Raw genomic sequence first — 143,152 nt, forward strand, 5'->3', positions numbered from 1 at the left:
CGTGTGGCACACAAGGATGGTGCCTTCCTCCTTTGGTTTGCTTGCCTCGGACATCATTTCTTCTCCAAAATCGACTCTTATGTACAAAAAATGCATAAAAGCATATCTCCGAACAAAAAGAGTAAATATACTAAAAGCAAAGCTGGAAGTACGAAAATGCATAGATAAAGCATGTGCAAAGTATGTGAATGTGTGTCAAAACATGCTAAACAAGAGTATACAATCTATGCACATCACACCCTCAGACTTAAACCTTTGCTTGTCCTCAAGCAAAATGCTGCAATCTAAATTCATATGTTCTACAACACACTCATATCCCTAATGCATTTTCCTAACTCTATCAAAAAGTTTCACTAACAAGCGTGATCATGGAAACAAGTCAAGAATGGCTCAAGCATAAGTATCTTGTGCACAGTGCAATAAGTAACTCAAAACCCTTCAAGTTTCAATCTTCGTCCTAGTCAAGTCATCATCAAGTTTGAGTTCCTCATGTTTTCGATGATAGGCACGTAACCGATGATAGGCACTTACATGTCACACACTTGATTCATATTTCTCAATCAACCCAAGGTCTCAAAGGCGTGCTCAATCTCAAGAGAAGCTAAGCAGTCATTTCTCCAGTAACCTAACTCGGTCTCAAAGGGGTAACTTGCTAGATTTCACTCATGACAACTGTTTTTTATATCCCTTATTTACTTTTTTTTTATTCTTTTTTCACACTTTTTTTTCTCATAAGTATTTGCATTGTGCAAATCTTATTCACAAATGTACTTTTAGCACAAATATTGAGATATTTTGATTTTTCCAAATGAGCTTACATGATTTGAGCCTCATCCAGTAACCAAAATGAAGTTTGAGAAATCACCATGAAAACTAAGTACTAAACAAATAAGATGAATCATGACTATTTCAATGATATCAACAATCCAAGCCCAAGTAAAGTGAAGTGAAGGTAAGACCTTAAGGTCAAGCCAAAACTAAAACTTATCTCCATATGATACTTAGCTTCTTTCATGCTACCCAAGATAGAGAAAAGAAATACACTAAGCATACTACTAGCATCATTTAAACATCATGAATCTAGATAATGAACGTGCTAACATTTTCACTTAAAGACAAGAAAACATATAAGTGAAGTTTGATGTTCTCAAGATGTATGCCACAAAGTTTTCAAAAGACCGTCAAGTGACTATCAAAAACAAACAATCAAAGCAAAACAAGAACAAATGCAAATAAAATAAACTACAGAACAAATCATAAAAATGCAAAAAATTTCAAATTTGCAAACCACCCCCCAGACTTAAACTTTTCATCGTCCCGATGAAATCAATATAGTGGAGGAGGTGGGCGAGGGAAAAGAGGCCTACATCGTTCTCTGATAGGAAAACCAAGCATTTCACCTAGGAATCTATGATATTCATAAAGAGCATATATTTGTTAGCTAGTAACACTCTTGCCTTGCATAAATCTCTCATTCTAGCTTGATCAATATCATAGTCCTGGACAAATTCATCCACTTGACCTTGAAAATTTCTCGTAAACTGAAAATAATTTTGTACTTCTCTAAACTGATCATCTGATAAAGAGAAGCTGCCTTCCAACATTGTTTGTTGGGCATTTTGCTTCTCATGAAGTGATTCTAGAGATGCACGAAAATCTGAAAAGTCAAATATGGAGAAACCCGTACCATAGGCAAAACAATGCCTAGCAGGATCCAGATGACCGGAGGGTTGCGGGTGTCCAGATGGCGAGGGCTCAATGTGTGGCTTTGTATCTCCAGATATGGAAGGAATATTCTCGGGGTCTGAATCAGTGATTATCCAATTAGCAAGGTTGCGAATGGAAGTTCGTTTGGGACAAGGAAGAGGTAAAGGAAAATCATTCCTCCTAGGAAATGCAAAACCATTATCATCCCGGACAAGCATTTTCATGGAAAGATATGCATCAATGTCTATCATGTCATTGTCATGGATGACTTCCAACCCATCTAAATCAAGCTCCAAGTTTCAAGCTATTTGAGTAATCATACCACCAAAAACAATAGATCCCGAAGATGCCCTCCCGCCTCTCACCAAGGTTTGAAGAAAATGAAAACCTGAATCAAAATCAACCTTATGTAGCATAGCCCATAAAGAATAAAGCTCTACTTTTTTAACAACTCCATCACTCTCCCCCCTACCAAAAATAGTTTTACTCATGACTCGATGTAAGTATCTAAAAATGGGGTTTTGCATGTGAGAAGCCTTAGCTCTAGAGGGCTCATAAGGTTGTTCTAATCCAGTGATCGAGTTCCAAAAATGATTCCAATTAAACCTAGAATCAAACCTACGAGAGTAACAGGTAGACAATCCAAAACAATTATTGAAATCATTAAATGCCCACTGAAATTCTTGGTTCATTAGCCTAAATGTTATTTTGCCAACATAATCATCTTCATTGGCAAAGTGGACATCTAATGAGCTTAGAAACTCCAATATAATACGAGGATACATAGGTTGATTTGAGTACAATATATCACTCCAATCTAGGAACTCAATCATCCAATCCACATCTTCTCTAATTCCTAGCATGTCTAAAACGGTTGGGTCCATATATCTTGTACACACATCTTCTCCTAAATCTATCACTGACTTGAGCGTCGGAGGGCTAACATCGGGGACCCCTTCCCTGGCCCAGCACTAACACTCCTTGTGTTGTATGATATCACAGAGTCTTTATCGAGTCAATAGCTGAGCCACGTCTCCATCTCACTGCCTTCATCGATTTTGGATAGGATCAATACATAAGCATAAGCATAAACAAAAATGATAAGGAACCTGATTAAAAAGTCATGTTCTTGTCTTTAACGTTATCGGCTTGATCTATGTGGAAGAAGATGCAGTAGAAAGGAATGTCTTCCAAGGGGCTTAGGGGTGATGGCGCTAAATAGTTTCTTTTCAATAGGGAATAAAAAATTAGGTCAAGATATATACCCTAAATCCTTGGGGACCTCCCCTTATATAAATAACCAATCCATTATCAATCCATAAATAATAATAGATTGGACTAAAAAAAAATTCTATATATTAAACTTACATTTAATAATTTAAAACTCAATAATCTTAAGTTCCATACCTAACGGATTTCGATATCACAAATATCTTAAACCCAGGGATATTAAATCCAAAAGAACAGTCATCAAATCCACCCTGTACGAGGCAAATCATATTATGGAGCAACAAGGAATCCACCAGGTGGTCAGCAGATCAGCGATCTCATGAGGAACTGGCTCAATTACTGTCCATTTCTTCCCCCTCACTAGCGCTTTTGTGTTTGGAAACAACCCATCCACAGTTAAATTCGACATGTTTCCGGTCTCATCTACCCGGACAGGGAACGATAGCAGGTGCCCCGGAAGATCCACCACCTCCTCGCCCATAAACTTGATCCAAAGCTCCTCAGCACATTCCCCCACCGCCTTCACGCACTCCAAGCTCTCAACCTCGAGGAACACCTTCTTGTCTTTCTTCCAGTAGCTCACGAAGTGCTCATACCACAATGATATCCGAAAGCCATGGACGTCGCCGTGGGCTCAACTGCTGGAGTCGTTGAGATGTGTCAGTTGTTATGATCCATGTGCAATCTCGGTGTCCCTGTCTCCGGCCAGGGATCTCTGGTTCAAGTTAGCAGATCCAATGATCATGTACTCATCATCCACTGGAGATGTATATTGTAGAATCGAATATACAAGTAATCTTTCATTGAGAATTTAGTCGAGAAAAAACACTGACCAATCATCAGTTTGGCATGGACGTAGATGAGGAATCACCGGTGGATTTGGGCCCTCCAGTAGTCCGTCCTCGCGCCGGCAACTTTGGTGGAGTATACTATACTCATGCGGTTGCTTGGTCTCTCGATTCCCCAAACAGAAGAAATTGAGGTAATCACAGGGGTGAACCTTGCCCACCGGCTTCTTTTCCTCTATGGCCTCGGCCACAAATGTGGTACATCATTTCCATGGTAAGCCTGTTCCAATGCACCATCCCCTGCACTATATCGCTTTCCGGCTTTCCCTCCGGCCACATTGGCGTCACGATGTAGGATGCGAACCTGTTCCCATCGCGGATATTGTCGGCAACCTTGAGGGTGATCTCCATAGGGACAAGGTTCAAGCACCCGCAGTCCTGGTCTTGACTCCATGTCGCACAGCCGCCGAAGAAGTACTGGTTCTCCACGTCGATGAAATGTTTTGCCCTTCGGATGGCCTCAATGTATGCAGAGTGGATACTCTGCTCGAAGGTGCAATTTTGACTGGTCACTAGACCCATCTTCTCCGCCTGAGAAGGATCGGACGGGAAGCCAACGACCGAAGCGTCATCGATCGACCGGAACACTTGCACACTCTAGGACCTGGACGAATTGGAAGAGGGAGGAAGGATCTCAGGGCGCTCCCTTATATTGACCAAGTAATTGGTCAGATTTTTGGGTGATTGCCTCATCCATCTCCTCTTGAAGTTGCTCAACACATCCCAAGCCATCTGACCTTCGAGCTTCGAGTGGATGTCGTGCCATGGCTCCTCGGACCGCCATATTACAGGCCGGCTTCGTTGAAGTTGCGTTGCATGAAATCGTCGCGGAAGGTGGTGTCCAGGTTCTAAAACAGAGTGTGTTTCTCATAGTCGTACCTACTGCCGCAGAGATCGATGCCTCCGATGAAACTTACCACCTTGCGAGCTCCACCATTACCACGGAGGCGTTGACAGAGACGACCTTCTGGTGGTGGGTGAAAAACAACTTGAGCTCCGCGCTCTCAAGCAGAGTCAGGGAGTCATCCGTTTCCCGATATCAACAGAAACACTTCACCTTGGATCCTTGGAAGAACTTGATAGGCTCCGACGGACTTAGCTGGAGTAGTTAGTGCGTAGAAGTTTGCCATTTGAGAGCGTGAGTTTGAACCTCCAGATAGTCAGGGCGTAATTTCTTGGTCTCTCTATATCTCTTCCCACTGCGCACTAGCTTTCCCAGTTACCGTGATTTACCCCCTTCATGTTGGTCCTGGGACGGACTGACGAAGACGCTGGGGCGAACGAATCACCTTTTTGCCACTTGAAGAACTTAAAAGTCTCTTCGTCGTGGGTATTCATTACGCCAAGGTAGTTCACCCCAATGTCCTCTAAGATCGGCAGAAAAGTTCTATCATTCCACAACATGACCAAGACGGCGACTCCCTCCTCTGCCTTCTGCTTCAGTAGCTCCCTCAGGGTGACAGACTCCACTCCGGGGATCGGCCTCTCGGGAGCCATTGCTGACGTGGGCATCATGATAGAGCGTGATGTCGCAGTCAGTCCGCAGAGGGAAGTAGGCGTTCGAGAGGCCGCGGAATGTGGCACGGATGTCGGTGCCCCAGGATGGCTCAGCGGTGGCAGGAGTTTACTTGAGGGCAGCAGTACGGACCTGAGCTGTGTTGGCTAGCTTGTTTCCTTCCTCGTGGAAGAGGTCGAACCAACCTTGCACAGGCATTCCGGCAAGAAATTGAGATGCCGGAACCGTGACCCGACCGAGGACTGACGGGAAGGCCACGTCGATCTGGACGCAAACTGAGATTATAACGGAAGGGGAGAAGTGGGAGTAGTAGACACGGAAGGATTGGTCCCAAATTGGATGGTCTGTTGAGGACTCGACAAGCCTGGCCGTTGCGATGGTGTTATCGCTGATGGCCATGGTGGCGTAGAGCTTGGTGCAGTGCACGCTCTCTGCCGACTGAATCGTAATTCCATAATTGTAATTCATAAAATTGTTCCATCTTGGACAGTTGCTTAATTAAGAAAAGATCAATGCCTATCTCCCAAGTAAGAAAACACTAGCACTTTGAGAGATTATCAGGAGCACATAATCTTCATCTGCTCCTCCTTTTCACTCATATCGGCCGACATGTCACCAAATGAATATGAAACTTTCTCTGGATCAGGTTCGGCTTACAGAGTCGTAATCCTTTAGCCTTTTCTTCTCTTGTAAAAAATATGACATAAACAAGTAATTTTAGAAAGTGTGCATGTTTCTCATTTTATGTCCGAATGAGGTAGAGGTCATTTTGATAGACATTTGAACTAGAAAAATGATTGGTTAGTTTGCCCGGCAGCAGTAAGATAGGGCTCCCGCCCGGCAGAGGGTCTTAGGCCACGTGTGACATCAAAGTCAACAGTCAAGGCAAAAGTCAACGGTCATCACCTCAGCTCGGCTCGACTCAGGTCTGAGCTCCCGACGCCCGGCGGGTGACTAACACGACTTAACAGCAAGGGTCAAGGGCTGAGCAGTTTTCGTCTCGGCCGAGCGGGAATCATGGCCATTGAGGTTCTCCCGTTCGCCCGGGCAGCGCCGGGGCCACTGTATGATTGGCTGAGCAGATGTCCCGCTCGACCGACTGCGACGTTAGCTGAATGGTTCTTCCGTCCGGCTTGGTACAAGACAAAAGGAGCAGGTAACTCTATCTTCCTCAAGACAAGAATCGTCGACAGGTAGCATGGTCGGCGGCCGGATCAGACAGAGAATCGTACGACGGAAGTATCCACTGTCACGTCAGGGATATGCTCGTACTATTGAGGTATGGCGTCAGACACGCTTTTCTGACACGCTCATTCCAGGCATGCTTTGAGGGTCGTGCATGCCTCGGGGAGCGTGCGCGAGCCCCTGAGAAACCCTATATAAGGGCCTCCCGGCTCCAACAAAGGTATGCGCTATTCATTACTATAACTACAGTTCTCATCACTCTCTTTCGATTTCTTGCCGTCGGGAGCTGACTTGAGCGTCAGAGGGTCGCCATCGGGAACCCCTTCTGGCCTGATTTTGTGCTTGCAGGTTCTCGCCGGAGGTCTACGTCACTCAGAGGGCCACGCGGAGTCAACGAGAGTGTCACATCCCCAGCGACCATTGACTCAGCACTCAGACATGATCAAATTGGCGCTGTCTATGGGAACGCACCTAATTCCGAGTCTAGTGGAAGATAGAGGAAGCTGGAAGACCTCACACCGTGACACTCTCTCAAGAGGAGCTCGATGCGCTCATCCAGGCACGGGCTGCAAAAATCATGGAGCAACAGTAGTAAAAGGCATTAGCCGAACGAGTGGCGTAGCAAGCGACTTCGGCGTCGGGAGGCCGAGCGGCGCATGAAGACCGACCAGAGCAGCTCTCCATATGGGGACAAAACAAAGGCCCAACCGGCACTCAGGCGGAAGCGCCGCTCGCCTCGATACTGTTTCATAGGGCTTTGTTCCAGACGCCCTCAGAAGTTGCACAAGCTCATCAAGACCAAGGATCTTCGTCAGATGAAGCTCCAGCTCGGGATGCAAGGAAGGGGAAAGCTCCCCGAGCTGATTTATCATCCGAGCGGATCAACCGCCAATTCTCTGAGGCAATTTTGCAGGATCCGCTACACAGGCATTATGCTCCTCTGGCGATCGAGGAGTATAATGGATCAACGAACCCGGACGACCACTTGGGCAAATTCGACAATGCTGCAACTCTTCATCAATACACGGATGGAGTCAAATGCAGGGTCTTCCTCACGACGTTATCAGGCTCGGCACATCGCTAGTTCTAGAGGCTGCCAGACGGATCAATCAAAAGCTTCAAGGACTTCCAAATGACCTTCCTTCACCACTTCGCTAGCAGCAGACGTTATCAAAAGACAAGTGTCAGCATGTTCTCTATGAAGCAAGGGTCGAGAGAGACCCTTCGAGCCTACATTCAACGCTTCAACTAGGCGGTAATGGACATCCCCATGGTCTCCTCCGAGACCATGATGCATGCCTTCACCCAAGGGCTTACTGACGGTGACTTCTTCCGCTCGCTTATCCGGAAGCCACCTCGTAATTATAATCATATGCTAAAGAAGGCAAGTGAGTATATCAATGTAGAGGAGGCCCAGGTGGCCCGAAGGAAGGAAGCTCCAACCAAGCCTGCCGCACCAGCCGAGCGAAGGCAGCTGGTTAATCATCAACCACCCAGAGGACCCCGAACCGAAGGGGTGAGGCCCCATCAAGAAGCCAGGCCACAGCCCGCTCAACATGTGGCTTCCGAGCGACCAAAGTCGAGGGGAAAGTTATGGACTCCCATATTTTGTTCTTTCCACCAGTCTGCCAGCCACAACACATGAGACTGCCGAGGATTCGCCCTAGGCGTCCAGCCAGCCCCGAGGAACTATCATCGCTGATCGCCCTCGCCCGATCAGCGACACCCAGATACCAGGCAGTGAACGGTTAGACGGTCACCCGATCGAAAACACCATAGTTCGCCTAGGAGTGGCGATAGACCCCGAGCCTCGCACGAGTGAGCTAGGCCTTCCGCTCGGGAAGAAGAAAACAGGAGCAACGCCGCTCGGGGGAGAGATCAACATCATGGTGGGAGGACCGACCGGCAGAGACTCCAACCAAGCCCGCAAGTCACATGCTCGGCGGCTAGAGATCCATGCCATCGGTTACAGCCAGGAGAAGGCAAGCGGGCCCGAGATCAGTTTCGGCCCCCCTGGATCTTGAGGGAGTCGAAGTGCCGCACGACGATGCCCTCATCATCCGAGCAGTAATAGAAAATGACACTATTCATCGCATCTTCATTGACACATGGAGTTCGGTCAACATCATCTTCAAGAAGGTATTCGACCAACTCTAGATCGATCGCGCCGGGCTGCTGCCAATGACAACTCCCCTCTACGGGTTCAAGGGCAACGAGGTCCAGCCACTCGGACAGATCAAATTGGCCGTGTCGCTCAGAGAGGAGCCCCGCCGGAGGACAAGAGTAACTAACTTCATCATGGTGGAGGCCCTCTCAGCATATAATGTCATTTTGGGCCGGCCGACCCTCAATGAGTTCCGCACGGTCGTCTCGACTTTTTGCCAGAAGATCAAATTCTCGGTCGAAGATCGGGTAGGAGAAGTGAAGGGGGACAAGCTGACGGCTCGGCGATGCTATGTCGAGATGGTCAAGACATAAGCCAAGTCCGCTCGAAAAGTCCCCCGGCTCAAGGTAAACACCATAACCGAAAAACCTCCTACCTTAGTTTATGAAGAAAAGGAGGAAGTACAGATACATCCTGGCCAACCAGAGGTGACGACTTTCATAGCATCTGATTTGGGAGCCGATCAGAAAGCCGAGCTGATCAGTTGCCTCCAGCAGAACCATGATGTCTTCGCATGGTCAACACATGAGTTGCTCGACATCTCCCCCAGCGTCGCGCAGCATGAGCTTCAGGTCCGATCAGATGCCCGACCAGTAAAGCAAAGAAAGAGGGATTTTAGCACCGAGCAGAATCAAATTATCCGGGCGGAGGTCGAGAAGCTGTTGGAGGCCGGTCACATGCAAGAAGTCCAGTTCCCGAGCTGGCTAGAGAATGTAGTACTCGTCTCCAAGCTGAACAACAAGTGGAGGGTCTGCATCGACTTTCGGGACCTGAACAAAGCGTGCCTGAAGGACTTCTATCCCCTACTTAGAATCTATCAGATGGTGGACTCAACCGATGGGTGCGAGCTGATATGCATGCTGGATGCATACCAAGGATATCATCAAGTGCCGCTTGCCCGGGAGGATCAGGAGAATGTGAGCTTCATCACGGCGGACGACACCTATTGTTATAACGTTATGCCGTTCGAACTGAAAAATGCGGGAGCTACCTACCAGCAACTCATGAACAAGGTGTTCAGGAGGCAGATCGGCCGCAATATAGAGGTATACATCGACAATATCTTAATTAAATCCCTCCGAACTGCTGATCTTTGTGCAGATATCAAGGAGACCTGTCAGCCCCTCCGAACGTATGGAATCAAGCTAAATCCCCAGAAGTGTTTGTTCGGCTCGAGGAGCGGGCATTTCTTGGGATATATAGTTACAGAGCAGGGGATTGAGGCCAGCCCCAACAAAATAAAGGCACTCCAAGATATACTGCCTCCAAGAAATCTGAAAGAAGCCCAATGTCTTACTAAACGAATAACAGCTTTATCGAGGTTCATCTCAAAATCTGTCGACAGGAGCTTGCCCTTTTTCAAAATCCTACGCCGAGCCATAAAGTTTCAATGAGACGAAGAATGTGATCGGGCGTTCGAAGAGCTCAAGTCTTATCTCAATTCTTTGCCTGTGCTCGCTAAGCCGGTTGCTGGTGAGCCCCTAAGGATTTACCTATCCTCGACCGAGCATGCGGTCAGCTTGGCTCTTGTGAGGTCGAACGGCGAGGAGCAGCCTGTATACTTCTTGAGCCATATATTGAAAGACGCTGAATCTCGCTACACCGGTCTCGAAAAGCTCGCATTTGCATTAATACTAGCCGCTCGGAGGCTTCACCCATACTTTCTCACACACAGTATCATAGTAATGACGAACAACCCTCTGGGACGAGTCCTCCTCAACCCAGAAGCGTCCGGACGTTTGATCAAGTGGACAACAGAGCTTAGCGAATTCGACATCCAGTATCAACCTCGAACGGCTATTAAGGCACAGTCTTTGGCAGATTTCGTCACCGAAGTACAAAACCCCCAACCTAAGGCCACGTGGCGGATATATGTGGACGGATCGGCCACTCGGCGAAGAGGTGGAATTGGTGTACTACTAGTTTCTCCACGGGACGAACGAATTCATCTGGCCGTCCAGCTAGATTATCGGGCAACCAATAATGAGGCCGAGTATGAGGCCCTCATAGCCAACTTACAGGCCGCTCGGCATGTGGGAGCCATCAAGGTTTTGATCCACTCAGATTCTCAACTTGCCGCTCAGCAACTTGTCAGAAACTTTGAGATAAGCAACCCAAGGCTCAGACTCTACGCCGAGGCATTTGAGAGGCTAAAGGACAATTTCGAGGAAGTGATCATACAGAAGATTCCCCGATCAGAAAATCAAGCTGCTGATGATTTAGCCAAGCTCGCCAGTTCCATATCACCGGTCGTCATTCAGCAACCAGTCAAACAGGTAGCCCTAGTAGCTCACGTAGACAGGATGGAAGGGCTCACCTTTCCCCATGACTGGCGGACGACCATAACGGAGTTCTTGAAGTCCGGGACCACACCCTCCGATCGGGAAGAAGCGCATCTGCTTCGAACAAGGGCTGGTTGTTTCGTCCTGATCGGAGAACAGCTTTACAAGAAAGCATTCTCCAGACCTTTACTTAAGTGTGTCGACCCGGAAGATGTCGACTATATACTACAAGAGGTGCATCAAGGGTCCTGCGGAGGACATCCGGGCGGCCACTCATTAGCAAGAAAGGTCCTTTTAGCCGGGTACTTTTGGCCGACACTCCAGGAAGACGTTGCTCGGATAGTCAGCATGTGCCTGTCCTGCCAAAGATACCATAGCTTCTCGCATCGACCGACAGAAGAGATGAAGTCCTCCACCGCGTCCTGCCCGTTCGACCAATAGGGCATGGACATCGTAGGGTCGTTTCCTATGGCACCCGGGCAGCGAAAATTCTTACTGGTGGCACTTGACTATTTCTCCAAGTGGGTCAAGGCTGAGCCGTTATCGAAGATAACTGAGCAGATGGTCATGAAGTTCATTTGAAAGCATATCATCTGTCGGTTCGGCATTCCCCGTCGGCTCATTTCAGACAACAGGAGGCAGTTCTTAGGTCAGCAACTAAAGGAATGGTGCGAAGGGTACAGAATCCAACAAGCCTTCACCTCTATTGCATACCCGCAGAGTAACGGGCAAGCCGAGGTAGTGAATCAGGAAATGTTACGGATTCTTCGAGCTCGGCTCGATCATGAAGGGGGAAGCTGGGTGGACGAGCTGCCTAGTGTATTGTGGGTGATCCGCACAACGCCTAAGGAAGGGACGGGGGTCACCCCATTCCAATTGGTATACGGAGGAGAAGTCGTCGTTCCGGTCGAAGTCGGAATAGAGTCAGACCGGATCCGACGCTACAGCGAGAACAACGCTGAATGGAGGCAATTGGAGCTAGACCTGGTGGACAAGACGCGAGCCAAGGCAGCCGTCTGGTTGATGGCGTATCGACAAAGAATGAAACAGAACTACAACAGGCGAGTGGTACCCAGATCATTTCAAGTTGGCGACTTCGTTTGGAAGAAAGTCAAGCCAGTCGGCGACGTCACCAAGCTGGAGGCCCCATGGGCTGGACCATTCAAGGTTGTGGAAAAGCTCCGCTCGGGGGCATATTATCTGGAAGACGAAAACGGGCGACGACTAGAGCGCCCGTGGAGTGCTAACCACTGCAGCTATACCAAGCTGGATGAAGGGTGCGATAATGTAACTAATATCCTGTACCTTTGCATTCTCCTGCGCCTTTCCATTACAGGCTGAAAACCAAAAGTGCAATGTTCGCTGAATTTATCGCCGAAAGGCCAGTCCTCAAGACCTCACCAGACCGTCGAGCGACGACGTTAAACCCCAGGGTCGGAACGGCGACCATAAATATCCCGCCTTGAAGACCGTCGAGCGGCGACATTAAACCCCAAGGTCGGAGCGGCAACCATAAATACCCCGCCTTGAAGACCGTTGAGCGGCGACGTTAAACCCCAGGGTCGGAGCGGTGACCATAAAGACCCCACCTTGAAGACCGTCGAGCGGCGACGTTAAACCCTAAAGTTGAGCGGCGACTATAGGCCCCAGGGTCGAAGCGGCGACCGTAAATACCCCGCCTTGAAGACCATCGAGCGGAGACATTAAACCCTAGAGTCGAGCAGCGACTATAAACCCCAGGGTCGAAGCGGCGATCGTAAATACCATGCCTTGAAGACCGTTGAACGGCGACGTTAAACCCTAGAGTCGAGCGACAACTATAAAACCCCGCCATGAATCGTTTAAATCAAACATGAACTTGGGTCCTCCAAACAGGAAGGGATAATCCTAAACCCGCAAGTCGAGCGGCTGATCAAAGATCGAAAGATACAAAAGCGTGCAAGAATATAGTGGCGATCGGAGGAACACGAAGCTCGCTCGGGCATATCCAACGAAGGAACAAACAGGACTGAAAAATGAAAGTTCATTAATCAAAATATGCCGAACGACAAGTACATATCATCGACTTCATTCCAGATAATCAAAGACCTCATCAGGCATCGTGGCGAGGAGCCCGGCACGGTCTTGGATAGGGATGCTGAAGTCTTCAGGGAGACTGCCCTTGGTCTTCAGATGATCGACTGTGGCAGTGACAACCAACTCAAATGTGTGGACAAACCGATCACAGGCCTTCTTTACAAATTCTTTCAAGCGATATACTTCTGCCTCATAACAGCGAATCGGCTCAGCTTGGCGCCCTGACATTCCTTCGAGGCAGCATGGGAGGCCTCGAGAGCAGTTTGAGAGGTTTTTAGCTCCTCTCGCAGAGCAGTCACCTCAACCGAGCGGTTATTCCGCTCGGCATTGAGTAGATCGGTCAACTCCTTGACTTTTAGCTCCAGGGCCCGAGTCTCGACATTCTTCTCATCCAAGTCGGCTATGGCCTTAAGCTTTCTAGTGGTGGCCAGACTAATCTTGCGATCATAAGATTTGACCTTATTTTCCAGCTGCTCCACCATGCTCTATCGATCGGATGAGGTCTTCCGCTCGTCCTCCAGGAGTCTTTGGGTCTGGGCTAGATCCTCCTGCAGCTCGGTGTATGAGGGCCCCTGAGCGGGAGCTCCTCCATAGAGTTTGAGCTTCTTGAGCTCATCTTCCAGAAATGTCAGGCGGTGGCACACCGCCACACTCTCCACCCAGTACTACAAGAAGTCAAGGACATGTTAATGCTGAACGGATGTAAGATATGGATAAGAAAAGGGGAGAACTTACTCCTGTAGCGTATGATAGATGGTTGTTGCCGAGTAGCCCAGGGGGCACAGCCGCAACCCGAGCACGAGCATCCTCCCAAACCTTGGCCAGCGGCCCGCGAATAACTATTTGGTGTTCAGGAGCTGTGGGTTGCGACGGGCGAAAGCAGCTCCTCAGTCGGGAGGTGCAAGAGGGCCCTTATGGATCGTCGACCGTTCGGGGTCAATTGAGCGAAGGCCGACGGACCTGAAGATTGGCAGGTCGGCGAAGACTGAATTCCTGATCGTCGAATTCTCTTACGATTGGGGGCAGAACTTTAATGGGCTGAACGGCGATCGGGTCGGATGGCTGGTCGCATTGCGAGGGGGTTCGATCGGAGGAGATCGCTTCCGCCGTGCTCGGAACAGCTGCAGAAGAAGGGGCGCCCACTTGTTCAGAAGCACCGATGGCCGAAGCAGCTGACCAAGAGGGGGCGTCCGACCGACAGCGTTAGCGGGTGGCCAAGGTTTCTTCATCACCTTTCGACGACGAGCCCCCCACTCGGACAGTGGGGTGCGTCTTTGAACGGGCGTCCGCTACCTCTTTACCTTTGGCCCGAGCGCCAGATCCCTCACCAACAGTTGGCACCTCTTCGCTTTCGCCCTCATGTGAGCCGACTGGCGCAATGCCGAGCCGCTCCATTTCTCTGACCGCTGCTGCCTCGGTCTCAGCGGCCTTGAGCTTCATCAAGCCGATCACTATCGACTTCAGTAGGACGTTAGCTGCAAAAGAAAAAGGGTAAATCAGTTAGACCCAAAGAAAGTGGTAATATGAAATTCCTTACCAATGCCGCCCGGGAGGCTCGTTCGGATTGGGCTCGGCCCAAACATATACAACACGCCCTCAGGCAGCAGCTTGTAGATATTGAATTTCAAACCGGCCAGCAGGTTGGCCGCATGGAGGTACTCCAGCCGAGTCTTGTATCTCGTCAGCTCGGGCTGAGACAGAACGACAGTCTGCCACTGGGTTCGGAAGCGGGGCCACTCGAGAAGACGCAAGTAGAAAAAATATTTCTTCCAATGTTATTGGAGGAAGACATCTTATCGAAGAAAACCAAGCCAATCCGAGATTGAAAAAGAAAAGTGCCAAATTCGGACTGCTTCGGATAATAGAAATAGTGGAAGATCTGGGGCCTAAGGGGAATGTTATGCACTCGGAACAGGACCACTATGCCACACAACAAATGGAAAGAGTTGGGGACTAGTTGGGCGAGTGGGATGCGGAAGTACTCGCAAACTTCAATAAAAACGGATGGATAGGAAAGCGCAGGCCGACAACAAATTGGTCTCGAAAAAAAACATAATGTGTCGGCCTGCGGTGTATGAGGTCGGTCGGACAGTCTGGCCAGAATGATTTCGTGGTCGGAGGGGATGTCAAAAGCATTGATCAAGCTTGCCACGTCGTCCTCGTCAAACCTGGTCTCCATGGTGGTGTACTAGAGACCAGGGGTGGGATCGACCGATTGAGAAGAACTTGCCATGATCGAGAAAGAAAAGAGCGGTGTCTGATGAAAAGGTCACCGGAGAAATGGAGGAACAGGGTCGACGCGGGACCCCGGAAAGCACGAGAGAACAAAAAGTAAGGAAGGGAGTTTACGAGAAAAGGGAAGTTGAAGATCACCGGAGCACTCAGCACAGGATCGCCGGAGCACTTGACGCAAAATCGCCGGAGCACGCGAGCAAGCAGCAGCAGCAATAAGACAGAGGTCGGCGTATCTGGCTTATAAAGGGCGGGCTCGGCTAAGCGGAGCCGTCCGATCTAGGTCGCGGAGACCAACGCGCGCATCCGGCCGTTGATTTTGAACGGACGCCTGTCACGTCACCGCAGACCCTTCGATCGCAAGGCAAAGGCGGTGGCAATACGTGGCATCCGCCCATTGGGCGCATTTAATGAACTCCATAACCCGCGTGCTCGGCCTTAATGGCAAGGATTTGCATGAATTTTGAGGCGATTTGGATGACGACAGCTTTGACCATCTGCGGACCAGGACGCGAAGCAGCAAAAGTTAGCAAGTGCCAGCGTGTGAGTCGTCGCTCGGCATATGGGAGCACGGTCCGGGATGTTCGCCACCTTTGAATGAGCCGATCGAAGGATTTTTCAGCACCCTTGCCGATCGACCGATTGAGCACTAGGCTACTTGTCCAGTCAGTCGGACTTTCAGCCTCCTTCGACTAGACTTGAGGGGGAGGCAGGTGATCCAGCGGTAAGATAAGGCCCCAGCCCGGCAAAAGGCCACGTGTTACATAAAAGTCAACAGTCAAGGCAAAAGTCAACGGTCATCACCTCGGCTAAGCTCGACTCGGCTCAGGTCCGACCTCCCGTTGCCCGGCGGGCGACTAGCACGGCTTAACAGCAGGGGTCAAGGGTTGAGCGGTTTTCGTCTCGGCCGAGCGAGAATCATGGCCATTGAGGTTCTCCCGTTCGCCCGGGCAGCGCCGGGGCCGCCGTATGATTGGCTAAGCAGATGTCCCGCTCGACCGACAGCGACGTTAGCCGAACGGTTCTTTCGTCCGGCTTGGTACAAGACAAAAGGAGCAGGTAACTCTATCTTCCTCGAGACAAGCATTGGCGACAGGCAGTATGGTCGGCGGTCGGATCAGACAGAGAATCGTACGACGGAAGTTTCCACTATCACGTCAGGGATATGCTCGTACTATTGAGATATGACGTCAGACACACTTTTCTGACACGCTCATTCCAAGTATGCTTTGAGGGGCGTGCACGTCTCGAGGAGCGTGCGCGAGCCCCTAAGAAGCCCTATATAAGGGCCTCAAGGCTCCAACAGAGGTATGTGCTATTCATCACTGTAGCTACAATTCTCGTCACTCTCTTTCGATTTCTTGCCGACGGGAGCTGACTTGAGCGTCAGAGGGCCGCTACCGGGAACCCTTTCCCGGCCTGATTTTGTGCTTGCAGGTTCTCGCCGGAGGTCTACGTCACTCAAAGGGTCACACGGAGTCAACGAGAATATCACGTCCCTAGTCACCATCGACTCAGTACTCGGACAGAATCCTGTTTCTCATTTTATGGACAGAATCCTGTTTCTCATTTTATGTCCGAATAAGGTAGAGGTCATTTTGATAGATTTTTGAACTAGAAAATTGATTGGTTAGTTTGCTGCATATATTTACGAAAAAAATGAAAACGCCAAAGAAAATCATTTGAAACCAATTACAAAAAAGATAATTGAGCTCTGAGATTTTTTTTGAGATAAAAAAAAATTACTTTATTAAATTAGCTTAATTATGAGAGATTTTTATCACATTTTTAAAGGAGTTTTCCTTCTAATAATATCTTCTACCTTTTCTGCCAAACGCCCAAAGGTATGATCCCAAGACATCCATATCTATATAGCATGAATAGACTATTACACGGAATGATATTTTCATCAATTTCATTAGTAGTCGACTCTTGTCTATATATGTAACGGTGAACAACTTGATTATGTCATATGGCTAAATAATATCTTTTAATTTAATTTATAGTAAAAGATGATTACATAATTCGTTCCTAGATTATACGCAGAAGAAAGATAAATTATAAAATTAATTTATAACTAACACTAAATTAACATACCGGTCGGATATGGATCCGTTATCCAATAATATCTTTTACTCCCTCTACTGCTTGGTTGTTGCCATTTAATTGTGCTCGTTTTGACTCACTCAAACTATTCAATGAGATTACTCCGCGGTCTCAAGGCAAACGCATCACTCCAAAACCCTTCCTCCTCCCATCTCTCCAAAACCGTTCCTCCAATCTTTCGTACTAAACCCTTAAACCCATCAAGCCAAGAAGCAGGATCTTCCCTTTCTCTCACCCAACAACTCCATTTATATCTTCCCCTTCAACCCATCTCGCCAAATCCATTTCTTTCCCTGTTGTCTTCCTGCACTGACACCCTTTCCCTCAGTAAAATCCACGGCTTCATCCTCGTCCATGGACTCAACAATCATCTCCCATGCCAAACCAAATTATTCAGCTGTTATGCATCCTTGGCAGATCTCGAGTCCGCCCGCAAGGTGTTTGACAGAATTCCAGACCCAGATCTTTATTCCTGGAAAGTATTGCTTAGAGGCTTCATCTTGAATGGGCAATACAGAGAAGCTATTTGGTATTATTCACAAATGAGATGTCGGTTTTGCGGGCATGATAATATCATCTTCTCCCGTGTCCTGAAGGCCTGCATTGAATTGCTCGATCTTGATGAAGGAAAGAAGCTGCATGGCCACATCATCAAAGTCGGGGATCCAGACTGTTTTGTGCTCAACAATCTCATTGACATGTATGCAAAATGCGGTGATATGGATTCTTCTAGAAGACTGTTTGATGGAACTCAGGATAGAAATGCGATTTCTTGGGCTACTGTGATATCAGGATATGCTCACAATGACTGTGGCGCTGAAGCATTAAGATTCTTCAATCACATGCAACGATCTAATAATGAACTTGATGAGTACACAGTGGTGAGCTTATTGACTTCATGTTCAGTGATAGGTGCTTTACATCAAGGAAAATGGGTGCATGGTTGTGCAATAAAGCGCGGAATGTGTACAAACCCCTTTGTAGGTAGTGCGCTAGTAGACATGTATGCCAAGCGTGGGGACATTACAGATGCCCGTTATGTGTTTGATGAGTTTAAGAATATGGATGCCATCTCATGGACTGCAATGATTGTTGGGTACACACAAAGAAACTATCCTCAAGATGCATTGAAGCTATTTTCTGATAAAAAATGGATGGTTCTAGTTCCTAACTCAGTGACCATATCCAGTATTCTATCTGCTGCTGCACAATTGAGGGACATGAAGTTGGGTAGTTCAATTCATTCACTAGGGTTGAAATTAGGAGTAGAAAAGTGCTTGGTGGTGATGAATGCCCTCATTGATATGTACGCAAAATGTTGTATGCTTTTTGAAGCTAATTCTATATTCAAAGGAGTCCATTGCAAGGATATTGTTACTTGGAATGCAATGGTTGCAGGGCACTCTCAGAATCATCAAGGTGTAGAAGCGTTATCTCTATTCAACACAATGAGGTCAGAGGGATGTTCACCAGATGCTGTTACGGTTGTCTGTGCTATCTCATCTTGTATCTCTTTGGGGGACTTCCTCCTCGGTAGTTGTTTCCATGCCTATTCCATCATGTTTGGGTTTCTTACAAATATTCATGTTGGTACTGCACTTCTCAATTTCTACAACAAGTATGGTGATGTGAAGTTGGCTAATAGAATCTTCCATGAGATGATAGAAAGGAATACTGTGACATGGTGTGCGATGTTGGGTGGATATGGAATGCAAGGTGATTATGCTGGCTCTGTTGATATTTTCAAGAAAATGTTGAAGGAAGACTTGCAACCCAACGATGCAACCTTCACTACCATTCTTTCGCTTTGTAGCCACACTGGGATGGTTGATGCAGGACGAGAGTATTTCAATAGTATGTCTGAGCATTATAAGATAGCTCCCTCAATGAAGCACTATGCATGCATGGTTGACATGCTTGCTCGGGCTGGAAGATTAGAGGAAGCACAGGAATTCATAGATAGGATGCCAATACAAGCTGACACTAATGTCTGGGGAGCTTTGCTTCATGGTTGCAGAATGCATTGGAGGTTTGAACTTGGTGAAGTTGTAGTAAGGAGGATGATGACTTTGCTTCCAAATAGGCCAGATTACTATGTGCTCATGTCGAATTTGTATGCTTCAGAAGGGAGGTGGGATGAAGCCCTTAAAGTGAGGAAACTGATGGAGGAGATGGGTCTGGTGAAGCAACCAGGATGTAGCTCCTTCGGAATTGAGAACCAGTTCAATACTACTGTCATGAAGGGCTCACATGTATGAGAATATATTTGGAAAAAAGGAACTGAAGTTCATTATTTGAAAGAAACAGGTATGATCAAGCTGCTTGGATATAGTTATAATGAGCTGCTGCTATCAAACTTTGACACTAGACATCATAAAACAAATTATCTACATACCTGCTGGAGTTAAAAGCAAAACAAAGTGGCTCAATTGGTCATGGTAATTGGTGAGATGCTTTTTCCTAAATGTTTATTTGGAGTTAATGGCCTTATGCAGAGCTGGAACTGCTGCATGGCGCTCATCAAGTCTGTCAATTGGATCCATAAAATCAACCAAGGCAGCATATCCATAAGATAGTTATAGTGGTACTTCTGGCATGTACAAGTCTACGTTAAAAAAGACTTGTTTGGAGCTTCTAGCCTGCTCCGTGCATAATTGTTTATCCAATACCACCTTGCTATGGCTGAAAAAAATAATCAAAAGTTAAATATCATCTGAAATACAAATCATGAGCTTTGTACAGTGCGGCATTTATTGTATCGGTTGAACTAAGGGCCGGCTCTGGAGGAGGGCGACACTGGACGATGGCCCTAGGCCCTGAATTTGGGAGGGTCCAAGTTTTTTTTTTAGTACTATGTATTATAGGCATGTAGTTGGGCCTGGGTAGTTGGGTCCAAATTCATATTTCAGAACCTTTTGATATTGTCTTTTTCTTTTATCCTTTTAGGTTGCAATTTGCAAAGTGGTGAAGGATTTGGGGCTGCCATGAAATAATTGGAAGGTATAATCTTATTTTTTTGAAAAGTATAGGAATGATGATTTTGTTGTAAGTTTGACTATTACTAAAAGTCTTACATTATATATGAACACAAAGCCAATATTTACAACAATGCATTATATTTTTAGGGAAAAATAATTTAATGAAAGAGAGGATGATGAAGTTTCACTATTAGAGTTCTTTAGAATTGATTATTTTATTGTTATTGTAAACATGATGATTGCTTCTTTAAAATGTAGATTTGAGCAAATGAAAACTATTGAAAATATATTTAGTTTTTTATTTAATTCAAAAATATTAAGAACTTTGGACGATGATGAATTGTGAAAATGTTGTGTCAATCTAAAATCTATTCTAACTCATAACCATTCATCAGATGTTAAGTTAGATGATTTATTTATCGAATTAAAAAATATTACAAATAATTTTACCAAATATAGTAATGACTACAATTAATATTTTTGAATTTGTTCAAAGTATAAATTATTATTCAAATGTTGTAATTATTTATAGAATCTTGTTGACTATGTATGTTACGGTAACATCAACTGACAATGTCGCAAGAAAAATTAAATGGATTGACAATTTTATATATTGAAAAAAACATTTTGAAACATCTTGAAACTGATAATATTATAGATGATTTTACAAATAGAAATATTAGAAGAAATCGTTGTAGATGAATTATATATTATTAAAAACTTATTTTAGATCTCATTTTACTTTTTTTTCATCCCGGACCTCCTGAGTCAAAAGGACTGGGGCTGGTTAAACTTTTGGATCTGATCATATAATTATCTCTCCCTTCACTTTGTCTTGCGTGTTAGAGTTACTTGATTGTGGAAATGTGAGACCATAGAGAAGCGTTTGGCATTCTGGTATTTTTTTAATCTAAAATGAAATGAACGGGCCTCTCTACAAATAGCTTCTTTCAACTTTAGTATCATCACAAAGTTAAAGTTCGAATATACAACTTCCCTCTCTTTGCGTGACCGCTATTCCTAGGCCTCCTTTCTATTTTTGGTACGTTCTACTATAATTGTGATTTGTGAGTGATTTAGAAAATACGCGGTAAATACAGATATTTTTACCTCGAAAAAGATAAAGAAAAAGAAAAAAAAAAACTGAGAGGAAGGAAGAAAGATTACTTTTGCATATGTACTTAATTTTATTTTTTAAATTAAAAACAAAACTAAGAGATGCTCCTATATCTTCCTATGGACGGTCATGGTTGCCGTACGCATGCTAAATATGAGCTTTGATCGACTACTAACTCTGTGTCTGGTGAAGATTGCAAGCATCATTCTTAAGCAGCATCAACTGTGTTCTAAGACTGGACTCTTGCACCTGCTTCACATAAAGAGTACAAAATTGGATAAGCATGGTGGACTTGTAGCAGTCTTAAGTTTTGCTCAATTGACAGGATCCTACAAGTAAAACATTGTAATCTCCATAGTCAATTGCATGAAGTAACTTTACTGCAGCATATGCTTCATTGTTGCTATAGAAATCTACATGATCGAAACAGTTGGAACTCAAGATAGATAATCTTTGAACAGGTTAGGTTCCTTGGTGGCAAAGTGATGATAATGACACAGAAAATTAATGATCCGATGTACAAGTCTGTTTGACAGATAACTATACTGGCTGCCCTTTTAGTTATGGGATTACAATCGACAGGTAAACTAGATGCCGAAAACAAGGTCAGAAGCAACATATCAGAAATACACAAAAATGAGGAGTTTATTAGTTCAAGATATTCTTCTTGGCCCTATTTTCAAGAAGCTAAGATTATGCGACTTTTTATCAAAGCAGCGGCCACATTTTACTTTTTATCAAAGCAGCGGCCACATTGTTTTTATTTATCAAAAGAAATATCTTAATTTCAAAACCATAAAAAAAAAAAAATCAAAAATAATATTATTCCTTTCTTATCCCTCCTGCCAACGATCTCACATTATTTTTCAATGCATGGATCTTATATAAAAAAATATCAAACTTACATTGGGCCTGATATTGGACCATATCAAGCTCAGCGTGGGCCTAATAATTTAAGGCCCAGTGTAGGCCTGATATGAAAAATATAAGGTCCACGTTGGACCTGATATTGGACCATATTAGATCCAGAGTAGGCCCTATATCAAGCCTGATCTGGGAACAAATTGGACCCTTTTTAATCTTGTAAAGAGAGGATGCATTGAAAAATGGTGAGAGAGAGAGAGGATTTAGGAGGTTGGCAGGAGGGGTAGGAAAAGAATAACACTATTTTTGATACTCTTGTTTTGTAGTTTTAAAACTAGGATATATAGTATAAATAAAAAATTAGAAACTCATAGAAGGGTATCCATTATCACTAACCTGCATGGATGTAGCACAAGCAAGTAACTCTCTGCACTCATCAAGCATTAACTTTTCTTGCAACAGTTTGAAGCTCAGAAACAAGAGACTTTGTACATTCTACCTAGTAATCATGAAATCCAAATAGAAAACTTTCAGAACCAAACCCACAAGACCAAATTAACAAACAAGTTCAAGGAGGTAAGTTGGTGTTTCTTTTAAGTTGTGAATAAAGCTCCTTTCAACACCTCTCCATTTGCACTCATGTCGACATATTATGTCAGACAAATTGGTCGAGAAGAATAAAATGGCAATTGGGATTTTGAATAACATCAATCAAATTCAAACTGTCCTTCTGATGCCAAATCCGCAACAACAGAAAGGAGATTAAAAAAACAGATGAATGATAAAGATGTAGTCCAGGCTGAAAGTTCAAATGAAATACAAATGAAATCTTCATGTTGTAGATAAGTCAAAAGGATTTATCTATGAGATTTACAAAACCATCTTCCTAAGAAAACGTGACTTTAGGGCGGATAGCCTTGCAGCATATTAGATTGACATTGCATTATTTGAATTCCAAGTCTAAATTTATCCTTTCCTAAAAAAATTGTTGGCTCCGTTCAATAGGCTAATGATGAATGAATTCAAGTTCTATGATATTCAAAGTGAAGTCCACGAATTGTAAGATCGATCCTTAGCGGTAAAAATGCAAGTATATACATACTATTTGGGATAAGTAGTGATGAATTTCACCTTAGATAATAATAGACAAATAGAGGAGTTGATAGCATGCATCATATCAATTGCCGAACTGACAGCATTCCGCATATCAATTACAGCCGCCTGTAAAATGGAGGCAAACAGTTAATTGACTAGGGCCTTAGAGGTATACCAAAAATTCATATACAGGATTTATGGAGTTAAAAAAAAAAAACACTACCAATTATTAACATACCAAATCATAGGTTGGACCAGTTTTGAAATCTTTGATACTACAACTGATAAATGAAAATATATCATCAATATATAAATACCTTCGTTCCTCCCATCACAGGGAGGCGTAGAATGCTTGTATTAAGAGCTTCAATTGCCCCAAACAGAGAACTACAATGTTCCTCTCCTAATGCTGCCCACTGTTCAAGGGACATCATCTATAGAATTTTCCAAAAAAAGAGATCTTAAGAAATTAATTAAAGTAATAGAACGTATTGTACAAGAAATGCACGGTTTAACATAATAAAATAATATGCCCAACAACTTCAAGCTTACATTGTAAGTAAAATAGTCTTTGGGAACAAGAGTAGCTACAAAAGAAAGCTGAATTGTAATCATGATAGCTATCTCAAGGCTAGGGCCTCATGGTATATAGCAATGCTTCTTCTCCCAACCAGTAAAACATCTTTACTGATAAACACCTCCAAGAAGTTTTCAGTAATCATTCAAGTTCACTTAACAAGGCTAGCATAATTAACAGCTACTGTTGTGATGCAAATTAAAATCCCTTAACATTTAGCAGGACATATTACATGGTCAATGAATTGTGTGTTTACTAATTATCATATGCAGCAGTCCATTCACTATATATCAGAAACAACAAAATCTCCTGCATGTGCAAATTAAAAGGATGGAATCTTCCTCAAATTGAAGGGAGCAATCCTTAGTGCAAAATTAGATGCGGAAAAAAATCAACATGGAGTGTTGTTTTTGGTCAAGACACAGAAACACCAGGAAGATCACAACAAGAATCTGAATTTTGTTAGTATTTAGTACCATAAACAACAAAAAGATAAGACAAGTTTATGCAAACAAGAGGTTAGGATGACTTGAAAAGCTTATTCTCACATGGTCACACTTATCCCAAATGAGAAAACTATCTTGTTAGCTACAACCACTAGTCAAAATGTTTAAATTCAAGTTAATGATAGCACAATCATCTAAGCCATATTAAACCTCTTTTTAAATTAACAACAATGTGGAACTAAACTAGCTTCTTACATTTATGATTTTTGGTTTCAGGTTTATTCAGTATTTCAAGGATTGACAGCATAATTGTCTTATCACAGCATCTAGTCATAAACTTAGTTAAGTTGTACTGATCAGGAAAAAAAATCAATCTGCATCTTGTATGATCTATTCTGTTATGAAATTTTAATTGGTTTGGAAGTTTTAGTATTTGCTCTTGGAAATTCAGGTTTCATATAAATGAAGACAAAAAACCATACATATTCCATTAGTAGGATAAAAGAAAGCGAAAAATCCAAAGAAAAGTAGGATTTGAAAAGGCAAAAGCAAAGAATTGAATGAATAATGTCTAACCTGTCCCTTCAAAATAACACCTAACTTCATCTCCTGATGCAAGTGTTGCACATCAATCCTTTTCATGAGGACAGAATTACCCATTGTTGAGATATTATTCCAAACACTTTGAAGAACATTCTGTATGCGAAGATCAAAAATAGATTCACCATGTTAGCCAAGTATGCCAAGCAAGATTTTAATCATGGTATTTTTGGTACAAAAATATAGGCATGGGGATAGGATAAATATGTAGGAAGCTTACTGTCAACTCAACCAATCTCCTTTTGCACCCTTTAACAGGAGAAATATTTTGCACATCATGGCAAATTAAGAGAATAAGCTTATTAATGACAGCATGATAATGCAAATAAATTCATTCTTTGTATCATTTCAAAAAGATAATAGTCAGTGTATGATAATCACCAAAAAAACAGCAAGCATGAAAACTTACGCATACACAGTTTAAGGGGAAAAAAAAACAAATATAATCTGAGTTTGTATTTTATCCTTACAATGACATCTTCACTAGAAATAACTAGAATAATAGAAGGTAGGGAAAATAAAAATTGGCCGCTTAACCTACCATGTAAAGCTATAAATGAATGTTTTATATGATTAAATCATGAGCACCAAAATCCCTACCTCTGTTCTCATTTTCTGAATTGATAATGTCTTGTTTGTTTGGGCATTAACAAAACACCACTGCAAACTTGCATTATACAGCAACTTTAGTTGATGAGCATCTTCTATGTCACTTGCATGCAATTTTCCTATTTTCCCATCAGTACTGGACTTAGAGGCAAAGGATGTACCACCCAGTGTGCCAAAAATAGTGCTTGACAATGATATTGGAGTAGATGCTCTTGTCCTCAAAGGACTCAACATAGCCCTAGACGTAAATGATGATGATGATAAAACCTTACTAGGTGTTGATGGGCGCAGCAAACCTGGAATGATTGATGACTGAGTACTTGGTGATGAAGGGCGCTGCTGACCTAGGATGAATGATGACTGAGTACTAGTTGGACGTGTCACAGATGAAGATTTCATAGGAGGTTGAGATGACAAATTCACAACTGGTTTTACATTTTGTTCTATACTTCCACTTCCATTATTGGAGAGTTGCTCAACTTCATTAGATAGTGAGAGCTTGGGATGTCCGGATGCACTACTGGATGTGAGATCTATCTTATTGGGGAAAATCACTTGTGAAGCAACTCTTCCAGCAGATCTACTTATCTTATCAGAAAGATCCATACTTCTCAACATAGCACTTGTGGATAGCTTCCCACCCATCATAGAAGGCCACCTATGTCGATCTACTACCTTAGTGTTTGAGTTTTCTGCTGGTTTAGAATTCTCCGATTGGTCAGATGTATTCATTCCTCTTAGTGGAGTCCTCTTTCTCTCAGATACCACATTTGACGGTAAATTGATTGATTTTACTGTAGAGGATTTTGCAGCCAACTTCTCTCTCTTATTAACTGGAACTGTAAGAGATTCTGACTGTAAAGAAGAAGAAAGGCTTCGGATAGAAGGCCACAAGCCATCGGGTGCTTTGTTGCTGAGTAATTGTCTTGTGGCCTTGTGATATTCTGTAACAACAGCTCGTACTGGAGTTGTTGGCTTAGAAGATGGGGTTGATGGAGTAGATGGCCTAGATGGGGATGACAATGCAGAACTCTTTGACGAAGGGGTTCGTGATCTTCTTCTATCAGCCGAGTGGGATCGTTTAGACATTGACACCCCAGGTACACGGTTTGTGCGACTCTGACTGGCAATTGGAGAAGAGCATCGTCTTGATGCACCGGAAGCTGAAACAGGAGTGGATGAGATTCCATTCATGTACCTAGAAGCAACAGTCCGAGGCTTGGCATTGCTTGGGATGGTATCATTCTTCTCGTGAGATGGCCTAGGATTATCTTCAGTCCGAGTGGCCTTTGTCTGTGCTTTTGCCCCAAGGGGCTCAACTTTACATGTATCCATCAATTGCAGTCTTCAAATGAAACTACATTGATGATGACAACATCACCATAACCATAAATCCGCCCAAAAAGGTTCTGCATCAGAGAATGATATTACAAAATAATTCCCAGAAATTAAAGCAAAATTATATAACAAAGGAAGGAAATTCATGAACAAGCCTATGAAAAAAACTGGACACGAGATTTCAGATAAAAGCCCGCTCCAAAATAATCAGAAATAAAGAATATCAAGCCAAAATTGTCAGGATGCCAACTGAAGTTGAGAGTGTTGCAGCAAAGAGAGAGAGAAAGTGCAAGGATCACTTGAAAGAAGACATGGAGGTAAAGCGACGAAGCCGCGGCAAACATGGATAGATAAATAGGTATTCTTGCCATTGAAATTTAATATTTCGACTGTTTGCTTTCTTTAAGGTTCTCTCCACAATAGAGGTAAACAAAACAGAGAAAGGCGATTGGAAGAATAATAATGGAAAGAAAATAAAATCCGGGAAAACGAAGTTCCACCTGCACACTGATTGTGATTTGAGGAAATCCAACTACGCCGAGGACAGGGAGCTCTCTAGGGGTTTCGGAACAACCACTTGCGTCCTTGGGCTGAAAAATAAAAAAAAATAAAAAACGTCATAGAAACAAACCACCGCCGAAAAACAACGTTTTTTTTCTTACACAGCATTGGTTTTCTACTCTCGAATGCACACGATTTAGTTTCTAGCTAAAAAAACAAATGGATTTCATCAATCCGAGACAAGAAACGGCAAAAGGAACAACGAATACGCGCTAAAGAATCCTTATGAATTCAAAAAACATTTCAAAACCTCCAACTAGATTCCTTTAAGATCATGAAAGCTGCTAAACACAAAGCATCCAACCTCCGATTCGCGATGCAAACTCGGGTGGCAGAAACTCCAAGTGGCACTGCAGGAGGGAGGGAGCATTAATCTCGCCTCCGCAAACCGCCGCCGCCGATACAGAATTCCACAAAATCGAGATGGCGGTTAAAGAAATTATAGTACAAGAAAAATTATAGTAGAAGAAAAAGGAAAGTTGGATTTTTGCGCGTTTTCCTGTTGGATTCTGAGAAAACGAGAAGAGAGGAAGGTGGGAAGACGTTCCGGTTAGGAAGGGCGTCAAACCCACGGCAAAAACAGATAAATTCATCAGCTGGATACGTGAAAATAAATAATTATTATTGTTCTTGGACTTTAATTTGACAATGGGGAAAAGATCATCGCGCCTCACCCACTTTCTACTTCTTAGCCTAACAGCTAGAAAGTATTATATCAAAACTACACTGAATTTACCATATTGCTTTGGCCTATCACCTATCGCGTATCGCCCAAAATCAGAAAATCTTGCGTTTCTCATAAAACGAAAACAGAAAAGAAAAACGTCTTTTTTATCCGTCCGTTCGTTTTTTGGTGAGAGTTGGGGCGATTCAGTACAGCGCGGTTGGAATAGGCCGCCGATTGGTGAGCGGACCGGATTTATTACACACGTCAACAACATCGTTCTATTACGTCATTCGGCTCGACCAAGTCAAAGCAACCCAGCCCGGTCCCCAGCTACCCGAATATCATATCTGCCTCGTGGACGTCTCAGCTGGACGATCACGATAACGACCGACCGTGACCACTCACGTGGTAACTGAGTCGTCAACTGGTGTACTGGCTCAGCTGCAGTTGTGGGGGACCGAGTTTGGATCTTCGGTCCCGAAACAGAATACGGCGAATCAGAGTCATTGGTCCGCATTGCGTGTCATTGGTTCGGTTAACAAACCAAATTAGTCTCTATAATCCAACGTAGAGTATTAATCTTCTTTACTCTTTTTGCATCTTCTTAAATCCATGAAATCTAGAAGTTGGAGGCTATTCTGTATCAAAAGTATCAAACAGACTCGACCCTCTAAGCTATTCTCACGTCTCAGATTTTATGAAATAAAAGAAGACGGTTATCAAAAACACAAATTGTTCATCCATTCGATGTACAAATTCACTAGAGATTATAAGAGTTTAGTAAGCAGATTCAACGGAATTCTCAATCTAAAATTTCTTGAGTAAATCAACAGAACAGTTTAAATTAAACCAAAAGGTAAAAAAGAATTATATAAACTCTAGCTAAACTCACCTGCCGCTCACTCATTTAATCATTGTGGAAGCAATGTCCAAAAGACGATCAAACCACAATTATCATAAGAATCTACTGTTTGAGACTCCAATAGACTTAGTAAGCGATCAGTCTTCTTGCAGGAATCAAGTCGAGCTATATTAGCATTTTTGTTCCCAATTTAGATTCAAATAGAAACATGTGAGAGCCAAGCAAAAGCATGTAGATGATATATTTAGTTTTTGATGCAGTGGACCGTGAACGTGCGATGGGCTTGTGACGACTAGCATCGGTGATGGGCTACAGAACGGCATGATGAGTAACAAAAGTTTTGCAGAGTAGAAAGGAGGAAAGATTGAATTCCGACGACATTGGAAGATGAAAAGGGCTTTCTGTCACATTTTGAACACATTAGATTTTGACAAAAGTAAATCGTAATCCATCCTTAGAACATCTTACACCTTGTTTACGGCGAATGATTTACAAAATGGCATTCTAACAGTCTTGACAATCAATTAATAAGGGAAAACTTGGTAGGGCTGATAAATAAGGATTTATTTAGGTGTTTCCTTGCTACATGGCATAATCCTATAAAGAACAACGAATAATAACTAGGAAAATGTTGATTATAATGGATAGGTGTGAAATACAATCGTTAGGTTGATCATAAAACAATTAGAAACATTAATGTTTACTAATTCTCATTAAGATGAAATTACAGAAACATCATTCTACAAAATAATATTTTTCCTGGATTTGTAGATAGGTAAATATTGGCACCAGGCATTTCAATTGTAAGAAAAATGCTTTGTTGACGGTTCAGCAACCTTATTTGAATCCTTGACTCGTGCTGGCTTAAATCTTTAAATTAGTGTTATCAATTCATTGACTGACATCTTTAGTCTCCATAAAATTTGTCGACAATCAATTCCTACCACTCAACAATCTTTCTGCCACACTAAATATGGGAGCAATATCAACAGGCACCTGGAAAATGCAACAGATTACCTAAGCGACAGTGTCTATCTGCTTCAGATATACAAAATGTTCAGAGACTTTCAAGAGCAATAGAATTTTCAATAAAAAAAAAAGTTATCAAAATTTTCAAGAGCAAGTCAAGGAAAAGCATGCAATATTAGCAGAAGCACTTTCCAGCTAGAGCTTAGAATTTGCAAAACCGTATACTTTGTGTTTTTACACTAACCGATGGGCAGAAGCATGTTAACATAAAAGGCTAAATGATTACCCTTTTTCCAATTCTCTCTAGTTCATGTTAACATAAAAGGCTACATAATCAATATCCCCTCTTTGTCCAAAAAAATTACATGAGTTCTATGTCATCTGGTTATCTGGAGTAGGTATCTGCTAGAAGTCTAGAAGGGCATAATGGATTTAAGTGTTGGTATTTATTAACTATATTAGAGCAAAAGGTGACATAAGTGTTGGATGTCACCTTAGCGACCCTTCTAGGTGACCCCACACTCACTAAAAGGGGTACATCACGGGGGGCATTTGTCATAACGTAGCGACCTTTTGCATGGGGAAGTTATACAATGAGGTATTTTGCATCCATTGGAAATTGACTACATGACCTATTGGAGAAACCAACTGCACCAATCCGTAGGGGCAAGGTATTTATTAACTATATGATCTTCCAAATGGGAGAACAAGATTCATATAGTCATAGCGGTTAGAAAGAGCTTCCAAAAATAATCTGCTAGGCAAAGCATTCTAAGACAGTGAGGGGGAGAAGATTTGCAAGTTGAAGAACCTTGACTATTTAAAGATTTTTTCATTCAAATCCAAACTGTTTATTTATTTTTGAAGAAATTGAAGAAGATGAATTTTTTTTATTTCTCTAAACGAAAATGTATTGTATAACCTAAATGATAACAAAAACAACTTATGTAAACAGCAACTATATATGTATAGCCAAGGCGACTAATTAGCTAATTAACAAGATATTCTACAATTATTCTATAAAATGTGGTGGAAGCATATATGCCTCAAAAATTTAAGGAAGAAAAAGGACATATTTGTTGGAATGTATACTAAAAGTCTAACTTTTTGTATAAATATTTATTTAGAAATAAGAATCATTTTGGTCAAATATCTACATTTATAAGCTAAATGTAGTTATTCAATTAATTTATATTATAGATAACATGGTGTGTGGTGTCACACACAGAAGATCATGTTATCAATTCCTTATAAATTATAAACAATAGCTCACGACTAAGATGGAAAGGAACAAATCATTGGAATAGTCATAGTTAATTTGGTATTAGTTTATCTTAACTATAAAATTATACTAGTACACTCTGAGTGTATTGAGCAAGACCATTTAAGGTAAGTTCTTTTTATACTGACTGAATAAAAGAACAAGACCTTTGTTATTATGGAAATGTGTGCTCTTAATCCTGATATAATAATAAGTACATATATCTAGTATTTATTTCTTTGACTTATCAATGGGTGAGATTTAGTTCGATAAATCAAGAGGTCGATAAGTTGGGAAATGATATTATTTATAGTGTGTGTTGTTGATTATAGAAGGAAACTGTGTCCTAGTAATCTAGGTTGATAATGTCCCCAAGAGGAGCTCATAAGGATTGTCATGTAAACCCTGCAGGTGGACATAGTCCGACATGACGATAAGGTTGAGTGGTACTACTCTTGGAGCTAGATATTAATTGAGTTATCAGTAACTCATTTAATTAGTGGACATTTGATATCTTAAACACAGGGAGACTTACACACTCATGATAAGGAGCCCATATAGTAATATGGGATTGGTGCGGTAGTTCAATAATAACTCTTTAGTGGAATGAGTTATTATTGATGAACTCGAGTTGGGTGTTCGGGACGAACACGGGAAGCTCAAGTTCATCGGGAGACCAAAATCAATTCCTCCTCTTGCTCCCTATCGTAGCCTCTTATTTATAAAGTATTATACCCACCTATACCCACCTTCTTACCCACCTTAAGGTGGCCGGCCAAGCCTAACTTGGAGCCCAAGCTAGAGCCGGCCAAACCAAGGTGAGATGGTTTAAAGAGGTGGTCGGCCCTAGCTTGAGCCCAAGCTTGGTGTGGCCGGCCACATTAAAATAAAAGGATTTTATTTTTTAAAATCTTTTCTTATGTGGAGGCCATGGTTTTAAAAGAGAGTTTAAAATTTAAATCTTTCCTTTTATAATTTTCTACAAAAGATTAAGAGAAAGGTTTGATATCTTTCCTTATTTGTAGTTAAAAGGAAGATTTTAATTTTTGATAAAACTTTTCTTTTTTGTAACCATCCTCATGATTTTAAAAAGAGGGTTTTAAAATTAAATCTTTCCTTTTATAGTTTTCTACAAAAGATTAAAAGAAAGATGTGATATCTTTCCTTATTTGTAGCTTGAAAGGAAGATTTTAATTTTGAGAAACTTTCCTTTTTGTAATCATCCACATGTTTTAAAAGAGATATTTTAATTTATAAAAGTTTCCTTTTATAACCAACCATGAAGGGAATTTTTTAAGAGAAATTTTTATTTTAAAATTTCCGGAAACAAATTAGAAAGTTTTAATTTTGTAATTAAAACTTTCCTTTTTTGGAGGGAATAAGGTGGCCGCCCATTAGAGGTTTGATAAAGAAATTTTAATTAAATTTTCCTTCTTAAATATTGGCAAGGAATATAAGAAAATTTTATTTATAAAACTTTCCTTATTTGCCAAGACCAAGGAATATAAAAGAGAGGGTAGAGGTGCCTCACCTCATAACACATAATCTAGTATTCTTCTCTTCTATTCCTTGGTGGTGTGGCCGGCCCTCTCATCCTTCATCTTCTCCTATTCTTCTTCCTGGGTGCCCGGCGGCATCTCATCTCAAGGAGCTTGGTGGTGGCCGGATCTTGTTAGAGGAAGGAGAGATAGGAGGCTTTGTTTCTAACATCCCTTGGAGCTTGGTGGTGATGGCCGAACCTCATCTTCTCTTGGAGTTCTTGTGGTGGCCGAAACTTGCTTGGAGAAGAAGGAAGTTTGGGTGGATTCTCGTCTCGGTAGATCGTCGCCCACACGACGTCTGAGATAAGAAAAAGAATACGACAGAAGATTGTGAGGTCTATAAGTTATTAAAGATATAATTAATTATTAGTTTCTGCATCATAACTAATTCATCCTTTTATTTAGATCTTGAAATATCAAACACAAGAGGCTAATGAATCTAGGTAATCGAATTTATGTTTTCGATTTTGTGTTTCTTTTGTTTTTCGAATTTGTGATTCGATTGTTCCTTTTGGTTAAACCTAGGGTTACTATAAGGAGATTAAATATTGAATTTCTTTGAAAGGCTTTGTCGAAGCAGTGGTGGATGATCTCATACCCAAGAAGGTCTAGTGTCTCGCCATGTTTGACCTAGGAGCCAATCTCTGAAATAAATATTTAACCAAATTTGTAACATGGGTGGATTTAGATCAATAATGTTAAGCATCGTTTGCGATCCAAGTCTAAACCACTAAGAACAGATAAGTTGAATTTGGAATCAATAATGTTAAATTCCGTTTGCGATTCCAAATTTAATTTCTAAAGAGCACAATAGGTTGTTAGGAATGGTTCAGGACTTGTACAAAATTTTGTACAGGAACCGGTACGCTATTCTCAGTAGCAACCAATAATATTTTGATTGTTAAGAAAGATGCTAGGGAGGAAGGATTAAGACACTGGTCCTAGGTTTCCAAGTCAGGCAGTCCAGTCCCAAGAGCATACAAATTTTTACATTAATTTAAAATATAGACTAACTAACAAAACATTCAGGTATTCTATACTACACAAAAATGCCTTGCTAATATTCTATTCAATTGCAGCCCCAAAATCTTTCTGCATCAGTACAAATATTAAAAATCAAAGCTCTCCAATAGTCGGTCCCAAACAAAGTCTTTACAAACTAATGGATTATGAGATGCAATGGGGGTCTAATCAGTTATGCTGTGAGATTGAATATTCAATTTTCAGCCAAAATGATGCAGGAAAGAAAAAGGCTAAAGAAGGAACATACCTGAATTTTTTCAAGCTTTTCTAGAGCAGTAGCAAGCGGCTGGCTCATTTTTGCATAATTTTCGAGAAATGACATCGCAGCAACTTTGTCACCTCTTGCTTGAATAGTTAGAATTTCCTTGCTGAGGCTTTCAACAGCTTCTTCAACCTTAAAAGAAAGAAATATATGGTGAAAATTTGAAGTTTTAAGAGTATGTATTATATAATCTAATCCTTATAGGATGTTCCTCAATTCATTCTCATGTTGTGGTCCCTTATAAATATAATGTCTTTTCTGAAATAAGAATACTCTTTCAGTTTTAAATTGGTAAAGAGCAGGCAAATCCTAGGATCCCTTATTTAGGTTTACATTTTGGGGAAGGCCACTTCTACTGTGCAGCCACATCTGCCTCGGTGCTCTTCCTTCTCCTCTCCACCAAGCATTGCATCTTCTTTATCTTACTTGTTCCTCTTCCCCGCTTCTATCATGAGAGCAACTGTAGACCTATTCCCAGAAGTGTAGGTCCAACAGCTGCAGCACAGCTCCCAGATCTAATTCCTACTGCATTAGATACATCTTCTTGGCATCATCTTTAACCGTCCGCAGTTAATTTTTCTTATATCACCTTGCAGAGCTGCCAACTAGCTACAGACCATCGTCATCTATGTAATCTTTTCTCCATCTTCAACAGGCATAGTAGTCAACAAGTGAAGTTTCCATTTGCAAAAATTGGCCATATCAAGCCTTTAAACTGATTGTATTTATGAGAGATTTGTAGGTACATAATGGCATGTGTAATTGATTTTGTAATGGTATATATGTCTATCACTGATCTTATTCTTAACCAAATTGTGAAATTATTTAAAAAATTCTTCAGAAAAAGTGACTTTTAGAATTCATTACCCTAACTGCATTGAAAAATGACTTTCTGGGTAACCAGCATTGAAAAGTGACTTTATAAAAAAAAAAATTACGTATGAGTTTATCAAACGCCTAACTTTGGGAAAGCATTTTTGTCATCCATACACTATTCCTACATTAGAGTATTTTGATGTTCATATTTGTGTGTGCATGTGCACCTGTGTGTATAATATTTTTCTAAATTAATAAAAATACTCTTGTACTTTTAACTAGTTCCTTGACTTAAGGCGTATATGTAGGGAGAGAAGGTACCTTCCCAAAATCCACAGAAAATGTACCGTCTAAATGCATGAGAAAGGCTCCTTTTTCATAAAGCCAATTAAATTGCAATGCTTGCCCTTTCCTGAACTCCAATGTTAATCAATGTTCTCACGTTAACACTGACAGCAAGATGTAATTTGAACCAGTAAAATAAATAATTTAATAATCATACCCGTGTGCTTCTTTTAAACCAAAGCGTGTTGATCTAAAGCAGCCCGCTAAGAAAGAAACATAGATCGACTTTGACAAACTTTTTGGAAGTAGTTCCTGACAAAAAATGACAAAAGGAAGCCAGGAATCAGATATTTTTTCATAGTTCTCGGTGAGTATTAATGCATGTAAAATAGGAAAATTGTTAACTACATATCAAAGTGGCTAAATATTGAAAACTGCAAAGATAAAGTTTCCTTTAAGAGTCAAGGGCATGAACATATTTAAAATACTATTTTACATTGGCAAATAGCTAATATCTAATGAATTGATAAATACTGATCACGATAAATGACATGTTGTACCTCAAAAGGGATGTCTAACCCATCTCAAGACGAACTGAGCCATTCAAGTGCTAGAAACACACAAAAATCCCTATCTCGTTAGAGGTATTAGATTAATAAAGTTATTGGTATACTGGACTTAGTCCACATTAGATGTCAATTAATTCTTAGATTGTAGCAAAAGGTGAGTACACTCACCCAGGCGCCCCTCACTGGTCATCTCTAGGTTATGTGAAGGGACGTAAATCACGGGATCAGTTTATAGTCGACCGACCAAGTGGCTAGGGGATGGGAGGGATTTTTTTTGTCTGAGGGCATGCGTCCGCCAAGAATTGATCTCTTGCCCCATTGTAGCAAATTTGTCAACCTCTAGTCAACTAGGCACCCCCGTGGGGACGTCGATTAATTCTTAGAGAACTTGAATATGAAGGAGAGAGAGTCTTCATCGCTCTTTTGAATTGTTAACCTAATCAAAACTTGAAATTCATCATGAGATCAAGGACCACCATTTAACCTTGTCTACTTGTTATAGTAGGCCCTTCCCCAAAACCCCACATTGGCAGAAACTTCGTGCACCGAACTACCATTAGAGTAGGTATCTCATCCATCTTTCTCTCACTATTGATTGAGTGAATCTATTGTAGATGAAAACAAGAGATTGAGCAAGTGTTAAAGGTATTAGATTAATAGGATTAAAGGTCTAGTGAATTTATCTCACATTCGTAGTTATAAGTTTAAGTTTTTATCAAGAAGTTATACATATCCATGTAATAGTTATCACATAGGCTTAGATAATTTAGTTCTATCACTAAATGTTGTGATATCTTCAAATGGTATGTGGTACAACAGAAACACGATCATCACTAAAGGGATGCACTTTTCTAGGATGGCACTTGGGCTCTGACATGTTTTGACAAGAGGGTCGAAATGTGGCAGGCCTTTTTTATCACCGTTATAGTTTCAACCCTCATGGATTGATTTCCTTTTGGGTGAGGTTGTCATTGCTCAAAAGAAAACAATTACAACAAAAGTAGGAAGCAAAGTTATCATACTCCATTGAACTTATCAAACTATATGTGAGAAAAGTGAATATGACTTATTATGAAACCTCTTGCAAAAGCATAATAGTAATGCTAAGTGCAAATAGAAAAGTGAAAATGTGACAACCAGATATCGTCTGATTTATAATGAACATTAGCAAAGCAATTGATAAAATACAAATTGAACAGCATAAACTGTGACAGCAAAATGTCTTTGCATGATTGATAATGTACTTTAACACTAGAACGCACATACGTGCATGCGTGAACACAATGTCTGACCCAATTGATAACGTACGCTAGCACAACAGCAAGATACCCACTGACCTGATTGATAAGGAACTTTAGCGCCCAAAGTCCGACAATATCTGCTTTTGCCTCCTCCAATGCTGAGTGTAGTTCTTGAAGTTCCTTCATCATGACATGAAAGTGTATCAGTTTGACAAAGGATGCAATTTTTTTTCCAGGTCAAAGAATGTGGACCTAAATAATGAAAAGCCTTTCATATATTAGGGAAGATAGTCCAAAACAGCTTCTGCTTTGTACTTCGTTAAATTGATTCAATTTCAGAAACTAAGAGAGATAGTGTGTCAACTTGTTTGGTGTTTCTGCATGATGAACAGATGGATCTTATTTCATCACGGACTATGAAAGTGATATTAAATACTATCCATATCCTTTAAATTTAATTACGTTCAATGTAATTTTCTTTGGTCTTCATCTATGTGTCATGCCATCACATTTCTGCATGATGTATAAATGACGACAAACATACATAAACAAACAGCTCAGTGATGACTTGTTCTCAACCTAGAGGAGAGCCAAACTGAAAACTGTGACAAAACATACAATTCTTTTGCAGCTAGGTTAGCAAAAGCTGAGACTACCAGGAATATATAAACTATAAAAGGAACTGTATTATTAGCATTCTTATGAAATTGTTTGGAACTCATAAACGTAAAATTACATATCACCATAAAATGGATTGGGCAATATCACATTTAGAGGAGAAAACAATTTTGGCTGTGAATACATTAGATGATTAAAGAGACCGGTTTTCCTCTTATTAAATTGCAGGACAGACGTCAAACATGTAATGACATGGATGAGAAAACTAGAAAGTCAAGCATACCAATCTAACTGTTGACTTATCACCATTTGGCAGGGTAATTGTATGTGGCCCAATTCCATGGCAGCACTCATGGCAAATTGTATGGGTGTAGAAGGATTCGAAGTCAATGAATTCCTTCTGATCAGCTTTGATACAGACATCAGCTATGGGTAGTAGAATGTGCTTAAACCTAGCAGAAATATTATCATATTAGAAGTTAAAAAGTGTTGGAGCGCAAAATTCTGAAGCTAGCACGAAAAAGAGAATGATACAGAAACTGAAGATTAGCATCATACTTGGCCTCTGATACATTCTTCAGCAAGACCATAGAGGTTCCACGTTCATTTACTATGCGCTCATCATTTGGCAAATTAAAAGCAACAGTCTGGGGACCTTTCACATCCTGAAATATTACATGATTTAAACTATTTTATCATTTAATATTGCCTGAACGTCAAAGAAGAAATGCTATGCAGTATCAAATCAAATACAAACAAAGTCGCTGTCTCATTTCTCGTCACTGAAGGAAAAAGGGAGTATCATTCTCATTGATCGTATATTTGATTGTATGTCAGTTTGACAGCTATATACATATTTACCTTTCCAAAAAAAAAAAACTTAAATATTACGACATTCAACATCACGTATATCATTCTCAAAATGACATCTATTGCAACAAATGATAAATGTAAGATACGACAATTAAATAATAAGTGTTAATTAAGAAATAACCTTACAGAATTTTTTGGAAATTTTTATAAATTTTTCAGGATTTAAACGGAATTCGTATGACATGTTAAGGGGATGAATCCGTTAGGCTTAGAGAAAGCCTATTTGAAATATCACTTATGTAGAAGTTGATTGATTTCATACATAAGGTTATAGCTAATTAAACTAGGTATAAATTTTAAAACTTAAGTTTAATTCTCATTTCCTCCTCACCATTTCCGTCGAACCCGTGCCCTAACTTCCGCCTCTCCCTTTCCACGCAATGCCGACCATCGGGCCCTCGCCCGATCTCGCCGATGTCAACTGACTCTCTCCGTGTGAGACCAGCTCGGCGACGCCACTTGCCGCTGTCGACATTAGTCGATCCGTTGACACCCCATCTCCCGATTGACGTGAGGCAACGCCACATCCGCTATCGTCGCAAGAGGCGATGCCGCGAGCCACAGGTTCCCCTATGCGTCACTGTCGCCTCTTCATCGTCGATCCCTCTCTGACCACGAGCAAGTGGCTATGATCTCCCCTGTTGACGCTCTCTGAAGGTATTGAGCTCAGCCAGCCTTTGTCATCCTTTGTCTCTACCCTAGCCGCGCGGCTTCACCATAGCCCACGGCCACTACAGCCAACTTGTGACCACTGGTTGACAGTTGTTTCTGCTGACAACCTAGCTCACCGTCAACTGTGTGAGAGCCACCATTGCTCCTCTCCTTCTCTCGAACCAACTGTCACCGTGAGCCACTAACGGGGCAGCGAACATCCGTCTAGAAGAGGTCGTAGGATAATGACATCTTACCTATCCTACGACATCTTACCTTAAAGTATACTTACATCAATGGATTGGTTGTTGGGAGAATTTTGATTCTCATACATGGATTAATTGTGTATTCGGGGTAAACCTAATTAAATAAGATTGGTTGGATAAATCTGAGATAATTAACGATTAAGTGAATTTAATGGGGTTTTCTAAATCAATTTGGGATTGAATCATTGCGATGAGGTATTAGCATTTCGGATCAATTCAGGGTTTAGTTTGCGTTACTCAATTTGCGGTAGAGTGTTGCTATAATATGTATTTTATTTTGCAGGACTCTGATTCGAGACAAGTGCTCATACTTGAAGACATTTAGCACGATCTACATTTGAGACAGATATTTCTTCCTTGAGGTCTGTAGTTCATTAACCTTAGTGTATGGATACAATTGATGGATTAGATCACTTTATCTTAACTCTACTCATATGTTTACCTGAGTTTGATACTTATATGCTTGATCTTAGAGATGATCTATTTATAATCTATGCAGTCTCGTCTTTGGATATTTTTACTCTGTAGTGTACACACGTGTATGATGTGTGTTATCATGTTGATTATTCATATGTTGTAGCATGCACACATGTATGGTGTGTACTATAGGAGTTATCATACGTGACTGTCTGTATGCTATAGTCATACACATGTGTATGGTGTGTACTATATGTGTTACTATTACTATACATGTTGTTTAGTAGACACATGTTAGATCTTTTCGTACATATAGATATGTGTAATTGATAAATCATGTTTCTGGATAAACTTATGTTTATCATGTTATTGCATTGATGATAACTGTGCTTGAGTCATGGATATTAGCATCTTGCACATCATTGCATTGTATGCATCTTGACCATCATGTCTCCACTACGATGTTGAGAGATATCCTATCAACCATGTCTCCTACAAGTGGTTGACGATCATGTCTCCACTATGATGTTGAGAGACTTGACGGTTACTGTACATCTTATGGACCATGTCTCCTATGAATGGTTGACCATCACGCCTCCACTACGATGTTGAGTGTGTCGTCAGTATTGTGATATATGTGTTGTATTGTATCATTGGGTTCTTATACCTAAGGCTACCCACAAATATTTATAGTCGAGTAATCTTCCGCAGTCCGTAGCTAGATAGTTACTTCCTATCTGCCCACAAGTAATTGTGGTAGAGTGATCTCCCACAATCAAGAATCTTGACATTTTAGACTGCCCATAGGTATTTGTGGTGGAGTGATCTCCTACAGTCTCTATCTAGATAGTTAGATGTCTTGGTCATTTTGTATTTCTTATGATCGAGCGTTGCTCTCACATAAGATGATATATTGTTGTTATTTATACTAGCACATGCTTAGGATATGCAGTACTTCTGTGGATCATCCTGGCACTACTCATGATATTGTTTACAATTGAATAGGTTGCTTATGTTGTAGATGCATGTTGCATATGTTTGAAGAATGATTGTTGCACATGCCTAACATATTCATACATGTTCATTTACCATACATGTTTATGCTATCATATGTTGCTCATGTAGTACAAGCAGATCTATTGTACATCCCACTGATTACTGATCAGTATACCATACTCGTTAGACTGGTTCTGGTATGTGCATTCATTATGTTGATTATGGTTGTGTACATATTTCCTACATATGAGATTGTATACCGTTGATCTCCTTATACATTTGACCATGCACTGTCATTTATTTATTACCCGCTGAATCATTTGAACTCATCACTCTGCAGATAGATGATTGTGGAATTGCTTGGAGAATCTTGGCTATTAGTCCCACGACACATCTGATATTATTTTTTCCTATTTCTTATTGCGCTAGTTGTACTTTATTTTTGGATTTGGTTATGTAATAATTTGTCTTAGATGTGAATTTTAGCCTCATGACTACTTTTTATTCGGCTTTGTGTTGTTGTTGGGTGAATTCATGCCAGCATGCAGTCAGTTATTTCAGTTTTCTATGTTGTGAGTGAATTGTGTAAATCCCTCTATTGTGTTGTGTTTTGATTTATGTCTTCCGCTGTGTATTTGTGCCTATGTTGTGGGCTTATATCATGTTGTTTCTAACATTGTCACTAGGGGTACTATCCGTTCCATCGGACAAGTATACCTTCGAGGCGTGACAATAAATCATGAATGAAACTGCCAAGTATGCGTTGGTTGCCTCTATAATGCTGTTGAAAAATCTGCATCAATCTTCCAATCGTTCGTACCTCATATCAAATGTTAAGTCATCATCTTACCTTGTTCCATAAAGCCCAGGTAATGGAACACACAAAGAAAATGTGTGCATTTGATTCATCAAGCCAGTATAATGCACAATTCTGATAAGACTCACGCAAATCTGTCGTCTATCCGTAACTTCCCATGAGCAAGTAGCCAAACAAAAAAATGATGTTTGGGCAATATTCCTAGTTTCTCAATCTCTGATGCCCAAGTTACCACAGTTCCTTTGGCCGAAAGAACTTATATGCATTGGTTACCCCATTTTTCTCTAAGGCAAACCATTCCAGTAGCTTCATGTTTGTTGTTCCTTATCTGTTCAGCCCCTAACGTAATTGATCTTGAATGTCAACAAGTCAGTTAGCCAAGGAGGAATCCGAGGCTTTCAAACGTCATTGCCAAAAATCAGTTCTTTTGATGTAGTGATCATGGACCCATCGTTGTCTTGCATTGTATATTCCAGTGTCCTACATAATAAAGCATTATTCCATGCTTGTAAATCCCGAAGTTCATAACCTCCCTTTTCCTTCGAGAGGCACATCTTAACCCAAGAGATTGATGGGTGTTTGGAAGACCAAACAAAAGTTCGACAAATTCCATAGACTTTATCAATCACCCCGCTCGATATGGGAAGAATGGAGAGTCAATAACATTCTACATCTTGGAGGACTGATCTAACCAATTTTAAGAGTCCAACATAGGATAATGTGTGTTTTGGCCATGCATTTATCTTCTTTGTTATCGCATCAAGCAAGAGTCCATAGTTGGCAATTCGTAGCTTCTCCGTAGCAAGAGAAATACCCAAATATCAACAACAACAACCAAGCCTTTTCCCACTAGGTGGGGTCGGCTGTATGAATCCTTTTACGCCATTGAGCTCTATCTCCTATTATATCATCATCTATACTTAAATAAATTTTATCTTATTTTATTGTTGCTAACCAAGTCTTTTTTGGTCTTCCTCTTTCTCGTTTGATATACGTGTTTGTCATAGTTTCATATCGTCTAACTGAAGCATTTATTGGTATGGCCGTACCATCTTAAACGTGTCTCTCGGAGTTTTCCCTCAATAAATGTAATTTTGACCTTTTTTTTAATGCATTCATTTCTTATTCTGTCCATTTTCGTATGCCCACACATCCATCTTAACATCCTCATCTCTGCAACTCTTGTCTTCCGTTCATGTGCTTGAGTGGCCTAGCATTTAACTCCATATAACATAACAGGTCTAACTACGATTTTGTAAAAAGTTTTACAGATACTTTACGGTCACATAAAACATGTGACACTCTCCTCCATTTCAACTATCATGTTTGTATTCTATGTAAGATATCTCTCTCAATTCCTCCATCATTTTGCAAAAATAATCTTAAATATCTTAAGCTCTTGGTTCCGGGCAACTCGTCATTTCCTATCTTAACAATTGTCTCATTATATCTAATATTGCTAAACTTAAATTTCATATATTCTGTCTTTATTCTACTAAGCTTAAAACTTTTTCCTTCTAGTATTTCCCGCCAAGATTTTAGTTAGCATTTGCTTCTTCATATGTTTCATCTAACAAAATAATATCATCTGCAAACAACATGCACCACGGTAGTGTGTCTTAAATGTGTGCAGCAAGTTCGTTCATAATTAGTATAAAAAGATAGAGACTTAGAGCTTGATCCTTGATGTAACCCTATCTTTATTGGAAATGCTTCAGTTACTCCACCTGAAGTCTTATTGTTACATCCTCATACATATCCTTAATTAGTTCAATATATGTTACGCTAACACCTCTCTTTCTAAAATTCTCCATATAATTTCTCTTGGACTCTATCATACGCTTTTCTAAGTCAATGAATACCATGTGTAGATCTTGTTTTGCTCCCGATATTTTTCAATTAATTGTCTAAGAAGATGTATAGCTTCTATTGTCGACCTTCCAGCATGAACCCAAATTGATTTTCCATCACTAAGGTCTCCTTCCTTAATCTTTTTTTATTACTTTTTCCCAAAGTTTCATGGTATGACTCATTAGTTTAATACCCATATTTGCATAATTTTATACGTATCCCTTATTCTTATATAAGGGAACTAGAATACTTATCCTCCATTGATCAGCATTTTTTTCGCTTTCAATATCATGTTAAATAATTTGTAAGTCATTCAATACCTTGCTTCCCTAAGCACTTCCATACCTCTATCGAATATCATCCGGTCCAACGGTTTTCCATTATAGATCTCATTTAAAGCTTGTTTTACTTAAAGTTCAATTTACGATAAAATTAAAATTCGATGCTCATTCGACCTAATTAAATTACCTAAGTTAAGTTGGTCTCCTAAACCTTCATTAAAAGTTGATGAAAATACCTCTTCCACCGCTTTTTTATTTCTCCATCGCTACTAATACCCTATTACATTCATCTTTAATACATTTTATTCGCTAAGATCTCTTGTTTTTCTTTCTCTCACTTTAGCTATTCTATAAACGTCTTTTTCCCCTTTTTCGTATCCAATTTTTGATATAACCGCTCAAAAGTTTCATTTTTCGCTTCACTCACTACTTTCTTAGCTTTTTTCTTCGGTTATATATTTTTAAAATTTTCTCGTTCTTACAAATATATAATTCCTTATAAGCTATTCGCTTTTCCCTCACTTTCTCTGGACTTTCTCATTCCACCACCAAGATTCTTTACTTAGCATGCACGTCCCTTTGACTCACCGAGGACACTCTTAGCTACTATTTTCAACTTTGATATCATCTTATCCCATGTTGTATTAGAGTCATCGTATATTTCACCTAATGCTTGTATTTCTACCTTCTCTTTAAATATATGTTGCTTCCCATCCTTTAACTTCCACCACTTAATTCTAGGAATCATATATATTTTCTTTCTATCGATACTATGTTTGAGGCGTATATCCAACACTACTACCCTATGTTGGGTAGTTAAACTTTCTCCATGGATGACTTTACAATCTTTACAAATCTTTCTATCCTTTTTCATAACCATAAGAAAGTCAATTTGCGATTTATTAATCCCACTTTTGAATGTGACTAAGTGTTCTTCTCTTTTCTTAAAAAATGTATTAGCTAATATAAGGTCATATGCTATCGCAAAATCTAATATACTTTTCTCTTCCTCATTTCTCGTTCCAAACCCATAACTCCCATGTACCATCTCATATTCCTCATTTTTCACTCCGACATGCCTATTTAGATCACCTCCTATTAAAATCATTTCATTGGGTTGAATATTTTGTAATAGTTCATCTAAGTCATCCCAAAACCTTAATTTAATAGCTTCATCTAATCCTACTTGTGGTGCATATATGCTAATTATGTTCATAGTTTCTTTCGCCACTATTATCTTAACGGCTATAATTCTATCCCCTTTTCTAACTACTCCTACAACTTCATCTTTTAACAAACTATCTACAATAATACTCACTCCATTTCTTACTTTACTCTTTCCAGTGTATCATAACTTAAAACTCAATTTCTCTATCATCTTTGCCCTCTCACCTACCCATTTTGTCTCTTGTACACACAAAATACTAATTCTTCTCCTAATCATCATATCTACTATCTCCATTGATTTACCAATGAGAGTTCCTATGTTCCATGTTCCAAATCTTAGATTATTAGTTTTCCTATCATATTTGTTCTTATCCAACCTATGGTGTGAGAACTCTTGCTTATTTAACACTACACTCAAGTTCTTATGGAGATGTAGCGGTCTTTGCTGAGACGTTATAGTTGAACCCTGAACGCGAACTCTTGCATATTTATCACTACACCCGAGTTCTGGAGATGTAGCGGTCCTTGCCGAGCGCGTTCCTTCCGGGGAACAACCTTGCATTAGCACAATAGTTTAATGGATTCATTCATGAAATATTTGTCATAGTTTGACGCTGGCTGGCAACCTAACGCAACCCTCCTCCTTTATCCGGGCTTGGGACCAGCTATGACTGGTCATCATGGGCGGAGTTGAAATACCCAAATATCGAAAAGGAAAAATGCCCTCCTAAAAACCAATAGTCTATAGTAATTGTGCCCTAATTGTGTCATCTACTCTGACCATAAACATGTTAGACTTTGAGGGATTAGCTCTCAGATCCGCTTCATCTCCAAAATCCTCCAGACAACCCGCAATCAGTGTTAAAGGTAACATCAGCTCTTGCAAACATCAAGAGGTCATCGGCATAGGCTAGATGAGTGATCCGAGCTTCTCCACACATGGGGTGAAAATGAAAAGAAGGCAGCAATGAAATTACCTTTAATTTCCTTGATAGTACTTCTAGACAAAAGACAAATAATAAGGATGATTGTGGGTCTCTATACCTTAGCCCATTGAAGAAATCGTGAATACCGTCCATTGAAGAAATCGTGAATACCGTCCATTGAAGAAATCGTGAATGCCACCATTTAGGCTTATAGAATACGAAACTGCGGTAACATATTCTCAGATCCAATCTCAAAATTGTTGGGAAAAACCAAAATCAACAAATGCTGACAAATCTACCATGTCAAAGGTCTTCCACAAGTCAATTTTAATCATGCATCTAGGGGATATCCTTTTGCGATCATACTTTCAGAGCAATTCCTGAGTTAGATTGATGATGTCTCTTATGGAACGCCCTACACAAAAGCTTCTTGTATCGGATCCAACAAGCTACTCATAATTGTAGCTAACCATCTGGCCAACACTTTGACAATAACCTTGTAGAAAACATTGCAGTAAGATATTGGCTTGATAACTCGCAACCCATGAGAGATGATCAACCTTTGGAACTAAAGCAATCAAAGTATGATTTCATTGCTTAAGAAGTTTACCAGACCGAAAGGTTTCATGAATCGTAGCAATGAAATCTGACCCGACCACTTCCCATGTAGCAATGAAGAATTTTGCACCATACCCATCCGGCCCCAGGGCCTTATCCACACCTATATCAAAAAGAGCATCCATGATTTCATTCACCATTGATCCGGTAGTAAGAACAGGGGACCCCGCCCTGTAGAGTCAACGCCACGTGGAAGTCACAGTGGCAGTTGTCCGTCCGGAGAGGGCCGGGTCCGACCGGACGGACGGTCGGCCGGCCGTCCGGTGGAATCGAACCTCCGGAGAGGGATGGGTCCGACCGTCTGGCCGACCGGACGATATTCAACTGATGGTTAAAGGCGCCCTGTCGAAATCAGGGTTCCGGCGCTCGGTGGAAAAGGTCGCGGGGCCGAGCGGACCTCACGCTCGGCCAAAGCCATAAGGTAACACTGCTAATAGTCCCCATAAAGCACGTGACTGAGGATCTCCCCAAGTAAACCACTGCATATGTCCGGCCGGATGTTGAGGGAGCTGTTCGCCCGGAAGCCAGATTTGGAGCAAAGGGGAAAAGGACAAGGAACGTCTTTTTCTGACAACAGGTATGTTTCACGTGTGGGCCATGCTACAAATCTTGTGACAGGGGATTCCGCTGTCCCATCGAGGACATGCTAAGACTGTAGCAGTATGGGTTAGGGAAGCTCACTGACAAGTCCTTACTGGAGTATGGGCCCTGGACACGTGTACACCTCGGTGTATGTCTTCGCCGCCCTATATAAAGGCCCTCATTCTTCACGGAGGTATGTATTCTACGAGTTTTGAGGTCATCGCTTTTCTCGAGCTCACCGACTGAGGCCGTGAGGGTCGCCGGAACCCTTCCGCCCGACTTGCAGTTCGCGCCGAGCTTCGTGCCAATGAAAATCCACGCAAGCGCCACGCCCGCGTCCGCTGATTCGGCATTCGACAGATCAATTTGCGCCGTCAGGAACGCCTCGTATCCGAGCGGAAACAATGGACGAGGCTGGACGACAACACATGGTGACGCTTTCGAACGAGGAACTCGACGCTCTGATCGAGATAAGGGCCGCCAAGCTTGTGGAGCAAAAACAGAAAGCCACAGCCGAGCGGCTGAGCAACAAGCGACATCAGCATTAGGGGGCCGAGCGGAAGCACCGACTGCCACAGTTCAATTTCCCTCAAAAGCAGATACTTCATCTCCCGAATTCAACTTATAGCAAGCCCCTCCTTCTGGAACCTCAAGAGCGGGAGTTTGATGTCAGGCGATGAATCGACCACATACGAGGAAGTTGGACAAGCTGCCGAGCGGACGAAGATGGATTGGCACTTGGATCCACCATGAAGCGCAAATAATATCCAGCCTTTCCGGGACAGGGTGAAAGGTGCGCCAATGTAATGTAGGCTGTGTGTTTTCCGTTTGGCTGTATATTCGAAGTACAGGAAGCAAAATGTTAAAACGCAATTGGCATTATCGGCCGGGCGGCCTATCTTCACGGTGTATAAAATCCGAGCCAAGCGCTCGAGGAAGAAGACCCCGAGCCGTTCGTCCGGAGGTATATTATCCGAGCCGTTCGGCCGGAGGTATAGTATCCGAGCCACGCGCTCGATGACGAAGGCTCGTAGAGCAACGGGAGCAGAAGGCTCAAGTAAAAAGATAACGCAGCAGGCCGCCTCCACCTCTGGGTGGGCCGAACGGCCACGAAGGACCGACCGGGAAGTTTCGCCATCCTCCTGGTCTTGATAAATTTCGACGAGTACATTGTATCCACCTCACTCCACGGGTATTCGGGAGTTGAAAAATTGAGTCAGATCTTATGTTGATCGGCAGGTTAGTCTTTCAGATATAGTTTCTTTCGGGCATAGAATTCATCGTAATTTTTCCGAAAGAAGGCCCGTGCCGTTCGGCTGGGCGTCTATCAACGGAGCCAAAGGCTCGACGACGAAGACCCCGAGCCGTTCGGCCGGAGGTATAATATTCGAGCCAAACGCTTGACAAAGAAGACCCCGAGCCGTTCGGCCGGGAGTATGTTATCCGAGCCAAGCGCTCGACGAAGAAGACCCCGAGCCGTTCGGCCGGGAGTACGTTATCCGAGCTGGGTGAAAGGTGCGCTAAATGTAAATTTATATACATTTCGGTCGTCTATGTCCTTGAAATGCAGGAAGCAAAATTAATTCAAAGGATGGCCAATGGATCCGCCAATCGGCAGCGTCAAAATTAGCCTTGAAGGCCGTCGAGCTCCGACGTTAAATATCGAGAGACGAGCCGGCGTCTATAAACGTCCGAGCAGAAGACCGTCGAGCTCCGACGTTAAATATTGAGAGACGAGCCGGCGTATAAGCGTCCGGGCGGAAGACCGCCGAGCTCCGACGTTAAATATCGAGACGGCGCCTATAAACGCCCGAGCGGAAGGCCGCCGAGCCCGACGTTAAATATCGAGAGACGAGCCGGCGTCTATAAACGTCCGAGCGGAAGACCGTCGAGCTCCGACGATAAATATCGAGAGACGAGCCGGCGTCTATAAACGTCCGAGCGGAAGACCGTCGAGCTCCGACGTTAAAAATCGAGAGACGAGCCGGCGTCTATAAATATTCCGAGCGAAAAAAAAAAAAAAAAAAACTGCAAGTGTCCGAGAAGTTCGCCGCCAATATCGTTCGACCGACTCTACGTTCCGCTCGGCTCAGGGCCCAAAGGTTCTTGTCGGCTTATAGCGAACGATCCTTGCTATCAAAGCGGAATGTTACGCGTCCGGAATATTTGCCCGAGCGGAAGGGCATCGCCAAGTACTTCGCAAAAATGCCTTTCGAATGCCAGAGGTGTGATAATAGGCGAGCGGGCAACACACATATTAATTAGCAAAAGGACAAAGTGCAAAAGGATAGAGTGCGCGAAAGGAAAGCATTGCATTAAAAATAAAATCTCAGGCCGGGCGGCCTAAGTACAAAAGGGATCATATTTAGCCGAGTGGCCAAATTACAAAAATTACTCGATATAATCGTAGAGGGTCTTGGGGATGTTATCTAGGAGCGCCACCTGATCGCCGGCCGGAATATTGGTGGACTCCGGAAGAAGGCCCTTCGACTTCAGATAGGTCATAGTGGCAGTCATGGCCAAGGCTGTGTACATCCGCTCGCAGATTTTCTCCGAGAATTCGGGCGATCGGATGTAGCTCTGTCGTAGAGCGGCGACTCGGCTCGGCTCGGCATCCTGATATTCTTTGAAAGCCGCCTGGGAGCCGGTGAGGGCCTCGTTCAAATTCTTAAGCTTTTCCGCGTCGGCCGAGCGGCCCGCCTTCTCCCTGTCGAGCTGCTCTGTCAACTCCTTTATCTTCAGCTACAGGCCCCGAGCCTCAACGTTCTTCTTCTCCAGATCGGAGATAGCTGCTTGTCGCTCGGACTCGGCCAAGGCGTGGGCCTGGTCGGCTGTCTTCTTCTGTTCGGCCGCCAGCAGAGTTTGAGCTTTCTTCAGCTCCTTTTGCAGCTCGAAATAGGAAGGGCTCTGAAGGCCGGACGGACCAACTGCGGCCTTCAGTTGTCGTAGCTCTTCATCCACCAAGGCCAAGCGGTTGGAAATCGCAATTTCCTCCACCCATCTCTGGCAAAAGAAAATTATAGTTATTAGCAGCCGATCGAAAAGAATGCATACAAAACTTAGTAGAGCAAACTTACCCCCGTGGCCTCCCGCATGTGGCTATTGGCCAAGTTTCCGAGGGGTATCAGCGCAGTGCGGGCCCGAGCATCGGCCCACATCTCAGCTAGGGGCCCTTTCAAGGTGATGGTGTGCTCGGGCGCAGATGGACGATCGGCCTCTGGAAGCAGCTCTTGATCGGAGATGAAGAGTGACCAATCGCGCCATGTCCGGGTCGTCAACCGACGGAAGGGAGCCACGCAAAACTGGAATGAATGGTCGAGGCCGAGTGGCGAGCGAGCGAAGGGTGCCGATTGGAATAGCCTCCACGGAGTGGCTCGCCCAATCCGGCGCCCGGACGAGATGGTTTCGCTCGGCGCCGCTTGCAGTGACCGCCGATGATTGGACCGCGGAGGTCGCCGATCGCAGGGAGTCTCCACTCGACGCCTTTTTGGCTGCTCCTCCTCCCGAGCGGAACCTTCCTCGGGCGCGTTCTCTTCGAGGTGGCGCGCTAGCCACATTTTGTTGGAAGCTGAGCGCCGACTCACCAGTTCCGCCTTCCTTCACGGATCCGACCGGCCGATACCCCGCTTCCATCTCCTTCGCCGCGCGCCGCCTTTCTCTTCAAAACACCGGCCATGACCGAATCCATGACGATGTCCGCTGCAAAGAAAGGAAAAGAAATCAGTTAGCAATCAAAGCAAGTGCCCAACCAAAGTTCTTACCAAGCCGGTCGGAAGAGGAGTCCGTATAGACTCAGCCGAAGATGTACATCACTCGTGAAGAAGCTTATTGATGTCAGTCGCACCGACTAGCATATTTGGCGTGGAGATAGTCCCCGGGTCTTGAATTTCTTCAACTCGGAGTGGGAGGCGATCGACCGCCATCTTGGGTCGGAAGTTCACTCGATTAGGCATACTGGATGAGAAAATAATCCTTCCAATGTTTATTGGAAGTAGGAAGTTTGTTGAAAAAGACCAAGCCGGGCCGAGCTTGGAACATGAAGGTGCCCGGCTCGGCTTGCTTGGGGTAATAGAAATAAAAGAAGACCTCCGGTCGGAGGGGGATGTTGTGAATCTTAAACAAAACGACAACACCGCAGAGGAGACGGAAGGTATTGGGTACTAAACTGCCGAACGGCACACCGAAAAAATTACAGACATCTATGATGAAAGGGTGTACAGGAAAACGAAGACCGCGCGGCGGTCTGTGAGGCCGAGCGGAAGGACCAGCTAAGCGAATTTCGAAATCCTCTGGGATTTCGAAATTGTCTGTCAAAATATCGAAGTCCCGCTGTTCGAATCGGGACTGCATGGTGGTGTACCATGGGCCGAGCGACTGATCTTCGGGATTGGAAGAGCTAGCCATGGGCCGATCGGAAGGAATCAAAAGGCAAAAAGGCAGGAGAAAAACAACAGCAAACGAAAGGAGGTTTCAAGGATCGAAACTGAGAAAGAAATGCGGAGGAAACACCGGAAAGGAGGAAGGAAAGATATAAAACCTTGCTGCGGGGAAAGGGATCAAGGAAAAGGCGCCGGAGAGCGTCGGAGAGCAGAAACAGGATCGCCGGAGCTCCAAAGCGCAGGGGCAATGGTTGAAATCGCGGAGGCAAGTGAGGGAGAGAAGGAAACGAAGAATTTATAGGGTGTCGGGCGGCCTCCACCGTTGGATCCAGGTCACAGGAATCAAAGCATGCATCGAGCCGTCCATTTCGAATCGCTTCGATCACATCAAAACACCATGCCACCGCCGCCGTACGCCGATGGCAGTGCTCCACGTGGCATTCAATCATTCGGAGCATTTAATGAAAGCATGCTCAACCTTAATGTCGAAGATTGGCGCAGAACACGAGGAGATCCGGTGAATGCCATTGTTGATTCGCAAGGCTACCTCTCGGTTGGCCGAGCGGAGGATACCAGACGGAGGAGCTGGATTCTTAGTCCAGTCATGGACTATTCGCCTCCTTCGACTAGACTTGAAGGGAGGCAAGTGATCCTAGTAAGAACAGGGACCCGCCCTTGGAGTCAACGCCACGTGGAAGTCACAATGGCGGTTGTCCGTCCGGAGAGGGTCGGGTCCGACCGACGGCCGGCCGTCCGGTGGAATCGAACCTCCGGAGAGGGATGGGTCCGACCGTCTGGCCGACCGGACGATATTCAACTAATGGTTAAAGGCGCCCTGTCGAAATCGTGGTTCCGGCGCTCGGTGGAAAGGTCGTGGGCCGAGCGGACCTCACGCCGGCCAAAGCCATAAGGTAACACTGCTAATAGTCCATAAAGCACGTGATCGAGGATCTCCCAAGTAAACCATCGTATACGTCCGGCCGGATGTCGCTGAAGTTGGCCGGGAGCAAAGGGGAAAAGGACAAGGAACGTCTTTTTCTGACAACAGGTATGTTTCACGTGTGGGCCATACTCCAAATCTTGTGACAGGGGATTCCGCTGTCCCATCGAGGACATGCTAAGACTGTAGCAGTATGGGTTAGGGAAGCTCACTGACAAGTCCTTACTGGAGTATGGGCCCTGGACACGTGTACACCTCGGTAGGTGTACACTCACTTCCTCGCTGCCCTATATAAAGGCCCTCATTCTTCGCCGGAGGTATGTATTCTACGAGTTTTGAGGTCACTGTTTCTTTCTTGAGCTTCGCCTGACTTGAGCGTCGGAGGGTCGCCGCCGGGAACCCCTTCCCGGCCCGACTTCTGTGCAGGTTCGCCGGAGCTTCGTGCCAGCAGTCGAAAATCCACGCCAACAGCCGGAAGCGCCACGTGCCCAGCGTCCGTTGATTCGGCATTCGGACAGGATCAACCATGATTGGCTTGATAAGATTCGTTGCTTGGATATTGTTTAATCGTTGGCTCGGAAGCATCAAGTTGTCCATTTCTTTACATGGTGCCAATTTACCCAACAAACCATGAAAATACTCCATAAATTCGCTAGCTACCTCCCGTAAACTTCTTGTTTGTTCCCATATTTGTTTTGTTAGCGTGACAATGGCATTTCTTTTGTTCCTCTTCACTAGATCATGGAAAAACCTTGTACACCGATCTAAATTTTTGAGGCATACATTCTTTGCTCTTTGTTGATAGAATAGTTTTTCTACTTCTCCAAGTAGCGTGGCCTTCTTCCTTAAGTGTCCATAGTCAACTAGTGCTTCCCCTTGATAGTTTGATGTGTTGGGTTGCCTCTAGTTCATCTTTTGCCCTCCGAGCCTTTTCTGAAATGTGCTCGAAATGCTTCTTATCCAGCCCCCTAAATCGGCCCTTGAGTCTAGTGAGTTTCGCATTGAGGCTGAATTGGGCATTGCCTTGTACAGGAGCTTCCCAAGAGTACTTCACCCTTGAAACTCTCCATGTAGTGCCCACATATTGAAGAATTTAAGGGTCGATTAGAGGCACGATCCCGAACAAGAGAGTGTACTATACCACAAAAGTGATCCGATAGGCATCTCAGAGCCATGGATTCTGCATGACTATCATAATTAGTCAATAACCATTATGAGTTTACTAGAGCTCTATCCAATTTGCAAGACACCACACCATTCGGTCAAGTTAAACGACACCCAATTGAACGAAGGTCCATAAGGCCACAAACTTGGGCAAAAAGATAAAGATCCCTCATTTCATGATTTGTATCCGTAGTCCCCCTTCAATTTATAGATAGATAATATTGAGTTAAAGTCCCCATGAGCAGCTAAAGTTCCTTTATATTCTCACCAAGTTGAGTAAGACCCTCCCACAACGGTCTTTGAGTGACTATAGCGTGCAATCCATAGACAAAAGTAACCAAAAAACCCCTCCCTATTATTCGGCACTTGATATGATAATGCATGAACATGTCCATGGCAACCTGTTGTACATTCCAAAGAAGCAGTATACATGTCCCCTCGGGGCGGTGCGATGGTTAAGGCATGAGGTGTTGCCACATGAGGTCTTGGGGTCGAAACTCGACGTGACCGAGCATAATCTCCCCCATGTCTTGGCCATTTGTACTAATGGCTAGTAGCCACCCGTGATTTACCTCCTCCGTGTTGGCCTAGGGACGGGTTGGCGGGGGCGTTGGAGGCGAGCGAATCGCCTTTTGCCACAAAGAAGCAATATACATCCACGATTAGAATAGCTGAAATTATTTACAGTACCCAAGAAAGGAAATATTCCTGGAAACTCTTGCTCCCATTGGACCATTTGTATCTAGATCCCGATTCATGGATCTCCCAATTCAAGAAATAAGAGGATTAAACCTTAAGGGGTTTATCTAAAAGATTCGCAATATAACTAGGAGGACGTTTTAAATACCACACATGAGTCACTAGACATGCAAGTTTTATGTATCCCATTTGATATCTTCGTATCCGAAACTTAAAATTTTTTAAAGCAACTACAAATTTCCATCATAGAATTGGATCAAGGGCGATCTCATTGAGTTTTTAGAAGTGTCAATACTTGCAAATTTCTATGTTTAAGGAGGTGCTAAACCCCCAGCGGCAACCTTCATTGAGTATTTGTTCAGGCTGCTCATGCCCACAATCGCCTGCTATATTGAATATTTCCAACTTCTACTGCCTTATTGCTGGTGCCTGATGTTGAGGGTTTAGATCCTCCAGATGTGGCGGTGCTCGAAAAAAGCTGCACAATAGGATTTTGCCCAATAAGTACCTGCTGAGAGCCTTGATGTTGGGCACTTCCGGACTGATCGTCTTTACCAACCAAACTTACAACCTCACCATGCTGAAGCTAAGCCAGTGGTGCTCTGCTTCCCCCCTGCTACTCCTCTTCTGAATGCAATTGGGAAATATCCGATTGTCCTTCAAATTAGCCATGATCAGTTTAGTTGAGTGTTCCACCACCACCGGATCCACCACCTCTACTATGGCAAGTTCATTTACGAGAGCTTCCTCATTTATTGTTTCACCATTTTCTTGTGGAGAGGCTCTTGGACACTATCTATACCTTGAACTGCGTCTACCTCTCGTAGATTGGGAGTGTCTGGCCGCTATATTTCCGGTCAGCAGCAATTGTCGTGTATTCCCCTACAATTTGTTAGCCGATGTCCAATTCTTTGACATTCCTCATAGAAATCCAGCATAACCTCATAATATCTCCGGATCAAGCTAAGCCCCAGGCGGTAGTGTAATTGGTACCCTCTTGATTCTTTCTTCAATTACCGAGATCTCCATCAAGAGACGAGCAAAAGTCAACCTCTCTCGAGTACGCATCAACTTGTCAATGTACAGTAGCCTACCCACCTCAGAACCAATCATGCTAAGTACCTATGGCGTCCAACAATTTGAAGCGAGTCCATGAATCTAAACCCACGCCAGAATGAACCTCCTATCCTCCTCAAAGAGAAAACAGCTATGTATGTGCCTCAAGAATAACGGAATTCTAAAGGCAAAGTAAGGCCCTCCAAGCAGCATGCTCTCTCGATCCGCAATCATATCAAATTTGTAAATTACCCAGCAGCTTGTGTGCATGAAAAATTTATAAGGGGTCCTCCATCTATGAGCCACCTCTTGCACTCCGTCCCTCCCTAGTTGTCTTCACATGAAGTATCAGACCAGACAATAGCCCATTGATTCCTCCATCATTTCAATGTTATAACCAAACTATATCGACCGCCCCCCTCCCCTCCCCTCCTAGGGCCTTGTGTTGTTGTAGATGTGTTGTCATCTTCGCCTTTTGATTATCTTTGAGAAGACCAGCCCAGGACCTCCCATATTCCCAAGCCCCTTCCCACCAAGAAGATCATCTGTTGTCGGCTCCGGCCAGCACTTCAGTTGCTCCAGCCCCTTGATTCTAATCAGCAGCCTCTTCCCAATTCCGATCACCATCCACAGTCTCATCTTGCCCTTCCACCTCAGCTGCAGATGGAGTATCCTCATTGTCCCCCATGGCATCATGTGCTTGGTCAGCAGCCACATCAGCATTTTCCATAACAAGCATGTCCTCCATGTCATCACAGGCATCAATCCCATTGGCATTCAAAATTGGCACCTCTTGATTGCCCAATGGTGTTGTTTGGTGGTCTGCTGCGATTGGGCCAGCAACTGTCAGATGATGCCCTCTTGGATTGGCTCATGGGGGATTGTTTGGATCCCCTCTTTTTTTTCATTGGTCAAGAGCACCGCAACAGATCCCAATAAGGATTTGCCGCCCAGCTTCCCCAATCAGTAACCAGCCTTCTTGGAAAGGCAGCCCCAATAGGGGCAGCCACCCAGCTTCCACCAGGGAACAACCAGAAGTTGTTGGGAAGCCAATTGGTTGACTAACTGTTAATTGGCCTGCACACTTACCCAAGATGACCGGCATCCCACACCTATGATGCTGGTGATGGCCGGAAAACCTCCAAAGACCTAGAAAACTCTCCGGAGTTGTAGTGACTATATGCGGAGACGATGGGGAAAAGAAATCACCAGATTAGGAGGTAAAGGAGGAGAGAACTCACCTGTACTGCCAAGAAAAAACCTTGGACTCTCACCCTCCAGCCATTACCTCCAAGAGTCATCGCCTTCCCCTCCTTTGTTGTCAGCGGCGAGCCAAGAGACCTTCAGCAGCCCCCAGTAGAGCCGTCCATAGTCCCCTAACGAGCCTCCAACCACCTTGCCTCTAGAAAATTTAGAGAGAAGGGAGAACTTCTCTCTCTAAGTTGGAGGGGAGAAAACTTTTAGATGCTTTCTTTTTGCATGGCATCCGTAATATTTAAGGTGCTTGAACACTTAATACATATATTAAATCACACAACACACCAACTTAAATTTATTGCCAACACATCTAAACAACATAAACTACTATCTCAACGACAAGACAAGAGTCATTTCCCCAACAATAGTTACAATACAGTCGAATATGCACTTCCTCGAATTAAAACTCACATCATAGAGTAAGTATATGGAATGGAGTCTTCCTCTCTCATTGATCCATCAAGGTGGCAAAAGGCGAATACGCTCGCCCCCCGTGCCTCCGCCAACCCGTCTCAAGACCAACACGGAAGAGGTAAATCACGACTCACTGATCCATCAAGAACCTTGTGAAAGGGTAAAGTGATAAATTTACAAGTATGGTGGCACCAATTAGAGCATAGACTTCTATAATTTTAATTTCTTTAGCTAGCTAACCATAGATAGGGACCAAATAACTGTGATCGGCAATACCCACAGGATAATGGAAGAATATACATCAATTACTATCAGTACTTGTTTGTGAGTGATGACTGATGATAGTTTTTGATGGTTGCATTTTTTATGCATGGACTTGGTAAAGAATGGACTAGAAGTTGTTCCATGCCTCCAAGTGGAAGTCCAAAGCTCTGTCAAGACCAGTGAAGTTCAAAGTTCAGTGGTTCTAGATTCCATGGAGACTGGATTTTCCCATTTGTGCCCTGTGGAAATGATTTCTCTCATGGAAACTCATGGTAGAGAATCTGAAAGCAAACACATATTCAACCAAAATCTTGCTCACCATGTTGCAAGCAATTAACAGATCCACATTTTCTGCATTGTCTTAGAAAGGTGGCAAGCAAACATTACATCATTTTCTGCATTGTCTTAGAGTCCATGGCCGTGTGGAATTGTTTTCCCATCACAATTTCATAAACAAGTGGCAGAAATAATAACTCGGGTAGGCATTCAAAAATCCGTAAGTTTAACCCACCATTTGGCCTTAAAAAAATGATTATAGGACTCAAATACACACACTATGCTCCAAGCAACCCTACATTTTAGCCTAGAAGTTAAATTTGAAGCTGACAATAAGGAATGCCTGAGTTTATCAGTATGCCAGATAATCCAACTATCCAAGACAAACCAACAAACCAATTTGTAGGGCTTTCACAGAGCTAACTAATTTAAGAAGCTGCCAATTTGAAATTCTCCTAGATGTCTTCTAATCTCTGAAGTAATTGAATAGATGTGAAGTGATAAAAATTTCCCAAATAATTAAGCAGAAAATATCATAGGCTAGTATGAGTTCTGCACTAAGATAATTACAAAATATACATGGCACTTACCCCTGAATTGTAGATAAGATGAATTACACGAATTGGAGCAGCCACTACATCTTTTGATTTATAGATATCGTCCATGGGAAGATTTTGTTCCAAAACCTAACCATTAGTTTTGATATTATCAAAAGTATCAAACATAAGTAGATCCTTCAAATAGCTAGAAGCACCTGAAGATGGTCTCCAAAAAGTTTGACTTGAGTTGTTGCCTTGTCATCTCGTATCCCCACAAATGCCTCAAATGTTGCCTGATAAATTACATGAGCCACTATACAAAATGATCTTTATATTAAGTTCAAACAACAGAAAGAAAGCAAACTATCTTCATTGATGAGTATTCTAGAAAATCACAATCTTTAAGTTTTTTACCAAGACCTGATATTGCAGCATTGTAAGATCACCATTCTTTACTGATTAAACAAAACGAGTAGATTAAGTGTAGTTGACGTATCAAGCACAATGCAACAATAAAATTAAATGTTTATGCTGAATCAATGAATAGAAGACATGACTGTATTGTAAGTACTGACTTCCCATTCAATGGAAACATAACTATGATTTGAATATTACTAAAGATATAACCTGAAAGAGTTCAATGGAGGCATAAAATCAATATAGCCGACCACAAATAATTGAGACTAACATGGTGATGATCACACTGAATATGAATATGTAGGAGTTAGAAAAGCTTGAGTTGCATGACATACAATACATGCCAAGTTACATGCAAAGCTAAAAAAGGTTGAATGGGCACAACCAAGTTGGGAAGAGAGCGGAAGCAGAACTGAATGCATTAAGAGGGTAATTTGGTAGGTTAGATGGAGATGGCAAAATTTGGAAATTTAGAAAAAAAAAACATTTAACCAGAATTTGAGACCCCAATAGTTGGCACAAAGACAGCTCCATAGTGGTAATGATAAGCAGAATTTAAGGCCCAATATATATTATTACATGTCATTGTGACCATTAACAGTGAAATGTCAATAAGAAGTAATTCATGGCACAAGTTTAATGTAGGTGATCCTCTGCAAAATAGAATTTTATGGTATAAATTGCATACCTAAGAAGCATATAGCAACAAAATACTGCAGTAGACAATAGCACATATGGAGCTCTGTTACAAGAGTGTCTTTCTATGTCTAATTGTATAATGCCCACTTTAGTGAAAGTCATACTAGTAGGCTGTGTTTGTTTTCCACAAAAGAATGGACAAAGTTTACCTTGTATCCAAAGATTGTATCTTCGTATGTCTCATATGGACCAATGGTTACATCCAGCTTGGAATCCTACATTGAAATTCATCGACAAAAGAATATATGATCATAAAAGAGTGTCGGGACAGCAATCGAGGTTTAAAAAATTTGTTATAGTATGGATCTTGATGCCCAATCGCAGTATAGAGCAAGCCAAACTTAAACTCTATAAAATTCAAATTAAAACTAATTTAGTTCCATTTCCAAATAATAACTCAACGAAAATGTAATTTGGATGAATTAAAGACTTAGATATGACAATAACTTAAGAATACATGTATAACCACGGTTTAAATAATCATTCCATGCTGATCAGCATGATGGAGACATCATTCTGTATGTCAATTAACGCATTGAATGAGATTGAGACATGAGACTCCCTTTGGATTCTTCCACAACTTCTATTTTGTGCATGAGCTTTTATCACAAAAGTTTTTTCTTCATTAAATGTCGTATCTCAAAATTTGTCAGCACACAGGGTAGAGCCTTCATTTGTTACAACATCATCAAGTCATTGCATGACAGTGGAAGATAGAATAGAGCCTCCCGACTTCCACAAGCACTTGTAGATCCAATGAACATGAGACACATGCATGGGCAGGAATCCCCTTCCTCAAACAACATTGAGAAGTACCAAAACGGTCTCCTTCCTCCAGCTCCTCCGAATAAGCATCCTCCTCTTCTTCTCCTAGGGTTGGCCATAGTTCTCCTTAAGGCTTGTCTAGGATTGGCCTTAGTCTCCTTCTTAGGGCTCGTCTCAATCTTCTTTTACTGTTATGGTTCACACAGGGATCAATTCATGTAGATCCTCCAGACCTACACAAGCACCTCTATATCATGGGAACACAAATACACAGGACCAATTTCATGACATCAGACCAGGATTAGTGCCATCTGTATCACCATTAGATGCTAAAAGTGATGAAAAATATTGGACAAGTAATGGGAAACATATGAGTAGTAGCTCAGAAAACAATAGCAATTATATAAGCCTAAATAATTAAGATACTCTTGTCTCCAAACTAATTTGATATTGGTTTAGTATGCAGAACTTCTAAGGTTTCAACAAGGCATGATGGATTACAAGGCACATAAACCTCACATTTGACAAAACACTAGAGTTTTTATAAACACAATTTAGAAAATTATTATGTATATATTAATGTATTATGGTGAATAGCTCTTACAACCAAAATGTATATAAAATACTACAATGCAAGACATAAAAATTAAGAATCACAGTGGATATGCTTGTGCATATAGCTTAAAGAGTTAATAACAAAGATGGCATTGATAACAATGGATGAAATCTTCTTTTGAGAAACTTTTATATCCACAACAAAGTAAAAAAGTACTAACCAACTCCATCCAGGCTATGTCAGATTCGTAGTAATTGTTAGAGAGAAAAGCATTTCCTTTAGCTTTCAGCAACTTCGTCAGGCTATGCAATGATGCAAATAAACATGCTGCTTTAGTTCGAATAGACTGGAGCTACGAATTAGAGAGTGAGGTGAAGAAACAGTTTACCTAGAAGAGTCAGACAGTTCTGCCGCGCGAAAAAGAAACTGGGCTGCTTGCTCAAGAAAAGTTCTGTATTCTTGGGAGTATGGAACTATAGTCAAACAATCCGGATTAACACTTTGCTTGGTGCCATTGTAGACCATAACTGAGGAGGGAATGTCATCCTGTCTCCTAATAACGCTGAAAAATCCTGTAGCAGCCTCTTGTTCACTTTTAGTGAGGCTACCTTTCCACAGCTCAAATTCCTATAATAGAAGGCAAGCACTGTTAAATATAGATTGAACTGCAATTTTAACACTTTCTATAAAAAAAGAATAATCGCAACAAGGAAGCTGAGTATGCGCTCTTGCTGCAAGAGAGTAACCTCTTTTCAGGACAACTCAATAAAGCAGCAAAGGATAAACCTTTTACACTGATTTGATGAGAGGATCAATCTCTTTCTTGCTTGAATTTCTTTCTAGCAAACTTAACCATCTCCAGGTCAAGTTCTGGGTAGCTACAACTATACAAACTTAACTAATCAAACTAATTAAAAGACTAACCAAACCCAGAGAAGATCAGATACATGTCCACACATGAAAATATTTAATACATACAAGTCTATATTATTTACAAGGGACGCCATCTCAATTAGTAGTTGCATATCATCATTCAATTTTTCGAGTGTACATCTCACATTTGCTAAAAAAAAAGAGAAAAGACCTCAAGTTACATCTTAGTAATTTTCGCATGTTCCCAACCCTAGATTCTACCAAGGAGCAGTGGTGGGACCAAGAATATTTAATAATGGCGAAATAATTCCATTATGAAAATGTAATAAATTTTATTCCTTTAGTATAAAATTAGTTCATGCCTATGATTGACAAACTGTGTTATGTTTTTTTTGGTTGATAAATGGTGTCAACTAGATCAAATAATAGGAAAATCAATATTTTGGATTTTTTTTTTCTATGGGTATTCTTCAATATCCTCCAAGATTTATCAGCATTTTTAAAATACCCCAACATTTCAATTTTGCTGTCAAAATATCACCTATCCAATACCAAGTGAATGATTTGGGTGGCAATTTAGAAGGGTAAGATAGGTATTTCAGTATTAGAAAGGGACATTCTAAAATGAAAAAAATGGCAGGGCAAGTTTTTTGAAGTTCAGACCAGATATGAAGCAAACTTAGAAGTGTTTACTATATAAAATAATTAACCCTTTCTTTTTTACTTCAGAGATGTATATGATGGTATTGATCAAGTCACAAAGGCAATATCTTTATATTGTAAAACATCAAATTTCAGATAATCATTGTAAACTTCCATGAATTGCACAAAACAAAAATAGTTAATCATCTGGAATTTCCGGAAATTCTAGATTCAAGCAACTCAAATGATATCGCAAATGATACAAACCGACATGTAAACTATACCTTTTTATCCATGTCTAGTGGATAGAAATTTGCTCCAGGGGGCTTCCCCAAAGGAAAAGCAACTTTATATTCAATTCCTTTCCAGCCTGTGACAGGTTTAGTAGATCCTTCAAGAAGTTTTACAAGTGAATCCGCTGTTGTTAAAAATGCTTCATTCTCATCCAGGCACGACCTGTTATTTGCCAAATAACCATCAATTATGTATGTAACAAAAGTTGGGGCATGAACTCTACAAGAAAACAGTAAACATGATTCAGCAAGTAACTGAAGCTTGATTTTTAATTGTATAAATGCCATGATTCATGCTAGATATCCACTGTAAAAATTTGTTGAATTACACAAGTACACACCAAAATGGCTTATGCTTCAATTTAGTATTGTTCATTCATATGTCAGTTTCTCTTTGATACTTTTTGTCTTTTAAATTCCTTGAATGAGCTAAGAAATCCACAGCATGAACCACAACATCATATATAAATTCAAGAGAAGATAAAATTCCTTGAATGAGCTAAGAATGTCAGGTTCCTGCCCTCCCCCAAGCAATGGCCATTATTCAAAGGAAAAAAAAAATCACCCGTGATTTACCCCTCTACAAATGACTGTGGGACCGATCGTGTGGGGTGCCCAGGGTCAACGTAGGACCTTTTGCCACCAAGAGAATATAAAATTTATATGATTCAAACATGCTCATAGTTATGTGCAAAATCAACAAGTTTAGAAATGAAAAGTCTGAAGGCTAGGACTAGGAGAACTTAAACTAAGAATTAATCAGATAAAAAATCCAATACAATAATTCCTTTTGGTATGATAATTGAATATACAGTACAAACATTATGCTGATAGAGAATTACCATGGACTCTTATTTATGGAGTAATACATCCACTTCAGCCTATCTATTTCAGAAGCATTAGATCGCTCTTTCAACCAATCTCTTAACATTGGATTCGTATGCCAAACCTGCAATCAGACTCTAATGCATATAACACTTTACATAATACAACAACCAAGCAATTCATCCAAACAATGTGTCAACAATTGTTATACACAAAAAGCATGGAAATATGACTGAACAGAACCTGCAAGTAGAAAATGTCATCCATGACTATTGCAGCTCTAAGTATGTGGAATAAAGCTTCCTTGTCTGCTTCCGAGAGCCCAATTAACTGCATAAAGGAAGAGGAAAGCAACCAAGGAATCTTCAGTTCATTATTCAATTCAGCAGATTTAGCTAAATATGCATACAAATACAAACATAATCACATTTCCACAGTAAAAGTAACTATTGGATGAATTAGGAATATGGATTATATCAAAACAAGTCCAACTCCTAACGATTAACTAAACATATTTATTTATGGATATGTGAAAAACTTAATTCCAATACTAGATGTCTAAAGAATAAAACTCAATGGGATATTATAAGAATCAATATTTTTGTCAAATACACAATAATCATTTTGAGATTACAATGGCATGTTCAGTAGTGAAAGTGCTTGCTATATTTTTTAACTTGTTGCTCTAAAACTTCTTTATAATTGTCAAGAGACTTATATTTCAAGGCAACCAAGTAAAGTGGAAGAGAATTATGGATTAAACCTTATTTGAGTTGATCTTGGAACTAGGGTTGTAAACAAACCAAGTTGAGTTGACTTTGACTATGTACAAGCTTGTTTATTTTCGCATAGAGCTTATTTAATCTTGTTGATTAAAAAAATTATCAAGCTCATGTAGACACATTATTATGCCTATAATTTAGTTAAAGCATTGATCTAATAAGTGAAGTTTATATTATTTCTCATTAGAAAATTTTGTAGTCTGAGACACGTTTAAGATGGTATGGGCATGTACTTAGACGACCAATAAATGCTCCAGTTAGGTGATGTGAAATTATGATAAACATGCATATCAAACGAGGAAGAGAAAGACCAAAAAAGACTTGGTTAGAAACAATAAAACAAGATAAAATTTATTTAAATATAAATGATGATATAATAGGAGATAGAGCTCAATGGCGTAAAAGGATTCATACAGCCGACCCCACCTAATGGGAAAAGGCTTTGTTATTGTTGTTGTTGTAGAAAATTTTGTAGTATATATATTTTTGTCTTTAAACAATAAATAAAGAAATAAAATCATTATAGATTCAGACAAGCTAATAAATGAATTTGTTTATAAATTATTCCTAAACTTGTTCATGAACATCACAAGTTAAGCACACTAGTGTTCCTATACTTGGCGTTGTTAAATTGACATAAATGAACTCTTATCAAATCAAATACCAAACTTATTCTCCAAAAATCCGATTCATTTAAAGCCCTACTTGAAATGCTTTGAAGCATACTGAGTATCGGCATACATCACCGAAACTGTACTATTTTGGTCAGAGATTGAAACTCCAGCTTGAAAGCATGAAAGGATAATATAAACCTTGGCAGTAATAATTTTATAGTATTCTCTTCTGCTACTCTTCTACCACTCTTCTGCCCCTCTTTCCTTTTTTCTTTTCATTCTTCTCTTCTTTTCCTCCTCTCCTGATCTCCTACCCTCTTCTGCTCTTCTAATTCTTCTCTGCTTCTATTTCTTGTTGAATGGTACCAACCAATACTGACACAAAATCCAACTATCTGGATGGGTCAGTATATGAAAGCTTTAAGTTTCAATCAAGAACCATTATTCAGGATATATCAACTATCTAATATGGAGGTCATATCTAGCCAAACAGGCTTTTTTTCTCTTAAATGTACTAGTCTAATATCCATAGAAAGTTTTCTAGGATACCACACCCCATCATAGATCAATATCCTGATACTGCTAGCACACTCTTATTGCAGAGTCCCTTCTTCATGTACCAACATCAATTAATAACTCCGGGAGGCATCAATTGCACCTGCCTTATCGCAACAAACCAGAGAATCATCTACCATGTTCCGGCAAAGGTTCACCAGCCATATTTTCAGTAATACTTCATTCACGGTTCAAGTCACGGCTGCGGCAAATAACCCTCCCACTTAGGGGGTTGTTCAATACCTGATTTACCTCCCGTCATCTCACCGTGTGGCTAGCGATAAGGGGTGCTTGGCGTGAGCATTATCACGTTTTTGCATCAGTAATAATTCATTCACAGCCTATATCCACCAAATTGCATAATATATAATACTTTAAGTGCAAGTATATACAAGTCCATATAAGTTAGTTAGGAACCCATCAAGAACTGATAATAAACTAGCTAGGAAACAAAGGAAGATTTACAACAGTCATCTGGAAAGAGCTAGTGAAGGGACTGAAAAGATACTGCTGTTGCCATATGAATATCTTTCATTTAATATGTTAACACCAGTTTCAATTATAAAAAACTTTCAATTGGATCAGTGATTATTTTCACCAGTTTGTTGTGCCTTTGTATGAAAAAAAACATTTATCATCCCTTAATTTGTAGGCTGAATGCCCTATCATAGATTGGAATGTACAACGCAGTAGGTTGAAATCTTAGATGAGTAAGGATAGAAACAAATAATCTTGATAATAGAAAATAGTCAACATAGCTTAATCTAAAAACTCTGAAAAAAAAAATAGTACTACCTCTGGGTTCATAAGGATAGGAGCATAGCGATTCAGCTTATTTTGCAATCTTAGAATAATAGCCTCCTTATTCTCTTTGTACCTGTGGCAAACACAAAACATTCTCAAACTACAACAGCAGCAGGATGTTCAGAGTCCACTGGCATCCAAAATGACCAAATACAAGAATATTAAATAAATCAAACAAAAACTTTTCAACCACAAAGCAAAATTTACTAGAAAACATTTAAATGTGTTTCTTTACAACAACAACCAAGTCTTATCCCACCAGGTGGAGCCGGCTAAAATGTGTTTCTTTACTGGGAGAGAAAATAGAATAGTATATTTCACAAGTAATTAGTCATTGTAGCCCTCAATAAGATAAAATGAGAGAAACAATATCAAGATGATATGGACATGTCAAAAGAGAACAACGGATTCCAAAGTTAAGCAGATCAACTAGAGTTGATTGTTTTAAGATCAACTAGAGTGGGTAAAAGGAGACCAAATACAGTTACAAACAAATTTAAATGGCTCAGAAAAATATCATTTGGATTCTCGGATCCAACTTTATATGGTTAGCAAAAAGATAGTTTATTGCTGGCTATACAACATGAAACTAAACAAAAAGTTGGTTAATATCCTTCAGGGGAAATGAAACTAAATGAAAAGTGGTCAGTGATAAGGCAATTTTCATTGCTTTTATCATCTACTAAATTAGAAAAATCATACATTTAAACCAATCAGGTATTGAGCAAAAAGCTTCCAGTGTATGATAAGTCATGAAAGGCTTCTGCAGTATGATAAATAAGCTTGTGGAAATTTAACGACAAAAGAGAATGCTAAATTAAATGGAGTGTTCATTGGAACTATCAACTATGTACACAAAAAATATACCTTTGCTCAAGAATGGCAAATAGCTGGCTATACTGGCCTGTTGTATCATATGGGACATATTGATCATCTCCTTCTTCAAGAATATGTTTATAATCATTCCAAAACATGTATTTGACAGAAGAAACCTCTGATTCCTGAAATAAAGTAAAAGTTAAGCAGGGTGAAATCATGTAGCTTCGTTTTAATAAAAAGTTGGCATCTTCTTGAAAGCTTTAGAATGTAAATTTTTCTAAGATTATATACAAAGAAGTGTTTTAAGACAAGATTGATGTGTGAAACAGCTGTCCCTGCTGGTTCCCAAGTTGTCAAGGAGAACTGGGCCAAATGATACAACCACACCAATTTGGCTTCCTAGGATAACCTGCTAAACCTGCCATCAAGTCCAGATACTGAAACACTGAACAAATGACAAGTATAAGCTGTTGATTTTATTAGGCTAACCATCATGAACTTAATTGAATCCAAAACCATCAGTTAAATAGCATCACTCATTATCATCTATATCACTTCAAAAGAACATATAAAGAATTGTCAGACTTGGAGGTCCTGTTTTTAGTTTTTAAAATTTCTAAGCTCAAAGGATCAATTATCACACAAATTGTGCACATTTTGGATGAAGCTCGATTAATAGTCAAAGTTGGAAGTGTCTCCAATCTCAATATCTGGACATATAAGCGGTAATAACTTACAAAAAGTCCTGTTTCTGAGTTAGTTTAAATTCTTTGAACAGGAATTTCAGTTGCATAAAAAATGTAATACCAAATGAATCATTCGTAAGAAAATACATTAACACATAAGATGGCCCATAGTGTACATTTAGATAAAGCTGATATATTAAGATATATACCAGCAACCACATATGTGGGATATTCAGAGATAGCTTGCATCAACCCTATCTAGACCATCTGTAAGGAATGCAATGCAGATAAAGTTGGATAAAGGACAAGCAACGGATTGATGCCATGACTTGGTGGATCATACAAGCAGAACACTTAAGTCTTAACTGATCCAAGAAAAGCAAAAGAAAATGAAATTATAGCAACACATGCCAAAGTTAGTTAGAGAGGCCTAATTCTTGTTACAGGAAAATACCAAGATGAACTAGCAGAATTCCATGCCAGGAAATTCCAAACTAAAGAATGACAATTGGATATACTTTGATATCAGTCAATACTCAATCAGAGGAAACAGCCAGGTATACAGGGAGTCATACCAGTTAATGCATACTGTAACATACCAAACTAAGAGCTAACTAAATCCAAGCAATATTGCAGTAAGTAGTAGTGCAGTAGTGGCAACAATACTAGAGGTTTACTGCTAGTGCCAATAGACAGCAATAGTAGCATTGGACTAGTGGTAATATATGCCAAAATATGCTATAAGAGAATGATACTTATCTAGAGGAATTTAATTTATCCTCAAGCTTTGTTCCTAGCCTGAATGCTTGTAGTATAGTTCAAAAACTCTCCTACCATCATACTCAACGACAAAGATCATGTGAAGATATTGTATACAATACTGAGAATGAGACAAAAAACGAAGGACCAGCAATTGTATGAAGAGGGGATGAAATATATTATTTAGAAGTTGCGAATCAAAATATAATATGCTCTTTAAAAAGCTTGCCTAAGGATAACTGAATTGCTGCAATTTGGTGTAACTAGGCAACCTCCCAATGCAGATACACAACCTTTTGTACATTGACCCAACCACACCCTCAATTCTATAGATATTTCCTTATGATAATAAGTATTACGAGAAGGCATTTTACCTTCTGTTCCCTCAAAAAAATGTACTAGAAATTTTTGGGTGAAAATACATTCATACCAAAAACTGTGAATGCAACTAAATGAGCATGTTACAAATAGAGATGACAATGGGTTGTGCTTGAGCTAGGAATGGCCCGGCTCAGCTTGGCCGGGGTGGATCAATGTTGGGCCGAGCATGGCCTAGGTCAATGACTTGACTGGCTAGGGTTGTGCATTACCCGAGCTAAGAAAGTAAGTATATCTATTTATCTATTTTGAACATGGTTGCCAATACTCGATATCTGCATATCTATGGATACAATATAGAGAAAGTGTTTATATCTCAAGCGTGCTGACCCAACTATAATAACTTTTTTTACCTGAAGAGTGAAGGCCTCCATGGGAATACGACTCAAAGTTGTCACAAGATATACATCGTTGATTTCATTGTTGATATAACTTCCATTATTTAGAACACTGCATGATATTATACAAAATATTTTAAAACTTTAAAGATAGACTACAGGTACATAAAATAAGCTAATGTATGAAACAATTCATCTATATAAATCTAAGCTGATCATTGAGTAGCAGAAATTAAGTGGAGCCATCAACCATATTTCTCCTTTAACCAGCATGATCGCTACTTAACATCTTCCCTATCTGTAAATTCTTTTATCTGGCAACTAATAGATAATTAGACAATACTAGGCATCTAGGCCATAACCATTTCAGAAGATGTACCAAATGCTGTAATTTATATGACATTTGGTAAAGCAAATTTTCCATGACATTTGGGTAAGAAGTACAACCAACAATTCCATTAAAAAGTAGAAATCAAATGTCAAGTCATCAAAACAAAGTATGTCTTCTTTTTTATAAAAGAGAAGGCACTCATCAATGGAAAGCATATTAAAGATAGAATGTACATGTTACATATATGTACAGGTAAAATAATATATATGTACAAAAAAACAAGGATTAGGGACTAAGAAAGCTTGAACTACTAGTATTATTGGTGGAAAAGAAATGCTAAAACTTAATTGGGGTGGGGGCCTATTACAGAATAACAAACACCAAGAGAATACTCAAGACTGAAATGTAGTCAATGCTGAAACTTTATTGAGTAATCTGAAATAAGTTGTCATAAAAAATTGAACTCATTTAAGCTGGAAGTGTGACCCTGAACCTCTTGAGATGAATGTTGGACCAGCTTATTTAAGCTTTGTGAAGCTTGTTTGAGGCGACATTGTACACAAAAATAAATCGTTCTTGCTGCTCTCTAGTCCCTAAACAACTCCAAGAGTTTAGAATTATCAAGGCTTCAAGATCTTTCAAATTTTCAAGTTCTAATGTACCCTTGTTTTTTTCCCTTGTATTCATATACATTCTCTACATGGAGAAGTATCACCTTACTTTTTCCTTTATATTCATGTACATTCAGAAACATGTCATTTTCTAGCCCCTTACTGCTATAATTATTTCTTACTCTAGTTTGCAATCTTATTCTTTGGTGGTTTTCCAAATAGCCATGATTACCCAACTCATGTTATTGGTTTAATTGCCCTTTAAACAAGTATGGAACAGATTTGGGTAAAAAGGTAGGAGCATGGATTTGGGATTGCATACTCAGTGTATATATATATGTGTAATTTAAGTTTGACAAACATAATGATTTTATGGGGAATATCATTATTAGAGCTTAAGTTACATACTTCTAGTTATATTTTATTTTTGACACATTTAGTTATTTTTTAGGCAAAATTTGTTATTATTTTTAATATTGTGGATATCAAGATATGTTAAATTGGGACTGTATTCAAGTTTGAGCAGTTACTTGTGAGCATTGATGAGGCACGTATGGACAGAATAGTAAGTACCAATCACAAGTATGGATCGATATGGATTAAGAAGAAAAAAGCATGAAAATTGTCCACATAAACTTCTCAAATTTAGACAAACAATAATAAAGACCCCAGCTTTCGATGTACCTAGCGGTAAGAAGCGATGACTCTCCAGATGATATGTGTCCGGCACTGGAGATATCCCACTTCGCAGGCCAAGAAGCCTTGCAATCGGCGCGTTTCTGCAGGAGAAGCTCCTGCGTACTCTCCGAGTATATCCACACATGAACAGCACGGTGATAGTCTCCATCCCGATGGACCAGGCTCCTGCAATTGCAGAGCAGACATTTTCTGAGGATCTTGTAGGTGAAGGGTTCAAGATGGGAGGAGGATAAGAGGGTATTCCGATCCCGCTTTCAGAAGACGGAAGACCTTGGCTTCGAAACTCCGGTCTTCTCTCCCGTTTTTGTCAGGACGTCTAGGTGCTCTTCTTGATGGGTAGGTTCCGCCATGGCCGTCGCTATGGCAGGAGGCAGGCGCCAGCAACAGTCGACGAGAGTTTTCACTAACCCTTCGTCGAAAAAATGACGTTAATTACTGCTTTCTCTCTGATAATTTTCCACTTAGACCCCTGAGAAATGAGAAATGTACTCAGGAGCTGCTTGTTTGGGGGTTTGGAATGGAAATGAAATTAAACTTGTGCTTGGTTTGGAAAAATGAAGGTGAGACCCATGGATTTATTCCTCTAAATAGAAGAATGGATCATTCCCCACTAATATGAGGGGTATGAGTATTATTCTCATTTCAATAATATTTGTAATCATTTTCATATTTTTTCTCATTCCCTTATTCGAATCAAGCGCCCCCTCAGTGGTTAATATATGAGAATTTGCAGAATAGAGCGGTGGTTAATATATGTAGTTTCCTGATTTATCTTTTCTGTTTAGCTGTGGGATCAATTTGTGGGACGCTGGAGATCAACGATTCACCTTTTGTGGACACAGGGGGCGTAAGCGGGGTCCACCAAAACAGGATGCTATAATATACTGATGGCTTTGAGTTGTCTTCTGTTGCAACACATAAGCTGATACGGAATGGGCAAAGAACGCACAGAGTTGTGCTTAATCCGATCGGCCAACGTCCACAAAATGACCCGGAAAAATCCTCAATTTTCATACAGGAAAACTTCCGTCGCTTATTTTCAACAAAAAAAAAAACAAGTTAAAAAAAAGTTCTAAAATTCTATACGAGGGGACAGGTATCAACTTCCCCGCGATGGTTTCAGCATCGAAGATTATAATGATCCAGGTGTGGAAGAGTTCCATAAAGATATTTTTTTGAAATGACGAACCTAAAAAGGTTATAACGGCTAGAATCAAAATATTTCATACTTTCGTAATAAACTGAGTGATTTATTTTGTCTATAGCAGTGAGCATAAAGTTATGTCGTCATAACTAATCTCCGATCGTGAGAATGCAGCTGTGAGCCACTGGAGATATCTGACATGGCGTTAGGTTATTATTTAGAATCCATCAAAACAAATTGTAATACAGTTTAATATCGTCACTCTCCCAATTAGATACAAACCGATAATCACAAGAAATATTTTATTTCTAATAGTCCTTTACATGAAAAAAAAAATTAGACAACCAATAAAATATTTTATATCAAAATTAATCTCAAAATTTATTAAAATAATTATTTTTCAACTATATCAATCCATGAAGACATTAAAAGTGCTAATCAACTTTATTTGATTCATTGGAAAGTAAAGGTACTTGCACAACTACAAAATTTGAGTGTTGAAGGAGCTTATTTAAATCTATCTTCGCTATTTTTCTACTCGCAATAAGATACAATTATACATACCCAATCCATGTTGCAGACCATATTTATTACCACAAGGGACATCCCTTCAGTTCAACTGCACCCTGTAGCACTATTGACTGCTTAGGATCCTTCTAACTCTAGATAAATATCATTCTCTTATAACTAAACTTCAATAGATTCAATTAAGTGTCAATTTGAATGGCTGAACATCATAAATCTTCTTCCAAGACGGCGGAGGCATTTAGCCACCCCGAGAAAATTTTGCCGTGAACAGGAATCTTAGGTCACTCAACACGCCACAACACCAGCAAAACTGATGTCGCAGGCAGAGAAGAGGTATAAAAAAGTAACTGGCAAAAAGGAATTTCAACCCCATAGCTCGAGGTACAATCAATTGAGTTAATTGTAGCGCATGGAAAAATAAAATAACAAATTACTTTGTTCCTTCAACTGAATCTTCTGTCGCGCAGAACCATGATAGATCTCTTTCTTTTGCAACCCCAGGACAGTGGAATCTGGCTTATCTTTTTCTTGCTTCCTAAATATCCTTGGCAGTTGGATGCTCCACAATAACATCTAACCATGGGTCCGAAGTGCACAAATCTAAGAACAAGCAAAAATTCTCATTAACTTTGAATTTACCCACTCAATGTTTCAACCAGAAAACACAAGGGTGAGAAGCTCAAGCAATATAAAGAACAAAGATAATGAGTAAAGCCTAAAAAAAAAAATCAGAATCAGAAAATATCTAAAATTCAGAAATTTGTGGCCTTTAGTCTCCATAAATTTTGTACCTTTTTCATGAATGTGCAAAAGCACATGGGAAACAGATAAAATAAAGGTGCATCATGCCTTGGTGATTTTGAGCAAAATTTACATTCAAATTATTTATAACCGATATCCAGCTTATTGCCCTAACTGTACTGCTACCTCTTGCTCTTTTTCCTCAGAAAAGTAATTCTCCACCAAATTCCTTTGGTTCTTTGAGTGAAAAATAAATAAATCTTTGAAAATCCATTTAACATGTACCTGTAATCATATGTCAGTGGCTCTCCAATTTCTATTGAGCGAGAAGCAAAGACACCTACACGTGTCTCCCCATCAACTTGCCTGAAACACAGTATCATGTTTCCATTTTACTGAGTTGTAAAACTCACAATATGAAGTTCAGAGAAGCGATTAGCATCGTGTCAAAAAATCCTGAGGATACCTACCACTTCTCTAGTTTGCAGTTTGGATGACAACTGTGGTTTAGAAATCGAGAAGTGTTTCCTTTAAAAGTTGCATCTATTGTGAAATCCTTATGAAGTTCACACATGTAGAAGTTCTGATCCCCTCGATGTTTCATGTCCCACAGCCTTTTTTCACATAAAGCATCATCAATAACTGAATCAAACATACAGCAAAGTAAGTACCTCGACATTAAGTGATGAATTGTTATTTAATCAATGCAGAAGGTAACATAAATTCAAGTGTGTTTCACGTCACTCTTGGAACAAGTTGTATCTATATCATGACAAGTCAGTCAGAAGCAAAGTACAGTTGCAAAAATTCATACAAACAAACAAATAGGAATTATCCATAGAAGCACATATTGACTAAAACCTCCACTTACAACTACCAGTAATAAAATTCTCAAATAAGCTACTTATACATCACACTGCTGTTAGATGTTCGGAATAATAAGACTATTATCAGTATCTTCTAAGTCACCCTAACAAGTTGTATCTTCTGAATCACCCTGTGATATTTAATGCTGTTGCATCTTCTGAATCATCCTAAAATTTCTACAATCCCAACTCATTTTACCTTATTAGAAGTTAGAACTAAATGTACTTTAGCCTTGAGTATGTGAACCATAAGCCCAGGCAATGATGAACCTAGGGCATGTGCTGTCAATGTCAATATCCATATCACAAATTTTAGGTGCCCTAGCAACAAATAGAGCCCTCCATAATTACTGGCATAGGCATCAGTTCAACCAAGAAATTTTAGAATAATTATCTTTAAGAAAATCTCTAACAATTCTTGTTCTCAGAAGACTGAGCACAAGTGTGCCAGGAATGGTCTAAACAAGAACATGCATGCTAGCAGCATTTGTCTTAGACTACTAGTATATTCTAGGCTTCAGCACAAGTGTGCCATCAATGGTCTAAATAAGAACATGCATGCTAGCAGCACTTCCTTAGACTACTAGTATATTATAGGTTTGTAGCGCTTTTGTATCTCATATCTAGCACTTTCAAAAAAAAATCCATAAAAAATTATTCATACAAGTGATAGAAAGGTTCAAAATATCAACAGAAAAAGAAACAGTTCAAGTAATCTTGCGACTCCTTAGTCCAGTCACATATAGAGACATGTAGACGAATAAAAGAGGCTTACATGTTTATATAGCTGAACTACTATTAATTTAAGCCTATGAAGTACAGACTATTAATTCTAACAAAGTAATTTAGGCCTATGAGTTGGACTAGGGATAACAACTTGATATTGATAGATACAATTTTCAGGGTTCTTGTAGGTGCATCCCCTCTCTTTTTATCATGCTACATCTCCTCCACATGACTCAGAAAATGGAATAGAAGGATGAGTTGCAAAAGAGAATCTTCCTGCTCCATTGATTTTGGATAGTGCAGTCGGGAGCACATGGCAAGTCATATATTGGGACCACCAAAACTATTTAGACACAAGCCCAATCAGATATAAAATTGGTATAGATCAACAGTCAAAATGATACATTCTGACAGCACTAACCAATACAGGGTCAATTCTTCTTATTTATGTGGATCCTTACAAATTGAACTTATCAATTCTATCAATGCTATTACTTCAAGAATATTATAAAGCTTAAACAAGACATGCTAATCAAATAATGTGGATGGATATGCTCTATAGAAAAGATATGTTGCACATGTCACAGAAACTTTAAAAAAACATTTGGGAGAGAGAGTTCCAATATACCTTCTCCAATATACTCTATGATGAAGTCTCCCTTCTCCATAACCTCTAATGCAACAACTCCCCATCCACAATATTCTGTCTGAAAGAGGAAAAAACAAAGCCAACTTAATCAAATGTAGTGCAACAATTAGCATGCAGATGTCCGTGTCAAAAAAGGACACCCCTGACATAAAATTAGTATGTTGTTAGGTGTCCCAGTTAAGGTCATCCTTTTAGGCACCCAAAGCCCTATTCTTTACAAGTATTGTACAAACCTCCATTTGAATTTAGAATTCACTAGCTAACATATATGGTAGCAAGTATAACAATTAACAATACTTTGGAAAAGAACAGCAACAACGACATGCCATTAGGTGAGTTACATGGATTTTAATCCATTGTTGACAATATACAAGGCTATATTGTTAGTAATATTCAAACAACTTTAATCACTATAATTTGTTTATTTATTATACGAAAGAATCAAATATCACACCAATAGACAATGAAATAAGAGAAAATAGATAAATATTGTATATATCCAAAAATGATTCAGATTCATAAATAATTAGATATGAAGTTGTAAGTAACATAGAAAAATTAACCCACTAACATTAAATTGTTTTGCTTACTTGCAATTAACATTAATTCTTTTTTAGGGTACGTCCAAATACTACTCTGCAGCAGAGAGCAAAAACTGATAATGTTTCATTTAATCACGAATATGTAACAGAAGTTAGGCATTGCATGGTCATTTAGAGCTTGAAGCTGAATTTTAATAAGAAAACAAGGATACAGAAAATCTTTTCCGAAATTACCATCATGAATCAGCATCATATCCTGCAATTCATCACCCACACATTGTACATTTTTGAAGTAAAATTACCTTAACAACTTTGGTCTTTTTTTCTTTACGAAAAGGACGATTTCTGCACATATCAGAACAATGGCAATCCTTGGAGCAACTAATTGAAAGACCCCTGTTTGAATCACATCAACACGAACTATTATTTGAGGCTTGTCAAAACAAAATATCAGACACTCACAACATACATAGTTGTAATGCTCTCCAGTTCATATAGTATCCATGAAAAATTGTTAATAAGAAATATGTATGTTTTAACAGAAGTGCTAAACAAGCAAATAAAAAAAAAACCTCAATATCAGACCCAAGATTAAAAAGAACGTGTACAACACAGCTCTATGACGGTATGACCATGGACAAACCAAACTTCCACAAATATTTTCTACAAATCCTCCTCACAATGAGTTGAATTCAAACACCAACTAATGCAAATTATGAACCAATTTGTTTTAAAATTTTAAATTCTAGTTGATTTTGACAATTGTCCTATTTTAGGTGTTAAAAAGTCCTCTAAAGGCACTTTAGACAAACACTTTGATGAGGCAATTTTAGAAGAACCATTAAATTTTAGAAGAATATTCTATACCATTTTAGAAGAACCATGAAGGGAGCCTTGGCGCAACGGTAAAGTTGTTGCCATGTGACCAAAAGGTCACGGGTTCGAATCCTGGAAACAGCCTCTTGCAAAAAATAAGATAAGGCTGCGTACAATGGATCCTTCCCCGGGACCCCACATGGCGGAAGCTTCGTACACCGGACTACCCTTTTTTTTTTTTATTCTGTATCATTTTAGGTAAGCCCCTTGATGATATAAATTTAGTAGATCTCCTGTTTACTTGACCCTATTGGAAAACAATCAACTTGATGTTAATTGTAACTTGGCCTCTTAGATCATACCTTATTCATGATATCCAGAGAAGCCAGGAAAGGAAAGTGAACAAAACGAACGCCCTAAACTAGGACTGCAAAGCATCATCTTGTGAATTTACAGATTAAATAACACTTTCATTAGCATATTTCCTTTAATTGTTATTTATGGCTTTAATGTTCATCAATAGACTAAGTTTCTTTATTTACTTTCATCCACCAAACTGAGAGCTCTACTCAAATCATGAGGAATATGATGCTTTAAATCACATGCAGCAATCGAGGTCTATCATTCACCAAATCTTACCTTGAGTAAGGCATGATAGAATAGAAAGATTAATTAAGAAGAAATAAAGTAATTTGATGTTCATTCATAATTTTCCAGCACAAATACTAGAATGAACAATCAGCACATGAAAGAGACAGCACAACCTGCATTCACAATTCTCCTGACATGTCGAGTTAGGATTGCAATTAGTGCATCCACCACTAGTCTCAGAACCATCTCGCTTCTTCTTGATTAAGTAAATATCTACTCTTGTTAAGAAAGAATCATATAGGTAATTTAGGCATGCATGTCAAAAAAATACACCACCAACAGTACTATAATAACAAGAAGCCAATAAACTCTTAATTACAAGGCCAAATCTTGTTGAGGATACTCCGTCTGATGTGTACATAGGGAGCTGGCTCGGTCTTGTCCATAACATCTTTCAGGATGGAGCCCATCTTAAACTCTTCATCAGCATATGGAAGAGGTAAGCGCAGTAATGCTTCCTGTTCAAATTTTTCAAATCATTGTAATTACAGGAAGAAGGCAAAGGATAAAAGATTGTATATTGCTTTCTTGTATATCGATATATTTCTAAGGCATTTTAGCAAGGACGAAGAGTCCCTAACTTGTTTTGAAGTCTAATATTGTAAAAAAGAAACAGATAGCACTCCAACGATAAAATACCTTAACATCACTAGTTGGATCTGCATGCTGTTATCACTCAAAAGAACAAGTCCTGTCAGCCAACCTGATCAATAATGATTAAGAATAACGAAGCGCTACTCTAAAAAAATAGAAAAAGGGGGAACAAGAAGGGAAAAAAAATCAAATACTTAATAAAACTAGCAATTATTAGACTTTGAATAAATTAGCATAGACAGCCAGGAGATAATGGTAAGTCACATGGCATAATAAGCTATTAGCAAAGGTAAATCAACAAGTAAAAATATCATCCAAAAAATCCACCAATAACATTTTAGACTATTCAACAAGCTTTTACAAAATCTACAAATTGGGCCCTTTTGTAGTAGCTTAAGTTAGTAATTATTCAATCAAACCTTTAGCATAAAATCCAACCACATTTAAATTTTGGGTCCTAGCTTGGCCAACTAATATGATCCTGGCCTCCTTTTTTTTTCTATAGTGTGTCCTTGTTTAATCTCAAGAACAGGTGATTCATGCAATGCCTACGCATTTTTGGCTTGCATTCTCTTATACATAGTTCGTGCCTTAAACAATTTTCCAGTGAGACAATGTTTAATTGAATATACAATTTTGATTCTTCCCTAGTAGCTAGATTTTTTTGGATAAGTAACCATAAAATTAAAGTAATATCTTTTTGCATAAAGGAGAATTGTCTTGATTTGTTCAGGAATTGCAAGAATGAGATGATATGGCATGGTAACCTTGCACAGAATGTGGGTGGGATGCTAAAATATGATTATTTAACAAGCATCACATAGTTCACAAGTATAAATCAATAGAAAAAAAACATTTGAACATATAAAAAAGCTGAAGAAAACATAAACACAGAAAGAGATAAAGAAAATAGCATATCTTTTTGCTCAGGAAAGAAGAGATTGACCTCCTTCTCAAGACGCCAATCAGAAGAATGCCTCCAACAAACAGCTCGTCCTGGTTGATTTTTCAAATAGATGACATTCATTGGCCATGGTGCACATTTTGCATGTGCTGCCACTTCACATCTAACACAACGCCAGTGCCCTTTCTGTTTGCAAATGAAACATCCCTGGGGAAAAAGGTGTTAATGGCACACTTGGATATGGATCCTTCAATAATCATGTTTAACTCCATAAGAAAGTACATCATTTCATTTGTTTCTAGATCAAAATGGAGACATAAAGACACATAACTGTAATAAGAAGATACAAACTACAGATAGTAGCACTCAGCAACTATCCAGATAAAATTATGCAAATCATTAAAATTCACACACAACCGCTAAAAAGATAATTGTTGCAAAGTATTTCATTTTCAAGTATGCAAATAATCCATATCTGAAAGTCGCCAATTTAGAGTCATAAATTTAAGAATTTATTCAGGTATATATGTTCAGTACCTAAAAGGTGCTTCAAATGCAAGCATGGACTTCAAGTTCAAGACACAAAAACACAATAAAAACCATAATTATTCAGCAACATCATGGAAAGCTATTTGTTTAATTTCATATATCATAAGATTTTAATCTTATGAAAGAAAAATATAGAAGTTATTTTAGTCATAAACACATTTAGAGCTAATCCATATACTTGTTCCAGAGGAATTCAGTAAAATATTATATTGCCAAGATGTTATATTCAATAACTCTCCATCTATATTTTTGAGCACGATAACTGTGCTAACTCTATTCCTAGCACTTTTTTAACTGTGGCATGTCAGCTAATACAAAGACAAACTCTGATAAATAAGAAGCATGTTTGAAAAATGGCACCCTAAGATCATTTCTTAGTCACAAATAACATGTTCAACCCTCTCTCATCATGATGATAACAATACATCAGGAGATAAATGGCTAATACTTATCCTTTTACATTTATAGTGCAATAAAAGTCAAAGAAAATGTGTGATAGTTAAGGTTAGCATATTCTGTAAGATACAATCATAATCATCTACTTTTCTCTATCATTTCACATTTCACCTTCTTTCCCAACTAACCTGCTATAAATAGTGTGACTTAACTATCTTTACTCCATTCCTCTTCTAAAGTTGCAGAAAAACTAGATTAAGACCAATTAAACCTGGTAAGGATTGATGAGGAGAGTAAAGTGTATCAAATCTATGCACGTTAGAATTGGATGATAGTGTTGACCATCCATGAATGAAGTGATCTAAAATGAACTTATATAATATCCCAAGGAACACAAGATTTAAAAGAATAAAATTAAGAAAATATTAATAAAACAAAGGAAAATAATCAAATATTCAAATATAAAACTACAAGCAGCAGTGAGATTGGAAAGAATACAACAACCAATTAGTGAATTGAAGTGCAACACGCCATCAGATAAGAACAATGCATATAGCAGCATCTATGAATAAATGATTATTTAAGCTTTGAATTGCACGATCAAAAGAATTATATTTAGTAGCAATTTCCAATCATACATGTTGAGGGCACTTGAAAGGTTTGCATGTGGGTCCAATCATCTGCTTAACACATGTTAAATGATAACCTTCTTGACAACCAACGACTGTGCAGCGTATTTCATCTCCAGGAAAGATAGGCCTATTACACATCCGACAATCAACCTGTAAAAGCTCCCATGCATAAGTTTCTATATGCTAAGAAACAAAGTGATCAGAAATCCAGATGCACATAGAAGACAATCTAGTTGCTCTGAAAAACCATAGTCAGATATATAATGTTTTAGAATTTTTTTTGTTATGATTATTATAAGAACAACCTGCTATTGGAATCACATTAATACATTATCAGTGCTGAAAACTGGTTAAATAGTATCAATAATGTAATAGTGCAAGCTAATAATTTCAGTTATTTTTACTTTCCCAGATGACTACCTATTCAGAACTGGCAGAAAGCAAGTAAGTTATATGAATACTAAGGTTGCATTAAGGAGCTATAACTATGTTGGTAAAAAAGAAAAGACTTTCTTGGTACAGGATAGCGATCCTTGAAATCATATTTGAGAATAATATAGTCCTAAAATAAAGGGCACTTGGTAGTTCGCACTTAAAAGAGCAGTTGGTGGAGCTTGGAACATTGTTGTGTTCACCTCTCCATGTTCAATCACCCAATCAATCTCAAATGAGGAAGCAACTAAACATGAGTACAAGAAAAGAATGTCTCCAATGTTTAGAATGCACCATTTTCTTTGGTTCAATCATAACATAAATTAGTGTGTCATATAATCACATCACATATCATCATAAAACATTGGATTTTAGAAATTCGAGTATAGCAAATAATAAATGCAATGGAGGAAGAAAAAAGATCAAAACAAAGGAAACAGACAATCACCCAAAATAAAAGTCTCTTATCTCGGAGAAAATAAAAGGTACTTTTTTCAGTCTGACCCCATACCCCAGCTTGTGCTTGCATGATAACTTCCTCATGTTACCTTCTCGCTTGCATTAAGATGTGAAATCACTCAAGAATCCATAAATTTTTTTCTTTCATAACTAAATGCATGTTGATGGCTTTCTATGATTCCCAAATAGCACCTCCTCCTTACAGACAGAGAGTTGACTTCTAACTCTGGTTCAACCCAAACATTCAATAAACGGTAATTCCAACCCAAATTGGCGATTATAATAGAAAGAAAATCAAGACAACGGTACGCTAATCAATTACTCTAACGGAGATTCACCGTTCTTATGACAACAAAAGAAGGAAATTCACCGTTCTTGGAGCATTAGTGAGGAAAGGGAAGGTGCACTCCCGCTCTGGAACGCCAGAGGCGATCCTCTTCTCCTTCCACTCCCGCACGTGATCCTCCAGTGACGATTTCCCGTCGGCAATCTTCGCGCTTTGGTCCCTCTTGAGCTCTGCGCAGGAGCTGCCCTTCGATATCGCGAACCGGAGGTGGCTGCTCCACCTGCGGTCCAGATCGGAGTTCCCATCTAGGGTTTCGCGGCGGAAGGACGAGGATGAACACGAAGGATCGCCGTGCTGGACGACCACCGTTGGCGGGGCAACAGAGGGGAGGAGGAGGTTGCCAAGATCCGGCATCGATAACTCCGAGGAAGCTCGATCTAGGGGATAGACGGAACAGAAAAGGAGGTCGAGGAGAGAAGGGGGCTCGCCGATTTGGAATGAAGTTCACTCCCCTTGTCGGGGAGTTATATTTCACTGCTGGAGATAAAAGAAAAGACAGAAAAAGAGGGGGGAAATGACGAGGGGAAACCGGAAACGGGAAAAACCAAAATGGCCAAGTTGGGCGGGAAAATAGAGCGACGATGGAGGAATGAGACTGATGGATGCTGGAATACTGGATAGTCGTACTCGAGCTCGACGGTTCGAGTCCTGCCCTTCTCGTTTAATTTATGCTACATGGCACAGCGGGTCGTTGACATGGGTTTGATGTTGAATTTAATTTTAAAAAAAATAAACTGAACTATCGTGGACCGAAATTGAAAACTTTTATAAAAATCGTCCCCAAATTAATTGAATTATAAGAATTGGACACCGAGGCGGAAGGATGGATGGATCGGCATGGCTTTGGAATGAAACATATCTTCTCGCTTCCTTACCAGTCAACTCGGGCTTCGTCGTGATTGGAGAGAACGCGAAGGAAAAGAGACGGTGCCTGTGATTCCCACCTTGACTCCGATTGGTGTGCGGTGCGGTCGGAAACCATCGTCCATGCAAAGTCACATGGGAAAATAGACTCTGATTAGGGAAGTTTAGTGCCCGATGGCTCTACTTTGTTGCTTATTGGGCATGGGACGCGAGACCCACATGGGCCGTGGATTTCTGGGTGGCGTGGGATTAACTGTCAAGCATTAACAAGTGCCCCCAAAGCGGTGAAGGCACCGTTTTGGTCAGCAGGAAGAAGAATATTTTATAAAAAAGATGATACAAAGGGAAAGTAGTTTATTTAAATAGATATAGATAAAAAGGATAAGTTTTATTAATTAGTTTTCTTTTGATTTTTGGACGGAAGAATGACTAGGAACGGATGTTAGTTTCGACAAGTGTTAATATTTATCTATTCTTCTTTTCTCAAGAAAACAAGAGATGTTATCTTTTGACTTATTGTCCCTTCCAATCTATATTTTGTATTTATTTTTTCAAAGAGATAATGTTTCGAATACAACAACAAATAATATATATATATATATGCCAATCTACTAAAACGCATTTAATCCATTAGAGTAAATTTTTAATGGATTCACACTCGAACATCAAATATTATATTCTTTAAAATCATCAAATCAATAGATTAATGCATGTTCAACAAATATAATTTAGATAGAAAATCTCCTTTAGTCAGATTATAACCTCGAGAGTACTTTTGATATGGGAGTTGCACCAATGATAAAAAGCCAATTAGGCAAATCTCTTTTAGTTGAGTTGATCATTTAATTGTGTCATTTTGTGGAGTTCCAACAGTTGATCCCTGACTCCTATGACTACAGAATAGTAGTCCACATCAGTTAATACCACAATTAAGTTACAAGGCGTAAAAACAACTTAAAAAACCCAAGTTAGCATGAATATACCCATATACACCTTGATGCCTACGAATGGCAGCTCAGTGAGCTCCTTCAATTCCAAGTTTATAAAAACAATATCTTAAACTATCCCGTTGTATTAGTTGTGTTCATGAAAACGATATGTCAAACGATCCGTGGTATGTTAAAAAGTTAATTTTGAGAATTAATGTACATACATGTATAGGATTAAGGGTAATGCTAAATGTCAAAATCGGGTCCGCTAGAATTCATGCATACATGCATGTACAAAGATATTTTAGTAATATCATATGTATATATTAATTACATACATGTACATGCATATATTATGATTGGACGATAGAGAATTCTAGCTGGCCAGATTTTGGCTAACAAAATTTACTCTAGGATTGGGTAATGCTAAATGGTCAGAATCTGGCCAACTATAATTCATGCATGCATGCATGTACAAGGGTATTTTAGTAATATCATATGCATATATTAATTACATGCATGTATTATGATTAGACGATAGAGAATTCTAGCTGACCAGATTCTGGCCAACAATATTTACTCTAGGATTAGGTAATGCTAAATGGTCAGAATCTGGCCAGCTAGAATTCATGTATGCATGCATGTACAAGGGTATTTTAATAATATCATATGCATATATTAATTACATGTATGTATTATGATTGGACGATAGAGAATTCTAGCTGGCCAAATTCTGGCCAACAAGATTTACTCTAGGATTGGGCAATGCTAAATGGTCAGAATCTGGCCAGCTAGAATTCATGCATGCATGCATGTACAAGGGTATTTTAGTAATATCATATGCATATATTAATTACATGCATGTATTATGATTGGACGATAGAGAATTCTAGCTGGCTAGATTCTGTCCAACAAGATTTACTCTAGGATTGGGTAATGCTAAATGGTCAGAATTTGGCCAGCTAGAATTCATGCATGCATGCATGTACAAGGGTATTTTAGTAATATCATATGATATATTAATTACATGCATGTACATGCATGTATTAAGATTGGACGATAGAGAATTCTAGCTGGTCAGATTCTGGCCAACAAGATTTACTCTAGGATTGGGTAATGCTAAATGGTCAGAATCTGGCCAGCTAGAATTCATGCATGCATGCATGTACAAGGGTATTTTAGTAATATCATATGTATATATTAATTACATGCATGTATTATGATTGGACGATAGAGAATTCTAGCTGGCAGATTCTGGCCAACAAAATTTACTCTAGGATTGGGTAATGCTAAATGGCCAAAATCTGACAAGCTAGAATTCATGCATGCATGCATGTACAAGGGTATTTTAGTAATATCATATGCATATATTAATTACATGCACGTACATGCATGTATTATGATTGGACGATAGAGAATTCTAGCTGGCCTGATTCTGGCCAACAAGATTTTACTCTAGGATTGGGTAATACTAAATGGCCAGAATCTGGCCAGCTATAATTCATGCATGCATGCATATACAAGGGTATTTTAGTAATATCATATGCATATATTAATTACATGCATGTATTATGATTGAACGATAGAGAATTCTAGCTGGTCAGATTCTGGCCAACAAGATTTACTCTAGGATTGGGTAATGCTAAATGGCCAGAATCTGGCCAGCTAGAATTCATGCATGCATGCATGTACAAGGGTATTTTAGTAATATCATATGCATATATTAATTACATGCATGTATTATGATTGGACGATAGAGAATTCTAGCTGCCAGATTCTGGCCAACAAGATTTACTTTATGATTGGGTAATGCTAAATGGTCAAAATCTGGCCAGCTAGAATTCATGCATGCATGCATGTACAAGGGTATTTTAGTAATATCATATGCATATATTAATTACATGCATGTATTATGATTGGACGATAGAGAATTCTAGCTGGTCAGATTCTGGCCAACAAGATTCTATGTATATACATGTATACATAGAATTAAAATAAATGCATGCATGGTAAGGTTTCATATTAGATTCTATGATCAAATTAATTAAATAATAACTAATGTAATTTTAAAATTATCTATAATATCTTTATAAAATTGTAGTGTATCCGTGGTTCGAATCCCAGTTATAGCGTATCTGTAGAAATTTTTCTTCCAAATGGGGGTGCAGTCAAAGGATGTTGGTCTTTTGGGTTGACCGCCGTGAGCGCTTTCTGGTTTACCCTAGTGGCCGATGGAAAACTTCCGTGGGGCCGGGACGATCACTTCTAGGGATAGTCAATAAGGCTAATTAGGATTATCATTTTTTTCCCCGGGGTATATTACCGCGGTAGGATATCCAGGTTATCATCCAGATACCTCCAATTCGATCCCCAGCTATGGCGTATTTGTAGAAATATATTTCCTCCAAATGGGGACACAACTAAAGGACACTGGGCTTCTGGGCTGGCCGCCGCGTGCGATTCTCAATTTACCCTGGTAGCCAGTGAAAAACTTCCTTGGGACCTGGCCGATCACCCCAGAGATAGTCAATGAGGCTAACTGGAATTATTTTTTTTATAAGATTGTAGTGGTTGTACCATAAATGACGCGGTGGAAGAAACTTCGGATGCAACCTTCAAATTAGAGGTTTATAAAGAAAAATATAGGAAGATAATTCGTAAACAAAGAAAAATCGCACCTAGGTTTAAACGAAAATAATTTATTTATTTAAATCAAATTCAACATTCACTCAATATTAACCATCTTTGTTACCAGAGTTCTAATGTTTGTTTAAATAACTTAAACATAAGAAAAAGTAACAACAGACAAATGAAATTTTTTTAAAAAAAAGTTAATGTTTAAAAAAAAACTAAATTAACTTTTTAAAAAATTAATCCTAAAAAGGATAAAATATAAATTAATTTTTTAAAAAGAAAACTAATTCTGAAAATTTGAAACAAATAAAGAAAAAAAATCAAAAAACTAAATCTAAAATTTTGACCATCTAATCTTATCTTATCTCGACTCTGAATAGAGTGCAACTATGTTAAGAGGCCACAAACTAATCATCTTCATTGTAAATATCCTCGATCATCTTTCTTCAAAATCCAAAAGGGAGGTTGGTAGCATCATTTTTTTCTCATAATAGCTTGAAAGGGAACATCGCCACGTTGGATAATATGAGATGATTGTGTCCTTGGATACTCTACATCAATAAACAAGTTAAATATCAACTAATCGAGCAAATTTTGGTTTTCTCTATTTTTATATTGTTTTCTATTTCAATATCTATCAATAGTATTAGAGCATCTACGTACTTTCCTTTCCTGATGGCAAATACTTGATATGTACATTTCATATAGGTTTTTTATCATAATTTAAGACACATCATATCCTATTTTATATACATATATTTCATATTTTTATCTTTATGTGTTTCTTTTTGCTACTTTTAGTTCAAAGAATTGCTCTTTGTATATTTTCATTGATAAAATATGAATTTTGAGCTAAAATAGAGCACTAAAAGTGAAGTGGAGTAAGGAGTCAAACGCATGAAGCACTCATAAAGAAAAAGGATTCAAAAACCCATCAAAATAAAGTTTTAATCAATGAAGATGCTCTAGCAATGTCCCATTACATAAGCATGTTCATATGGAAGAAATTGAGCATAAAATGGTATTAAAATAACCCCAAACAGCTTCCATACGGCCAGCTCGAGTGGATGGCGATGGTCATGCTGGGCTCTGCCATCTTCTCACCGGTGCCCGTGGGAACAAGCATGGCATGTGTTAGCCTCTACCTACAATGCGAACCAAACTTTGAATGACTATAACTTTTATATTATTTCTAACCATGGGTCATACCACATATGAAAACGTAGATACTTTCAATATCTAGAACTTTTTTTCAGGATCTAACACAAGTAAATTAGATATAATGGTCAAAAAATTTGGTTTGGTGGAGCCTTGTAAATTTGGCAAATTTGTCCTGCTCAACCCAAACTACAAACCAAACTTAAAATGACCATAACTTTCGACTCGTCTAGACCCAAGAGTTTAACCACCTATCAAAATGTAGATATTTTCAATATCTACGACTTTATTCAAGGCCCAACCTGAGAAAATTGGGTCTAAGGGTTGAAAACAATGTTTTGGTAGAGTCATGTAAGCCTGCAGATCTAGATCACTTGAGGGGGTATAAAAGGGTCAAGCAAACCCTTGCTTGACCACTCTTGGACAAGGGGACTTCGTCCCCCTCCTTGGGAGATGGTTTCCCCTCTTGGGGAAACCCTAGAGTCATCATCTTCATTGACTCCAATGATTCGTCCATCTCCAGCACAGGGAACTACTCCGAAGATACTAAAAATCTTCTCCCTAAGCATCTCTCTATCTCTATTTATTGTTTTCATCCATTTGAATACTTCCATTTGTGTCTTTGAATTGTAATTCATTTTTTATGAAGTAGTTCTCATGATTCTAGGATATAGGAAGTAGCCATTTTATTATGCGAATATCTTTTCGATTAATCTATATATATGTTTGCATGTTTTTTGTTTGATGAAATGTGTGTTTATATTTCGAATCTACCATATTAACATATCTTGATGTCAAAAGCATGAGATTTGAATCCCACAAGGGTTTGGGGATAAACTAAAAGGAGAACCCTACCCTCCGACCCTTAGAAAATTGAGACATGGAGAGTGGGATACGAAGGTGCAACTCGGTATGCCGCGATGAGCCTTAGGTCGTCATAGAGCTTGATGGATTAAACATAATTCATTGTAAACAATTATTAGGTTGATACATCATTGTAGAAGTAAAAGTTCACATCGGATATCATAGGATGATTTATTTACATAAACACCCATTGAGGATAGGAAACCAAACATAAATGAGGTGTTTATAATTATTTAGGTGAAATCGAAGTCCTAGAATTGCCTTCACTACTGAACCTTCTTTGATCTCTCAACTATCATTCTCATGTTCATGCCTTCTACCCTTGATTCTCTAGATAATCTATTTTGTCATTCTAACTAATACTTAATTCACAGTTCTCATGGAATTGATATTTTTTATTAATTGATAACATCTCCGTGCACTTGCGGATTTATCCACACATCAAGTTTTTGATGATGTTGTCAGGGATTATGTCAATAAATATTAGTTGGATAACATTTGGTTAATTTAGATTTCTTTTATTTGTTTTCTTTTGTTGTATTTTCTTATCTTTCTCTATTAAAGCAAAATGGATGCTCATAATCAATGGTTTAATCAATTTAATGTTGTGAATTTTATTGGAACAATCGGTGTACCTTTAGATTTTGATGTTTGGGCAAAGAGTTTAAATTATGATTTGCATTTATATTTGATATGGGTGCTAGATTTTGAGGGATGTCCTAAGGTAATCGCCTTACAATTGTTAGTAAATATAGATTCACTATTTGAGTGCATATTATATGTTTGATTATCTTAAACTCATTTACTGAATGTCCGTAATACAATTCATAGCATAAGAAAATTATGATTGGATCACAACTAGTGATTATCTCTACGTGTGCAATTATGAACATATTAGAATTTTCCTAGTCGTCGAATTGATACATTCAGACATCATCAATTATGTAAGACTAGCGCGAGTTTTACTCCTTAGTTCGCCAAACAACTATTTCCTCACTAGCTGCGTGTTAGAGTGTATACTAAAAACCTAGCTTTTGGTATAAACATTTATCTAGAAATAAGAATCACATTGGTCAAATATCTACATTTATGATAAATATAGTTGTTCAATTAATTTATAGTATAGATAACATGGTGTGTGGTGTCACACACAAAAGATCATGTTATCAGTTCTTTATAAATTATAAACAGTTGCTCACGACTAAGATGGAAATGAACAAACCATTGGAATAGTCGTAGTGTAATTAGGTATTAATTTATCTTGACTAATAAATTACACTAGTACACTCTAAGTGTATTGAGTAGGGTCATTTTAGGTAAGTTCTTTTTATACTGACTTGATAAAAGAACTAGACCTTAGTTATTATGGAAGTGTGTGCTCTTAATCCTAATATAATAACAAGCACATATATTTGATATTTATTTCTTTAATTTATCAATGGGTGAGATTTAGTTCGATAAATCAATAGGTCCGATAAGTTGGGAAATGATATCACTTATAGTGTGTGTTGTTGATTATAGAAGGAATATATGTCCTAGTAGCTAAGTTGAGAATAACCCAAGAGGAGCTCATAAGGATTGTCATGTTAAACCCTGCAGGTGGACTTAGTCCGACGTGACGATAAGGTTGAGTGGTACTACTCTTGGACTAAAATATTAATTAAGTGAGTTGTCAGTAACTCATTTAATTAGTGGGCATTCATTATCTTAAACACAGGGAGACTAACACACTCATAATAAGAAGGAGCCCAAAATGTAATTTGGGATTGGTGCGGTAGTTCAATAATAGTTCTTTAGTGGAATTAATTATTATTGATGAAATTAAGTTATGTGTTCGGGGCGAACACGGGATGCTTAGTTTCATCGGAAGACCAAAATCAATTCCTCCTCTAGGTCCCTATCATAGCCTCTTGTATATAGAGATTTATACCCACCACATACCCACCTTCTTACCCAACCAATAGGGGCCGACCAAGCCAAGCTTGAAGCTCAAGCTTAGGGTCGGCCAAGCCTTAAGGTGGCCGGCCAATAGCTTGGAGCCCAAGCTTAGGTGGCCGGCCACATCATATTAAAAAGGATTTTATTTATAAATTTTTCTTATGTGGATTCTATGGTTTTAAAAGAGAGTTTAAAATTTAAATCTTTCCTTTTATAACTTACTACAAAAGATTAAGAAAAGATTTGAAATCTTTCCTTATTTGTAGATTGAAAGGTATATTTTAATTTTGAGAAAACTTTCCTTTTTTAACCATGTTCATGATTTAAAAGAGAGTTTAAAAATTAAATATTCTCTTTTATAAGTTTCTACAAAAGATTAAGAAAAAATTTGATATCTTTCCTTATTTGTAGATTAAAAAGATATTTTAATTTTTAGAGATAACTTTCCTTTTTGGGAATTATCTATATGTTTAAAAGAAAGATTTTAATTTATAAAATTTCTTTTTTACTAAACCACCATGAAGGGAAAATTATTGGAGAAATTTTTTATAAATTTTCGGAGACAAATTAGGAAGTTTTAATTTTTGTTTTAATTAAAACTCTCCTTTTTTTGGGGAAATAAGTGGTCGGCCATGTATATTGAGAAGAGAAAATTATTTTTAATTAAATAAATTTTTGTTTTCATGGCAAAAGAGTTAAGGAAATTTTTTATTTAAATTTCCTTATTTGTCAAGACCAAGGATTATAAAAGAGGGGGTAGAGGTGCCTTCATGGCGTACGACTCTATTATTCTTCTCCTCTCTTTTCCTCCTTGGTGGCCGACCCTAGCTTCTCCCTCTTCTCTTCTTCTTGTGGCTGGCAGCAACCCCTCTTGAAGCTCTTGATGGTGGCCGATTCTAGCTAGGAAAAGAAGGAGAGAAAGGAGGTTTTGTTTCTTGCATCCCTTGGAGCTTGGTGGTGGTGGCCGGACCTCTACTTCTCTTGGAGAATTGTGGTGGCCGAAACCTAGAAGGAAGAAGAAGGTGCTTGGTGGTTCTCGTCTCGGAAGATCGTTGCCCACACAACGTCCGAGGTTAGAAGAGGAATACGGTAGAAGATCAAGAGATTATTTTTGCTTACAAAGAAAGGTATAACTAGTAATTGTTTTCCGCATCATACTAGTTTTCTTTGTATAGTTATTTATGGAAATACCAAACACAAGAGGCATATGATTCTAGAGTTTTCGAAATAGTTTTTTCGAGTTTGTGTTTTCTTCTTTTTCGAATTTGTGATTCGATTGTTCTTTTTTGTTAACCTAGAGTTATTTAAGGAAATAAATATTAGCTTTCCTTAAAAGGCTTTGCCTAGGCGGTGGTGGTTGCTCCCATATCCAAGAAGGTCATGTGCCTCGCCATGCAGTCCTGAAGCCAATTTTGGAAATTAATATTTATGGAATTAATAACTTAGGTAGATTTGAATCAATAGTGTTAAGTTCCGCTTGCGATTCAAATCTAAACCATTAAGAACAGATAAGTTAAATTTGGAATCAATGATGTTAAGTTTCGTCTGCGATTCCTAATTTAATTTCTAAAGAACACAATAGGTTATTTAAGGAAAGGTTTGACACTTGTAAAAAAAAAATTTGTGCAGTAGAACCGGTATGATTTTCTTAGGACTAACCAACACTGAAGACAGTAGAATGTTGAGAGTTAAACGTGGATGCTATTTATGGCAAATAGTTCATTAGAGTGACTCGTTGTAAGACTTCATATGATTATATATATATATATATATATATATATATGTCTGTGAAGCTATTACTACAGTTGCAGTGCAAGTTCCCTTTGACTTGAGGTATATAAGTCATCTTGATTATGGAGACTTATACTTTGACATCTTAAGCAATCATTGAGGTGTGAACTCAGGATGATTGGGTATAAGTCAAAATGTCCGAAGATATTTGGATAGTCCACAAAGGATTAACCACTTCTTGCAATGAGACATATACCCTATGGTCACTCGTTATGATCATGTTAAGAGTACGAGACTCTTGTACACATGTATGAGTTATTTGAATCTGTAGAAAAATAAAATATTACTTGGGATAGGTGTGACGTAGTCAGTCTAGTAGGGGCAGACATATAGACCATGTTCTGAACCAAGTGGGTATAAAATGAGTGAAAGGAACAAGGTATGACTCACTATAGCCGCTGAAGAATTTAGAATTAGTTCTAATATCAACTATGATTTTCTAGCTAACTGGAGATCATGATGTAATACTAGATGCTACTCATGATTGTTTTATAATTAAGTAGTTAATTATATATGACCAAGATAAATCAGGAACCTATTGTGTCACACGCACTACGAGTCTCTAAAAAATGTAAAATAAATTAAAGAATAGGATTCTTAAATCAAAAGATAAATAATTGGTTGAAGCATAATGATTAACTACAACAATAATTATATTCTGAGGTGTGTAAAACAACATAACATACAACCGATGATTGTAGTAGGTCTCACAACTTACAAATCAAGTTTGAAATTTTATTACAACTCAAAACAAAGCAAATAAAGTCATGAAGATAGTACTTGAAGAAAAATATTTAGTTGTGTCTACCAATATTATTGTTACTCCTGTTGTTGATGTTAATCTTGATATATTCTATCATGTCTATGATAATATTGTGGATAGAAGTGTAAGGACTTGTACTATGGAAGTAATGCTCTAAGAATGACTTCTTTCAGTCACACAACCACTGGACGTTATGGATGCTATGGGATTGGAATTTTTTGATGATCAAAGTGTAGTGACTTGCGTAGTGGAGACCAAGCCCCAAGAATCACCTCTTTTAGTCACTTAGCCACCAAAACTAGAACCTAGCCTAGCCACACATGAAATAATATTTGATGATTTACTCACTTTGATGATTAATGTAGGTAAATTTTCATTTGATATATCTAAAGCTAATAATCAATATTTTCTCAAGCATGTTTGTGGTAGGCCATATTTTTCACAACAACCACATGAACGATTTCATGGGAACCATTTGAAGATGAGCATATTCAATGATGGCCTAAGATTTGGAGCAAGCAAGTATCTTGCTCCTCCACGAGCAAGGTTTAAGATAGATGCAAGGCCAAGAACCCTTAGCAAGAGGGTTTTAAAATATTTTACTCCTCCAAGGGCGAGATTTAGATGAGCTGAATAAGGGGTCGAACTTATAACCATAAATAAGTGCATCTTGGAAGATAACATAAGTTTCTTTCTTATTTTTGTTTATACTTTTCTCTTGTTTCATAGTTTTAACTTTTGTTTTTTTTTTAATTTCAAAGCAAGGAGTATGATTTCGGAGAGTGATTCTTGGTATATCCTTTGATAAAGCATGAAGAGAAGTGAAAATGGAGTTGGTGGACACATTCTAGAGCCTACACAGTTGCTCGTGGCCAGCAGCACGGGTCATGCCCAATCTCCAGAGCCTTCCACGGCTGCCCATAGCCAGTGGCACGGGTCATGCCAGGCTCAGGCTCTTTACCGCAATTGCCTGTTCCCAGAGGCACAACCCATGTTGGGCATTGTGAATTGCACGGGTGCCCATCGACACGGCCCATTAGGGCGCCAAAAAAATAAGGGGGAGAACTTGATCTCTTTCGTGCCAAATTTCATCAAGAGTAAACACGGACCATGCCTCCCTTAATCTTCCTTCTTTCCTTTTTTTATTAACCCTAATGTAACACCCACGAAAATTTAAAATAGGTATATGAATATTATTTTCCTTAGAGCATAAAGAAATAAAAAGAATAAGAGAAAAAGGAAAATAAAAACAAAAGAAAATATAGAATAAGAGAAGAGGGAGAACTTGATCTCTTTCGTGCCAAATTTCATCAAGAGTAAACACGGACCATGCCTCCCTTAATCTTCCTTCTTTCCTTTTTTATTAACCCTAATGTAACACCCACGAAAATTTAAAATAGGTATATGAATATTATTTTCCTTAGAGCATAAAGAAATAAAAAGAATAAGAGAAAAAGGAAAATAAAAACAAAAGAAAATATAGAATAAGAGAAGAGGTGAGGTCAAGGATTGAACCTTGAACCTCCCACAGTTAATGGAGATAAATTGATGAATGATAATCATTAGGATAAGGAGAAATAATTGGATAGAAAGGAATGAAAAATTTAATTAAAGGAGAAAAGAAAACTAAGCAAAAAGAACAAGAGAAAACCAAGTTGCTTATTTTCTTTTCCCTCTTGGTTAAGAAAAGGGAGGAAGCAAAAGAGGGATTTTCTACTCCCCTCCCTCTCTCTATTTTCGTGGGAATTAATGGAGTGAGGGAAAAGAGGAGTTGGGGGAAAGAATGGGGACATGTCTCATTGGCAAAGGGATAAATAGGATTAGAGAAGAAAAACAAAGGGATTTAATTCATTTTCTTCTTCCTCCTTCTCCCTTCTCCATTCTCACCGAACCAAGAAACCCCTTTTCCTCTCCTCATACCAATTTCTAAGTTGAGTTCTTCTCCAAGAAAGCTAATTTCCGAGAAGGAAACTTCAAGTTCTAGCCCTTACAAGCAAAGGAAACAAGAGGAGGTACAAGAAGAAGAAGCTTCCACCTTCCTTATCACTAGAACATTTTTCTCTCTAAAGAAAACCACAAGCGAAAGGATGTAAGTTCCCCTCACATGTGGTACAATAGCTCTTATTTTTCTATGTAGAATTCGGTCACATAAAAAGCTAAGAAAACATCATGAAGAAATTCTAACCAAGATAAGACCAAAGGAAAGACCTAGAGAAAGAAAGGATCTAAACATTTATATGCTTGATATTTCTCTTGTAGCATGTATTTTTATGGTAAGGAGTTATCTATGTTGAAATGTTTGGTAGAACTTAGATTTATGAGTATTCGGCCATGGTAGAACTAAGGGCCTAAGAGAGCTTTAATTTTAAACTAAGTATGCCAAGCTCTCCTTAAGATAAGATATGAAACTATTATGATATGCCCATGATTATATGTTAAGTTGAACTCTATTTTATGTCCATGAAGGTTCGGCTATGTTTGGATGTTTTGTTCTTAAAAAGCCTAGAAGAATTTAAAGCAAATCTAAGATGCTCATGATCTCCTTGATGAAATGATTGTGTAGCTAATCTAATGTGCTTATGTTAATTGTTGTATGGAAATTAAATTCATGCTATATAACTTTCGGCCACTTCATGATTTAGGACTTAGGAACCTTAGAACTCAACTTAATCATGCTCATGTTATTCTTTGAAATGTTTGTTAAGAAGATTGTTAAGGTTCTCCTGTTTTTAGGGCACTTGAACCCTAATATGAAGCCCTACATGTTTCAGCCACTTCAAGATTTAGGGCTTAGGAAACTTAGAACCTAACTCAACTATGCTCATATTATTCCTTGATATTTTTGCTATGAAAGTTGTTTAAGGTTCTCATGCTTTTAGGACACTTGAACCTAAATTTTAAGTCCTATAATATTCGGCCAATACATGATGAAGGACTTAGGAAACTTAGAACCTAACTCAACTATGCTCATGTTATTCCTTGATATATTTACTATGAAGGTTGTTTAAGGTTCTCATGTTTTTAGGGCACTTGAACCCTAATATGAAGCCCTACAAGTTTCGGCCACTTCAAGATTTAGGGCTTAGGAAACTTAGTGTTAGGACCTTCGGATGCGGCTAGAGAGGGGGGGTGTGAATAGCCGACCTCAAATTATCGTTTCTTCCTATAATTTAGGTTAGCGCAGCGGAAATACAATGTAGAAACGAAAGTGGAGAAGATCAAACCTCAAACACGATGATGTAACGAGGTTCGGAGATGATACTCCTACTCCTCGGCGTGTCCGTAAGGTGGACGAAGCCTATCAATCCGTCGGTGGATGAGACCCCGGATAACCGGCTAATATGAACTCCTTCTGGGTGGAGAAACCTCGCCACAATCTCTCTTGCAACAGCAAGAATGGAGTACAACCAATAGAGAAAGAAAACAAGAACAATATAAATGTAAAAACACTTTGCTTGCCTTCTCGTCGACTGGAGTTCGATGAAGCAACAGCTTAGCAGCTGATCAGCCGGGAAGCTCACACGAAGCTTCAATAGGGAGCTGAAAGCTCGATCGCGCCTTGAGGAAGAAGAAGTTCGCTTCCACCTTCTGTAGAGGCTTATATGCCACAAGAAGACAAGGAAGAATCCAAATCTAGCCGCTGAGTCACGCGGCTCGGACCGATCAGCTCCATCCCGACGGTCCAGAGGTCCTCGATCGGTCCACGCATCGATATCGCATCGATCTGATCCCGATCGGCGGACCGATCAGAGGATCGGTCCACGCATCGATCCCCTTCTCGACTCCCTCGCCTCGATAACATTGCTTCGATCGTTCTACGACGATCGGATAACCCAAAGCTTGGGTTCTTGATCGATCACCGACCGATCGATAACTATAGACACCGGATCGGTCATCCAATTTCCCAGCCTTAAACTTAAAGTCTTCCTGATCTAGAGAACGAGCAACCGAGCCCTCTCTGACCTAGTCCGGAGAACGAGCTACCGAGCCCTCTCCGACTCCGTCATCCGGTCCAGAAAATGAGCTACCGAGCTCTCTCTGACCTAGTCCGGAGAACGAGCTACCGAGCCCTCTCCGACTTCGTTCGGTCCAGAGAACGAGCTCCCGAGCCCTCTCTGACCTAGTCCGGAGAACGAGCTGCCGAGCCCTCTCCGACTTCGTCTGGTCCAGAGAACGAGCTCCCAAGCCCTCTCTGACCTAGTCCGGAGAACGAGCTACCGAGCCCTCTCTGACTTCGTCTGGTCCAGAGAACGAGCTCCCGAGCTCTCTCTGACCTAGTCTAGAGAACGAGCTACCGAGCCCTCTCCGACTTCGTCATGCCAAGCTTCCTTTCTTGGACTTCTCCCGTGCCAAGCTCTCTGCTTGGACTTCTCCGTGCCAAGTCTCCACACTTGGACTTTTCCCGTGTCAAGTCTCCATACTTGGACTTTTCCCGTGCCAAGTCTCCATACTTGGACCTTTCCGTGCCAAGTCTTCATACTTGGACCTTTCCCGTGCCAAGTCTCCATACTTGGACTTTTCCATGCCAAGTCTCCATACTTGGACTTTTCCGTGCCAAGTATCCATACTTGGACTTTACCCGAATCAGGTCAACTCAAGTCGGGTCAACCAGGTCAACCTTGACCAAAGGTTGCACCCACAATCTCCCAAGTTTGTATTCTTGTCAAACATCATGATACAACTTTTCTATTCTTGTCAAACATCAAAATACACCTCGAGTCAGGTCAACTCGAGTCGGGTCAACCAGGTCAACCTTGACCTAAGGTTGCACCAACACTTAGAACCTAACTCAACTATGCTCATGTTATTCCTTGATATATTTGCTATGAAGGTTGTTTAAGGTTCTCATGTTTTTAGGGCACTTGAACCCTAATTTTAAACCCTACAAGTTTCGGCCAATACATGATGAAGGACTTAGGAAACTTAGAACCTAATTCAATCATGCTCATATTATTCCTTGAAATGTTTGCTATGAAAGTTGTTTAGGGTTCACAAGCTTGAATGATAGTCTTTAACCCAATGCATGCTTGATAAGGTTCAGCCATGATAAGTTGTAAGTTTAAGTGACCTAGAACTCTACCTAAACTTGCTCATGATAGTTCTTATGGTATAAGAAGTGATGCTTGCTTAGGGTTCACATGTGGGGATGAAGTTTTACCATAAACCCAACCTATATGGTTCGGCCACTAAGAGACATTAGGGTTAGAGATCGAATTATGTTTTTCATGTATCTTATATGCCATGATTTTGAGATTTCTATGCTTCTATATTTAATTATGCACACTTATGATCTATACATGATGGAAACCCTTATGCTATGGTGTGTATTATTTATGATGAAGCTATGTGCAAATTTATGCATGAAATATATGATGTGTTGTGTGCCAGTTTATGCATAAAATATATGATGTGATGTGTGCCCTATTTATGCATAAAATATATGATGTGCCGTGTGCCAAATCTTTACATACCATTATGATGAGCTGTGTGCCCAAAAGTCTATATCGTATGATATGATAAGTGACACGATGTACAAGAAAAGATAAGAACCATGATATGTATAAACATGCTATTTTACTTTATGTATGACTTGTACCAAGGGTGGGCTCCATAAGCGCCCCGGGGTCAATGGACTAAGAAACGGGCCTCGTTAGGGATGAGCTCCTAAGTACCCCTAGGTCGATGGACTAAGAAACGGGCCTAGTATGTATGCCTTGTAGGGTTCAAGACTTGCTACCTTGGACCTACATAGGATGCGCGCATTTATGTATGTGGTACAAGCCGGGGTCCCAATCATGTTAAGATTATGTTTAAGTATGTATATTATAAGTTTTCAAAGGACATATTGCATATGCTTTTATGATACATGTTTATGAATTCACCTTGCATATACTTTATGATTATGCCATGATATTTATGATGATGTTATGATATGTCAGGGTGCAGTTGATGATTATGTTATGTTATGCCATAATACCTTATGCTTACGTTATGATATGCCATGATATACTGCATGATATAATGAATTTCCTCCATGTGTTATGTCTTATGATTTTAATATGTTATACAATTTTTGTGAGTAGGAAGGGAACTTACTGAGCCATGAGTGCTCACAGCTTACTTTCTTGTACCACAGATAAAAGCAAGGAATGGATGAACTAGGGGAGCAGCAGGAGGGGCTAGAAGGATGTGTGTGGTAGTGCCTTGGCTAAAGGAGAAAGACCTGCTTTTTGTTTAATAAGAACTATGCCTAGTTATGTTTCTGTTTTATGACTCCATGACATTTAATTTTGTGTTTGGACATTATGACTTACAAATCATGTTAAGTATGCTATGTGGTTTTATATGTCCAGGTGATTAGTCATGTTGATTTTAAAGAAAAGAAAAGTTTCTAATTTTTATAAATAAGACTTCCGCTGTAGCAAGTAAATATACATAGGTATGTGTAAGTAACCCCCGTCGCCTTATCAGGAGGGGCGGGGCGTTACACCTAACCCCCTACTTGGTTTTTTTTGTCTAATTTCCTTTTTAGAATTCAAGGTTGAGGAGGAATGTGAATACTAGAAAGGGGGGTGTCTTTAACACATAAATGACTTAAACGTTTGACACGCATCACTTGGTAACTCTCGTCACCCTAAACTTTTTCCAAACGGGGGTTATGATTTTTTTGGAACATTAATAAAATTTAAGTATGGGGAATATATATATTTTGGGTTAATATTTTGGATTCAAATAGCAGCACTCATGCATGTCTTCTCCATTAAGTAATATTTTAATGTGTTTAGTATTAGTATTATTATGTGGATGCATTCTCTCATTTTTAGTGATTTATATTTTCCTATCTAGTAGTAAAATTTTATAGAAGTGATGTTGAGTTGTTTTTTATTTCACCATATGTCTACTTGATAGTTTAACCATTACACTTTATTTTTGATTTGTTTCTGAAAGATTGATTTAGTATAATATAGTCATGATTAATTTTGTTGGACTAGTACTATGGCGACCATAGGTGACCGTTTCCCAATATTTTAGTTACTGGATCATGCTCGATTTGTGATAGCACATTTGGAAAAATCGAAATCCCAAGGAAAGGAAAAGAAAAGAAAAGAAAAGAGAATATTTGAGATGCAATAAAATATTTGAATGAAAAAATAGCAATAATGGGATAGAAAATAGTTGTCATGGGTGAGAAGGATGATATGTAATTTTGAGACCGAGTTAGATTACTAGAGAAATATTTATCCATTTTTTTCAACATCGAGCATACATTTGAGACTTTGTACTGAGAAAAGGAGATGAATCTCGCGTATGATAGGTAAGTGTCTAACGCTGGAGCATATAAGAACACAATGGAATGACTATTTGATTAGGAAGGAATTTGAAACCTTAGGAACAAACTAGGCACTGTGCACTTAAGCTAGCTTATTAGGCTTGGTGAAACTAATTAAATACCTTTGCTTAAAGATGATACTACTTAATAGAATTAGATGAACTTATTGAAATTTAGGAGATATGAATTCATGCATTATTGATATTGATATTTGCTTGAGAACAAATAAATGTTCGTCTAGGGAATTTTAACGTGTGCATTCCATATAAATTTTTTATCATAGTTTAACACACATCCTATCCTATTTTATAAGCATATATTTCATATTTTTCATCTTTATATGCTTCTTTTTGTTACTTTTAATTTGGAGAACTTCTCTGTGCATATTTTCATTGATAGGACGTGAATTTGAAGCTAAAATGAAGCATTGAAAGTGGAGTGAAACAAGGAACCGAACACATGAAGCACCCACAAAGAAAAAGGATTCAAAAGCCCATCAAAATGAAGTTTTAATCAAAGAACATGCTCTGACAATATCCCATGACATGAGCGTGTTTGTACGGATGAAATTGAGTACAAAGTGGTGCTAAAATGACCCCAAATAGCTCCCACATAGCTATCATGTGTGGCTGGCCACAACCGTGCTGGGTTCTACTATCTTCCAATGGGTGCCCATGGGAACTAGCACAACCCGTGTTAGCCTCTACCTGCACCGCGGACCAAATTTCAAATGATCATAACTTTTAGATTGATTCAAACCATGGGTCATACTGCATATGTTAACATAGATAATTTTAATATCTACAACTTTTCTCCAGGATCTAACACAAGAAAATTATATCTAATAGTAAAAAAAATCTAGTTTGGTAGAGCCTTAATTATTAATCTAGTAGATCTTCCATGTTCAATCCAAACTACAGACCAAATTTTGAAGGACCATAAGTTTCAACTCGATTGGACTCAGAAGTCAAACAACCTATCAAAATGTAGATATTTTTAAGATTTATAACTCTGATTCATAGCCTAACTTGAGAAAAACTAAGTCTAAGGGTCGAAAATAATGTTTTAGTAGAGTTATGTAAACTTATAGAACTAGATCACTTTTTTTTTTTTGGGGGGGGGGGGTATAAAACCCTTGCTTGACCACTCTTGGACCAGGGACTTCATCCCCCTCCTTAGGAGAGAGTTTTCCCCTTTTGGGGAAATCCTAGCACCATTATCTTCATCAATTCAGATGATTCATCCATCTCCAATGTAAGGAACTACTCTAAAAATATCGAAAAGTTTCTCCCTAAGCATCTCTCTATCTCCATTCATTGTTTTCATCTATTTGAATGCTTTCATTTGTGTCTTTGAATTGCAATTCCTTTGTTATAGAGTATTTCTTATGATTCTAGGATGTAGAGAGTAGCTCTTTTATTATGTGAACATCTTTTCGATTAATATATATGTTTATATATTTCTTGTTTGATGAAATGTATGTTTAAGATTCGGATCTACCATATTATCATGATCTCGATGCCAAAAGCACAAGATTCATATCCCACAAGAGTTGAGGAATGAACTGAAAGGAGAACCCAACCCTCCGACTCATAGAAAATTGAGACACGGAAAGTCAAATACGAAAGTGCAACCCGGTATGTGTAGGATCATTACACTAGAGGGGGTGAATAGCGCTTATGGTTTTTTCAGGTTTTTTGAAAAACACAGAATACACAACATAAAGAAAGAGTAAAAGAAAACTAATTTACACAATTGGTTTTACTTGGTTTTGAGCCTATGACAACTCCTTCTTTAAGGCTCGCGATCGTCGATCGCTTTCGTTGGACAATCCACTATCAATTCAAAGTATTACAAAGGATATCTTAATTACAATATAGATGCAAATATTTAAAAGTTACTAACAACTACAAATCTGAAGATTCTTGACTTCGGTTGTCGGAGCAATGTTTAGGCATCGTTGAGTCATTTCTAGAGTAGCACGCAATAGCGAAAGTCATTCAGATTGATATCTTAGAGCTTCTAGTCGAACCCTCTTTTTATAGCCCACTCCGGGTGTCTGGTTCCCTCCCCAAGCACCCTCACAGGACTAACGTGGCTGCACCTCATTGAAACTTCATCTGACAAATTTCATCTATATTTAGGTGCTCGGACTGGTTTGAGCACCTGGACTAATGATGTGGGTCAGCCAGTCATAGCGTACCACCGTAGAAAGAATATGAACTTATGCTGATCCAAGCGTCTAGACCCGTCTGGGCCCTCAAACCATCCAAGTTCCCTCAGCAGCCACCTAGGCGCTCCTTTTTCGTTGTTAACCTAGGTGCCTGTGCAACTCTGGGTGCTCGAACATTCGGGTTCCTAGACATACTCCAGGCGCTTGGACTCCTTTTTTCAGCCATCTGTTAGCGTGTATACTAAAAACCTAGCTTTTTTATAAACATTTATTTTTGAAATAAAAGAATCACATTGGTCAAATGTCTACATTTATACTAAGTGTAGTTGTTCAATTAATTTATATTGTAGATAGCATGGTTTGTGGTGTCACACACAGAAGAAAATGTTATCAGTTCTTTATAAATTATAAACAGTTGCTCACGACTAAGATGGATAGGAACAAATCATTAGAATAGTCATAGTGTAATTTGGTATTAGTTTATCTTGACTATAAAATTACACTAGTACACTTAGAGTGTATTAAGCTGGACCATTTAATGTAAGTTCTTTTTATATTGGCTAAATAAAAGAACAAGACCTTTATTATTATGGAAGTGTTTGCTCTTAATCATGATATAATAACAAGCACATATACTTAATATTCATTTCTTTGATTTATCAAAGGGTGCAATTTAGATAAATCAATAGGCCCGATAAGTTGGGAAGTAGTATTACTTATATGGTGTGTTGTTGATTATAGAATAAAACTGTGTCATAGTAATCTAGTTTGATAATGTCCCCAAGAGGAGCTCATAAGGATTGTCATGTTAAACCATGCAGGTGGACTTAGTCCGACACGATAATAAGGTTGAGTGGTACTACTCTTGAACTAAGATATTAATTAAAGTAAGTTGTCAGTAACTCACTTAATTAGTGGACATTCGACATCTTAAACACAGGGAGATTAACACACTCATGATAAGAAGGAGCCCAAAATGTAAATGTAATTTGGGATTGGTGCGGTAGTTCAATAATAATTCTTTAATGATATGAATTATTATTGATGAAATTAAGTTGAGTGTTCAGGGCGAACACGGGAAGCTTAATTTCATCAGGAGATCAAAACCAATTCCTCCTCTCGGTCCGTATCGTAGCCTCTTATTTATAAAGTATTATACCCACTCATACCCACCTTCTTACCCACCTTAAGGTGGTCGGTCAAGCTAACTTGGAGCCCAAGCTAGGGCCACCCAAACCAAGGTGAGTTGGTTTACTTAGGTGGTCGACCCTAGCTTGAACCCAAGCTAAGGTGGTGGCCGGCCACAATGAAAAATAAAAGGATTTTATTTTTAAAATCTTTTCTTATGTGAAAGCATGATTTTAAAAGAGAGTTTAAAATTTAAATCTTTCCTTTTATAGTTTTTTACAAAGGATTAAGAGAAAGGTTTGATATCTTTCCTTATTTGTAGTTAAAAGGAAGATTTTAATTTTTTGATAAAACTTTCCTTTTTTTGTAACCATGCTCATGATTTTAAAAAAAGTTTTAAAAATTATAAATCTTTCCTTTTATAGCTTTCTACAAAGCATTAAAAGAAAGGTTTGATATCTTTCTTTATTTGTAGTTAAAAGGAAGATTTTAATTTTGAAGAAAACTTTCTTTTTTGAAATTATCCACGTGTTTTAATAGAGAGATTTTAATTTATAAAAGTTTCCTTTTATAACCAAGCATAAAGGGAATTTTTAAAAGAGAAATTTTTATTTTAAAAAATTTCGGAAATAAATTAAGAATTTTAATTTTGTGATTGAAACTTTCCTTGTTTGGAGGGAATAAGGTGGCTAGCCATTAAGAGTTTAAAAAGGATATTTTAAATAAATTTTTTTTCTTCTTAAACATTGGCAAAGAATATAATGAAGTTTTATTTATTAAACTTTCCTTATTTACCAAGGCCAAGGAATATAAAAGAGAAGGTAGAGGTGTCTCACCTTAACACAACATTAATATCTCTTCTATTGCCTTGGTTGGTGGCCGACCCCTCTCTCCATTCTCTTCTCCTATTCTTCTTCCTTGTGTGGCTAGCGACATCTTCATCTCAAGGAGATTGGTGGTGGCCGGATTTTCCTAGAGGAAGAAGAAGAGATAGGAAGCTTTGTTTCTTGCATCCCTTGGAGCTTGGTTGGTGGCCAAAAGGTCTACATCTCTTGGAGATTAGGAGTGGCCGAAACTTGCTTGGAGAAGAAGGAAGCTTGGGTGGTTCTCGTCTCGGTAGATCGTCGCTCACACGACGTCCAAGATAAGAAGAGGAATACGATAAAAGATCAAGAGGTTGTTGCTTACAAAGAAAGGTATAACTAATAATTCTATTCCGCATCATACTAGTTTTCTTTGTATAGATTTTGAAATACCAAACACAAGAGACATATGATTCTAGGACTTATTTTTCTAGTCTTAACTAGAACTTTCCTCTTACCCAAGATCACTTAAGACTTTCCTGCATACATAGTTAGACTTGTTAAAATAACAACACAGTTTAACTTTAAACTTTTCTAATATCAAAACTTAAGTTAAATTAACTAGTGCAAGCACCAACAGTATGCCATGAGGAGCCCTAGCTGTCATAGAGTTTAATGGATTAAATCTAATTCGTCGTAGACAATGATTAAGGTTGATACACCATTGTAGAAGTAAAAGTTCACATCAGATATTATAGGATGGTTTACCTACATTAATATCCATTGAGTATAGGAACCAAATATAGATTAGGTGTTTACAATCATTTGGATGAAACCGAAGTCCTAAAATTGCCTTCACTGCTGAACCTTCACTACAACAAAACTGTTAAAAGACAACACCACAAAGATAACAATTTTAGAAAAAAACTATTGTAAATTTGACAAAAGACAATAGTTTTTGAGAAAACTGTTGTCTTTAATGCGACAGTTATCTCAAAAGACAATCTTAACAATAGTTGGGACAACAGTGTAATAAGCCGTTGTCAATGAGAATATTTTTACAACGCTTGAAATAATAGTGCATAAACTATTAACGTTGTGCTAATAAGATAATGGTTATAAATTGTTGTCAATGAAATAATAACGGTTGTATTTTTTTCTCCCTCAAACTCGTGCCAAAATTTCTCCCTATAACATTTTCTCCAGCTCCCCTTTATGAAACCTAATTTCGGAGTCGCCTCCTTTCTATGGCTCATCTCCTTGTTTTCTTCTCCCACTTAAGAGTTCTTCCTCTTAGTGGGAGAAAAAAATCACAACCATTTTGGCAAAAGGTGAAATGCTCGCCCCCAGCGTCCTCACCGTACCTGACCCAAGGCCATCACGGGAGAAAAAAATCACAACCATTGTGGCAAAAAAGGCGAAACGCTCGCCCCCAGTGCCCCCGCCGTATCCGACCCAAGGCCATCATGAGGGAGGTAAATCGTAGCATCCGAGCGAGCATATGACAGACAGGGAGTAATACGGGAATAGGGGATTAAAAAAAAACAAAAAAAAAAGGGAGGATGGTTAGGAGTGGCTCCAGAAGGCAGAGGGTGATGATGAGTGCGCCAAGTCCAAGGACACGACCTACAACGCCCTTTCTCTATGCCCACATCCGTCAAACTTGCTGCAGCCTCTTCCACCACCCTCTGGTTTGTTCCTTGCCAACCGCTTCCTACAATTGTTTGCTACCTGTGGCTGCTCTTTGGCCGTCCTTCACCTACTCGACTAAATACCTTTAAGAGATGACACCTCTTTTGTGGTTGTCATCTCTTCCCTCTCCTCTAACGGCTCCCACCGTTAGGCTCTACAGGTGTTTGTCAAAATGCACATGAGAACTGGTGGTCATTGTTCACCAGTGCTTGAGCCCAGAGTTAGTTGGTTGACTATTCTTAGTGTCGTTCTCAAGTTGTGTGCTCACACTGGAGTGCTGGATGTCTGGGTTGTAGCTCCATGGGTTGGTCATCAAGGTGCTCGGATGCTGTGAGGGTGCTACTAGCTTTGATGATTTCGAGGATTCACTTCTCCAATTTCACATCAAATTTCAACACTTAGAAAGTGTCATGTCAATGTTCAAGGGAGCAACCTCAGTTTCAAGGAGTGAGTGTTCATGGATGAACATGATCACTGGTAATGCAGACAAAGCAAGTTAAGGAATAGGAAAGTTGTTGGTCAAGAAGAAAGTGATGGAAGACAAAAGGTCTCACATATCCGAAAGAGGGCAACAACTATGGACCCTTTTGGAATTCCGACCTCAAAGATTGAAAATAATAATGGTTCATAGAAGTAGTCTTGGAAAAAGAGAGTTGTTAAGAAAATATTTTATTAATCCTCATTAAAATATTTTTTAATATCTTTGGATCCACCCCTCTGCTATGGAGCAAGTGAGCAACCGCACATGCCCCACGGGGTTATCCGAAGTGGTTGGGGCGTAATAGTTTGCCCAATGAGCACGTGGGTTCGAATCGCGGTGGCAACAAGGGCGTAAATCCCTTATCCCCGTGTCCCTCAGCCCACTATGCCCTTAACCCCTTCGGCTACCGTGATTTACCCCCCTTGTGATAGTCTTGGGCAAGGTCCACGGGGACGTTGGGGGCGAGCGTTATCGCCTTTTGCCCAAAGTGAGCAACCGCACATAGTCGGTGACCGACCCACCGACCGACGTGGCTCCTCCTTCTCCTCCCAGCAACAACCACAGTTCTACCATATTAGCTATGGGCAGCATCTACCGGTAAAATAAAGCCTTTCCTTGCCATAACGCGTAGGTTTTGGCCGTGGAGGATGCGAAGGGAAGAAGATGCCGGGCACAGTTACGTGGCGGCATTCTGCCGCATCTTCTTCCTCTCGTTTATTTCCTTCTACGTTAAAGAGAAGAGTGACAAAGAGTCATCGCCTCGTCTTCTTCTTCTCGTCTGCTCTTGATTCGATAAATTCCTTCTTTTTGCCTCCCTCGTGCCTGTTCTTATCCTCTTTAGTCTTTGTTTAAATTGGTTGCCATTTTAATCTCTGTGTTGTTGTTTGTGCATTGATGAAGTTTGGTTTGAGGGATGAATCAAGAAATATTTGAGCTTCTTTTGTGTTTGACTAATCTCTCTATCTTCTTCTTGTTTCTTGTCCTATTACTTCGATTAATCGCTCCAATTTGCGATCTTTCCTCAGTCGCACAATGCTGACGGTTCCTGTTTACACTCTCCCGAAGTCACTGTTCTCCCTGTTTTCTTAAATCTGCTTAATCCAATACCTTTTCATGTAAAGCATTATCGTTGGTTTGTTTTGGCATCACAATGCTAATTTCTATTATAATGTTCTCCTTAAAAATCTTTTTTTGGGGCTCTGGTCGAATGTTGTACCTATTTTTATCGATCCTATTGGTAGAACTATCTCAATATCTTGACTGATGTGTTGTTGAAGGTCTTGTAAAGTGGGTCAACGATCGAATGATTAGAGAATAAAATTAAGTTTTTGTATCAAGTTTTTATTTTTTGCTTAACTTGAGAATTTATTTTACCATACTGAAATATATTTGGTGTATGATATAATGCTCCCCATAATTTTATATGGCACCATGTTTCAATTTATAGGTATATTTTTCCATTTGGAGGATCAAAAGATGTGGCGACATGAGTGGATGCCAATTTCATGCAATGGACAACTGCTATGCTAACTTTTTCCTTTCAACCACTTCGACCAACAATTGTATCATGGCTCAGTGATTGTGCTGATATCCTCGGCTCCACTTTTCTCCTTGATGTCGTTTATCAGCTTGTTTCTTACAATTAACTAATTATTTGTTCTATTATTAAGTTTCACGTGCGTGTTTAGGTCAAAAGTTATGTGGATATTGATTACATGTCTTTCCAATTGCACATCAATGAAGACACAAGAGCTTCGGTCGTTAACTGGCTGATAAAAGTATCATATATATATATATATATATATATATACATATATTTTATTTTCTTGCATTTAATATCTAATTACTTTGTAAATCACCCTTCATTTACAGGTCCATTGGTGCTTCTATGAATTAAGGGATGAGATACTTTATTTGACAGTTAACATTCTTGACAGATTTTTGGCAAAAAAAAGGCAATTTTACATGAATGAGCTTGTGGAAATTACAGCCCTTTTTTGTCGCTTGGAAATATGAGGAAAATATAGTAGATCCTAATATGAATTACAACCCTTTATATATATATATATATATGACAGTGTTTTAGCATCCCCTACTTATTTAATATTTTAACACAACCTATTCTTTTTTGTGTAGGAACACTGATGTTGAGTGTGTTGGAATACAAACTCTTAGTGCTAACTTCTTATGTTTACATGAGTAGGTTTCTCATGCAGCTGAGTCTAACAAAACGGCAAGGGTACACCATTAACACACACTTAAAATAATATTAATTTACTTATCCAAAAAAATATATATATAGTTATATTCTTATTTTTGTCTATTGCCCAAATGAACTTAAGCAGATGGAGGTGCTTTACTATTTTATCCTTGAGCTCTCTCTGCTTGAGTACAAATGCTCAAGTGATTTGGTTCATCATCATGGGCTTTTCATGTAAATTGAAATAATCGTAGATAATAAGAGGGTGTTTGGTTTAGAGGTTTGGGAATGAGGGAATAGATTCATTCCTAAACTTTGTGTTTGATTGATGAGAATGGAATCAAGATTTTGGAATGAAATTCAAAAATTTAGGTATGGATGAAATCCACCTCTCCTTTGGATTTTGATGGAATGAGAATATGAATTAAGTTTGGATGAAAATACCCTTAGTATATTTGTTCAATTTTTCTTTCATTTCACTCTCTCTCCTTGTTCTCTTTCATCATACTTTTTCTCTCCTCATTCTATCATCACATTTTCTCTCTCAACATACTTTCTCTCTCCTCATTCTCTCTCATCACACATTCTCTACTATTTTCTCTCTATATCCTCTCTCATCACACACACTCTCTCATTATTTTCTCTCTCTTCATTCTCTCATTTTTTTCATCATACTTTCTCTCTCCTCGATCTCTCTTACCATACTCTCTCTACATATTTCCTCTCATCACACTTTCTCTCTCTTCATTCTCTTCCATCACACTCTATATTCTCTCTCATTACACACACTCTCTCATTATTTTCTCTCTCTTCATTCTCTCTTCATTTTTTCATCATACTTTCTCTCTCCTCAATCTCTCTTACCATACTCTCTCTCCATATTTCTTCTCATCATACTTTCTCTCTTTTCATTCTCTTCGATCACATTCTCTCTTCTCATTCTCTTTCATCACAGATTCTCTACCATTTTCTCTCTATATTCTCTCTCATCATACACTCTCTCATTATTTTCTCTCTCTTCAGGCTCTCATTATTTTTTCATCATACTTTCTCTCTCATCATACTTTCTCTCTCCTCAATCTCTCTTACCATACCCTCTCTCTCCATATTTTCTCTCATCACACTTTCTCTCTCTTCATTCTCTTCCATCACACACTCTCTCCTCATTTTCTCTTATCATGTTTTCCCTTTCTTCATTTTTTCCCATCACACTTTCTCTCTCATCACATTTTCTCATCATATTTTTTCTCCTCAATCTCTCATTTTCTCTCATCACACTTTCTCTCTCTTCATTTTTTCCTATCACTCTTTCTCTCTCAACACAATTTATCTCTCATTATACTTTTTCTCTTCTCAATCTCTCCTATCATGCTCTCTCTCCTCATTTTCTCTCATCACACTTTCCCTCTCTTATTTTTTTTTCCCATCACACTTTCTCTCTCATCATATGTTTCTCTCACATTCAGCTTTCTCTTCCATTTAATTTTTTCTCTTATTTTCCTCTAAGGGTAAAAAAGGAAATTTAGGTTCATTCCGATTGAAAATATTCAACTAACCAAAAATTATTTTTAAGAATGATACCCAAGCTCATACCCATTCCCATTCCACAATACTATGATACCCATTCCCATTCCGATTCCTAGGAGAGAACCAAACATCACCTAAAATTCGTTTTCTTGGACAAAGGAAAAAATTGTTCTCTAAAAGTTTCTATTCCCCTATCTTGAGCAAGTTCTACCATTCCTATCTTTTTGCCTATTTTTAAATTATCAATCCGTTTAAATATGTTTCTCCTTGAGGAAATAGAAGTGATAGATATCGCATATTCAAATTGGTGGTTGAGTTTAACACTTGCTAGGATCATTGTTGGATTATGAAGTGGTTATTTTGAACGCTTTACTAGAATTCCTTTCTGTTGCAGTGGAAGGCGCGGGCTGTTTTGACAAGGAGGACTGATAATGTTCGACTTGAGCTTGACTGTTGCTACCTACGGAGCACCAGATTTGATCGCAGTGTTAGTCATCGGAGTCATCAGTGGACTTTTGGGAAGCTTCTACAACTCTGTCAACAAGATACTTCGCACCTACAACATCATCAATGAGTATGCTCTCGCCGTTGGTTTGTTTTGGTGTTTGGAATGTAATTTTGGCACTTCTTCCTCTGATGTTTCCAACAATCCAGGAGAGACAGGCAATAGTGAATCATGAAAGAATGCTAGAAGGCTTTTCTGGGATTCCTTCTCTAGACAAAGTTATAAAACTCTTGACTCGACGTTATTGTTTTCATCTCCAGAAAATAGTGACCTAGGATATCAAGATAGATGACTACTTCACATTGACGATCATACTTGAGAAGCAGCCACCATACAGCCTCAAGGAGTTGTACAACGGGACCAACAAAAAGGTAAAAATCTCTAGAGAAATTTTGGATGCCAGTGGGTAAGCTTCTGCTCTAGTCTTTCTGATTAAGATTCATTATGTTTTATTATATTCATGTACTTAGTGCATCTTTCTTCAATGAATTTATCACATTTTTTCCTTGAATGTCTCAGTGAGATGAAATTGTTCCTGCATTATTTTTGAAAAAAAATGTTCCTTTATAAATAATTTCTCTCTTTAATATTATGCTTTATAAATGAGGAAAAGAAGATTCAATCAATTTAAGTTCTTTGCAAAAGTCGATCGTGTTCACATATGAAGAAGGTAATTTGTAGTTCTATAATTTTTCCAGTTTCTCATGATTAGTGAAACCTATAATTTTCTTCTGCATAGTGTTTGACTACTTCACTACTATAGCGCACTGAGACCATGGTTTTCATTGCTTTTAGTTTTATGTTACTTGCTTTTTATTCTGTATGTTAGCACACGTGCTCATCCGAATTGTTCAGATCTTAAGGCATGAGAATTTTTGGCATAAAGATGTGACACTTGATAACAGTGAATCTTAAATGGTAGAGCATATGATAAAACCCTAAACAATAAATCATGACATTTAGTAATACTGAATCTTGGAAATCGGGTTACACTAAACTATGGCACTTGATGGTATTAAACTATGACATTAAACAACAGATCATGACACTAAATCTTGCCACCTAGTTCTACTTACATGTGGCGCTTGATAATACTATCTTATGACACCTGTTTAGTAAAACACTAAACAACATGTTGTGGTTATTACTACATTGTGATGCAATAATACTGTATTATCCGTTGACTTTGTAAAAAAAATATTTTAATGATAATGAATTGTGTGCATTCTAGTTAAAATTATTTTCTATCAATCAAATGGTTATGTAAGTGGTCTTATTGTCAATATTGTTTTTGGTTATGGTTATCGTGAAAATCTTTTAGTTCAAAAATTGGAACTATGTTCTCTCCTTAGAGCCACTTTGCTATTCTTTTACATGCATAGTTTTGTTCCTGAGTTCACTTGTTACTGTCAATTTGATCAATTATTTCTTTTGAATATTAGGTCTTGGAGTAAACCTAAATTCTTACATATCAAAATTAGACGATTATCTGGAGTTTTGTTGTACATAAAAATAAACACTTATATTGATTGTGGTCTTCTTTTTCTTTCATACTTTCAAGTATTAAGTTAGACACTTGAACAGCTGATAGCTGATCATCCTCCAGAGATTAATTATCAATGAGATTGTCAGAGTCTATGTTAAGGTGAGTTCTAACATTACCTATCGATTAATTATCAATTATAAACTTCTTCTATGCCCATGAACAAGACCATTACTTTGATGTTGTGACCAATGTCATGGGTCTTGTTGTTGCTGTTCTTGGCGATAAAGTGTACTAGTAGATCTATCTAGTTGGTGATAAATTGTACCGATGATAACTTCTTTTTCATTGAATTATTTTGTACTTGAGAATTCTAATATCAAAGCTTAACTTATTACATAAATCGTGGAATACATTGTCAATATGTTTTAACTATATTTTATGATTGAAAATGATCAAAATTGTTAAATATTTCACACCATATATTTGCATTTCAAATAGGGATGGGAAATTGGACAGTGTGCCTAACTACGAGTTTATTTTCTACATAATAGTTGCTTACAAAAGTTGGATTTTCATGTCGATTTTACTGGGATAGATAATCCATATGAAAGTGACATCTTTACCTTCTTCTCGGCTATTTCAGGTCTTGAGTTGTCCATGTCCAGGGAACAACACAAGTGTAAGCCAAATCTCACCAATATTATGAATCCTAAATCTTCTTTGTCTTAATCACTACACCCAATTCAATTAGCAGAACATATTTGGAAATAATTGCATAAGATTCTACAATTAACTTTAATTCTACATAAGAACTCCTTCTAAACACATTTGTGATTATTTCATATCACTCAACAATCTGCAGATGTTGAAGTTCCCATTGCTTGTGCCATATTAGTTACTTTGTTTGCTTTGCAACATTATGGCACACATCCGGTCACCTTCCTATTTGCATTGATCATGGTTACTTGGATAGTTTGCATCAATGTAATCGGTGTTTACAATATTTTTCACTGGAACCCACATGTGTATCAAGCACTTTCTCCCTATTACATGTACAAATTCCTGAAGAAAACTCAGAGAGGTGGTTGGATGTCTTCGGGTGGAATACTATTGCGCATAACAGGTTTGTAAACTTATATATCTTTTGATACTTATCGTATTACATGGATCACGTTCAATTGTTTCGGTTGCTCTTGCAGGTTCTAAAGCTATGTATGCTAATTTGGGACATTTTTCTCAACTATCGGTATAGGTGAGGATCAAATGAATGATATATACACTAGTTCAATGCTGCTTTAAGGTTACATATCTACTTTCCTGCTAAATTGTTTGTTATATTGTTGAAAAATTGGAAATACACATCTTGACCTTTTTTTTTGTGTGTGTGTATTCAAGTTTCAATAGTACTGTTGTTGGATGTTTTTTCACCATTGAAATTGTACTAAGGCGATTTTGAGTAGAAAACTCACCTCTATTTACCACGACTATGATCATATTGGCATCAATTATTTCATCTACAATGTTAAATGTTTTGCTTGGAGAGAAGCCAACTTTTATTATGTCGATATATGAATTGAAATTTGCTGCTGGTATTTTATTTTATTCAAGGCTAGTTTGGTATCGCTAGGTAATTTTCAAAATTTTTATTGTTTTGGAGACTTCAGTTATTCTTGTGGAAGGCTAAAAGTTTACATTTATGACAGTTATTAATTATTCTGGAGATTTCATTTTTTACTTGTTTTGCTACTATATATGTTTTTAAGGGTGATTATTTAAAATGGGATGATATGAGCTTGTACTTCATTTAAAATGGATGATCATTTAAATGGTTAAAATGATGAATGACAATGGTTAAAAATCATTGTCTAAGATCCAAAAATCATGAGAAATCGATGCATTGAGAAAGATAGGGTTTTCAAAGATAACGGGTATAATTCATTATCTTTGCACTTGAAATGAAATGGTTAAAAATCCTTGTTAAAGATAAAAAAAGTGATAAATTGACATGTTGAGAAAGATAGGGATGCTTAAAGACAACGGTTAAAAATCGTTGTCTTTTTACTTTAAACACAATGGTTAAAAATCGTTATCATTTTAGGAAATAATTGTTTTACCTGAACAGCAGTTCAACTTGAAACACAATGGTGAAAACTATTATGTTTCAAATGAAGAGATAATGATTTTTAACCATTGTCTTTGAGCGCTCCTATCTTTCTCAACGTGTCAATTAACAGTGATTTTTTTAGGCCTTTGACAACGATTTTTAACCGTTGCCATTTAGCAGTTTTGTTGTAGTGCTTCTTTGATCTCTCAACTCTCTCAACTCTTTCAACTCGCATAAAATAAGTATGAGATATAAATAATTTACTTGGTTTGTAACTAGGGAGGTTGTTAATTCAAGGTAAATGAAGTTCAAATAATCGACTCCTTTGACACAAATCGAAGGCGGAAAAGCCTCGTATTTAAACATTGACAGCTCAGACTTTGAAGAACATAGTGAAATAACTCCAATATAGAAATTGTTGTCGAAATGAAGGGCACTAGGGCTCCTTTTATATGCTCACTGGTTGAAGTGACTGTTTACTGACGTGGTGTGATCCGGGCGCCCAGACCCTCTCCAGGCGCCCCTAGTATGGCAAATTCTATCTCCACGTAATGGCTATAGAACGACAAAGTGATAAGAATTTATCCTCTCCCGAGCGCTCGGACCTGCTCCGGGCACTTGAACCCTGTTGACGTGGACCCAAGGTTAATCCACTGTGTCAAGGTACCCTTTCAGCACCAAACTGGTCTGGGCACTCGGACCAGCTTCAGGCACTCAGTGTCAACTTTAGTGTTGACTCTTTGTCTAGTCTTCTTCTCCGGTCGCTTAGGTGATACTCCGACCTTCGAGAGTTGAGCTCACCCGAATCCAATTCTGACATTCTTTTCGAGCAAGCTTCTACTCTGGTTTCTCGTCCCTCAGAAGCACCGCACTCGTTCTTCTCACTCCACCGATGTACTCTTCCGTAGTTTCTCATCCCTTGGATGCATCAAGCCTGTTGACTCAATTCCCATATCATCCTTGTCCGCCGTGTCTTTTGCTTGACTTCTTGTGTTCCAATGTCTCTGCACACTCAAACGCAAGACATCAAATAACGCAGAGTTTAACTTAACTTGGTTGATCACATCAAAATTAACACGAGATACTTACAATCTCTCCCTTTTTGATGTGATTAACCCAAGTTAAATTAGGATTAAAAATAGTAAAATAATAGTAAAATAATTACAATTAATAAACATGTAATACAATTAATAAATATGCAATATTAAAATAATTAATCGGTAAAAAATATACCTCCCCTAGACTTAATCTAATATTCTCTCCCTTTTATCATATTAAAAAATAGGAGTAAAAATTATAAGGTTCATAAATAGTGACAAACACTTAAAAAAAATTCTGAGAATTATTTTTTGAAAAATTAAATTTTTGTGATTTAAAAGTTAGTTTTAGAAGAAATAATTTTAAATTAGCTTTAGTCGTTGACAAATTTTGGGAATTTTTGTAATGGTGAAACATGCTTATTCAAAATAGTGAAAAAATTTCTATGAATAAATAAAATTAAAATAAGTAGTAATTAATTATTCTATACCAAGAGATATATTTTTTAAAAAATATTTAAAAATAGATTTTAAGCTTGATAAATTTTGCAAAATTTTTTGAATATGTAAAATGAGAAGTATATCTTCAAAAAAAAATATATATATTTTCAAAAATTGAATGTTTGAGAATTTTTAATATTAAAAATTAGTATTTTGATAACAAATCATAGAAAATTAAATAGTGGTCAAAAAATTTTGAAAATATTTTCTTTGATAGAGAATATGATATTTCATCATAAAAAATAAAATTTTTAAAAATAATTCTGTAAAATAATTTTAATTTTAAAGATATAATTTTTTTGAAATATTCTTAAAAAAAAATATACTAGTTAGAAAATTTTAAAATATTTTCTACAGATAAGATAAGTAATAAAATCCCTTTTCATGAAAAAAATTAAGATTTAATTAATTTTAAACAAAAAAGAATCAAACAAATTTATTTGAAAAAGTTAGACAATTTTAAACATGTAATGAAAATATTAAAGTAAATAAAAATTAGAACATGTATAAAAATTTAACTTAATCATGATTTTGGAACATAATATAGATTCCTACCTACTGATTAATCATAAATTTTCTTTATATATATTTTCTTATTACCTTTCTGATTTGACCCTTATGGAATCTATAATATCAATTTAGCCTTTGATAGTTCCTAGAATTTTGAAATTAATTTTTATCAAGTTTTTCTTTTTGATCCCTTAAATTTTCATTTTTAATTTTTACCTTGTTGGAATCTTCTAACTTCTAATCGATAACATTTTTCTAAAGTTATTTTTAATTCTAAATTTTCTTTTTTAAATTGTTCATTTTCAATTTCTAGTTGACAAGAATTTTTAGGCAGTATTTTTATAAATTTATATAACTTGTCAGGAGGTAGAGATCGTTCTTGACTTACCTTATCGATCTCGTTATTTGATGTTCCCCCTGTATTGCTGCTTCCTTTTGAAGTGTCTCTCCCTTCGTCAATGCTCTCGATGCTCATTTCGGATGAGCTCGCTTCATCGTCTTCTTAGTGACTTGTCATTAGTGCAAATCTGGCATAGGTTGCGATTTCTGGTTCTGATGACGATGTTTTGTCCCATGACATCTTTAGATTTTTGTGTTTTGTCCGGGTCGGTCATTTGTTCTTTTCCTTGTCCTTCAGCTTTGGGTAGTGGTCCTTTATATGCCCTTCTTCTTGGCAGTTATTGTTAGAACTCCAAGGTTGTTTTGGTGTGATCAACAAGTTAAGTTAGGTCCTGTGTGTTTCTAACCTTGTGTCTAAGTGTGCAGGAGCTTAGGAGCACAGATACTCGAGCGGAAGACGCAGCTAGCGAGAAGGACAGCACGGGGTGCGTCCGAGGGACGAGGTGCTGCAGAAGAGTACCCTGGTGGACTAGAAGGAAGCGTACGGTGGTTTCGAGAGACGAAAGCCGGAGCGGAAGATTGCTCGGGAGCAAGAGACGCAGCTAGCGAGAAGGTCGACACGGGGTGCGACTGAGGGACGAAGACTGCGGATGAGTATGTTGGTGGACGAGAAGGAAACATGCGGCGATTCCGAGGGACGAGAAGCCGGAGCGGAAGACTACTCGAGAAGATCGGAAGTTGGGTTCGGGTGAGCCCTTTTTCTGATGGCAGAGATCACCCAAACGAGCGGATCCGGAACGGAAGACCCAGACCAAAGGCGAGCTGAACCGGAGCAGAGAGCCCGGACCAAAAGTCAACCATACTTTGGGTTCGGGCGCCCGGATCCATTCCGGGCACCCGGAGTTCCATTTTGACCAGATCGAGTCTTTCGCTCGTTTGAACGTTGAGGGATAAAGTTTTATCCTCCCAGGGTGTCCGGGACCCTTCGGGGCACCCCGACCAAGGTTATAAATATAGCCTTGGTCCAGCAACTCCAAGTAATCATTTCCAACGCTTGTATGCTTAGAGTTGTAGTTAAACTTCTGTTTCTGCGCTTCAACATTGTAAGATGCTTCTCCGCCTGAAGGAGTTTTTTAATGCTTAATTTTCTTTGGATTAACAACCACATCGGGTGTAACCAAGTAAATCTCTTGTCTCTTACTTTATGTTTTTAATTTACTGTTCTACTTTATTTATGCAAGTGTTAGCTTAAAGAGTTCGAGGAAGGGTTGTTTGCTTTTGTGTTTACAGGACTATCCAACAACCCCCTTCTAGCCGGTCGCAATGGTCCTACAAGTGGTATCAGAGCCGAGTACGCCTCAGAGAGACTAATCACCGTCTGAAGCAACAAAACGATGGTCGGAGCTAGCGACTACCCACCAGCATTCAAGGGGGAGTTTTCTTTTTGGAAGCAACAAATGGAGGTATATTTGAATTCAGATTTTGGTATTTCTTTAATATTGAAATGTGGTTATGAAGCACCAAAGGCAACGAATGGAGAACAACTCGATCTACGCCTCTGGAACAAGAAGCAACGTGACGAGTCAATGGCAAACAGTCGGGTAGAGTTTCACATTCTAACCGTAATACCAAATGAAGATCTTGATAGAGTTGACGAATACAAAAGCCCAAAAGAACTTTGGGAAAAGTTCTTAAAACTCTACGAAGAACAAGTCAAAGATGAATCCAACACCGATTCATTGCCAGAAGAGTCCGAGAATGAAGAAACTGGCCAAACAGTCGAAGTCCATCCCAAAGCCACAAAAAGTTCATTCCAGATAAGCATCGATGAAGGGGGAGAGTCTTCGGAAGTAAGTGATTCAACAGGGGGAGAATCAACGACCGACGAGGTAAGTAAGGTATGCCCTCTATCCTCTGAACAATTGGTTCAATTAATCGAAAAATTACCTGAAGATTTTTGCGAATTAAAAATTGAATCATCGAAAGAATTTTTCGTATTAGAAAATCAACTGCCGAACACTTTTTGCAAATTAGAAATATTATCGAAAGAATTTTTTGAATTACAAAATGTTTTGACGAAAGATCCTTGCAAACTAGAAATATTATCGAAAGTGTTTCTCGAATTGTAAAAAGTTTTGACGAAAGATTCTTACGAGTTACAAATTATTGTCAAAAGAATTTTGTAAATCAGAAATATTGCCAAAAGATTCTTGCACGTTACAAAATATTTTGTCGAATGAATCTTGCAAATTAGAAAAATTGTCAAACGAATTTTTACCAATTATTTTATCAATACAATTTCTTGCATGTTTAATACTTGTTGCTTTAAAGCTGAAAGAAATAGTCTGTCGATTAAAGTATCTTGACAAACTATTAACAGAAATTAGCATGATACAATTCTTCGCATATTCAAATTTTCTTACTTCAAATTTGAGAAATTGTAAAAATGAAAATTTAAAACCTTTTGATAAAAGCACAAAAAAAGAAAAAAATAAAATAAAAAATAACTGCATAGAAATTTTTTAATTATTTCTACATGTTCTAAAATTTTTTTTATGCATAAAGTTTTCTACTGAGAAAATTTTTAATTTTCATGACGAAAACTTAGAAATTTTTCAAAAGTTATTTTTTAACTTAGAAAATTTTTTTGACTTAGAAATATTTTTCAGAAAATCATTGAAATAGATCTTTATAAATTTTCTAAATGTCAACCCTTAGATTTTTCTTGCAACTCCAATACTTTATGTGATCAAAGGGGGAGAAGAAAAAGTATAAGTCTAGGGGGAGGTAGAAAATTTAAAATTTGAAATTTAATGTTTCTATCTTGAAATTTAATGTTTTTATCTTGTTACACGTTAGTGCAAAATAAACTGTTTAATTTTCATATCTATTTTTGACCCTAGCTTAACTCGGGTTGATCACATCAAAAATGGGGAGATTGTTGGAACCCCAAGGTTGTTTTGGTGTGATTAACAAGTTAAGTTAGGTCATGTGTGTTTCTAACCTTGTGTCTAAGTGTGCAGGAGCTTAGGAGCACAGGTACTCGAGTGGAAGATGCAGGTAGCGAGAAGACCTGACGAGTGCGACGAGACGGGCAGTCAAGTGGCAGAGTGCGAGTGAATAGAAGCCAAATTAGCCTAGGGACAAAGATGAAGATTACTCGGGAGCAAGGCGCAGGCGAGGAGCACGGTAGGAGAGGTCAACACGGCTCGGATTGAGGGTCGAGAAACATGTAGTTGGGACTGAGAAGGAAACATCGACGATTAGGATGAGACGGAAGAAATACTAGGACCAAGTGAAGTTCTGGGTTGTGAGTCCTTTTTGGATGGGATCACCCAAGCGAGCGGATCGGAGTGAAACGGACCAAAGAGCGATAACGCGGAACCAAGAGACCAAAAGTCAACCAGAAGTTGACTTTGGGTCCAGGCGTTCGGATCCATTCCGGGCTCTCGGAGTTCCATTTTGACCAGATCGAGTCTTTCGCTCATTTTAAATGTTGGGGGATAAAGTTTATCTCGAGGTGTTTGGGCTAAATATAGGCCTTGGTATATAGTTTTGGTTCTAAGTTCTTAACTCAAGTAATCATTTCCAACGCTTGTATGCTTTAGAGTTGTAATTAAGTCGCCTGTACTTTTACCTGACTTCACCTGAAGGAGTTTTTAGTGTTTAATCTTCTTTGGATTAACAACCATATCGGTTGTAACCAAGTAAATCTCTTGTCTACTTTATTTTTTATTGTTCTTTTATTCTTATGCAAGTGTTAGCTTAAAGAGTTCGAGGAGGGTTGTTTGCTTTTGTGTGTTTGATATCATCAACAACCCCTTCTAGTCCGTAATCTATAATATATCAACTTCCTCACTGCTATAACATCTCTCTTTCGTCTTTCTCTCAATGTCTCTTATCCTGCAACTTGTTAAATTTGTTAGTTTTAAGAAATTTATTAAATTTTCTTACCATAAATGTAGCTTCGTCTTCGTCAAACGATGTGTCCAAATCTAGTTCACCTTTCTAGTTAGCTTTCAATGCTATATTTTGAGTTGTTTTTTCTTCTTTATTTTTTAGGCCTGCACATCTTAATTTGTGAAGTTTAAAAGTAGAACATAAATTTTCTAAGGTACTAACTCAAGGTCTTTAGAGATATAAAACAAGTTGACTATAGATGTCCACTCGGGTATTCTCGGAAATGAATTTAAAGTGTACTTTAATGAATCTTGGTTTGTTACCTTTTCTTTAAAATTTGTGAGTCCGATGATTAGTTCTTTGATCCTCGAGTGTAAATATGTGATTGTTTCACCTTCTTCCATCCGAAGATTGCTGATTTGGTTCTGGAGTAGGTCTTGTCTTGCGAGTTTTACCTTCGAGGTCCTTTCATGCAGTTCCAGGAATTTCTCTCATAACACTTTAGCTGACTCGTAAGCTCCAATCCTGTTGACTTCTTGTGGTGGTAAAACGCTCAGCAGATAAAATTCTGTCTTACTGTTTGCCACAAAATCGGCTTGCTCTTTCTTCGTTCAGTGATATTTTTCTTTTTCGGCTCATTGCTGATCCTTAGGTGCTACAAAATCATATTTCATAATTAAAAGTAAATCAAAATATATTTTTAAGAATATCTCCATCTTCTTTTTCTAAGTCGTGAACTCCTCTTCGAACTTAGGCTGGTATATGCTTGGTTTGGTCATTTCTTGTGTACTTCGGTTGGCGATTAATCCTTCTGAAGCGTCCTTGCTCTGACACCACTTGTAGGTCTCGTGCGGTCGGTAAGAGGGGATGAATTACTCTAAAAAAATAAGTATATCCTTCCTGAAACTTTTGACTTTAGATTAGAAAAACACTTTAATAAATGAAATTGAAATGCATAAAATAAGTACAAGACATAAATGATTTACTTGGTTTGCAACCGGGGAAGTTGTTAATCCAAGTTAAATAAAGATCAATTAATTGACTCCTTCTTCGACACAAGTCGGAGGCGGAGAAGCCTCGTACAGAACGTTGACAACTCATACTTTGAAGAATAGAGTGAAATAACTCGAATACAGAAAGTGTTGTTGAAATGAAGAGCACCAGGGCTCCTTTTATAGGCTCACTGGTTGAAGTGACCATTTTTTGATGTGCAGCAAAATCTATTGCCACGCAATGGTGAAGTGATAAGAATTTATCCTCTCCTAGGCACCTAGACTTGCTCCGGGCGCTCGAACCCTGCTGACGTGGACCTAAATTTGATCCACTACGTTGAGGCTCTCTTTCGCCACCAAACTGGTCTGGGCACCCAGACTAGCTCCGAGCACCCAAACAAGTGTCAACTTCATATTTGACTCTTTGTCCAATCTTCCACTCCGGTCACTTGGGTGATACTCCAGCCTTTCAGAGTTGAGTTCACCCAAACTCAACTCTGGCTTTCTCCTCGAGTAATTTTTCACTCTAGCTTCTTATCCCTTGGAAGTGCTGCATGCGTCCTTCTCGCTCCACCGACATATTCTTCCGTAGCTTCTCGTCCCTTGGATGCACCATGCCTATCGACTCGATTCCCGTGCCATCCTTCTCATCCACCGCTTCTTCCACTTAACTTCTTGCGTTCCTAAATCTCTGTACACTCAGATACAAGAATCAAATAATACAGAGCCTTACTTGATTTGATTGATCACATTAAAATTAACACGGGGTACTTATAATATTAAAGTGGAAGAGTTTGTGAAGGATGTATTTATGAAAAAAAATTCATAGAATGTCATTTACTAAATTCTCATGGAGAGCTACAACTCCACTAGAATTATTGCATGCCGATATTTGTGGTCCAACCAAAACTTATTCCTTAATTAAATAATAGATGATATTTTCTTTTATTCGTTGATGATTATTCAAGGATGATGTGGATATAGTTTCTTGGAAAGAAATCTGAAGCTTCCTCTAAATTTATTCAATTTATGGCTTATGTTGAAAGAGAAAGTGGACATACTATTAAAGGCTTGAGAACAGATTAAGGAGGAAAATTTATTTCAAAGCCATTTTGGAACTATTGCAAAGAAAATGACATAACAAGGCAACTTACTGTTAGACAAAGTCCTCATCAAAATGAAATTACATAGTGGAAAAATTACAGCATTGTAGATATGGCTTGAAGCATGTTGAAAACTAAAAGTTTGCCCAACACCTACTTGGCAGATACTATTAATACAGCATATCTTTTGAACATATCTCCAACTAAGGCCGTCCAAAAAATGACTCCTTATGAAGTATGGTTTCAAAGAAAACCAAAGGTTGATCATCTTAAGATCTTTGGTTTTTTAGCTTATTATTACATTCTTTCTCAAAATAGAGAAAAGTTTAACAAAAAGGAGAGAAATACATCTTCATTGACTATAATGATCATTCCAAAGGTTACAGGTTGCATAATCCTAATACTCAAAAGTTGATAATTTCTAGAGATATAAATTTTGATTAAGGAAGTGCATGAGAATGGGAAGATAATGAGTTTGATTCACATGCATCCCCTCCTCATCGACTAGATTCACAGGCAACACCTTCCCAAGATGATGAAGTCACGCATTTAATTTCTTTAAATCAAGAAACTTCAAGTTCTTCATCATCAAGTTATGACCAGTTGATTTTGGATACAACTGACTCATCATCAAAAAAGACTCATTCATTACAAGAAATATATAAAGCATGTGATGTTGCTTTTGTTGCTAGTGAACTCCCAAATTATGAGGATGCTGTTGGAGAAGAAGTTTGGGTACAAAATATAAATGAAGAAATAAGATGATCGGAAAAAATAAAACTTGACAACTTGTTGAAAAGCCATCATCCAAAGATATTATCGGTTTAAAATGGCTCCTCAAGACTAAGTATAACTAAGATAGTTCTATTTTAAAGCATAAAGCTCATATTGTTGTCAAGGGCTATGCTTAACAACCTAGAATTGACTTTGGCGAGACATTTGCACCAGTTGTTCGTATGGAGATTATTCATATGTTTATGGCTCTTGTTGCTCAACTCAAGTTGTTGATACTTGATATATCAACTAGATGTTAAATTTGTATATTTTAATAGAGAAATCGAAGAAGCAGTATATGTCCAATAGCCACAAGGATATGTAATTATAGGTTGAGAAATATGATATATCGACTTCAAAAAGTTCTTTATGGGGTTAAAGTAAGCTCCATGAGCATGGAATAGTAAAATTGATAATTATTTTCAGAAAAATGAATCCCAAAGAAGTCCAAGTGAGCCATCATTATATGTGAAAACAAAAGGTACAACAAATTTTCTTATAACATGCCTTTATGTTGATGATTTGATATATATGGGCAATAATCTCATGATGATTGAAGATTTTAAGAAAGTCACGATGAGCCAATTTCAGATGACAAATCTTGGACTTGTGAGATATTTTCTTGGGATGCAAGTAAAGCAAGAGAATGGGAGAATCTTTGTCACTTAAGAAAAATATGTTATTGATTTGATGAAGAAATTCAACATGACTTGCTACAAGGCCTCTTGTACTCCTATAGTAGTCAATGATAAGTTTTCAAAAAATAATGGAACTAAGAAAGTTAATGAAATCATTTACAGAAAACTTGTTGGATTACTCATTTATCTCACAAATACAAGACCAGACATTATGTATGTTGTTGGTGTTGTCTCAAGATTTATGAATGAGCCTAGTAAACTTCATCTTATTGTAGCTAAACATATTCTTAGATATGTACAAGGAACTAATAATTATGGACTAATATTTGAAGCTGAAAAAGATAGTGAATTGCATAGTTTTTCTGATAGCGATTAGGTCGGTTCAATAGATGATCGCAAGAGTACATCGGGCTATATTGCCTTTATAGGGACAAAACCTATTTCTTGGTCATCAAAAAGCAAAATACTGTGGCTATGTCTTTTGTCGAGGCTAAGTATATATCAGCATGTGGAATTGTCTGGTTTGGGAGAATTCTCAAGGATATGAAGCAAGAACGATTTGCGGCAACCATAATCTTATGTGACAATATGTCTGCTATTGTAATAACCAAGAACCCTATTTTTCACAGTCATACAAAGCATATCGAGTTACGACATCACTTTATTAGAGAGTTAGCAAGCAAAAGAGAAATTGAATTAGCTTTTTGAAAATATGAAGAGCAAGTAGCAGATATTTTTACAAAGTCATTTTCAACTGAAAATTTTTTCTATTTACATAAAAAACTTGGAGTACTAGATCTCTCAAAATTAAGAAGAAGTGTTAAAAGTTAATTCTGAGAATTCATGCACATGCATAGGATTAATGTACATGTATGCATATAATTAAAACTGTAAGATACCAGAAAATTTAATAATAAATATTATTGGACGAAAAATTTTATTGGATTTTTCGAGAATTTTTAGAAATTTTTCGGGATTTAAATGGAGTTCGTATGACCTGTTTCGAGGGGATGACTGGTGGGGCTAATTGGAGGCCTGTTTAGAATACCCAATTAAGAGGGAGTTGATTAATTTCATTTAATCTAATTTACCTAAGTATAAACTCTTTACCTAAGTTTAAATTCCGAACCCTTTTTCCTTCTTCCCGATTATTTTCCCCTTCACGCGCGAGCCCTCTTCGTCCCGAGCCTCGCCAACGACCGGCGATGTTGCTCTTCCCCCCTTGGCGTCGCCGGCAAAGAGCACACCGGAGATTCGAGGAAAGTAACCGATTCTTTCTCTCTTTCCTTCTCTCTTGACCTTCCTCTCGCGCGCGGAGGACTCGACACCGAGGGATTTCTCCGGCGATCTCATTTTCGTCGCGTCACCGAGGGGAAACATCACAGATCTCGACGTCTCCGACCATCTCCAACGGAGCGATTCTCTCTTCAGCTGGGCTTGCGCGCGCGACAGCGACTTGACAAGGGGGCTAGGGCACGACGGTGAGGAGTCGATTCTCATCTTTCCTGACTGATTGAGTTCGTCCGATTCTCCTTCTCAATCGGTTCTCTTGGAGTGCATTTCGAATCTCCACCAGAGGAGATTGATTGCGCGACACCAACTGGAGGCGATCGATTGAGGTAAGGGCAGAGTCGGGTAATGCTATGAGTTCAAGAATCTTTTGTGAATTTGTTTCTTCTCGTGATATCCTTCCTGATGTAGGAAGAAGGATGCTTCGGATCGACCTAGTGATGAATTTTCCTTGAGCAGGACTTCATCTTCTCCATTTCTTGTGGCTGTCAGGGCCTTGGGTGAAGAGGTGGAGGGTTGTTGAGGTGAGTTTGGTACTGTGAGTTAGGGTTTCAATAAATCCTTTGCTATATGATTGGATTTATGGATTGAATTTTGGAAGAATTGGTGTAGGTATTCTGTTGTAGCTCCCGGATAGTGGATGGATGGATGTTAGCTACTGGATTGCTGCCCTACGTCAAGGTAAATGCCTTACAGTGATGTATTGCTGGGTTACTCATTTGTAGGTTGCTAAATTAAGTTTTTCTAATGGGTCGTAGGGTTTTGTGCTTGCTTAGTTTATGAGTGGTGTGATGTGGATTGGTTGATATTGTGGATTAAGGATTAAGGTTTTGCCTCTATTGGTAAGTATTGTTTTGGTTGATATAGATTATGGATTTTTGGATTGGATGAGTTATAGGTTGGATAATTGAAGCATGTTAACAAGAAGAGTTAACTAATTGAATTGGATTAATTCATGAGGAGTTTTGATTGGATTAATTGATGGTTGTGGATTATGTTTGGTTTAGAAGGAGTTGGATTAAGGATGTATTTAATATCGTGTTGGATTTGGATCACTAGGTGGAGTTAAACATGATCGTTATTGGTATGTGTTGGATTGATTGAGGATTGTTTGGAGGATTAATCAGAGATCAGATTTAGTTGGAGTGATCCTAGTTGGGTTAGGGATTTTATTTAGCTATTTAATCATATGAATTTAGCTAAATGAAATAAATATATTGATTTCTGCAGGACTTGGATTCGGGACGAGCGTCTCGACGCGGGATTACTTGGCACGAGCTATATTTTAAGGCGGGTATTTCTTCCTTGACTCTATGTAGATTTTATTGAGCTTAGTGCATGGTTTTATGTGATGGATTAGGCTATTGTATCTTATATCATGATCGGTTGTTGTTTTTCCTGCATGATACTTATGCTTGACCCTTGTGATGATCTATGTAATTCGTATACAGTCTTCACTCTTGATATCTACTCTGTTGTGATTACACGTGTAGAGTATGTCTTGTAGGGCTTGTCGGGTTGTTGGTATTACCATGCTGATTGGGTGTATGATGTGGACTGTACATAGATGGGTATGTGTCATAGGAGTTATCTTGTTGACTGTACATTTACATGTGGTGTGTACATACGTATTTGTCATGTACTTTTGGAGGAGTTGTGTTGATTGTATGTTTAGAGTATATACACATGTCTGTTGTATTGTTATTGGAGGATACATGTTGATTGTACTTATCTTTTGTGTACATGTGTCTGGTGGGATTATTGGAGATTTTTGGTTGATTATACATGTGTAGTGTGTACATATGTTTGGTGGGATACGTGGAGGTATCATGACGATTATACTCATGTTGGAGGTATTTATGAGGTTTGGAGTTATTGCATGGATGATGATTTTATATATATATATCATGTTCATCATTCATTGCATCTGATGACCATTGTCTCCCTTGTGGTGAGAGAGTCGTCAGTTGGTTTGGTTTAGCGCGCACCTCGGCCACTCATGGGTAGTGGTAGGTGGAGTAGTTGTCGTGCCACCCGGCCACGAGGTTTAGTGAGATCCGCGTTGTGGCGATCGGGGACCCCGATGCTTATTTAGCTAGATAGCTATTAGCGGAACTCTGCCTCGACCACTATATGAGTGGGAGGGTAGGCAGTCGTCACGGACACCAAGCCTCTCGGCCGTACGAGGTCGTGGTGTTCGGAGAGGTGGCGGGGGTGACCATGGAGCATGCATGCACTTTTGCATATGATGCACGGTGCATCTGGGGGTTATATTTGCATACATGCCTACTAGATACTAGTTGCATGTGTTTGTGGTATGTTGCATTTGTTTGCGATATGATTGTTGCATTTGGTTGCCATGCTGCATACATGTCATTTATTTTACATGTATATGCAGTCGTATTTATATTGCACAGGTGTCAGGGGTATGTCTGTTGCAGATCCGGTGAGTTTACTGATCATTGTACCATGTGTCGATTCCAGATTGGGTATGTATCTGTCATTATGTTAGTTGTGGTTTGTACAGTTTATATGTCAGGTTATTATGTCAGATATGTTTAGGTGCATTGATTATGATAGTATGATCATGTTCTTATTCCCTACTGAGACTGTATACTTGTGATCTCCATGTTTGTTTATTGACCATGCACTATCTTGTCTATTACCCGCTGAGTTACCTATACTCACCACCGCATGTATACATTTATGTTTTCAGGTAGATGGTTGGAGTGTCGCTCGGAGTATCCTGTCTGCCGGGTCCTACGTCACATCTGAAGATCGTGATTGTTTTCTTTTGTATATTCTTTTCTTATTTTTGGCATTGTATTTGTGTATAGCCATGTGACTATCCTATGTTTTGGTGTTGTATTTGTGTTTAAGCCGTGCCGGCATGCGTTGTATCTATTTGTCTTGTGTGGGCTTTCCGTTTCGTTTTTCCGCTGTGTTGGTTATTGATTAACGTGAGGTTTTGTTTTATATATAAAGGCTTATGGTTCAAGTGGATATGTAGTCATTGCTATTGATTCTCGCTATCATGGATAAATATCTAGCAACGCATCTGCTTGTAGTGATGCTTTATATTGTCACTGGTACAGGGGAGACTCTGCCGGATTTTTGTCTGGCAGGGACTCCTTTGGGGCGTGACAATTTTTGGTATCAGAGCAGGTTTACGGTACTTGTTATGCGTTTTGGATTTTTTGAGATTTATCTGATACCAATTTCTGGTATCAGAGTAGGTACGATGCCTATTATTCGTGTTTTGGATTTCGTGATTCAGTTTTCTTGATGTGACTTTTCGGATTTTGGGACCAGGCAGCAGCAGGACATCTCTCGGGCTATAGGGGGTATGCTTGCATATTGTTGTCATACATTTCTGTTGGTGTATGTATTGTTTCCCGTGATAGTTAGTTATGACATGTGTTAGTACTCTCTTGTTAGTAGTTGCTTATTTGTTTGTAGCTTGCATTGCATGTGTTGGGTCAATCACTGATCACGGTTGACATAATGGAGATCAAGGATTCCAGTCTCAAGGGATTTGCCATATCATACTACTAGTAGTTTTAGTGTCTGTTACTACGAGTTGGCTGAGAGTTAAAGTCACATACCAGTCTCTATTACTATTAGCTGGGTAGTTGATGGTGTTGGTATACTCATATTGACTCAGTTAGTAGAGTACCGGTTTACTCCTGTTGAGGATTGATTTACTTGGTTGACTTGTGTAGTTATGGTTTGACTTATTATCCTTGTTGACTTGGACAGTTGAGGATTGACTTATTTTAGTTGGTTATGTGTTCCTGTTAGTTCGATCAGTAGAGTACTTATTTGGATTCTTTCAGTTCTATCTGTAGAGGATTGATTTAGGGTTTAGATTTACCCAGGTTGACTTTGGTGGTTGGGTATCGATTTACCTTAGTTTCATCAGTGGATGATTGATTTACTCGTGTTGGATCAGATAGTGTTGATCGATTTATTTTGTTGGTCCGACCAGTAGGGGACTGACTTACTATATCTCTAGAGATTCCTATCATTGGGATGTTTCATGCTTGGTTAGGTATTTTGGGAGATACACTTGAGTACATGACTTGTACCGTCATGGGGAGGACTGAGATAGTCGTATACCATTGTCGGCTTGGTCAGTCTGTAAAGGATTGTCGTATCCGATTCCATGGGGACTTTGACCATGGACTGTCTGTACCTGGTAGGATGACTTAGAAGGTACATTCAGATAGGATACCGTACGGTGTGGAAAGATGTAAAGCTACATGCTTAACACTTATGAGATGCATCCATTACTAGGGTATATGAGTTGGAGAGTACATTTGGATATATGATTTGTACTGGCGTAGGAGAGTTGAAGTTAGCTACTTAACCTTTACGTGACCCGGTACCATGTGAAGGAAGAAGCAGAATATTTTTGGAGATCAGGTCATCACTTAGTGATTTCCTTGAGGTGTTTAGAGAGAGAGTACTTCTTTACCTCTTTCAATAGCATGATGGTTTATAAGGCGATGATCAGTCGACTCGTCTAACGTTGTTCCATGGGAGATCCTGACTCATGGAACTATTGGATATGATTAGATATCCATGATGTATTTAGGGATATATACCCTGTAATAGTGCGGATGAAGTGGTATTAGTTGAGTAATACCTAGAAATTTCGACCGTAACTAGGTATAATTTCAGATGATGATCTTCGAGGGTTAGAGCGTCGATTGACGGATATTTTGATCAGCTATTTAGTTGTAGCATTCCTCTATCTTTGTGTTCATTGCTCGATACTGGAGGTTGCTGACCCTCAGGGTGGAGCAATCACAGTATGATGGGGTACAAGACAATGATTAGACGACTCAGCTAACATTGTCCCTATCAGGTGGCTCAAGACCTTGACCACGTGATCATTTTACCAGATCTTGTAGTCTATATCTCATATTAGAGGGTTCGACCCTTTTATCAGCATTTGTCGAGGGATATATATATAGGATGATTATGAGGGTCGTGGAGATACTCTTGTGATGGGTAGACTCTTAGTCAGGAGATTGTGTGAACCTTTGACTTTGGATTGACATTCCTTTACTATGGATAGTTGATTATCAGAAAGGATGAGATGATGAGATTTGACAGACTTTTGGGATACATTTAGTTGTTGGCAGTAGGTGTTGATGGTTGGATGCTTTCCTTTTTCTCTATCTTTGTGTAGGAGACTATCTGGTATGATTGATTGATGTTGAGGATGATTTTGATTGATGGATATTGTGAGATCAAGTGTGGTGATAGATTGTCTTTTGAGGATCTATTAGTGGATATTTGGTTTGATGGTCTACTATTTGGTGTTTGAGGTTGATAGAGACATGAGGAGTAGCACTTGTGTGATATTTATGGATTTGGTGATTTGTAGTTAGTGATAGATTACACACTTATTGTCGAGGATCTTACGGATGAGAATGTTTGTTGTACGTACATTACGAGTCTTTGGTGTTACCATTTAGGCATACCGTGCCTTGATATTTTTATGGACTTGATGTACTTGGTATTCCTAGGGTGATTGGATCGGTTTTCATTGTCTTCATTGACGATGTTGTGATCTATTCCCGATCCGAGGTGGATCACGTACACTATCTTCGCATAGATCTAGAGATGTTTCGACGGAAACATCTATATGTGAAGTTAGTAGTACGTATTGTGATTGTCTTTTACGAGTTTTTGGGACACATCGTCTCTGGTAGAGGGATATCAGTGGATCCACAGGAGATAGAGATTCGCTGTTCCTTTCGTGGTCGGGCTGGATATTATCGGAGATTGGTTGAGGGTTTTCTCTAGCATTGTTATATCGTCGACTGGACGGTCTAGGGAGGGAATAGAACTTTCCTGGACGGATGCTTACGAGATCAATTTTGGGAGTTGAAACGAGAAGTGTTAACTGCACTGTCTTAGTTGTACTTTCTAGTGTAAACGGATTTGTACTCTACACAGATGTATCGTATCTGGAAGTCGGTGCAGTTCCGATGTAGCATGAGCGGAGTAGTCTGGTGCTAGTAGTGAGAATTCTCGTGTAATGAGAATGAGATTCTTTATTTTCGTGGAAGATTATGTGTGTTTTCGCGTCACTTCTTATCCGGGAGAAGTTACTGTAGGAAACACATTGATTTGGATTTGTGATACATCGGGGTGGTACCCGATGTATGGAGATTTGGAGTGTTCTTATTGGTGGATTTTCATGAAGGAAGACATCGTAGATTTTGTAGCTTGATGTTTAGTGTGACAACACGTGGAGGCTGAATATTAGAGACTAGCAGGATTATCTTTGTTGATGCAGATAGTGGAGTGGAATTGGGAGCATAATATGATGGATTTTGTTGTGGGATTGCCTAGGACATGGAGAGGATATGATGCGTTGGGTATCATTGATTGGTTGACGACTGAATCTAATAGATGTTGATTAAATTAATTAAGTAATAACTAATATAATTCTAGAATTATCCATGATGTCTAGATAAGATTGTAATGGCTATGCCACAAACAAATTTAATATAAACTAATCGATCAAATTTTGGTTTTCTCTATTTTTATATTGTTCTCTACTTCAATATCTATCATTGTATTAGTTTTGTTCGGAAATCTACCATTAAAATTTTCACGAATTCATTAAGTCATGAAAATCACATAAATGGACTTTTATTTAATGAAATGTCATTTATGTGACTGTCCAATCACATTCTCACGGAGTGTCTAGTTGGTTAAAGGGTGATATATTTGCTACAATGAGATAAAGATTAATTTTTGATGGATGCATGCCATAGAAGAAAAAATTCTTCTCACCTTGATACAGTGAATAAGGAAGGGCCTCCCAAGTGGGTTCTATGGGTTAACAAACCGGTGTGGGCGACAATCAAAGTGCAAGGTAAGTTAAAAGCCGAGTAGCTTGTCTTGTGGGACCTCCTCCCAATCGGCTAAGGTCAGACACTTACGAGGCTCTGCTTCCCATCATATCTCGATCAATTAAGGTCGATTGGACATATTCCTCGAGGCCCAACTCCTCACTCGACCAAACACCTACGGGGCTCTGTTCTTCATCATCTCTTGATTGGTTAAGGTCAATCGGACAGGCTCCTAAGGGCCTAACTCCCTAGCTCTGCCGGATGCCTATGGGGCTCTTCTCCCCATCATATCCCAATCGGTTAAGGCTGATTAGACATATTTCCCGAGGTCCATCTCCCCACTCATCTAGACACTTATAGGGCTCTGCTCTCCATCACCTCCCGATCGGCTAAAGCGAATTGGACATATTTCACGGGACCCAGCTCCCCACTCGGCTAGACACTTATGGGGCTATGCTCCCCATCATCTCTTGATAGGGTAAAGTCTATCGGATTGGCTCCTAAGGGCCCAATTCCCTGGCTCTACTGAATGCCTATGGGGCTCTGGTCCTCATCGTCTCTTGATAGGCTAAGGCTGATCAGACATACTCTCACCGACCTAGTTCTTTAGTTTGCCAATTGTCTATGAAGCTCAACTCTCTCTAGGGATACTATCATAGCTCATTCATTCCCCATAAGAGATTGGGTTTCCTATGCATGGTTCGTCTTCTGACTAATAGCCCAATAGGTCTTCTGGCCCATGAGCATGTTTCACCATTAATACAACACATGAGTGTTAGAAATCAGAAGATTATATCTTTGTATAGTTACACAATACTCCCCCATACCTATGATGAGATTGCAAAATACGGTGGAAGCATAATGATTAGACAGATTATCTAGTAGTGATATGATGTCTCATTAAAGGCGGAGATTATAGTAGACATTATAAATGGGGTCCTTCTCCGCTGGTGCAGGTGCGCAAATCCATTGTATTTCTCTTATTACACCACTGTTCTTCTTCTTATATTTTAACTTGATCGTCGGAGTAGCTGTGCGAAAGGCCCCCTAATCTACTTACTGATGATTTATTTTTTTTCCTCCTCCTCCTGTTGGTGCTTGTAGGCATTCTCTAGCGTTCCCCTATCGAAATCTTCTTCTAGTCAAACTCCTCCCCAATTCACTGGTAGTTCACAACTCATTGCTTCCAAATGGGATCACACTCAATAGTCACTTCACTATCGACTATAAATTAATCTAGTAATTTACTTCTTTCATATCATATTCAGCATAAACTATAATGGACCGCTGAGATGATATTGTTAGTATTAGCTCTAAGAACTAATTATGAGATAATTAAACTTATTAGGTTAATGGTTAATCTAATATATAAAATCCAACCCATTAAAATGATAATGTAGATTAATGGAAATTAATTGGTATCATTATTGGAAGAAGGTCAAAAGGCAAATAGTTTTGGTATTATTTGAGACTCTTGGTATTCTTTGAAGAATATAAAATGTCTTTTGAGTTCATTTTTCATGAGAGACTCTTGATTTTCTAGTCTTCTTCCTCCACTTCCTTTGGCCGAATTCTCTCTTTGTTGAACCATCTCTTGTGACTAGCAACACGAAGGTGGTTCTTCTCCAAATCGTGAGTTCGTGAGACAGATGAAATATGTTCGTGTGGATACCGTAGAGATATGGCTACTTGATCATACGAGGATCCACCGAGGATAAAGTTACTATCAGGAATTCGTGTTTATGTAAAAAGTGTTGGTGCAACAAGGTCGGCAAGAGGGGATGATTGCCTGAAAAAATAAATAAAAATCTTTCCCGTTCTTTCAGCTCTAATTAAAAACAACTATAATAATAAATGAAAATAACAACTTAAAGACGAGGCGCCAGATTTACTCGATTAAAACCTAGGTGGTTTTTAATCCAAGACCAATGAAAGCACTAAAAGAAAATATCCTTTGTTGAAGGCGGAGAAGTCTTTTACACTCATTGAAAAGCTCAGACAGTTGCTAGGGAATGATTACAAGAGTTATTTTCTATTTTCTAGGTCCAGAGATCTTTTTATAACCACTGGAAAATCTTACCTGTGGCTTGAAGGCGCCTTCCATAGGGCTGGAAGACGTCTCCAGTGAGGCGCCAAAGGATAAAACTTTATCCTTTGACAATGGCTAAAATCAATCTGGTCAAAGGCACATTCCATAGGGCTGGAAGGCACCTTCGTACTGTTCATCGAAGGTGCCTTCTAACCATGAAAGCCGCCTTCCACAGTGAGGCGCGGAGGAGCCTTCAATTGCCATTAAAGGCGCCTCCAACAACATCTTTAGCCTTCTTTTTGTTGGTGCTGTTGGTTGCTACTCGGAAAACCTATAGGTTCCACTGTACAAAAATTTTGTACAAAGGTCTGAACCTTTTCCTAGCTACCATGTGTTCTTTTAAATTAAATTTTGGATCGCCTGCGGAACTTAACACGTTTGATCCAAAACTTAATCTATTTGTTCTTTTAGGTTTTGACTTGGATCTCCTGCGGAACTTAACACGTTCGACCCAAGTCTCCTTAAGTTATTAATTCCATTAAATATTAATTTCCATAAAAGGTTCCCAGTACTGACGTGGCGAGGCACATGGCCTTCTTGGATATGGGAGCAACCACCACCGACTAGACAAAACCTTTAATAGAAAGCTAATATTTAATTTCCTAAAATAACTTTAGGTTAACCAAAGAGAACAATCAAATCACAAGGAAAAGAAAGAAACAAAAGAACACAACTTCGAAAAAACATATTCGAAATACTAGAACGTAAGCCTCTTGTATTTGGTATTATTTCCATAAATAACTAGCATGATGCGGAAATAGAAATTACTAGTTATACCTTGTAGAAAAACCTCTTGATCTTCTACAGTATTCCTCTTCTAACCTCGGACGTTGTGTGGGCAACGATCTACCGAGATGAGAAACCACCAACCACCTTCTTCTCCTCCAAGCAAGGTTCGGCCACAAAGGAAGAACTTCACCAAAGAAGAAAACCAAAATACTAACCAAGCTCCAAGAGATGCTAACTTTCTCTCCTTCTTCTTCTTCTTCCCAAGTAGTATCCGCCACCACAAGAACTCCAAGAGATGAAGTATTCGGCCACGACAAGAGGAAGAGAGGGAGGGAATGGCCAGCCACAACACCAAGGAAAAAGGGAGAAAACAATAGAGGTTGTGTCTCATGAAGGCACCCTACCCTTCTTTTATATTCCTTGGCCTAGCAAATTAGGAAATTTAATTACAATAAAATTTCCTTAATTTTTCTTGACATGAATTAATTGAGAAAAATAAAACAAAATTTCCCAATTAACTTGAGATGGCGGCCATATCATTGGAAACAAAGAGGACAAGTTTTAATCAACAATTAAAACTTCCTAATTTGTTTCGAAATTTTAAAAATAAAATTTCTCTTTAAAATCTCTTCATGGTTGATAAAAGGAAATTTCTATAATTTTAATTTTATCAACATGTGAATAATTTTAAAGAAAAATAAAACATCTCTCAATCTACAAATAAGGAAAGAGATCTAATCTCTTTCTTTAATCTTTTATAGATCTTTTACAAGAGATATTTTAATTTTAATTCTCTTTAAAATATATCTTCCACATAATAATAAAATTAAAATTAAATTTCTTTTTTTTATTTAATTACTAGCCGGCCACCCTAAACCATGCTTAGGCTAGCTTGGTTCCCAAGCTAGCTTGGCCGGCCCCTTATTAGTGGGTATAGAAGGTGAGTATAGGTGGGTATAGAACTCTATAAATAAGAGGCTACGATAGGGACCGAGAGGAGGAATTGATTTTGGCCTCCCGATAAAATTAAGCATCCCGTGTTCGCCCCACTTAAATTTATCAATGATAATTCATTCCACTAGAGAACTATCATTGAACTACCGCACCAATCCCAAATTACATTTTGGGCTCCTTCTTATTATGAGTGTGTTAGTCTCCTGTGTTTAAGATATCGAATGTCCACTAATTAAGTGAGTTCTTGACAACTCATTTAATTAATATCTAAGTCCAAGTAGTACCACTCAACCTTATTGTCATGTCGAAGTCCACAGGGTTTAACATGACAATCTTTACGAGCTCCTCTTGAGGACATTATCAACCTAGTATCTCTAGGACACAGTTTCCTTCTATAATCAATAACACACTATAAGTAATACCATTTCCCAACTTATCGGGTTTATTGATTCAACGAACTAAATCTCACCCATTGATAAATTAAAGAAATAAATATCAAATATATGTGCTTGTTATTATATTAGGATTAAGAGCACACACTTAATAATCGAGGTCTTTGTTCCTTTATAAAGTCGAGTAAAAGAAACGACCTCAAATGGTCCTACTCAATACACTCTAGGTGTACTAGTGTAATTATATAGTCAAGATAAACTAATATCTAATTACACTTACGACCTTCTAATGGTTTGTTCCTTTTCCATTTTGGTCGTGAGCTATCTTATAATTTATAAAGTCGATAACATCATCTTACCATGTGACACACCACATACTATGTTATCTACAATATAAATTAAATGAACAACTCTAAACAAATGTAGATAATTAGACAAATGTGATTCTTTATTCATAATAAATGTTTACAAAGCTTAGGCTTTCAGTATACATTCCAACAATCTCCCACTTATACTAATGACTAAGTTGCCATATCTTCTACCATACATCTGATTCCCATTCCTTCCAGCTCTTGCCTTAAGGGCCTTAGTGAAAGGATCCACAAGTTATGATGTAATCTTGGCGATGACAACTTCTCCTCGCTACGATATCTCGTATCGTGGTACTTGCGTCTATATGTTTACTCGCCTTATGGTTCCTTCGAGTTTGCAACTGCACCGCTATTATCACAATAAATTGTGATGATCTTGGGCAAACCAGAATCACATCTAAGTCCATTAGAAAGTTCCTGGCTTCTTAGGCGCCTCATTGGTCCAACTTCCATGGTTGAGTCCGAGCATTTACCTTACACTCCTCCATGAAATGGCTCCACCTCCTAAAGTAAACACATACTCGATGTAGACTTTCATTTATATCCGATTGGAAATCCTGTAACCCGGAGGCGGATCGTGGCTTGGTAAACTAGCATATAATCTCTAGTCCTTCTCGTGTACTTTAATATATGCTTTCGGGGTCCAATGTCCTTGTCAGAGTTACTCGATGTCTTGTGACCATGCACGGTAAATGGATATCGGTCTCTAACATTGCATACATTAGGCTTCCACGTGCATAAGGAACTCTTTCATGTCCTCTATCTCTTTGATGTCTTTGGAGACATCTCTTTAGATAGAGCTACTCCATGTCTAAAAGGTAAGAAACCTTTCTTGGAATCCTGCATGCTAAAACGAGCAAGGATTGTATCTATATATGAAGCTTGGGATAGACACAACATTCTTTTCTTACGATCCCTTATAACTTTGATCCCAAGAATGTGTGCACATTCTCCTAAGTCCTTCATATCAAATTGTTTGGACAACCATACCCTTACGTTTGATAATACCTTGACATTGTTGCCAATTAACAAAATATCATCTATGTATAGTACAAGAAATACCACCACGTTTCCGTTACACTTCAAGACTCATCCGGACTTTGAATAAATCCATATGACTGGATTACTTCATTAAACCGGATGTTCCAAGCTTCATCCATAAATGGACCGATTGAGCTTGCACACTAGATGCTCTTTGCCTTTTTCAATGAACCCTTCGGTTGCTTCATATGGATGTTCTCTTCAAGACTTCCATTAAGGAAATGTCTTGACATCCATTTGCCAAATCTCATAATCCATATGAGCATGATAAGAGTATCGGATAGACTTAAGCATGCTACCGGAAAAGGTCTCCTCATAATCGATTCCCTCTTTTGAGTCCTTTTGCAACAAGCCTAGCTTTGAAGGTTTCTACCTTCCGTCTCCCTCTTTCCTTTTGTAGATCCACTTGCATCCAACGGCTTTTACACCATCGTGGTTCTCAAGCTCCCAAACCTTATTAGAGTACATGGACTCTATTTGAATTTATTGCCTTTTGCCAAGATCTGCATCTATATCTTGGAGTGCTTCATTATATGATCGGGATCATGTTTATGGATCAAGTCCGAAGACTCTCCAAAAACATGAATCTTTTATGTCCCACTCCGACGAGGCACTGTCTGTGGTTGTGTATTATGTGTGACACGTGTTGCAGTCTCTTGTGCTTCATCTTGTCTGTTGGTACTGAAGTAGACATGTCCTCTCTAAGTTCTTCTAAAACAACTTTACTATCGGGCTTGTGATCCATTATATAGTCTTCTTCAAAGCGGGCATTGGTGCTAACAATGACCTTCGGTCTTTAGGACTATAAAATAAACCACCTTCGCTCCTTTGGGATATCCTCACAAACACATGAACCACATCGAGATTCTAACTTATCGAGATCGTTTCGACACATGTTGGACTACCAGAATATGTCTTGATGGGTTTCGCCATTCCACAATTCTATGGGAGTAGAAACTGATTTAGAAGGTACTAAGTTCAGATCTTTGTCGTTTCCAGAGCATATCCTGATAATTCTGAATAACTCATCATCGATCTAACCATTTCCATAAGAGTCCTATTCCTTGCTCGCTACACCATTACCATTGGGGTGTTCGAGACATATGGGATTGAATCACCCACCGATAAGTAATTCCTAAACTCTCCTAAGAGGTATTGCCACCACGATCCGTAGTGTCTTGATACTTTACCTAGTCGTTTCTCCACATCGGCCTTGTATTCTTTGAACTTATCAAAGCACTCGGACGGCGCATTAGGTAAATGTATCCATATCTTGAATAATCGTATGAAAGAGACAAAATATTCAAAACCTCCTCTTGCCTCGACAGACATAGGACCACAAATCTCGGGTGAACCTAGCTCTAACACTTCTTTGGCTCTATACCCTGGACGACCTCTTGGTCATTTTACCTTTCAAAGGATTCTCAAGTTGGAAAATTTTCCAACTCTAATGAACTAAAAGTCCATCGGCCTCTGAATCCTACTTAAGTTAATATGACCAAGCCTTAGATGCCAAAGATATGCTTGGTTCATTTCTGAAGGTTTTTTCTCTTATTAGAATTAGAAGATGAGTTATAAATTTCCATGTTTTGCTTTGTGGAAGAAATTGATTTAAAATATACAAATTGCCAACTAATGCACGAGAAGATAATCACTTTATTTCTTTTAATAACTACATCTTTACTAAAGGAAACTGAATCATAAACAGTTTAGAAACTGAAATTAAATTCTTTCTAAAGGTGGCACATAAAGACAATTTCTTAAAACCAAATTCCTATTTCTACTAAAAGATAAGTAGACGTCTCCCTTTGCAATGCAACACCCTTAGTAGCATTGCCCATGATTGATAATTTCTCCTTCGAGATAGTCGGGGTTTCGAACAGGAACCATTGAGACATGATCAAGGGCTCTGATCTACACACGTTCTTTGGTAGATAACACCGCTAAACATGTTTCAACAACTAGAGTATGAGATATACCTTTGTTTTGGTTCCTCGAGAGACGATTGCCTTTCGATCTCTGCCGCTAGATGAAGCACTTGCCCTTGATTTCTTCATTCCACTTTAAATCCGTACTCAGATTTATTCACTTTCTTTGAATCTTGCTTCTTCTTCTTTCCTTCGGTTTAGAAGTAGAACCATTTTCATAGTGAATTTGAGCATTGTGACGAAATAATCCTTCTGCAGTTCTGTCAGTGGTTCCGCTAATGAATAAACCCTCTTATTCATATTATAGTTCAGCGAAACTGCTCAAAACTTCTAGGTAGCGTTTGGAGGATCATATCGATCTGGGTTTCCCCATCAATTTCTCCTCCAGGATCCGTATCTCGTTCGGATAAGCCATCATCTTTAGGATATGATCCCTCACAGGTACCCTCTTGCATGGTGGCTGTCATTATCTTTCTCATGGCTTCTTGCCAGAAGCCCTATCTTGATGACCAAAGAGTTCCTTGAGATTCAGTAATATCATAGTTGGTGGTAATGATCTTGCGATGTTGCAATACATTTGACATTGAAGCCAAAATGTAACACCGCCGCCATCTCATCTGCTTTTACCCATTTCCTATGATATTCAATCTCCTCTTAGATTCACAAGTCAGGAGTGCATCAGAGCCAAGCCTTTTCGTTTTATGTTTACACAATAAGAACAATGTCCGGGTTTCTTTTCCAATCTATGTAGTTTGGTCCAGTAAGTCTATTCTATTGACAATGGGTTGAAAGACATCCTAAGAATCACAAATAACTTTTGGTCGAACTCTAGATTTAGAATAATATTGATTCCTCAAACAATACTATTTTAAATTAACCACACACCTCATAACACTAATTTTGTATGCACGTTAGTGGACGTACAAATTCAACATTTGTAAAAGGAGGGTTTTAACCCATTAATTTTATTATCTTGTCAACCTAACTTTTGACAAATAAAATTAATAGTTGGTATCATTTGGTCACACAAATAATCCGTTAGGGAGGATACTATTAGATGTGTCAAGTGTATACCATTACTTGACACTAAGTCCATTAATAAGATTATGCCCTTTACACGCTCTTAATTAACTTCCTATAGTCATCCAAAATGGAAGTGCATTTTTGTGATCCCAAACAAGCTCATCCATATGGAGGCAAGGCCAGCTAAGCGTTTGCATCATCTCAAACGAATGGAGACCATGAGATTTATTTAAAAATCCTCCCACTTAGTTATTTATAAATGAGGAATTTTAACTATGCTAGCCTACTTAAACTTGTAAACTAACATGCACACACAACACAATATAAAAGCAATAAATAGAAAATTTAATTTTCAACTATTATGCTTTTATCTCTAATTGTCCTCCTCCGTGTGTTGTCATCCCAAGCTTTGCCATATTTGGCCACCGCCACCGGGTCTAGTTGTCGCATCCATCTTACTCCTAGTTCCACTGCGCCTCTGGTCCTTAGAAGGTTCCACGCTTTGCAAGATTCAATCATGACATAAATAGAATTTTACATTTTGATCCTATATTCCATAAAAGGAATGTACATGTATCTAGATCAAAATAAAATCCTAATAAAACTAAATCCAGGTATTTTAATACAATCATGCACACACATATAAATTGCCTTGACATGTCCAAGGGTCCAATCACACACATAATTAACTAAAAGCCATAATAGTTGGATCCTCGCGATCCACATTAGCACATCCTACTATTATCCCTGCCAAATTATGTATGACATGCATGCAATTAAAACTAAATACCAAATACACGAGGCAAAACCCTAGCTCCGATATCAATTGTTGGTTGCTACTCGGGAAAACCTATAGGTTCCATTGTACAAAGGTCTGAACCTTTTCTAGCTACCATGTGTTCTTTAAATTAAATTTTGGATCGCGGAACTTAACACGTTTGATCCAAAACTTAATCTATTTGTTCTTTTAGGTTTTGACTTGGATCTCCTGCGGAACTTAACACGTTCGCAAGTCTCCTTAAGTTATTAATTCCATTAAATATTAATTTCATAAAAGGTTCCCAGTCTTGACGTGGCGAGGCACATGGCCTTCTTGGATATGGGAGCAACCACCACCGACTAGACAAAACCTTTAATAGAAAGCTAATATTTAATTTCCTAAAATAACTTTAGGTTAACCAAAGAGAACAATCAAATCAGGAAAAGAAAGAAACAAAGAACACAACTTCGAAAAACATATTGAAATACTAGAACGTGTAAGCCTCTTGTATTTGGTATTATTTCCATAAATAACTAGCATGATGGAAATAAAATTACTAGTTATACCTTGTAGAAAAACCTCTTGATCTTCATCTACTCCTCTTCTAACCTCGGACGTTGTGTGGGCAACGATCTACCGAGATGAGAAACCACCAACCACCTTCTTCTCCTCCAAGCAAGGTTCGCCAAGGAAGAACTTCACCAAAGAAGAAAACCAAAATACTAACCAAGCTCCAAGAGATGCTAACTTTCTCTCCTTCTTCTTCTTCCAAGTAGTATCCGCCACCACAAGAACTCCAAGAGAGATGAAGTATTCGGCACGACAAGAGGAAGGAGAAGGGTAATGGCCGCCAACCAACGAGGAAAAAGGGAGAAAACAATAGAGGTTGTGTCTCATGAAGGCAACCTACCCCTTCTTTTATATTCCTTGGCCTAGGCAAATTAGGAAATTTAATTACAATAAAAATTTCTTAAATTTTTCTTGACATGAATTAATTGAGAAAATAAAACAAAATTTCCCAATTAACTTGAGATGGTCGGCCAAACAAAGAGGACAAGTTTTAATCAACAATTAAAACTTCCTAATTTGTTTCGAAAATTTTAAAAATAAAATTTCTCTTTAAAATCTCTTCATGGTTGATAAAAGAAATTTCTATAATTTTAATTTTATCAACATGTGAATAATTTTAAAGAAAAATAAAACATCTCTCCATCTACAAATAAGGAAAGAGATCTAATCTCTTTCTTTAATCTTTGTAGATCTTTTACAAGAGAGAGATATTTTAATTTTAATTCTCTTTAAAATATATCTTCCACATAATAATAAAATTAAAATTAAATTTCTTTTTAATTTTATTTGGCCGGCCCTACTAGCTTGGGTTCAAGCTAGTACAATAATATAATCCTATAGCTAGGCGTGGCCAAGCTAGCTTGGCTGACCATTGGCAGGGTGGTATAGAGGTGGGTATAGAGAACTATAAATAAGAGGCTGATAGGGACCCGAGGAGGAATTGATTTTGGCCTCTCCCGAAAATTAAGCATCCGTGTTGGCGCACACACAACTTAATTTATCAATATTCATTCCACTAGAGAACTATCATTGAACTACCGCACCAATCCCAAATTACATTTTGGGCTCCTTCTTATTATGAGTGTGTTAGTCTGTGTTTAAGATATCGAATGTCCACTAATTACTAATTAAGTGAGTTACTGACAACTCATTTAATTAATATCTAAGTCCAAGAGTAGTACCACTCAACCTTATTGTCATGTCGGTCCACCTGCAGGGTTTAACATGACAATCTTTATGAGCTCCTCTTGAGGACATTATCAACCTAGTATCTCTAGGACATCTTCTATAATCAATAACACACTATAAGTACCATTTCCCAACTTATCGTTTATTGATTCAACGAACTAAATCTCACCCATTGATAAATTAAAGAAATAAATATCAAATATATGTGCTTGTTATTATATTAAGCATAATAACCGAGGTCTTTGTTCCTTTATAAAGTCGGTATAAAAGAAACGAATG

The 143,152-nt window shown here is 38.8% G+C and overlaps 3 protein-coding genes and 2 pseudogenes across 3 annotated transcripts; 1 reads left to right on the forward strand and 4 right to left on the reverse strand.

Moving 5' to 3' along the window:
• Window positions 1–3,202: 3,202 nt before the first annotated feature.
• On the reverse strand, window positions 3,203–7,358 carry LOC121996721 (annotated as a pseudogene).
• A 10,053-nt stretch (window positions 7,359–17,411) lies between these two features.
• LOC122019747 (pentatricopeptide repeat-containing protein At2g03380, mitochondrial-like) lies at window positions 17,412–20,492 on the forward strand. The gene has a single exon (XM_042577255.1). It carries the CDS (start codon window positions 17,439–17,441, stop codon window positions 19,602–19,604), a length of 2,166 nt encoding a protein of 721 aa, XP_042433189.1. The 5' UTR covers window positions 17,412–17,438; the 3' UTR covers window positions 19,605–20,492.
• Window positions 20,493–21,399: 907 nt separating this feature from the next.
• Window positions 21,400–28,112, reverse strand: LOC122019755 (annotated as a pseudogene).
• A 1,562-nt stretch (window positions 28,113–29,674) lies between these two features.
• Window positions 29,675–70,934, reverse strand: LOC122019763 (nudix hydrolase 3-like). The gene is made up of 20 exons (XM_042577278.1): window positions 70,795–70,934; window positions 70,462–70,689; window positions 68,899–69,025; window positions 66,771–66,904; window positions 65,895–65,976; window positions 63,392–63,478; window positions 63,166–63,272; window positions 62,315–62,486; window positions 60,904–61,142; window positions 60,736–60,817; window positions 59,344–59,409; window positions 58,294–58,371; window positions 58,130–58,225; window positions 38,204–38,310; window positions 37,929–38,097; window positions 37,124–37,207; window positions 35,435–35,529; window positions 35,254–35,344; window positions 34,102–34,248; window positions 29,675–30,056 (listed from the first exon to the last, which is right to left on the reverse strand). Exons 1-20 carry the CDS (start codon window positions 70,872–70,874, stop codon window positions 29,994–29,996), a joined length of 2,334 nt encoding a protein of 777 aa, XP_042433212.1. The 5' UTR covers window positions 70,875–70,934; the 3' UTR covers window positions 29,675–29,993.
• A 1,415-nt stretch (window positions 70,935–72,349) lies between these two features.
• LOC122019772 (histone-lysine N-methyltransferase ASHR3-like) lies at window positions 72,350–82,051 on the reverse strand. The gene is made up of 11 exons (XM_042577288.1): window positions 81,524–82,051; window positions 80,269–80,412; window positions 78,728–78,892; window positions 77,827–77,853; window positions 77,531–77,645; window positions 77,301–77,400; window positions 76,023–76,116; window positions 75,158–75,236; window positions 73,408–73,579; window positions 73,223–73,303; window positions 72,350–72,796 (listed from the first exon to the last, which is right to left on the reverse strand). Exons 1-11 carry the CDS (start codon window positions 81,851–81,853, stop codon window positions 72,640–72,642), a joined length of 1,464 nt encoding a protein of 487 aa, XP_042433222.1. The 5' UTR covers window positions 81,854–82,051; the 3' UTR covers window positions 72,350–72,639.
• Window positions 82,052–143,152: the final 61,101 nt, after the last annotated feature.

The sequence above is a fragment of the Zingiber officinale genome, chromosome 1A (genome assembly GCF_018446385.1).
Source record: "Zingiber officinale cultivar Zhangliang chromosome 1A, Zo_v1.1, whole genome shotgun sequence".
In the NCBI taxonomy this organism is placed as follows: domain Eukaryota; kingdom Viridiplantae; phylum Streptophyta; class Magnoliopsida; order Zingiberales; family Zingiberaceae; genus Zingiber; species Zingiber officinale.

What these genes read in the sequence shown, in the direction of transcription:
- LOC122019747 (XM_042577255.1), top strand. Translation starts at nt 17,439, where the DNA reads ATGAGATTACTCCGCGGTCTCAAGGCAAACGCATCACTCCAAAACCCT.
- LOC122019763 (XM_042577278.1), bottom strand. Translation starts at nt 70,874, where the DNA reads ATGGCGGAACCTACCCATCAAGAAGAGCACCTAGACGTCCTGACAAAA. An exon ending in CACTAGACATGGATAAAAAG is followed by an intron (nt 61,143 to 62,314) that starts GTATAGTTTACA and finishes CTTCTATTATAG; the next exon opens with GAATTTGAGCTGTGGAAAGG. An exon ending in ACATAGCCTGGATGGAGTTG is followed by an intron (nt 59,410 to 60,735) that starts GTTAGTACTTTT and finishes ATTTCAATGTAG; the next exon opens with GATTCCAAGCTGGATGTAAC.
- LOC122019772 (XM_042577288.1), bottom strand. Translation starts at nt 81,853, where the DNA reads ATGCCGGATCTTGGCAACCTCCTCCTCCCCTCTGTTGCCCCGCCAACG. An exon ending in TCACTAATGCTCCAAGAACG is followed by an intron (nt 80,413 to 81,523) that starts GTGAATTTCCTT and finishes GAGCTTTTACAG; the next exon opens with GTTGATTGTCGGATGTGTAA. An exon ending in CCACTGACATATGATTACAG is followed by an intron (nt 72,797 to 73,222) that starts GTACATGTTAAA and finishes GCTTGTTCTTAG; the next exon opens with ATTTGTGCACTTCGGACCCA.